Source organism: Balaenoptera borealis (assembly GCF_965194805.1).
Source record: "Balaenoptera borealis genome assembly, chromosome: 20".
In the NCBI taxonomy this organism is placed as follows: Eukaryota; Metazoa; Chordata; class Mammalia; order Artiodactyla; family Balaenopteridae; genus Balaenoptera; species Balaenoptera borealis.
The window spans coordinates 21,636,697-21,748,035 of NC_138879.1; the positions used below are offsets into that span (position 1 = coordinate 21,636,697).

The 111,339-nt window shown below is 50.1% G+C and overlaps 5 protein-coding genes across 20 annotated transcripts; 2 read left to right on the forward strand and 3 right to left on the reverse strand.

Annotated features, from left to right (window-relative positions):
• Nucleotides 1-14,402: 14,402 nt before the first annotated feature.
• On the forward strand, nt 14,403-34,704 carry CD300LG (CD300 molecule like family member g). Of its 8 annotated transcripts, XM_082371514.1 has the most exons (9): nt 14,403-14,969; nt 15,241-15,358; nt 16,294-16,620; nt 17,099-17,381; nt 18,072-18,184; nt 20,693-20,745; nt 23,639-23,758; nt 24,241-28,381; nt 28,706-34,704. In XM_082371514.1, exons 2-8 carry the CDS (start codon nt 15,316-15,318, stop codon nt 24,352-24,354), a joined length of 1,053 nt encoding a protein of 350 aa, XP_082227640.1. In that variant the 5' UTR covers nt 14,403-14,969; nt 15,241-15,315; the 3' UTR covers nt 24,355-28,381; nt 28,706-34,704. The 8 variants fall into 8 exon arrangements, with proteins under 8 accessions (XP_082227640.1, XP_082227635.1, XP_082227636.1 ...); XM_082371509.1 differs by having other exon boundaries at nt 14,403-15,358; XM_082371510.1 differs by having other exon boundaries at nt 14,403-15,358; nt 17,207-17,381.
• Nucleotides 19,349-61,308, reverse strand: MPP2 (MAGUK p55 scaffold protein 2). Of its 4 annotated transcripts, XM_082371504.1 has the most exons (13): nt 57,966-58,094; nt 56,915-57,032; nt 56,296-56,414; nt 43,445-43,597; nt 43,182-43,331; nt 42,604-42,831; nt 41,688-41,819; nt 41,488-41,593; nt 41,338-41,406; nt 40,956-41,117; nt 40,133-40,335; nt 39,675-39,803; nt 19,349-20,596 (listed from the first exon to the last, which is right to left on the reverse strand). In XM_082371504.1, exons 3-13 carry the CDS (start codon nt 56,410-56,412, stop codon nt 20,414-20,416), a joined length of 1,632 nt encoding a protein of 543 aa, XP_082227630.1. In that variant the 5' UTR covers nt 56,413-56,414; nt 56,915-57,032; nt 57,966-58,094; the 3' UTR covers nt 19,349-20,413. The 4 variants fall into 4 exon arrangements, with proteins under 4 accessions (XP_082227630.1, XP_082227628.1, XP_082227627.1 ...); XM_082371502.1 differs by lacking the exon at nt 56,915-57,032 and having other exon boundaries at nt 57,966-58,140; XM_082371501.1 differs by lacking the exons at nt 19,349-20,596; nt 56,915-57,032; nt 57,966-58,094 and adding exons at nt 35,862-38,405; nt 61,228-61,308.
• Nucleotides 61,309-76,978: 15,670 nt separating this feature from the next.
• LOC309618165 (uncharacterized protein) lies at nt 76,979-89,388 on the forward strand (the record flags this gene model as incomplete). 5 transcript variants are annotated; one of them, XM_082371524.1, is made up of 3 exons in its annotated part: nt 77,023-78,172; nt 78,323-78,502; nt 79,782-80,256. In XM_082371524.1, the coding sequence occupies exons 1-3, from the start codon at nt 77,868-77,870 to the stop codon at nt 80,254-80,256; spliced, it is 960 nt and encodes a 319-aa protein (XP_082227650.1). In that variant the 5' UTR covers nt 77,023-77,867. The 5 variants fall into 5 exon arrangements, 4 of the variants coding, with proteins under 4 accessions (XP_082227649.1, XP_082227650.1, XP_082227651.1 ...); XM_082371526.1 differs by lacking the exon at nt 79,782-80,256 and adding exons at nt 84,773-84,826; nt 87,627-89,388 and having other exon boundaries at nt 77,035-78,502; XR_014238339.1 differs by lacking the exon at nt 79,782-80,256 and having other exon boundaries at nt 76,979-78,172; nt 78,310-78,750.
• On the reverse strand, nt 81,271-82,840 carry PPY (pancreatic polypeptide). Of its 2 annotated transcripts, XM_082371545.1 has the most exons (4): nt 82,773-82,827; nt 81,814-82,004; nt 81,556-81,627; nt 81,271-81,398 (listed from the first exon to the last, which is right to left on the reverse strand). In XM_082371545.1, the coding sequence occupies exons 2-4, from the start codon at nt 82,002-82,004 to the stop codon at nt 81,374-81,376; spliced, it is 288 nt and encodes a 95-aa protein (XP_082227671.1). In that variant the 5' UTR covers nt 82,773-82,827; the 3' UTR covers nt 81,271-81,373. The 2 variants fall into 2 exon arrangements, with proteins under 2 accessions (XP_082227671.1, XP_082227670.1); XM_082371544.1 differs by lacking the exon at nt 81,271-81,398 and having other exon boundaries at nt 81,460-81,627; nt 82,773-82,840.
• A 130-nt stretch (nt 89,389-89,518) lies between the features above and the next one.
• On the reverse strand, nt 89,519-91,141 carry PYY (peptide YY). Its single transcript, XM_082371546.1, has 3 exons — nt 90,141-91,141; nt 89,971-90,051; nt 89,519-89,821 (listed from the first exon to the last, which is right to left on the reverse strand). Exons 1-3 carry the CDS (start codon nt 90,326-90,328, stop codon nt 89,797-89,799), a joined length of 294 nt encoding a protein of 97 aa, XP_082227672.1. The 5' UTR covers nt 90,329-91,141; the 3' UTR covers nt 89,519-89,796.
• Between the last annotated feature and the right edge of the window lie 20,198 nt (nt 91,142-111,339).

Genomic DNA, 111,339 nt, shown 5'->3' on the forward strand with positions numbered 1-111,339 from the left:
TCGTCCGGGCCGGGTGGCAGTGCATCCTGCGACCAGGACATCCGTGACATATCGCAACAGTCTTTGCCTCTAGATTGTATATTGAAACCGTGACAGCAGAACTCCCATGGTTCAAGTTTATAGAAATACGTGACAGTGTTTGAAGTAGCTGAGCTGAGACTAAAACAGTCTGACATCACAGCCTTGGGGAAGATGATGGAAATTTCTTAATTTCTTTGGAAAATTGAAAAAACAGATTCTTTTCAGGTGTTCGATTGGCCACCCAAGCGCAGCTCTTGGGCTGCTGTTCTCTGGTTTTAGAAAATCACACAGAAATGCAGAGCCTGTGCTGAGGACGTCAGCCACATTTTAGGATTATGGTTATCAGACCATGCTGGGTATTTTCCATGTCCCTCCCTCCACACCCTGCCCCCGATTCTTTCTCTATCCTACTCCGCTTTGCTCTGTGCCCTTGGAGACTGACCCTGATGGATTGTGTTACCTGGGCTCCCCTTACTTTGGACTTCCAGTTGGATTTGGCCAGTGGGAACCACAGCAGGAAACTGGCGGGAGGGAGGAGAGAGAGGTCAGGGACTATTCCCCTCCTTTGCCACACCTCCAGCTGTCCAGGCTCCCCCACACAGTTCCCTCCCATCGGCCCTTTTTTGGTAAAAGGCAAGAGTTTCCCACTGTCACAGACCCCTGGGTGACTCACCTCATTCCCTTAACCTTGCCAAGGGACCTATGTGTCTCCTGAAGGGACCCTGGGTAATATGCAGACTTGCCCCTTCGCCTTTAGCTTCTGGTCAAGAGCTTCTGTGTCCTCATCTTAATTTGATATTGTAACACTATACTGACCGTGTGGAGGATGAGTGAAGTACACTCATATCATTAAGAACAAAGAAATGGGGGGGGGGGCTGATGAATTGGGAGATTGGGATTGACATATATACACTAATATGTACAAAATGGATAACTAATAAGAACCTGCTGTATAAAAAAATAAATAAAATTAAATTAAAAAATTTAAAAAAAAGAACAAAGAAATATATGAGAATTTCTTTCCATCTCTCAAAAATAAATAAATGGGACCATAGGTCCAGATGGAGAGGTTTGAGGAGCAGGTGTATGGGGAAAAGACTGTATTTGGTTTGATGATCAAGTAGGTCATACACAAGAGTATCCATGAGGTGAGGAGACATGTAAGTATAATACACACTGTGCAATACTACAGCCACTAGCATGTTGAGCATTTAAATGCAGCTACTCTGTACTGAGGTGTGAGTAACTATAAAATACACACCAGATTTAAAGACTTGATACAGAAAAAAGAATGTAAAATACTTCATTAACAATTTGTATGATGATTACATGTTGAAAAGATAATATTTTGGACATAGTGGGCTGAATAAAATATTTTACTAAACTTTTTAAAAATTAAAAAATAAAAGGGACCATAGGCATAAACATAAATTAAATTGAGAAAGCTTCTAGAAGAAAAACATAGAAGACTATCTTCTCAATCTTTTGGAAGCCAACGATTTCCTAGAAAGGACATAAAAAGCATGGACTCTAAAAAAAAAACCAAAACTGACTTCATCAAAATTTAAAATTTCTGTTCATCAAAAAACACTGTCAAGAAAATAAATAGGCAAGCAGCAGACTGAGAGGAAACACAACATATATATATATATATATATATGACGAAGGATTTGTATCCACAATAAAGAACTCCTGCCACCCAATAATAAAAGAAATAATAATAATAAAAAGAAAAACAACCCAACCAAAAATCAGGCAAAACATGTAAACATATGCTCCACAAAAGATGATAATTAAATAGCCAATAAGCAACATATGAGAAAGTGCTCATCCAACATTATTTGTTAGGGAATTGCAAAGTAAATCCACAAGCAGGTAGCACTCTGCATACACTAGAGTGTTAGACTGAAGAACACATAAGGACTGGGAGCATCTGAAACTGTCAAACTGCCATGTGAGTATTACACGGTACAATCACCTAGGAAAACTGTCTGGCAGCTTCTTTAAAAAGTTAAACATACATCTATCCCATGATCTAGCAATTCCACTTCAAGGTATTTATCTGAGAGAAATAAAACATCTATCCACAACATCTGTACTAGAATATTCAGTGCATCTTTATTCAAAATTGCCAAAAAAAGGGAAACAATCCAGATGTCCATCTACAAGTGAATGGATAAATAAATTGTGGTACGTCCGTACAGTGGTATATTGAACCATCAGTGAAAAAAAACTAATATTCAAAGATTATCCCCACCGTGCAACAACATGGGTGAATGTCAAAACATTATACTGAATGAAAGAAGGAAGACACGAAAAATACTCACTGTATGGTTCTTGGGGGGTTGTGATCTTGATGCTGTCACTGCACTCAGAGGCCTTGACCTGGCTGGTCCAGAAACCCAGTTTATTATTATTATGCAAGTTACCCCAGAAGAGAAATACTAACAGGCTGATTTTAATAGAGTAGAGATGTCAAAGAATTGCTCCCTCAAGAAACACCAGATAGTTCTGCAGAAGAATTCTACCAAACATTTAAGGAACAGTTATCTTGAACTTTTCTAGAACATAGAAATAAAAGGAAATCTTCAAAGTTCTTTTTATGAAGTGAACATAACATTGATACCAAAACCTGTCAAAGAAAGCAACATACACACACACACACACACACACGCACACCAACCCTACAAACCAGTCTCCCTTATTAAAAAATCCTAAAAACTATATTAGCTGACAGTGTCACCAGAATACCAGAAAAATAATACAAATGATCAAGTAGAGTGTATTCTAAAAATGATTTAATATTTGGAAATTAAATGGTTTACTCTCTGGAGATCTGTTACTATAACTCCATATAAAGTAATCTATTAATAGAATAAAAAGTGAAATTTTCATATTATTATGTCCACAGATGCTGATTTTTCAAAAATGAAGGTGAACAAAAGGTAAAACATAGAGTTTTCATATATATCCTCTCCTAGATATATACCCAAGAGAAATGAAAATGAAAACACAAAAACTTACACAAGAATGTTGAAGCAATATTACTCATAATAGCCAAATGTGTAAAAAATCCAAAGGTCCATCAATTGATAAAGGGTTAAATAAAATGGGTTATAATCATACAGTAGAATAGTATTTAGCAATAAAAAGAAATGAAGTACTGATCTGTGCCACAACGTGGATAAACCTCAAAACATAATGCAAAGTGAAAGAAGCCAGTCACAAAAGACCATATATTGTATGATTTCATTAATGTGAAAAATCCAGAATGAGCAAATCTATAGCGGCAGAAAGTACATTAGTGGTTACCTAGGCTGGGAGAGATGGAGGTTGGGAGCGATTGCTAGTGGGCGTGAGGTTTCTTACTAAGATGATGAAAATGTTCTAAAATTAGATTATAGTGATGGTTTTACAACTCTGTGAATATCCTAAAAACTATTGTCTTGTACACTTTAAATGCATGAAATTTATGTTATGTAAATTATATCTCAAAGTTGTTTTTGTAAAAAGTAAATGGTCTAAATCCTCCAAATAAAAGACAGAGATTGTCAGGATAGATTTAAAAAGAAAGACTTAACTATGTACTAGCTAGAAGAAACTCACTTTAAACACAAAGATACACATGTTAAAAGAAAATGAGTGAAAAAAGACTTACATGGAAATACTAATTGAGAAAGCTGAAGCGACTACATTAATACAAGGCAAAGTAGACCTCAAAACAAGGACTATTGCCAGGCATAAAGATGAATATTTCATAATGATGAGGCAATCAGTTAATCAAGAAAATATATCAACCCTAAATGTGTATGATTGTAATAATCAAATCTCAAGGTGCCTACCATCACCAGAGTCATTTAACAACATCGCTCTGGGTGTGTTGGCTAATATGGGTAGATGAGAAAAAGAAATAACAGGCTTAATACTAGAAAGATGGAGGCAGTACAGATTACACATGGTATACCTAGAAACCCAAGGCAACTGACTAAAAATAGAAATAGAAATGATGAGAAAATTAAATAAGATGGCAGAGTACACAATTGATATTAAAATTCAATGACTTTCCTATGAACAAAAATATTTATAAAGCATAATGTAAGAAAAAAATTCCAAACTAAAATACCAATCAAAAGATTAAATACCAAGTTATAAACTGAATAGGAAAAGTAAAGGACCTATTGATATAGATGGGGGGACTTTTAAAACACTGGTAAAGGACATATACAACAAACTATAACTCAGGGAAAGGGACCATTGAATACTTTAAATATGTCAATTCATTCTAAAATAATCTCCAAACCCAATGCAATCTCAATTAAAATATAAAGAGGATTTGCAGAGGGAACTTATTAAGTGGTACAGAAGTTCTTCATGAAAAATAAACATTGGTGAATAGCAGGAAAATTCTGAAAAAGAAAAGTTATGGGACCAGATTGGGGGGTGGGGAGGCATTAGACCTATCAGATATGAAATATTTCTGATATGAAAACAATTTTTTTTTTAAGTTTTATACAGAAGAAACCATCAACAGCTAGACAAATAGAACAGAATAGAAAGTACAGAAATATTCCTCATGTATATGCTAATTTAACTTTTAAGAAAGATGACATTATAAATAAGTTGGGGGGGAGAAATTACTAAAAAAAAATAGTGTAGCTACATGCAAAAGAATCAAACTGGACTACTTTTTCACACCATATACAAAAATTAACTCAAAATGGATTAAAGACTTAAATGTTAGACCTGAATCCATAAAACTCCCAGGAGAAAACAAAGGCAGCATACTCTTTGACATTGGTCTTAGCAATATTTTTTAGATATTTTTAGATTTTTTATTTTTATTTTTTTTATTTTTTTTAAAACTTTTTTTTTTTTTAAATATTTATTTGGTTGCACCAGGTCTTATTTATTTATTTATTTTTATATTTATTTTTGGCTGTGTTGGGTCTTCGTTTCTGTGCGAGGGCTTTCTCCAGTTGTGGCAAGCGGGGGCCACTCATCGTCGCGGTGCGCGGGCCTCTTCACTATCGCGGCCTCTCTTGCTGCGGAGCACAGGCTCCAGACGCGCAGGCTCAGTAGCTGTGGCTCACGGGCCCAGTTGCTCCGCGGCATGTGGGATCTTCCCAGACCAGGGCTCGAACCCGTGTCCCCTGCATTAGCAGGCAGATTCTCAACCACTGCGCCACCAGGGAAGCCCTAGATTTTTTATTTTTTAGATTTTTTTTGTTTCCCTTCTCAGACAAGGGAAACAAAAGCAAAAATAAACAAATGGGACTACACCAAACTAAAAAGCTTTTGGGACTTCCCTTGTGGCACAATGGATAAGACTCCGCACTCCCAATGCAGGGGCCCCAGGTTCGATCCCTGGTCAGGGAAGTAGATCCCACATGCATGCCGCAACTAAGGAGCCCGCCTGCCACAACTAAGACCCGGTGCAACCAAATAAATAAATTTTTTCTGTTAATCTTAAAAAAAAAAAAAAAAAACTAAAAAGCTTTTGCACAGCAGAAGAAACTATCAGTAAAACAAAAAGGCCGCCTACTGAATGGGACATGATATTTGCAAATGATACATCTGATAAAGGGTTAATATCCAAAATATACCAAAAAACTCATACAACTCAACATCAAAAAAACAAACAACCCAATTGAAAAATGGGCAGAGGACTGAAATAGACAGTTTGCCAAAGAAGACATATAGATGACCAACAGGCACAGGAAAATGGGCTCAGCATCACTAATCATCAGGGAAATGAAAATCAAAACTACAATGAGATATCACCTCACACCTGTGAGAATGGCATCTGTCAAAAAGACAACAAATAGCAAGTGTTGGCAAGGATGTAGAGAAAAGGGAAACTTCATGCACTGTTAGCGAGAATGAGAATTGGTGCAGCTGCTACGGAAAACAGTATGGAGGTTCCTCAAAAAAGTAAACGTAGAACTACCATACAATCCAGCAGCTCTACTCCTGGGTATTTTTCTGAAGAAGAAAAAAACCACTAATTCAAAAAGATATATGCACCCCTATATTCAATGCAACATTATTTACAACAGTCAAGATATAGAAGCAATCTAAGTGTCCATCAATAGATGAAAGGATATAAGAAGATGTGGTACATATATACCATGGAATACTACTCAGCCATAAAAGAGAATGAAATCTTGCTATTTACAACAGCATGGATGGACCTAGAGGGTATTATGCTAAGTTAAATAAGTCAGACAAAAACAAATACTATATTATTTCACTCGAATGTGGAATCTAACAAACAAAACAAAAGAACAAACCTAAAACAGAAAAAGACTCATAGATACAGAGAACAAACAGGTGGTTGCCAGAGGGAAGAGGGTGGGGAAATGAATGAAATAGGTGAAGGAGATTAAGAGGTATAAACTTCCAGGTACAAAACTAAATGAGGGGCTTCCCTGGTGGCGCAGTGGTTGAGAATCTGCCTGCCAGTGCAGGGGACACGGGTTCGAGCCCTGGTCTGGGAAGATCCCACATGCCGCGGAGCAACTAGGCCCGTGAGCCACAGCTACTGAACCTGCGCGTCTGGAGCCTGTGCTCCGCGACAGTGAGAGGCCCGCGCACCGCGATGAAGAGTGGCCCCCGCTCGCCGCAACTAGAGAAAGCCCTCGCACAGAAAACGAAGACCCAACACAGCCATAAATAAATAAAATTTAAAAAAAAATAGCAACACATTTAAAAATAAATAAATAAATAAATAAAAATAATAATAAATGAGTCAGGGAGATGAAATGTACAGCATGGGGAATATAGTCAATAATATTGTAGTAACTTTCTATGGTGACAGATGGTAACTAGACTTATTGTGGTGATCATTTTGCAATGTATGGAAATATCAAATCCCTATGTTGTGCACCTGAAACTAACGTAGTGTTAGATGTTTGGATGAATGAGAGTTTAGAGCCTGGAGAGCTGAGGAGAGGGCTGAACCCCAGGACAGAGAAGATAACTCAGGGCGGCGTTGGCCAAGATGGCTGGAAGCCCAGGCAGGGTCACCTCACCCGCCCAGGGCTTGGTCAAGGTGCTCCAGCCAGGGCAGCCACAAATGGAATAGGAAGATGAGCTTGATGCCAGAGGAATGAATGACTAGGGGGTCCATCTTTGCAGGGAGAGAAAGTATAGGAGGCATGCTCTGGCAAAGATAGAATGTCAGTGGTCCTTGATCCTCCTAGAGGTGACAGAATCTCTGCTTCAGGCTACAGGTCTGCATCGTTTGGTTTGGCACTCAGCCCAGACACCGAAGAGAATGAAGAATGATTCCAAGAGGAGAAATGGGCTCACTCCCAGACAAAGAGAGTGAGTCAGAGGGTCTGAAGAAAGGGAGGGCTCAGCCTATTTACATCTCAGTGAGAACTAGGGAAAGTACTGTAACCTTGGGTTTTTGTTTCTGCTTTGTTTTGTTTTTTGAGATTTCTGATAACTTTTCCTATATCTTGTTTCTGTTACTCCATCTCAAAAAGAAAGTTTAGATTTGTGATATAAAATATGCTCGCAGGAAAGGGCATAAACAAGACAATTTCACTAATTAATAAAAAACGAACACCTGGGTAGCCACAACCCCAATGAAGAAATAAACCCTTCCAGCCCCAGAAGCCCCCATGTGACCCCTGAGAGCACAACATCTTCCCACAAAGACATCCGCTACCCTGACTTTTATAGGAATCACTTCTGCTTTCTGGTTTTACCCTCTAAGTATATATATCACAATACAATGCCATTTCGTTGGGTCTGTTTTTAAATTTCATCTAAATGGAATCAGTCTTTTATATGCCTGGCTTCTTTCACTCAACATTATCTTTTTTTATGATCTATCCATGTTGTCTGTCATGTGCGTTGCTGATCTTTTCTCCCTCTCTGTGGGTGTGTCTCTTCGCTCTTCAAGGCATCTTTTGATGAACACTTTTTCATTTTAACATGGTCTAATTTATCAGTCTTTTCCTCTGTGGTCTGTGCTTTCTGTGTCTGGTTTTAGAACTCTTCCCCTACACTGAGGTCATGAAGATATGCTCTATTATCTTTAAAAAGCTTTATCATTTTGCCTTTTACATTTAGTTTTGTAATCCACCTAAAACTGACATTTGTGTGTGATGGGAGGCTGGGGTCAAGTCTCATATTTTTCTGCACGGGTACCTAATTGTCCCAACACAGCTTATTGAAAAGAACACCCTTCCCCCACGACTCTTACTGTGCCACCTTTGTCATCCGTCCAGTGTCCATACTGTACCTCTCTTGGACCCAGGGAAGATGGGTCATGCCCCAGGCCACAGGCTTATCATCCCACATATTATAAACACACACACACACACACTCTCACGTATTAAAAAACACAGACTGTGTTTCTTCACATTTGGAACATTATTGCTTGTGTCACATCTTCTGTTTTCTTTCCTTCTATGTCTCCAGTAAAATGTATTGATTCCCCATTTCTATTACCCTTGTTTCTCTATTTCCCATCCTTCTGTTTCTCTGTGCATCATCCCAGATGGTTTCTTCTGATACATCTTTCAGTTCACTATTATCGTTTCAAATGTGTCTAATATGAAACTCACCTGTTGGATTCTTCATTTTAATGATTGTATTTTTTCAGTTCTAGAATTTTATGCCGTTCTTTTTCAAATCTGCTGTGTCATTTTTTATACTTTCTGGTCACCTGCCAAAAATTTCCAGCCTGACTTTTACCTCCTCTTCTCCTTGAAGAATAGTTGTGTTAAGGCCGTTCCTGCTATTTTCAATATCTGGACTCTCCGGGGGTCTGTTTCTGTTGTTGGCTGTCCCTGAACACTCTCACTAGTGGATTCTTGTCTCCTCATACATCTGGTTATCTTTGATTGCATATTGGATTTTATTTGAAAAGAAAATGATTTTTAAAATAATTGGAGTCTTAGGCTGTTGCTATTTTCCTCCAGAAACGATGTTTCATTGGTATCTTTATGATACCTGGAGGTAGGGGCCGGGAGGGTGTTACCAGACCAGGACAATTTCATTATTGGCACTTATTTATTTATTTAGAGTTGATTTACAATGTTGTGGCAATCTCTGCTGTACAGCAAAGTGACTCAGTCATACACATAGAGACATGTTTTTTTTAATGTTCTTTTCCATTATGGTTTATCCCAGGAGATTGGATATAGTTCTCTGTGCTCTACAGTAGGACCTTGGTGTTCATCCATTCTAAATGTAATAGTTTGCATCTACCAACCCCCAACTCCCAGTCCATCCCTCTCCCTCCTCCCAACCTTGGTAACCACAAGTCTGTTCTCTATGTCCGTGAGTCTGTTTCTCTTTCGTAGACAGGTTCATTTGTGCCATATTTTAGATTCCACATATAAGTGATATAATATGGTATTTGTCTTTCTCTTTCTGACTTACTTCACTTACTTTGATAGTCTCTAGTCACATCCATGTCGCTGCAAATGGCATTATTTCATTCTTTTTAAATGGCTGAGTAGTATTTCATTGTATATATGTACCACATCTTCTTTATCCATTCTTCTGTAGATGGACATTTAGGTTGTTTCCATGTTTAGGCTATTGTGAATAGTGCTGCTATGAACATAGGGGTGCATGCATCTTTTTGAATTATAGTTTTGTCCGGGTATATGTCCAGGAGTGGGATTTCTGGATCATATGGTAATTCTATTTTTAGTTTTCTGAGGAACCTCCATACTGTTTTCCATAGTGGCTGCACCAACTTACATTCCCACCATTCCCTTTTCTCCACACCCTCTCCAGCATTTGTTATTTGTAGACTTTTTAATGATGGCCATTCTGACTGGTGTGAGGTGGTACCTCCTTGTAGTTTTGATTTGCATTTCTCTAATAATTAGTGATGCGAGCATCTTTTCACATGCCTACTGGCTATCTGTAGGTCTTCTTTGGAGAAATGTCTATTAAGGGCTTCTGCCCATTTTTTGATCAGGTTCTTTATTTTTTTGTTGTTGAGTTGTATGAGCTGTTTGTATATTTTGGAGATTAAGCTCTTGTCGGACCAAGACCATTTAAAATTCAAGTTCAAAGTTTGAGGTTTCCTGGGACACCCAAAAGACAGGAAGCTGAGTGAAGTCCATGTGGCTTGGTTTATTTGCAATTCACCCTTCTCCCAAAGTGCAGCTCTTTGGGGTCCTAGCCTAAGGTGATAAAAATTTACATATATACCAGATTTATCACCCTTGGAGGGCCCCGCACTCCTAGCTCATCCCCTTAGTTGCTTCCTCTGAATCAGTAAATGCTCCCAAGGACAAATGCTCCCAAGGACCTTGCCTACTCAGTTCATCTTTCTGGGGTTTTACTTGCAGACCTCAGCCGGGTAATCCTTCACACTCTTGTTAGCTCTTCAGTGCTTTTTTTAAAAATAAACTTTATGTTGGGGAATAATTTTAGATTTACAGAAAAGTTGCAGAGTTAGTACAGAAAGTCCCTGAATACCCTTCACTCTGTCTGTTTCCCCTAATGTTAACATCTTACATAACCATGTACGTTGGTCACATCTAAGAAATTAACATTGGTATATTCCTATTAACTAAACTCCAGACTTTCTTAGTATTTTGCTAGTTTTTCTAATATCCTTTTTCTGTTCTGGGATCCAATCCAAGACACCACATTGCAGTTAGCCTTCAATGTTTCTGAGACTATTTTAAAATATATGTCTATTTCATCCACCTTCTGAGGGAGGATTGTCCTATTTACTTCGTCTTACATTGCTGCCCTCCCCCATTGTTTCACTGGCATTCCTAGAAATTTAAAAAAAAAATCCTTTAAACAGTCAACATAAAAATCTCGAAAGCAGTTTTTAGATTTGTATAGTGGAGGAAGTTGAACAATTGAGTTTGCCACTGGCTGGGGATGGGGGAGCTGTAAGCGGAATAGAGGATGAAATGTATGTGAGAAAACAAAAACTTTGTGTTGGCTCAGGCTATGCCCCAGAAACAAACTGCAAAATCTCAGTGGCTAGGGACTTCCCTGTTGGTCCAGTGGTAAAGAATCCACCTTACAATGTAGGGGACGTGGGTTTGATCCCTGGTCAGGGAACTAAGATCCCACATGCTGCGGGGAAACTAAGCCCACATGTCACAACTACCGAGCTCGCGTGCCCTGGAGCCTGCGTGCCACAACTAGAGAAGAGAAAACCCGCACACCACAACTAGAGAGAAGCTCGCGCTCTGCAATGAAGAGTCCGTGCGCCACAACTAAGACCCGATGCAGCCAAAAATATAAATAAATAAATAAATAAATCTTAGAAAAAAAATCTCAGTGGCTAAACACATAAAAGCCTCTCTTGCTCATAAAAGCAAGTCTGTTGCTGGCATGGAAGAGAGTCAGCTCTCTTCCAAGTGGTGACTCAAGGATCAAGGTTCTTTCCAGCTTTTGGCTCACCCATCTTTGCTGGGTGTAACACTCTTGGTCTCTCCCCACACCTTTACTTATTTGATTGATGAATTGGAAGGAGGAACAAGGCATGTGTCACCCAGCCCTTTTTACTTCCCTTCCTCCTGGAAGCTGGCTCGCCTGCAGAGACTGTGTGTTCTGCACTGCCTGTGAATGCATAGTGTGCCTAACTCTGAGGTTCAGGAGTAGAAAGCTCACTCTCCTACATCCAAAACCTGGTTACTGGACCTATGTAAACACAACTTACACTGTTTTTTTCCCCAAAGGTTCATGCATCATCTAAGGCAGTGGTTCTCAACCCAGAGTAATTTTGCCTCCCAGGGAAATATTTGACAACATCTAGAGAGATTTTTGATTGCCTGTATCTGGGGGATAGTGAGGAGACTGACGGCATCTAGCGGGTGATGGCTAGAGATGCTGCTACACACAGGACAACTCCCCACAGCAAAGAATTATCCGTACCCAAATGTCAACAGTGTTGATATTGGGAAACCCTAATCTAAGCGGAACAAATGACCATCTTAGATCAGCAGAAGTGACTTTGTCCGAGCAAATCCAAACCGGAGGGGAATGGTTGGGGGTGACAAAGTGGCACCTGTCAAGCTAGGCCCTTTTGGGGCCAGATTTTGTCTGCCCTGCCAACAGCCCTTTCTAAACCCTTCCCCGCAGCTGGGACTTACGTTCAGCCCGGGTTTTCTCACGTGACTCAGAGCAAACTCAGTCTCTTTAGGGTTCTCTCTGCTCCTTCTTTCTCCCTGAAGGACTCTAAATCCTGGAGGTCTTTACTTACCATCAGGGCCTAGAGCACCAGGGGGCAGCCTTCCTCATTGTCTGCCTGTGCTAGCCTCACTGGGCTCTCCGATTTCCCGTGGGCTCCAGTGTGGCTGTTTCCTCCTCCCCATGTTGGCTGCCCCATCCCCTCATCCCAGCCATGGCACCACCAGGCATGGCCAAGCCACTCTTGGGCACATGGATGTCACGAGGATGTGGTGAGGCTGCCGCAAGCCCATTGGTCCAGCAACCCTTTTGCTTCCCTGCTCTCCCATCCTGTGATGGCAGGGCACCTCCCAGTGCTCCAGGTAGGAAGCAGGGCACAAGTGTCCCCTCCTCTCAGATCTCCAAACCTACTGTGTATGGGGGTGGTTTCTATCCATTGCCCCTCTACACACCATGGGGCAGGACCAGGTGCAGGGCCCAGACCAGTGCCTCACTCCAGGGCCTTCTTCCCAGCTCTCGCACCAGTTCTGGGCCTGGAGGATCTATTTCTTTTTCTTTTTTTTGGCTGCGTTGGGTCTTCATTGCTGCACACGGGCTTTCTCTAGTTGCAGAGAGCCAGGGCTACTCTGTGCTGCAGTGCACGGGCTTCTCATCGCGGTGGCTTCTCTTGTTGCACAGCACCGGCTCTAGGCGCACAGGCTTCAGTAGTTGCAGCACGCGGGCTCAGTAGTTGTGGCTCGCAGGCTCTAGAGCACAGGCTCAGTAGTGGTGGCGCACGGGCTTACTTGCTCCGCGGCATGTGGGATCTTCCCGGCCCAGGGATCGAACCCTGCATTGGCAGGCGGATTCTTAACCACTGTGCCACCAGGGAAGTGCCTGGAGGATCTATTTCTTACGGAGTCTTCAAACCTCACTCCTGGCTAGGTGTGGGGCTGGTGGGGGTGGAGGGAAAGGACCTCACAATACACATGAAGGCATCAGGGGTGATGCACGGTACACCCCACACCCTCTTCATAAAAATAAAAATTTGGGTAACGCTTCCTTTACTCTCCCAAAATGGCAATCATCAATAATATGCCTTCTCACATACTTAATTTTTAAAAATCACAATATAGTGTCTGAGCTGTAATAGAGGGGGAAAAAATCGAAGGAAAACGATTTGTAACCAAATAACACATACTCAAAGTGTCGTTGCTGAGGCCTCATGGCACTAGAAAACACAATAAAGTGTCAGATGCTTGCCCCTGCTTATAACAAATAAGTTAGGATTTAAGAAAAGCAAGAAGATCAGAAATTATTCTGTATAAGAACCAAAAAATAAAAGAGCAGAGATATACTATTAAACACTAGAATAAACATTATTTTAATCTGTGTTTTTAAAAGTGTGATTACTGGGACTTCCCTGGTGGTGCAGTGGTTAAGAATCCGCCTGCCAATGCAGGGAACACAGGTTCGAGCCCTGGTCCGGGAAGATCCCACATGCCATGGAGCAACTAAGCCCACGCACCACAACTACTGAGTCTGCGCTCTAGAGCCCAAGAGCCACAACTACTGAGCCCATGTGCCACAACTACTGAAGCCCACATGCCTAGAGCCTGTGCTCCGCAGCAAGAGAAGCCACTGCAAGGAGAAGCCCGTGGGCCACAACCAAGGGTAGACCCCGCTCGCCACAACTAGAGAAAGCCCATGTGCAGCAACGAAGACCCAACGCAGCCTAAATTAATTAAAAAAAAAAAACAAACTGTGATTACCTTTTGTGGTCTGAGATAATAACAGAGTTTTCACCCATGTGAACCCCTGTCCCTGCCAGTTGAATGCCAGCAGCGCCCCCCAACCCGCCAACATTGTGAAATTCAAACATATCTCCTACATCACTCACACACACACACGCACACACACGCACACAATCTCCCCTCCCAGAACCACTGAGTTAATGCTTCAAATATTAGCCCAGCAAGTGGATAAAAATTCCACCTGTATATATGGAAGTATATATGCCAAAATATTAACAGTGGTTTTCTAAGAGAGGAGGAGAATAACAGGAAACGTTACCTTTTTTTTTTTTTTAACATATCTGCACGGTGTAAAATTTTGCTTGCAACCTGTGCAACCTTTGCAATCAGAAAAAACAACCAACAGAACTATTTTGGAAAAACGGTATGTCAGGGCTCCCTCTAGTGTGCGTGTTTGTTCTGTTCCTTTCAAGAAGGATTCAGTTCAGCTGTGGGAAGCCGCTAATTAACTTTTTAAAATGCAAGACAACTCAGCGCGGCTGCGGAACCCAGCCTTTCTGCTCGGCCTGCTGGTGGCTCCAGGTACCCGGCTCAGCCCAGCCGGACAGCTTCCCTCACCCTCCGCCTGCACCGCCGCCCCGTGGCCCAGGGCGGTACTGCGCCCTCCAGGAGGTGATGGGAAGGAGGGGCAGTGGGCGCTGCCTGTGGACCCCGTAACTTCTGTACCATCGACCACTCAGCAGTCTGGTGAAGCTTATGCGCCACGTCTCAGAATGATGGTCTTTCTAAACATATAAGATAATATACACATGCTTAAAAGAAAACCAATAATAAATGAACTGGTTATCAAAATATAATTGTGTAATGCCGTAATAAATGTGATTTTTTTTTATTAGCACTTTAAATAACAACTCCAGTGGCAGATCTAACAACTAATGATTTTCCAAGTAGTGAGGTGCGTACACAGTATTTCAAGCTATCGGGGACAACTTGAACTGCTAGTGTCTGTGATTTTTCATTGGTGACAGTCACGGCACTGCGAACACTACTCATCATATAAGGAAAGATAAATGTTACTTAAAGGTTAGTGAAAAGTCAAGATGTACTATTTTCCCACCCAGATTCATGGACTCCCTGAATTCTACACACAGGCCCTCTGGGGTGCGCGGCTGGGGGCACGGTTAAGACCCCCTGAAAGGGCATGGGTTTGGGAGAAGCGCTCGGTGGGTTTTCGGGTGCGGGTCGCCGTGAACCAAGCGTAAGTACTGAAGGGAACAGCAGAGGCGCCTCCCCCGGTTGGGGGGACCCACACGGCCCCTCCCTTCCCTTCCTTCTCTCGATCTCGCCTCTGGAGGAAGTTAAAGTCCCGCGTGGCCCGGAGAGGAACTCCCCGCTCCCGGCGTGCACTCCCGCTTGGCCAGCGCTCACCATGCGGCCCCTCGTCCTGCTGTGGGGCTGCCTCGTGCTCCCAGGTGAGATGGGGGGCGGGGATGGAGCGATGTGGGGCTTATCCCCAACGTCCTTATTGCTTATCCTTATTGCCCGTTGCGTCTGCAAGAGAGAGGACCTCCTGAACCTACATTTCCTTGTGGGGGTGACCCAGCCCAGCCGCCCGATCCTTCCAGGCTTCACCCCACCCCATTCGTCCTTAGCCCTCAGAGGGTGCGGCACTTGCTGTTTCTGGAACCCAGAGCCAGGTCTTCCCCCAGACCTGTGGGCTCCAGACCCTTCATGTCCAAGTGGCTGTGAGAGTACCTTTACCTCTTTTGTCTTCATTTCCTGGCTCTGTGCCAGCCTGGGGGCAGACAAGACGCCCCTTATTTAATGTTGCCACATTAAACTCAGCAAGTATTTCTTGAACCTCTGCTGTACCACTCACAACAGCCCCGAGAGATAAATTATCCTGTTTCATCAATCCACAAGCCTGCTTTTCTTTTTTCTTCTTTCTTTCGTTTTTTAACCTTTTAACATAAAAAATTAGGATGCATCTTATAACTGATACCAGTTGTTCAAATGACAGTGTTTTTTTCTTAATGTTATATAAAATTATGGTGGCTCTTACATATGATAGCATCTTAATTCAATGAAATAGGACATTGTCATCATCTACAGGTGAGAAAACTCAGAGGGGTCAAGCAATTTCCCCAGGGTCACACAGCTACTAAGCGGCAGTGCTGGGATTCAAACTCTGGGCTGTCTGAATCTAGATCTTCCCCATCACCAGCCTTCAATATGCCAGGCTTAGGGAAACAGCAACAGTCCTGTCCCAAGGTCCCTCGGTGGCAGAGTGGAGTACCAGCTCCTACCAGGGCTGCCCCAAGAAGTGGGTGACTGAGGAAAGCCTTCTGGCCTTGATCCTGGTACTTGAATCAGGGAATTCCAACCTTCACCCCTGCTGTGGTTTCAGGTTACGGATCCCTGGTGGGCCCGAAGGAGATCAGCGGCTTTGAAGGTGGCACCGTGTCCCTGCAGTGCACCTACGGGGAAGAGCTGAAGAAGTACAGGAAATACTGGTGCCGGGAGAGCGGGTTCTTGATCTCCCGCTGCTCTGGGACTGTCTACTCTGGAGAATATGGCCAGGAAGGCAGGGTGTCCGTCCACGACAACCCCCGGCAGCTCAGGTTTGAGGTGGTCCTGAGGAACCTCACCCTGAAGGACATGGGGCAGTACTGGTGTGGGGTCAAAAGAGTGGGCTTCGATAAGACTTTCCCGGTTTCTTTGCTCGTCTTTCCAGGTAACAAATGTCCCTCCTTCCCTGGGAGGGGTTCAGGGTCATGGAGGTGGGGGCTGGAGGATGGCACCTCCCCACAGTAAAGGACAGGCTGCAGCTCAAATGGGGGGGGGGAGCTGAGAGCCACGCACAGGTTTGGGGTGTTCCTGAGATATGACCTGCTTGCTCAGAATGGCTTCCTCAAGGCCTCTGTTTGAAGTGTAGCTGGGGAAGTTCTGAGAAATTGGTCCTGGGGAGATTAGGGTTCAGGGGTCAAGGGTCAGAGGTCTGGGAATGCTGGGAAGCGAGGATCAGGGAAGGTGCTGAGGCATTGCTTTTGGACTTGTAGCTTCTGCTGGTCTCCACCTGACAGTCACCACAGCCAAGCTGGGGAAGACAGGGGCAGAGGCCTCTCCATTCACAGGGACCTCCCCATCCGGGCGTGCAGCAACCTCTCCGTATGCAGGGACCTCTCCTCACCCGGCAACCTCTCCGTATGCAGGGACCTCTTCTCACCCAGCAACCTCTCCGTATGCAGGGACCTCTCCTCACCCGGCAACCTCTCCATTTGCCAGGACCTCTTCTCACCCAGCAACCTCTCCGTATGCAGGGACCTCTCCATATGCAAGGACCTCTCCATATGCAGCAGCCCTTCCAAATGCAGGGACCTCTCCTCACCCGGCAACCTCTCCTCCTGCAGGGATCTCCCGCCAAGCCACACAGCTGGACTCCACCACAACAGAGGACACCAGTTTTGTCCCCAGCAGAAGCAGTTCCAAGCCCAGGTGAGCCCCAGGAGACCAAGGCCACCTTTTCAGGTCATCACTAAACCATAAGGTGCCCCTGAGCGAATAAGAACCCAATACTCCTTCCTCTGGGAGAACACAGCTTCTTGTCGTGGCCGCAGACATGCAGAGAGGGCAGATTCAGCCCCCATCCCACCCCCTACCCAGCAGGGCCCTGGAGCAGTGAACGACCTACATTACGGGGGCCAGCAGCCCTTTTGCCTTGGACATGCAGGCCCAACCCAAGGTGAAGGGTCCACCATGGCCCCAGTCCCCAGCTCGCTCCCTTTCCGGCTTCAGGGACAGCCACCCCAGTTCAGTAGCTCTTGTTTGTGCACTTTACGCTGGGCCCTGTGCTAAGCAGGAAACTGTGGAACCAAACAATGTGATGTTTTCTTACCCAACTGGAGTCCCAGCCTGAAGGACTGGCTCTTGGGTCTTTATATATAACTGCCCTCCATTGCTGGTGGCCAGGTAACTGCTCACAGGTTCAGACCCAGCTGAAAGTGCCTCCTGGGGCTGGCGATGGGGGCTGAGGTCCCTTCCATTGGAACTAACCGGATGCTGTGGTCCCTGGTACCCTCTGACCTCCTTGGGAGAGGTGAGGGCTATGACTGGGACTCAAAACAAGAACACCCAGTGTGCCGCCGTCTGGTGACAGCCACCAGACTCCTTCCATCTCGCCCGCAGGGTGTCCATCCCGATGACCCGCATGTTGGCCCCGGTCCTGGTGCTGCTGGCCCTTCTGCTGGCCACGGGCCTGGCCGCCCTCGGCAGCTACCTGCTCCAGTGGAGGAAGAAAGGTGAGCAGTGTAGACGGGAGGGGTGAGAGGCTGTCAGCCAGGGGCCTCGCTGAGACCCACAGTCCCCCCCACCGCCCCAGAGAGACCTCGCGGGCCTCAGTGTATGCGTCCGAGACGTGGGCATCAGGAGCCCTGCTCCTCTTTTCTGAGAGACCCGCAGGGCCGTCCACACTAAGCACAAGCAATTCAAATGGGGGAGCAAGAGACTGGGGGGCTCTCATCTTGCTCTGGTCTGTCCGACCAAGCTCATCAGCCGCTTCTCTCCCTGTTGATCCCAGTGAATCCATGTCCAGTCTCTGTAGGTTCTGTTTCTTGTACGAGGACTGATTACAGGGGGAAGTGCAGGCCTGAGCACTTGAACTTGAGCAGGATGTGCGTTACGGCCCCGCACCTGCCGCTGGGTCTCTAGAGGTGCTCAGCTCCTTTCAAGGCTTGGCTTCAAATTCCAGCTCTGCCACTTTTTAGCTGTGTGACCTTGGGTAAGTCATCTAACTTCCCTGAGCCTCAGCTTCCTCAGATATATGCCCAACAGAAATAGAATAGAAGCCACACGTGTGATTTAAAATTCCTTAATAGTCACACGAAAAAAAGAAGAAACTAGTGAAGTTAATTCTAATGATACACTTTATTTAACATGATATATCCAAAACATTATCATTTCAACATGGAATCAATATAAAGATACTAATGAGGACTTCCCTGGTGGCACAGTGGTTAAGAATCCGCCTGCCAATGCAGGGGACACGGGCTCGAGCCCTGGTCCGGGAAGATCCCACATGCCGCGGAGCAACTAAGCCCGTGTGCCACAACTACTGAGCCTGCGCTCTAGAGCCTGCAAGCCACAACTATTGAACCCACGTGCCACAACTACTGAAGCCCGCGTGCCTAGAGCCCGTGCTCCGCAACAAGAGAAGCCACCTCAATGAGAAGCCTGCACACCGCCACCAAGAGTAGGCCCTGCTCACCACAACTAGAGAAAGCCCACGTGCAGCAACGAAGACCCAACGCAGCCAAAAATAAATAAACGAATGAATAAATTTATTTTTAAAAAAAAGATACTAATGATACACATTCTACATTCATTTTTCCCTATTGAGTCTTTCAACCCCAGTGTAATTCAGAGTAGTCACATTTCTGGTGCTCGATGGCCGTGTGTAGCTCCCGTGGTGGATGGCACAGATTAAGAGGGTTTAACTGTAATAACAGTAATGGGAGCTGCCTTGTGCCCGGCACTGTGGTGTGGCTTATGTTGTTTTTATCTCCTTTAATCTCCTCGATACTGTCGAGTTAGGAACTACTTATTACAACACCTACAAATACCCCCAATTTACAGGGCAAGAAACTGAGGCACAGAGTGGTTAAGCAGCTTGCCCTGTGTTTGTGTATCTGGAAAGCGGTAGAACCGGGAAGCCAACTTTGCAAACTGGCAATGTTGTCCCAGCGCTGGTGGCCATGGTGGGGAACGCTGGGCCTGCTACCTGACTCCCCTCTGTGTGGCCCCCAGGAAGAAATGTCAGCTTTGCCCACGTCCCTAGGCCCCCTCTGAGGAGTCGGGAGGAGCACACAGGGTGAGAAAGTTCCCATCACAACCTCAGAGCCTCTTAGCACCTTGCCTCTCCAATTGTGGTCCCCAGCTGGCAGCAGCAACATCCCCTGGTAGCCTGTTAGCGACTCAGACTCTCAGGCCCCAACCTCAGCCTACTGAATTAGAATCTGCATTTGAATATAATTTCCCAGGCTCCTGTACACACATTGAGATTTAAGAAGCAATGACCTTGGCATACAGGATCACTTCCCTAGCCAGTTTCTGGCCCACACGAGGGGATTTCCATGTACCAATCTCAAAAGTCCAGGTCATTGCCGAGGTGCTGGGGTTCTCGGCCCAATCGGCTTGCCAGCTCCCTCTGGGAAGCCCCAGGTGCAAGGAAATCAGTCCACCTATGTGGGAGCAGCTGCAGGCTACTCCCGGCTACTCCTGGCTTCAAGGTGCTCCTTCTGTTGCAGGAAGGGGGACCCCTTCCAGGGCCCGAGAGTGGGGCTCTTGTCTAACACTCGGAAATGAATTGTCTGAGGAGACACACGTGCTGACAAAGCAAGAGACTTTATTGGGAAGGGGAGCCCGGGTGGAGGGCAGGAGGGTAAGGGAACCCAGGAAAACTGCTCTGCCTCGTGGCTCGCAGTCTCGGGTTTTATGGTAATAGGGTTAGTTTCCGGGTCATCTCTGGCCAATCATTCTGACTCAGGGTCCTTCCTGGTGGCCCACGCATCACTCACCCAAGATGGATTCCAGCGAGAAGGATTCTGGGAGGTTGGCGGGACATATGGACTGGAGTCTCCTCTCTCCTTTTGACGTTTCCCGAATTCTTCCAGTTGGTGGTAGCTTGTTAGTTCTGCGTTCCTTACCAGGACCTCCTGTTTAAGATAATTCATGCAAGTGGTTACTAACAGGCCTGGCCAGGGTGGGCGGTTTCAGTCAGTGGTTCCCTTAACACTTCTGGTCTCTTTCAGCTCAACTGGCCATGGAGACACCGAGGAAGGAGAAGGTCCATCTCTCCCACTTGGTAAGGAAGGAGGCAAGTCCAAGCTCAGATCCCTGTGGGTCCAGAAGTCAGGACTCCCGGGCCCTGCCTCTCCGTCTCCCTGCCTGGTCCTCCACGGCTGACCTCAAGGCAGGACTTGCTTCCCACATCCAGGGAATCTGTGTAAGCCCCGAGATCAGCCCTTCAGGCTGCCCTCCTCACCCAGACTTCCCACCGGGTGCCAGCGGGGCTCTGCTCCAGGCCCAAGGCCCTCTTCCCATCCCCCCTTTTAGAATCAGAGAACATTGGAGCTGGCTCCACAGGGGGGCTTTGATATCATCTAGTCCAGCCTTTCTCTAAATTTGGTGCAAAATCCCTTACTGAACACCTGGGGGTTGGGGGGGGGAAGCGGCTATCAGAAATACACTCTCCTCGACATCGGTCCCAGCCAGAACCTCTTGGGGTAGGGGCCAGGAACCTGAAATTTAAACGCTGCCCTGGGGGATTCTGATAGCACACCAGAATGTGACTACCAGTAGACTCTAGTCTGCTTTTGCAGAAGAGAGAACTGAGGCCCAGAAAGGGAAAAAGTCTTGCCCAAGGTCACACAGCAGGCTGTAGCCCAGATAGAGAGCAAGATCCAGAGCTCTCGACTCCCATCTCTCCTCTTTCCAGAACACCCTTCTCTGAGTTTTTGTTGGCTCTGAGACCAAGGTGGTGTGGCTACCTTGACACTCGGGCTGCGGGTGGTGCTCTGGAGACCGGGGGACAGAAAGAATGGGGGTCCCTGCGCCCATCATCCTGGAGAGAGGAAGCTGCCCTGAGTCTACCTGCTGCTGGGCCCTCCCCTGACCCCTGCAAAGAGAGACCCTCTTCCCACACCAGCACTCTTACGGAGAGAGTCACTGCTTAGGAAACTGAAGCCCCATCTGCCTCACCAACCCCCGCCCCCCCCCGCCACCGCCCCAGCCTCTCCTTCCTCAGCTGTTTACTGAGATGCCTCCACCCTGATTCCCTTAAACACTGGAGCAGGAAAGGGGGGCTGCCATTGCCTTCTTTCCTGGCGCCAGCAGGGACAAAACACTCAGGCACGATCCCCCTAGGGAGGGGCTGCGGTGGGATGGGGTACTGGGCCTTCCTTCACTTAGGAAGCAGCTGTTGTTATCTCAGGAAGCTCAGCAAGACCAAAGGGGTGGACGGGAGTGAGGGAGAGGTCATGGAGACAGATGGAGGGGCTGCCACGGCCACTGCCAGGGCCCTCCTCCCGGCTCGGCGTCCTGGGGCTCACCCCTCCCCCAACTCCGGAAGAGGGGCTGGGCTCGGAGGGAGACCCTCCATGCCTTGCTACCGTTTTTCTAGTGCCTAGAAGTAGAGGCTCTCATATAGATCTCGTATAGTCAACAACCCAGAAAATGCCTCCACGCTCACTGGAACAGCCCAGGGTCCACTGCGTGGACAGAGGGACCGTTGAGAGATGCAGACTCCCCCCCGGACAGAGGGTAGCGGTCCTGGCCACAGCCTACATGTGTGGTTTGCTCTCTGCCCCCTGAGGTTCTTTCCTCAAATTCTGTCACCCTTGAGAAGGTGACACTTCTGCAGCTGTTGGTGGTCAGTGGTCAGCAGTGGGTGGGTTTTGACCAAATCACAAAGCTGTCAGTATGGGATTCATGGGAAATGGACCTGATGTCAGGAGTTCTCTGGTCCAGCCCCAGCTCTGCCATGTCCTCCCCACAGGCAGGCTTGGATGCACGAGGGCCGTGAGTGACAGCATTTGTGAATTCTCCCTCCCCCTCCCCTATTCCTTCAGGCCCTCATCCCCCCAGTCACATCTCACCTGAGGAATTCTGTTCTGACTCTTACCTTGTCCCCGTAAAACTGAAGATGTCACCAGAGGTGGCTCAAACATCTACCTCTGCCCACATCTCCCACACCTAGGGTATTGATAGAAGCAGGGGCCCAGTTAGTAGACAAGGGACACTGCCACAAAGAGAAGTGTGCAGGACGCCCTGCCAGGATGTAGGCAGGAAAGTGTAGTGTAGGAAAGAGTCTGAGACCAAAGAATCACGAATACAAGGCCCAGCTCAGCCACTCACCAGCTGTGTGACTTCTGGCAAGTTACATCACCGCTCTGAGCCTCGGCTTCCCCATCTCACGAGACTGTGGTTAGGAACAAGTGAGATGAGACACCTCGTAGTTATCCAGAAAATCAGAGCTTCTTTCCTTGGCTTCGGTGCCTATCAGGCCAGGGGTTTGTTGGCCGGGCCACCTCAGAGCAGCTGTGCTGTTAGGAGACATGGCTGGGGGCCTTGGCCAGCTCCAGCCTCCGCTCTGCTCAGCTGCTTGGCAAGGTAGCAGGAGATGGAGGGGCCCGGCATTCTGACCTGAGCACCCATGGGAGCAGCTGAGCCCAGGTCAGGAGATGGGCTTCCGCACTCGCTCTGGACTACGCACCTCTCTTCCCTGGGCCTCGGTTTTCTCATCTGATCAGGGAGGGATTGCTCAGACCCATGATCCCTAAAGAATTCTTCCTGTGCTCTTTGTTACTTGGTGAATCTTTGAGGTGTCCAACTTTGCTCTCTCCGGGCCTATTACAAAGAACCTGCAGCCTGCACATTCTTCCTGCTTCAAGGATAGAAATAATAATCATGGAAACAAATTAATCATTCCAGGAGTTCCCAGTTGTTGAGTCATAAAACATTATCAGAAATATTTATTCTAACCCTAAGGGAAAAATTTCTATCCCCGTTTTACAGCTTGGGAAACTGGGCCTCAGAAAAGTTAGGTGGCTCGCCCAAGGTCACACTGAGACATAGGAAATTGGCCGTAAAGACTCTGACTCTGCAATCCACCCCCCTGCCTTTCCCTCCTCCTGCTCCGGCTTGCGGACCATTCCTGCTGCCAAGAACAGGCTGTTCTGACTGAGTCTGTGTTTCAGCCACTGGGGAACAGCTGGGTCCCAGAGTATGCTGGGATAGACCTTGCAGGGCCCACTGGGCCTCCTGCCAGCCCCAAGCCCTCTGCCAGCCCCAACGTGGAGATCCGGTGCCTGAGCCAGGTGTGGACAGAGGGCTCTGGGGGTCTGGAGCCACCTAGCCTGGCTCCACTCAGACAATGCAAGGAAGTGGGGGAGGTCTCTGCCCTCAGCATCCACCCACCTCCCCCATCATAACCAGACCTTAGACCATTTCACCCAGGAAGCCAGGGCTCCTGACCTCACATCCTCATTTCTTCTGATCCAGAAAATTCTTGAATAGCATGGTGGGAGTGACAGCTTAAAGAGTTCTGAGGTGGCAGGATTCCCACATCTGCAGCCAGAACCGGGCCCGAGGCCATGAGGTTGATCTCCCAGGGAATGGGGGCCTGGGAGGTGGGGAATGAATCAAAGCCTGGGGGTTCTGGGAAAAAGGAGTGGTTAGTCCTGTGTCCCCCAGATGGACAGGCCCAGAATGTGCAGAAAAGACTGGGCTGGACCCAGCAGCTACCTGGAGAGCCCCCCAGCCGGGCTGTGCTTTTCAACCCCTACTGTTGTCTTTACAGACTTCAAAGGAAGACGAAGCCTCGTGGCAGACCCCTGAGGGAGACATGACCCCAGGCCCTCCCCTCCCCGTGTCTGGGGACGAGCCAGACTTTTCTAAGTTCATCTCAGTCTAGCCACCTAACGCCCTCCGTGAATCTCTGGAAGGGCTGAATTTGCGCTAACTTGGATACGTTTTCTGCTACGGCTTCAGAGTCCTCCTGCCAGAGTCCAGGGCTCTCCTCCACCCTCCCCAAGCTTTCCTCCTGCATGCCCCAGCTGACCCGGAAGGCTTCGTCAGCACTGGGGCCTGGAGTGGTGGCTTCACGGTTCCAGCTGGAGACGGGGACCTCCCCAAGATGGTCGCATTCCTGGGCAAAGCGTGCAGCCGCTGGACCCTCAAGGGGCCAGGCAGGGCTCAGGGGGTCTGGTCCGAGTTTGTTTCTGCTACGGGAACTCCCCTGGGCCTGGGTGCCCAGCCACAGGCCGCTCCTAACTCCCCCTCCAGACCCTACCTCCTCTTCCCTTCCTTCCATCCTCAGACTCAAGGTCAAGTTCTCCTACATAAGCTGGTGAGGAGGAGGGAGACTGCTGGGTTAGACGGGATTCTGATTTCTCAAAGCCAGGCTGTGAACCTCCTGCATCCCAGTGCTTCAGGAAGCTGGTTAAAAGGATAATTCCTGGGTCCCATCAAGAACTACCAAAACGGAACTTCCCTGGGGGCGCAGTGGTTAAGAATCTGCCTGCCAACACAGAGGACACAGATCAGATCCCTGGTCCGGGAAGATCCCACATGCCGCGGAGCAACTAAGCCCATGCACCACAACTACTGAGCCCATGCGCCACAACTACTGAAGCCCACGCGCCTAGAGCCCGTGCTCTGCAACAAGAGAAGCCACCACGATGAGAAGCCCGCACACCGCACCAAAGAGTAGCCCCCACTCACCGCAACTAGAGAAAGCCCGCACGCAGCAATGAAGCCAAAAATAATTTTTAAAAAGGAACTACCAAAACCATCTCTGAGGCTGGGCCCAGGACTCTGCATTTCTAACAAGTGCCCTGGTGATTCTAACTCTTGAGTTTGAGCACCAGTGGGCTGGTTGAGCTCTCAGGCCCCTCCAGTTTAGAGAGTCTACATTTGGTGTGTGGAGTCTCCCCTCTGCCCCCTATAGGGCCTACTCTGCCCATGACACCATGACCCAGCTGGGAGCTTTCCTGGACCTGCCCGAGTCCAGGCCCAGATCAAGTGCACATTGGAAGGGGTGAGCCCAGGACTGGCGGGGAGTGGTTGTCTTTCTGATCTCCCTACCCAGCCATGCATTCCAGGCTTTGGAAGGAGGATGGAAAAAAGCACGGCTCCTTCCTTGTGAAGAAAGGGTTGACTACCTGTGGGTTCTGAGAGCTGGGGAAGGGGTAGGAAAACACAGGGTACAGGTGGAGGTGGGTATCTAAAAGGGAGGAGGGAGGGGACAGGGCAGGACCCTAAGGGGAACCTGACGGTGACCTGGAGTTTGGTCCCCTGGAGTGGGCGGACGGAAGGTAGAATAACAGAACTACTGGGTTTTTGAAAAATGAACCGGGGGCTGCTCAATATACAAAACCTAGAAAGATGGGGGGATAAAAGGAAGAAAACATATCACCCATCATCTCACCGCTACCCAAAGACAAAATTATTGCAATTTGTTGTATTTCTTTCCAGTCTTTTTTCTCCACATCACTTGCTGATGTGCTTCTACAAATTATTTTGTACATACAACTTTATATCCTGCTTTTCCCACTTAATTATTATATCATAAGCATGTTTTTGCATAATGTTTTTACAAACCTTTTATAAATTCAATGTTGATCAGCAGCATAATATTTCAGATTGGTATGCTTCAGTTTATTTCAGTTCTCTCTCACTAGATATTTAATTTGTTTCTATTTTTGTTGTAAATAACAGCATGGTGAATCTAGGCACATAGCTTTGCCTGCATTTGGAGATTTCTTTCAGAAGGATTTGCATATGTGGAAGCGCCAGGTCAGAGGGTGTGAACATTTCTGAAGTTACTGATACCCATTGCTAAACAGCTTTGAGAAATGGCAGTACCAGTTTCACCCCCACCAGGGCCTATCAGCCAGCATTTCTCAAAGTCCTCACCAGCCTCTGCACCCGTCCCAGTGGGTGTGGGAGGAGAAACCACCCGTAATGCCTATGGAGTGAGGGCCTAGGGGGCTGGGCAAGGTGGAGCCGGTCTGAAGATGCAAGGGAAACTCGCCAGAAGGTGGCAGCCAGTTCCCCGGGGGGTGAAGTAGTGAGCACTTTTTACCTTCTCTGAGTGGAAAGGGAGACCCGAGTCTGAGCTCTAGGGACTTTGCCCAGGATCTGGGCACAGTGTGTGCCCAGATGTTGGGGGAAGTAGGAATTAGCAAGTTTCAGGTGGTCTCAGAGAGACCCCAGAAGTTCCTCCAAAGCAGGCTTCCCCCATGAGAAATCCCTCAGCTGGAGGCTGGTGAGAACAGGGGCTTCTCAGAAGGGAAAGAAACTTCCTGTCCTCTCAGCCTGTCACCTACAGCAGCCAGAGCTTTTGGGGGACCAGGAGTGGTCAGCTGGGTCAACCCAGTCCCACCCCTTGCCCGATTTCAGACCATGTGCCTGCTAAAGAGATCTATGTCTTTTGTGAAGCAGAGCTCTCTCCAAGGCAGCCTAGGATTGGCATCCACTGGATTCCAAGTTTCCATGGATTTATTAGATGCTCAAGCATCCTTCATAGACCCTGGCACACTGTCCTAGCTCCCAGTGCTGCCACAGTGCTGGCCCAGCGCCACCCTCCTGGCCAGGGGAAGAAGTCTACTCCCTCGCCAGCTGCCACTCTGCAGTCCCCCATCTTGATACACCTTGGTTTTATATTTGTACACCCACATCTTCAGCTCTGCGATCTTGTGTACCTATGAGAGGCCCTTGAACAAAAGAATTGCAATAAGCCACTGTTCACCCATCCCAAGAACAAGGGTTTCCAGCCTGGGAACTTGCTGAGAGGCAAAAATTAGGGGAACATCAGCATTGCTAAAGTTCTGTTTTGCCAAATTGGGATATTAGCTATAATAATAAACTACCCTTTATCCTCCCATTAGTTTCTTTTGAAGAAATATTTTAACACCAAAGAGAGTGTTGATGGGAAAATGAATGTTTTAAGATAGTCCTTCCCTAATCGACCCCTAGACAAAGAATTGGATGTTATGATCCTAATCCACGGAGGCCTATTGAAGAGAGATTTTCTACAATCTTTTGGTTACAAAAGGGGAAGAGTGGGGGAGGGATAAATTAGGAGTTTGAGATTAACAGATACACACTACTACATAGAAAAGAGATAAACAACAAGGACCTACCATATAGCACAGGGAACTATATTCAGTATCTTGTAATAACCTAGAATGGAAAAGATACTGAAAAAGAATATATATATATATATGTTTTTCATAGAGACCCTTTACCAGGTTGAGAAATTTCCCTTCTAGTCCTAGTTTACTGAGCTTTTTTAAATCAGAAATTGATGTTGATTTTATCAATGATTTTTCAAGAACTATTGAGATGATTATATGTTTTTTCTTTTTTAATCTGCAAATATGACTCTATTCTTTGATTTTCTAACATTAAGCCAACCTGGGGTTAACTTGACTTGGTCATTACTGGTATGTAGTTTTCCTTTCTTGTTAAGTTCTCTGCCTGGTTTTGGTATCAGGGTAAGCTGAGAAGTAATCCCTCCTCTTCAATTTTCTGGAAGAGTTTGTGTAGAATTGGTAATATTTCTTTTTCATATGTTTGGTAGACTTCGTCAGTGAAGGCATCTGGGCCTAGAATTTTCTATGTAGGAAGGTACAAACTAGACATTATTGTTAATTGCTATTTTACAGACAATATTTACTTAGATTCTTACATTTCAGATTTTCTTTTTAAAAAATCATGTTAGTGGTAAACTCTGTCAGTTTTTATCTGAAAATCTCTACTTCATCAAAATTCTTGAAAGAGTTTTGCTGGGTATACAATTCTAGGTTTACAGCCATTCTCTCTCAGCATTTTGGAAATACTATTGTTTTGTCTTCTAGCTATAAGTGTTGTTGAGAAGTCTGCTGTCAGACTGAGTGATGTGATCTTTTTTCTCAGACTGCTTTCTACTTGTACAGGTGTTCTGCAGTTTTTTGTTTTTTGTTTTTTGTTTTTTTTATTAATTAATTTATTTTTGGCTGTGTTGGGCCTTAGTTTCTGTGTGAGGGCTTTCTCTAGTTGCGGCAAGCGGGGGCCACTCTTCATCGCGGTGCGCGGGCCTCTCACTATTGCGGCCTCTCCCGTTGCGGAGCACATGCTCCAGATGCGCAGGCTCAGTAGTTGTGGCTCACAGGCCCAGTTGCTCCACGGCATGTGGGATCTTCCCAGACCAGGGCTCGAACCCGTGTCCCCTGCATTGGCAGGCAGATTCTCAACCACTGCGCCACCAGGGAAGCCCCCAGGTGTTCTGCAGTTTTACTCCTGACCATGAGTAAATTTTTCTTGTTTGGTGTAAATCCTTACATCTGTGGATTCATGCCTTTCATCAGTTCTGGAAAATTCTCTTCAAATATTTATCTATACTCCATTCTTTTTAATGTCTCCATTGACCAGGATAAAATTTTTTTAGACCTTATCTTTATAACTGCCATATGTCTTACCCTCTCTTTCATATTTCCCTTCTCCTTATCTCTGTTCTTCATTCTATATAATTTCTTCAGCTCTATCTTCTAGTTTAGTACTTCTTAAACTTGAAAATGCCTATTAATTACCAAGGAATCTTGTTAAACTGCAAATCTGATGCAGTAGTTCTGGATGGGGCCTGAGAGCTGCATTTCTAACAAGCTCCCAGGCTGATGATGCTGCTAATCCAAGGACCATACTTAGGGGAGCAACTTTCTGGTTCATTCATCTCTTTTCAGTTGTGTTTGATTTGCTGTTAACCCCCTCCAATTAGTTTTTGTTTTAATCATTGTATTTTTATTTCTATAAGTTCTGGATGGTTCTCCTTCAAAACTAACCGTCCATTCTAGTGTCTTGTTGCTTGTTAATTTTTGTAATGCCATCTTTTATTTCATTAAACATTTACACGCACATGGTTAGTTTACATTTTGTGCCTAATATCAGAAGTCCTTGGACATATAAATATGTTGTTGTTTATGTTGACTATTGCTCATGGTGGTCTGTTTCTCTGAATTTTGTGATCTCTTGTTGTGAGCTCATGTTTGGATGAATCTATGGAAAATCTGGGGGCTGAAATTGAGGATACCTTCCTCCAGAAACGATTTGCATTTGCTTCTGTCAGGATGGGTCCAGTATAAAGATACCAACTTGGGACCAGGTCCCTAGCTTACCAGAATCTCAGGTTATCTTACCTTGACCCTGGCTTTATGTTTAACTTACCAAATAAGATGCTAATATTGGCATTTGCCTTTAGGACAACTCCACCTTTCCTGTCCACTCACCATGCCTAAGAGGGCTGTTTTCTTTTGTTTTGTGACCTCTTTGAGATTTCCCTTCCCACAAGCCCAGCAATGCAATAAAAAGTGTTTCACATAGGATCTCATTGTTTAAGAGCACGAGGTACCTTGTTCACTCTGTCTGCACTAAAACCCTGACTCCCATTTTCCAGGCACCATGTAAGGCCCTTAGATTTTTATGTAACTCTAGGGAAGGGAAGAAGCCCTCCAAAACAGGATTGAGATATCATTTCTTTCCACTCTGGTGAGCAGGGACTCAGGGAAAGATTTTATTCAAGTTAGAAAAATAATGGGGTGTTTCTTACACCGGCATGTGACGAAATAAAATTCACAGTCACCACATCAGAATAAAGGGTAATCCTTAAAATTAGATATATTCAGCTTAATTATAAACTATCCTCTTGTACTTAATTTTCTCACTTGCTACAGATGAAATGGTCCACAGACCAACACCTGGGTACCAATACTACACAGTATAAAGGCAGGTTTATGAGAAACTGCAGAGAGAGGAAGATCTGTTTCTGGAAGGAAAACCAAGCCCTGAAAAAAATGGGTGGAAACAGCCTTAAACACTTAGATTTTGTGAAACTGTCAGGCACTGTGCCAAGACTTGCAAACATGAAATAAGAGAGGATACAAATATAAACATCCAGATGCTGCACTTTCTCCTCCTTAGGTGGGGATGGTGGTCAGAGGTGCACACTCATGCCTCACACCTGACACATCTGGTTCCCGCAGTGCACTGTGGCTCCAGCATGGCCTTTTTCGAGGATATTTGGCTGCTCCCATGAGCTGGACTCCCACCAAGGAAAGATGTCCTTGGTTAAGTGGGTTCAATGAACTCTCTTAATCGTCAGCTCCATCTTCTGGCAACTCTCCAAACACTCTTCCTCAGGCTCGGTCTCACTTCCCAATAGCTTTTCTCCTTGATTCCTTAGCCTAAAATAATTTTCTAACTCACTCATGCCAAGAGTCCTGAAAATGTCTATCAATCTGTTATTCAGAACGATTACAGTCATTATTGAAATTAACAAGTAGATCGAAACATCCCTCTAGTTGACAGGACCCCTCCCAGGTGTGGGGCTGTGGCTGGGAGTGTTTGTGTGTGTGTTTAAAGTTTGTCTAATTTGGGCCAAATTTACCTTTATCCTTTTGTGTTGTCCCAGAAAGCTCATACTTTAAATTGTTTCTAGATCCTTCATCATGAATTTATGCTGACGTTTGACTAAGCTAGTGGTGATAAAGAGAATGAAGCCTCTGTTCCTAATCGGTTTCAGGGTTCAAAACTTACACACACAGGGTCCACTTCCTCCATGTAAAATGACATAACATTGCATCTTATAAAGCCCTTTCCTGTTCAGAAATTCAGAGGCCATTGCCCAACTCATAAATTTTTAAGGGAAGAAAATGTCAACAGATGTCAGCTGATAGTATTCATTTGTTCAAAGAAATGGTTTTTGGTTTATATAATTGTACTAAGCCTTGTGCCAAAGGACAAGAAAGCTTGGCCTCTGCCCTCTAGGAACTCCTGGTTATGGAGGGCGGGCAGCCACATAAACAATGACCACAGTGTCCCGAGGGGGTCCATGGGGTTCTTGGAGAGTCACATAGAAAGTGAACAGCAGGCACGTGCGACTGTGGATTTGGGTCTTGGAAAATCTCTAAGAAGTCCATCCAGGTGGAGATATGTCTCACGAGCAGTTGAAAATAGGGTTTGGGAGTCTTAATGTGTACAAGGTAACAGATGCTGTGGACCCACTGGCCCAGGAGTCCGTGTAGCAGAGAAGAAACAAGAGCTAAAGGCAGCATAACATTTCAGAGGTTGGCTTATTATATTCTCGTTTCCTCCCAGTCTTATATCCCTCTTTGGAGAACACAGCTTTATTTTCTGCATTAAGTACAGTATATGAGGACACACCTTAGCCCCCCAGTAGGTAAAAATAGGCGCAGTATTCTAATCCGGCAAGTCTGAGTATCTTAAGTCTGGCCCTAAGCCAAGGTAGCACGACAACCTAAGGGGAGGGATGTTCCCTTACTAACTTGGAAACTTGTAAACGGAAGGTAGTGAGGAATTAGGTGATCTGTGCCTTAAGCAAAATCCCCACGACCACCACCTCCCCTCACACATGTGCACACACACTCATAGCCAGGATTCTGGAGTAGAAAAAGAAATTCAATATCAAAAATATTACCAAAATACCAATTCCTTTTCAGTGTGCCACAAGCATTTATTCATCCACTTAGCAAACATCCCCGTATGTTTGAGAATTCGTTCCAGCATCAGCACCTCTTGGAAATGCTTTTTGATGCTCCCACGGACTGACTGAGGAGCCATTTCTTGGTGCTGCCGTAACAGCTTCTCATTACAGAGTCCTGATCAGGACCTTCTTCTTATCTGCTCCCGTAGACTCTGGGCCTCTGGATGTAGGGACCCCGCCTTGTTCAAAGGTGCTCAGTAGATAATTGTTGAATGAATACAGTAGTCCCCGCTTATCGGCGCTTTCAGTTACCCAGGGGCAACCGCTGTCCAAAAATATTCAATGGAAAACTCCAGAAATAAACAACTTATGTTTCCAATTGCGTGCCATTTTTTAAAAAATAACTTTATTTATTTATTTATTTTTGGCTGAGTTGGGTCTTCATTGCTGTGCCCGTGTTTTCTTTAGTTGCGGCGAGCGGGGGCTACTCTTCGTTGCGGTGCACGGGCTCTAGGCACACGGGCTTCAGTAGTTGTGGCACGTGGGCTTAGTTGCTCCGCAGCATGTGGGATCTTCCCGGACCAGGGCTCGAACCCGTGTCCCCTGCATTGGCAGGCAGATTCTTAACCGCTGCGCCCACCAGGGAAGTCCCCAAATTGCGTGCCATTTTGAGTAGAGTGATGAAACCTCTCACCGTCCCACTCTGTCCTGCCCAGGACACGCATCATTCCTTTGTCCAGCGTATTTCACCTGATAGTCACTTAGTAGCCCTCTAAGTTAGATCGACTGTCTTGCTACCACAGCGCTTTGTGTTCAAGTAACTTTTATTTTACTCAAAATCGCCCCAAAGCACCAGAGAAGTGATGCTGGCAATTCGGATCTGCCACAGAGAAGCCGTAACGTGCTTCCTTTAAGGGAAAAGGTGAAAGTGCTCAACTTCAAGAGGAACGAAAGGGAATTCCCTGGTGGTCCAATGGTTAGAACTCCGAGCTTTTGCTGCGGAGGGCCCCGTTCCATCCCTGGTCAGGGAACTAAGATCCCACAAGCCACACGGCCAAAAAACAAACAAAAAAAAAAAAAAGAAAGAAAGAAAAAAATCGAACGGTGTAAGAACAAATCTATCCAGGAGACTGCGAAGAAGGAAAAAAATTTGTGCCAGCTTTGCTGTCACACCTCAAACTGCAAAAGTTACAGCCACAGGGACTTCCCTGGTGGTGCAGTGGTTGAGAATCGGCCTGCCAATGCAGGGGACACGGGTTCGAGCTCTGGTCTGATCCCACATGCCGCGGAGCAACTAAGATATGACTTAGTGCGCCACGACTCAGTGCGCCATGACTACTGAGCCTGTTCTCTAGAGCCCGAGAGCCACAACTACTGAGCCCGCGTGCCACAACTACTGAGGCCCTTGCTCCTGGAGCTGGTGCTCCACAACAAGAGAAGCCACGACAATGAGAAGCCCGCGCACCGCAACGAACAGTAACCCCCGCTCACCACAACTAGAGAAAGCCCGTGCGCAGCAACGAAGACCCAACGCAGCCAAAAATATAAATAAATAAATAAATTTATTTTAAAAATAATAAATAAAAAAAATAGAGTAATTGGAAACTTTCCTTACTAGATAGTAAAACAGAAGTTTCTAAAGAATTAAAACTCTGATCATGGCAATTAGGCTAGATAAACAGATCAATGGAACAAGCTAAATGGCCCCTCCTTACCAGCTGGCATGGCCTGCACTTGTCTCTCCCAGAACTCTGTGGTCCCCACCAAACCCAGCCCGGAGGGAGCTGGGGCAGTGAGCTTAAGTCTAAAGGTGATGCCCTCAACCCCCTGGGTCTCGTGAGGAACTGAATCTGGGGATGGCAAGGGAGCCCACACGATCCCTCGTGGTTCCCTTTCTTAGCCCATGTTTCTCCTCCAACAGTGCCTCCTTCCCCAAGCACAATCAATTTCTAATCAATCCCCCTCCATTTCTAATTTCTAATCAATCCCCCTCCATCTCTGGAAGGCAGCACGGCAGGGAAGCCTGGCTGGGAGCCAAGAGTCCAAGAGCCTGGTTCCAGCTCTGCCAACAACTTTCTGTGTGACACTGGACAAAGCCCTTGCCCCTCGAGGCCAATCTTCCCAACTATAGTGTGATAAGAATCCTTTCTGCCATACTAACCACATGCTACTGTGCCAAGAGGGAAAAAGGACTTAAAAAAAAAAACTGGCAGAATTCCTTTTAGAAATTTAACTGTCTTTATTAGGAAAAACTGATGCTAGTTTGGGACTAAAAGGAAATTCCCCCCACCGCAAAGTTATGTCCAAAATAGATGGGCAGTGGTTGGCAAACTTGGCTACACATTAGAATCATCTGGGGAGCTTTTATTTATTTATTTATTTATTTATTTAATGTGGTTTTTTTCAATTTACTTTTGGCTGCGTTGGGTCTCCGTTGCTGCACATGGAATTTCTCTTGTTGCAGTGAGCTGGACTGCTCTTGGTTGCGGTGCGTGGGCTTCTCTTTGCGGTGGCTTCTCTTGTTGCAGAGCACGGGCGTGGGCTTCAGTAGTTGTGGCACATGGGCTCAGTAGTTGTGGCTTGCGGGCTCTAGGGCGCAGGCTCAGTAGTTGTGGCGCACAGGCTTTGTTGCTCCACGGCATGTGGGATATTCCCGGACCAGGGCTCAAACCCGTGTCCTGGTTAGATCCTGTTTCCTCTTCTGGAGCACCAAGAAAGACTACATTTCCCAGCTTCATTTGCAGTAATCCAGGGCCCAGTGACTAGGGAGACTGGATCCCTGAATCACTGCAAGGAGTGCCACCCAATCTCCATCAGTTGTGTTGTGAGAAAGAAATGAATAATAAAGTTGTTCAGTTGCTGAGATGTTACTCAGTTGTTCAGTTGCTAAGCTGTTAGCCTTTCCTGAACTTCAGATTTAATTGCTCTGGATTGGGGTCCAGGCAATTGTGTTTTTTAACCCCACAGGCAATTTTAATGTGAGACCAGGGTTGAGAACCACTGGATTAGGACAGAATTACAAGTGTGGAGTTGCTAGGTATAGTAAAGAAATATTGAGTTTCCGGGGGTGCCCCAGGAGATGGGGAGAAAGTTGTCCAGAAATGAGAGAAAAAAGCAGGAGAGGGCCCAGAAACATGGAGGGAAGCAGAGGGACCCAAGAAGAAAAAGTTGGCCAGGAAAACATTCTATGTGCTGGGAATGGTCAAGGGACATTTCAGCATTGGGGTGTTTAATATTCAGGTCTAAATTCTCATCAGGGCTGTCAGGTGGGTGATATAAACCCCTATGGCTGCCTCCAAATCACCAGTCAAGTTAGCCCCACACTCGTCCCTGTGTGAACGGATGCTTGGGGGGAAGTCAAAGGAAGGGGGCCAGTTCCACACCTGGTCATCACAGGGAGAAGGGAACAGCCAAAGCCCCCTCTTGAGAATCCTCAGTGAGCATTCTGGGCTCCCCTGAGGAACTCAGGTGGGAAGGAAGGCTGACCCCTCAACCACACACCCATAGTGACATCGGGGTGACATCTCAACCAGCTCTCTATGGCTCTTGTTGTTAAGCACCTAGAATCAATCCTAGCATTAGCCCTGCGAGAGGCCATGACACTTTACAGAGGATGAACTTGAGGGCCAGAGAAGCAGAGGAACCTGCCTAAGGCCACACAGCAAGTTCCAGGTGAAGCTGGGTGGATTAGCCATGGGGTCCCTGAGTCCCCTGGCCCCCATGGATGCTCACAGACTCCTCGATATAAGCATTTAGCAGGAGCATCTTCTGGGGGTGGGGAGTGTGGAGTGGTGAGACAGGAATTTTCAGAAGACATCACAGAACGCAAGACATGTCACTCCAGCTTCCATTCCAGAATCATCTATGCTGTGCTCCCCACTTTCAACCTTTCCCAAAGCCCTCCACCCGACCCCAGTGAAAGACAAACAGAGCCCAGAAGCTTTGCTTTCACATTTAATCAAAGAAAAAGAAAACCAATCAGAGAGAAAGCTCAAGAACTGGATGGCTGAGAGAGGGGACGGGGGAAGGACAGCTGGGCTGGGACTGAGTGTGGACAGGGGGGCAGGGCCCTATTATCCTGAGGTTCCTCAATACAAGCGTCCACAGTGGGAAGAGGGAGGATGGAACCCGAGGGCTAATGCGGTGGGCACACACACCCATTCCAACCCAGTACGGGTCCCCGGAGTACGGCTAAGGCAGGGGAGGTAGAATGCTGTTCAGAGAGGAATAGAGATGGGAAAGGAGGGGCCCAACTCACAGGCATCACCAGAGGTGAAGGTGCCAGAACAGTAACTGGAGCTTCACCCTGAAGGGCCATGTGCCAACCCTTCAGCAAGGTGCCCAGCCCCACCTCCCATCAAAGAGGATGGTCTTCTAATCAGAGCGCTTTGGAGGTTAACCAAGGGGGAGGGGGTAGCTGCCTCTATTCCCCAGTCTCCCGGGTGAGGCGGGGATGAACAAAGCACCCCATGGCCCTGGGCCAGCGCGAGAACACCTCATTTTCCTCCCACTCCCAGTCCCCTTGGGTTGAGGGTGAGGGTGAAGCAAGGGAGAGCTGAATTGAGGATAAATTAAAAGAACATTGACTAAAGGGAAAAGAGGAACATAAAGTTGACTGCATAGTGGATGCAGAGCTATGCAAATGAGATGGAAGTAGACTTGACCTTTACATCTCATTTGCATATCCTAGGCAAATGCAAATGAGATCCCTAATATAATAAATATATTTCTGACTTTGTAATAAATATTCTGTTTCTTCTCCCTCCCCTTCCCTAGGAAATGGGCACACAGTGGCTCAGGGGCCAGCTTGGCTGACACTGCAGCGAAGACTGATTAGACAGAAGAACTGGGGAGCACAAAGGCTGGGGGGGCGGTCATGGGGGGGTCCCCTACAAGGACAGGTTCACCCCGGGAAGGGTCACAGAGAAGGATGAGGGATGAGATGTCCGGGGAAGTCAAGGACAGCATACTTTTTAAAAAAGGGATTCTCCTATTTTACACAGTTGCCCTCCTCAAGGACTGGAGGGTGGCATTGAGGGTCGGGGGACAACAGGAGAGCGGAGGAAGACATCTGGGGAGGGCCAATCCTCTGGAATCTGGGAAAAGGGTCTCATAAGAAATGGGGGGCTGATGGGGAGCCCAAAAACGGGGCCCCAAAGAGTGACCTCCAAAGCACAACAACCCTTTGCTTCCCCTCTCCAAAAACTAAGCCTGACACACACACCAGTGGCAGAAACACAGACTAGGCACCGCAGCCTGCGGAACCGTAAGCTGTGGAGACTACAGTGTGGATGGCGCCCCCTGGAGTTGTGCGGGGAGTCTGCTGGGGCGCAAACGTCCTCCAAGGCCATTCCCCGTGGCCCAGCCCTCCCCTTTCCTCAGCCCCCAGGCTGCCCTCATGTGAGTGGGCAGCTGGACCCAGCCACAGAGACCAAAATGGACAATGACCACGGACAGGGAGCCCAGACGCGCCCCCACCACGGGCCACAGGGGGCTGGGAGCTCTCCTGTCAGGCTCCTCGTCACAGGGCTCAGCCTCCAGCCCACCCCTGCCTGGGCTGAGCCCGCAGCCCCCTGCCACTCTTGCCCTGCGGGGAGCAGAGCTGGCCTGTCAGGGGCACATTGGAGAAGTCTGTGGAGAGACTTCGGCAGTGAAAAGCTGTGCATGAGGGAAGGACAGGGAGCCAGCCCCGTTCCGAGGGGGCAGAGAACTGCCCTCTCCCTGGCGGCGGCAACTGGCTGGTGCTTCGGCTCCTCCAGCCTTCGGGATGGCACCAGGCTGGCGCCGCCACCTGGGCTTGCCTAGCCGCCGGGGGGCCGCGTACACACCTGGCCACAGGGAACCAGCCTAAGGCCTGCCCCTAGGCTGCAGGGGCGAGAAGTAGGAGCAGCCCAGGAGTGGGGTCAGGGTGGCCAGTCCAGAGGAGAAAAAGTGACTGGCGAGAGGGGTGGGGACAGTGTACCTACTGACCACGTGGTCCCAAAGCAGCTTTTCTCTTCTCTGGACTGAGCATTATGGAGGCAATTCCGACACTCCGGGGCACGGCTTGGCCCTCAGCGAGGGACATCTGGTGGCCAGTGAACGTCGGGAGTGGGTAGCACCTGGGCACAGAGGTGCCCCACGAACACCCACCTCCCTGGCAGTGCACGCCTCCTGCGCTGAAGCCAGACTCGGGGCCATGACCCAGGGATAGAGCCAGAGTGCCAGGAACGGGAGCTGAGGATCATGGCTGGGGCTCACGGTTGGGAAGGGGACGGATTCAGGGTTCTGGGTCACAACCCAGAGGGCCGAGGTCCAGGAGAACAGGCTCAGTACACCCAGCTGACGGGCACCCACTGGGGCTCCGTGCGCAGCTTCTCCAAGGCGGCCTGGAGTTCATGGAAGGTCCTCTCCAGGTTGCTATTGACCAGACTGAGGTCGAAGTAATGCCCGTAGCCCCTCTGGATGCGGCTGCTCTCCTCCACTGTCCGTCTCAGGTCCGCCTCCTGCCAGCACAAGGGGACCTCCCGCCCATCAGTATCCCCCTGGCACCCCCAGCGTCAGGGGGACCCACAGCCTGCCCCGTCTAGCCCCCTCCCCAAAGCCCAAAGTACCAACCATGGCAGGCACAGACCCCCTGGCTAGGGAGGCAGCAGCCCCTCCCTGCCTGCCCCAAGGCAGCTCTCCTGTAACCGTGGACAGACAGATGGGTGGTGGGAAGGGAGGAAGGAAATAACCTTTAGGAAGTGCCAAGCACTGCACTAAACACTTGGCAACTAGCGCAATCTTCACTACAGCTCTGCAAGCAGGACTAATTATTCTCATTTACAACAGAGAAAACTGACGTACAAAGAGGCCACACAGCCAGCCAATGGCTGAACGGGGTCTGCCTGACTCCAAAGCCAGCGCTCCCTTCAGTCTGACTAGGTCCCCTTACCTAGACAGCCTGAAAGGCAATTGCCATGCCTGGTCCTAGGGCCACCCACAAGGGCCCAAGGCAACCCCCTCTCCAGACCCAGCCCAAGCTGGACCTGCAAGGATGGGAAGGGAACTTGAATACTGACTTACATAAGCCGAGGCAGAAGCTCTAGGACTGACCCAGCTGTGTCCCAGGGGCTCCAGTAGGCCCTGTTTGTGGCCAGAGCAGGCTGCAGCAGTGGGGAGCCCAGCCCGGACCTTTCTCCTGGGTCTGAGCAGCTGACCGGGGCCTGAGAGCTGAAGTATCATAAGTGGCCAGCAGAGGGACCCCTGAGTTCAGAGCTCTGCAAACCCTACACCCGCTGGGGAAGGCTGTCCCAAGGGGTCCCTGGGGGGAGAGGGGTGCCCTGGGGTCCTGCAACACCTGCCTTGAAGCCTCTCCTCCCTGCACTGCCTCCCCCCTGATGCTAACTGGTCCCTCCAGGCAGCCTTCCAGCCTCCGGCCTCCTCCCTCCCTTCAGCTTTACCCCCAGCTGTAAGCAGCCCACCTCTGCCCACAGATCTCCCACCGGCTCCCCTGGAGCCCTGTTCCCACAGAGTGTACCGAGCAGGGGGCCTGGCAGAAGCTCCCGTGCCCCGGGCCAGCTGTGTCCCTGACTCTACACTTCACTTCCTCGCTCAGACCTCCATTCCCACACCTATAAAGTGGGATTCGCAAGGCTCACCTCAGTGGTACCTCAGGTGGGCGCCTCTCCCCTTCCCGACACCACCTTCTTCTCTTCCTCGGCTCTGGCTGGCCCCCCACACCACCCTAATCAGCCATTAGACCCCTCCCACCACACCTTAGAGGCCCTCACCGTGAGCTGCTTGGTGGACACCCCACTCTCCAGCGCCGTCCGGTTCATGGCTCGCAGGGTCTCAAAGTCAGGGGCCTCGATGAACACCACATAAGGGACAAACTCAGCTGTTCTCAGGACCTTCACTGCCTGCAGAAGAGGAGGGTCAGGAGTATATTCCCATGTACATCTGGGGTGATGGGGGTGAGAACAGGTACCTGGGAATAGATGAGAATGTGGACCTGGGGCTCTGGGGCATGAGTCCTGGGGATGAATGGCAAAATAGCTGGCAGGTGGCTGGGGATGGGGTGACTGGGGGTCCACGAGGCTGAGAAAGAGGTTCTAGGTGGGCTGGGTCCCTAGCAGTAGTTGAGGGGTTATAGGGGGGTACTTGGAAATATATGGGGTAATACTGGGGGGTCAAGCAGAGTACCCAGAGAGGTGTTGAGCAGGCTGGGAAGGAGCGGGCCAGGCAGTACCTGGGGGTTGACATCCAGCACACACACCCGGCCGGCAGCGACCACGCCCCGGATGGAGTCGATACGTGTGCCATACAAGTTGCCCTCGTATTCACCATGTTCCAGGTATCGCCCAGCACGGATGTCAGCCTCCATCTCCGCACGGGACACAAAGCTGTAACCCTGGCCTTCCCGTTCTGAGTCCTTGGGCCTCCGGGACGTGTCTAGGGGGAAGGAGGGGCCAAATGGGCACAGGCAGGCCACACCACCTCAGACACACGTGCTCGTGCTCTACCTGCACCAAGCAGCCCTGCTGCCTTCCCGCACACCTTGCCCTCGCCCTCACCACTGGCACCCACAGACTCGAGACGTCCATATTGAGGGGACCTTCAGAAATCACTGTTCTAACTCAGTGCTTACAGATGGAGGGCTGAAGCCCAGAGAGGGCAATGTGCAGCCCAAAGCCACACAGCAAGGCCAAGCAGACCTGGGGTCAGCACTCAGGTTCCTGCCTCTGGTTCTGTCACCAGAAGCCCTCTTTTCCACAAGGCCACACACAGCTCATAGCCCTGTTTCACATGGGTTCCCAGCTGGACTTTTAGCAAGTGAAACATGAGAGAAGGAAAGGTAAGGCTCGCACCACCCACATGGCCAATGGTTCCCCGCCCTCCCCAGCCTGCAGTTCCCACATCCACCCACAGAGGGCGTGCACCACACACCTCACATCCAAAGGTATCACTTAACCTTGGGCCTACGCAGATGCCCATTCAGTGGACTCAGTCCTGGCCCCCAGGGCAGCCCGTGCTCCCTGCCTCCCACGCAGCAGGACCCAGCCCCCACTCACAGGGCACTGTGGTGCCGTAGCGATCCGGATCCCACATGATGAGTTTGTTCTTCAGGCTGCGCCGGCCCACACCTTGAGCCCCGATCAGCACCAGGGTTTTCCGGCGGAAGGGGGGCATGCGAGCCACCTCCTCATAAATCAGCAACTCATGGCGGTCAAACTCTGGACACAGGGAGATGGCACTGCTCATCAGGTGAAGGGGCTGGGGCTGGGCTCTCAGGGAGGCCAAGGATAAGAGGGCTGGGGCCAAGGGCAGGAGGGAAAAACAGGGCAGGGCTTAGGGACAGGGCTGGCGGCATCAGATCCAGGAGAGGCACAAGTCATTGGTGGGGGAGGGAGGGGGCACTGCAGGAGGATGGGGGAAGGGGCCCCCAACACCCACCTGCATTCTTGGTGGTCAAATACATCATTCGCTTCTTTTTCTTTCCTGAAATGCTGCCGCACAGGGTCCCTGGCCATAAGGAGATGAGCAAGTGAGGCCAGGCAGGGCCACATCAGATCCCAGATTAGAGGTCTGGGGGGAGGACTGTACCTGAGGTGGGTGTCAGCTCCAGGTCCCGCTTGACAAAGGCTTTCCGCTTCTCCTCCAGTAGCTGACTGGGGATGAGCCCAGCGCTGCCCCCTTCTACGTGGCACGCCTGAAATGACCGTGGGACAAAGATGTGCCTGAGTAAGCCCTCACTGCCCCCCGACGCCATACCTGGAGAGACAGCACAGGTGCCCAGGGCTCACCTGCCACCAGTTGGCGTCGTCCTGGTTTACAATCTGAAGCAGGTCCCCAGCATTGAAGCGCAGGCCGGCTTCCTTGCAGGGGATAAGGCTGTCTCTGGCTGGGTCATAGTCAAAGTGGCATTTCACAAATACCTGGGCCAGGGATTTGGCAAAGGGTCAAGGGAAGAAGCAGGGGAAGGCTGGAGGGGGCGATGCCCATTCCTGTTGCCACCCCTACCCCGAGGGTGGGGGGGTGGGAATGTCACACAGTTCACCTTCTGCCCCCTCCCCTCACAAAGATGAAAGAGACCCTGGCACTGCCCATCTAAAGGCATGATGCCACAGGCCTGCCTGGTCCACCTCCCTGGTACCAACCTCCCTTTGCATCCAGAACAAAAGGACTCAGAAGGGTAGGGGATCTGCTCAGGCCTGGGGCCCTGGCCCTACCCACCAAGAAGGTGGGATCACCTGGTAAGGAACATGATCCTGGTACCTAATGCAAGATCCCCCCATCCCCCTACACCCTCCCTCAGAGGAGAGGGCTCTGGCAAAAGGCTAGACAGCCAATAGGAGAGGTGAGCAGAGCAGCGAGACCTCCACAATCCACCGACCTGAAGGCAGCTGTATAGGACACATGACAACCCAATTCTGGGCACCCGTGCCTACACGTAGGCATATGGAGGGCTGCACACGATGCAGGAATTCATTTGTACACTCAGGTACTCCAGGCTTTAGATGCGCGCACATCCCTTACACATGCGCATGAGTGCCCAAGACTAGGGCAAACGCGTGACCGCATTCACCAGATGCATTTTGCTTTGAGTACACTGGTTGGTGAGGAGGGGCTCCCACCAGGAGGCCTGTGACCCTGGCCGCCGGGAAGCTCAGCCACCCCTTGGGCCTTGTGCTGGGTGAGGGGCTCGGTGGAGGGGCCCACCTGGCGGGGCAGATGGGGCTCCTGGTAGCTGGGCAGGATCTTGAGGATAACGCTGCCGCTGGAGTTGCGCAGGAGCTCCTGCAGCGCGCGGGGGTCGCTGCCCACCGGCTGCCCGTTCACCTCCTTGATGATGTCGCCCACGTGTAGTAGGCCTTGCTGAGCCACCATGCCCCCGTGCAGAATGCGTGCGATCACCAACTCGCCACACTCCACGCGGAATGTCACGCCCTGGGGGACAGAGGGCGGGTATGATGAGGCGCCAACTGTTCCAAGTCAGAATCTTCAAATGGGTCTCTTAAGAGCCCCTCCATTCTACCCTTCCACCCCCACCCTCATAGCGACCTTCTCTGCCATCTTCTGCCCAAATTCTTTACTTACAGGGGCACCAGTGGACTGAAAGTGGGCAGAATGGAGAGAGTCACAATGTCTGCGGTCTCCTGGGTGCGCTGGCGCCCGACCCTGGGCAGAGCTGATCCCGTCTTCATCTTCAGCCCTCTCCTGACCAGACTGGATCCCCACCGGTTACTCTCAATCCCCCCTCCCGAGATTCCACCGCTGGCGTTGCCCAGCGCCCTCACCAGATGCTCTCCAGCTGTCTTGCGGATGCCCACCATGCGCACCGCATCAGGAGGCAAGGGCTGGTTGCTGAACGTGGGGTCCAGGCCAGGGCTGGGGGGTGGTGTCTCATAGGTCTTTGAGGCCACAGAGTCGTGCGTCTCCAGGAGGGACTGGGGAGGTGGGGGGAAGAAGAGGGACCATGGGGCAATGCCCCGAGGTCCCTTCCCATCCCAGTTCTAACCTCCTGCCGGCGCCACCCCAGCAGCCCGGGAGAGGACCAAACCTGGAAGTGGGGCTCCTGGAGGATGCGGGCCAGCTCAGCCGCCGTGCTGCTCTGCTCGGCCAGCTGCGCCAGGTCCCGCAGGATCTCCTGCACCAGCTCCAGGTTGTTGTCCCGCACGGCCTCCAGCTTCGTCTCCTCCAGCCGCTCGTGGGCCTGGGGGTGGGGGCGGAACAGGTGAAACTTGATGCTTCCCCAAGAGCCCTGGGGTACCAAACAGCGCCCCCCCCACCAGCTCCCAGGCATCTTCCCACCCCCAAATGCTGACTTTAGACCCCAGCCACAGCACTGCTCCTGGTATCAGTCTCAGAGCCTCACTCACTCAGACACAAGCACACTCACACGTGCGCACAGGTGCCTTGCTTTCTCCTTTCTCCCCCAAAACAGTGATGGGGACTCAGTTTAGGGAAGAGAGAATCCAAAGGATAAAATTTCATTTCCATCTCTTGCCACAGAGGGCCATTAAAATCATCAAACTGTCCCCAGCATCCAGAACCCTATAAGCATCTGAGTTCAAGGACAGCTTCTTCCACCCAACATCATGGTTGGGTGGGGTCTTGGACACCCTGTAGCCCAGATTAAGGAAGCCAGGGAAGTGGAGAAGCTTGCCCAAGGTCACAGGGACTTTAACTTGGGTCTCCAAGCCTTGGGTCCAGTGCTCCCAGTGAAGAAGGGGACAAGATATCAGTACATGGCACCAGGAGAAGGCCCTGCACCTCCTTGTTGCTCTACTGACTCTGGGCTCCATGACAATGAGCATGGGCTCCATGACAAGGTGGGCTCCGTGACAAGGTGCTCTGAAAAGGGGAAAGGAAGCCTTTGCCAGTGACGAGCCCAGCGGGGAGAGTTATGTTACGTTAAGTGGGAAGAAAGGAGTCCCATTTCAGGGAGATACATGGAGACTTTTTTTTCCCTCTGGATCATCTGAAAGATAGTTGCAGACAAAAAGTACTTCGCCTCAAAGTACTTCGGCAGGAATCTCCTGAGAACAAACAGGAGATCTGCTATATAAACTACAGTGTCATTGTCACATGCGAGAAATTCAGCACTGACACACTGATATAATATTATCTAATAGACAGTCCATGTCCATGTTCACTATTGTCTCAAAAATATTCTTTATAGCTTTATTTTTCTGATCTACAATCTAACCAAGATCACATGTTAAATTTGGTTGCCACATCTTTTTATTCTCCTTTAATCTAGAACAGACTCCAATAACTCTTAGTCTTTCAGGGCATTTTTTAAAGAGTCCGGGCCAGTAGTTTGTAAAGTGCCCCAGAACTGGATTTATCTGATTGCTTCCTCACCTTTAGACTCAGGCTAATCATTGTGGCAAGAGTTCTATACAAGTGATCTTGTGGTTTTCCCACACTTTTAGACTGTGTGACTATTCTGTTCCCCAACAATCATTCACTAATGGATTTAGTATCCATTTATGGCCTTTGCCTGAATCAATTATTATTATATGGGGGGGGTTGCAAAATAGTCATTATCTACATGTCTTAGTTGGCATTCTATTATAAAAGCTCTTCCTTTTTCCCTCCCACTCCTCCTCCCTCCCTCCCTCTCTCTCTCTCTCTTTCTCTCTCTCCCCATATCTATGGACTATGGATTTTTTTACTCACTGTGTTCTAATCCATCACCATCACTACCTTCATTGTCTCAATTTATCCCACATTTGTCCAGGGGAGCCCCAAGCATGCCTTTTGACATGTTCCCATCAGTCCTTGAGCACCTCTTCCTTCCACCATGAGCTCACCTTGTACTTTCCCTACCCTGGTTCTGGAATCAGCAATTTCCCCAAGGAACCCTGATTCCTTTTGGTGGGAAATGGTATTTAGAAACCAAGATCTGGGCACTCAGTGCTCATTGATTCTAGGGTGTCATTACTTCAGTAGACGTTAGTTGATTCTGACAGTTCTCATTAAAATCAAACTCTACAATACTTTCCTTATCTTCTCCCATTCCATATTTGTATCTCCCTTCTCCTTTGGTAAGAACTTTTCCCCAAGAACATTAATATATTTTAATTATTTGTTCTGTCCTTCAATATTCAAAAAAGTTTCAGATTTGCTAAACTACTGCTACTACCTATCACAAAACTACTAAGTAAAAATCAAGATTTATCTGCATTCTTTTTGTCCTCAGAATAGTCTAAAAGAACTTACAGCATTAATGGAAATGTTCTATATCTGGGCTGTCTACTGTGGTAGCTTCTAGCCACACGTGGCAATTGAGAAATGTGACTAGGACAACTAAGGAACATAATTTTTAATCATATATCAGCATTTTAGTTTATTTTAATTTTAACTTAAATATTTAAATAAATACCCACGTGTGGCTAGTGGCTACTATATTAAATAGTATAGCCTTAGTATATATCCCACTTAGGGAATACAGTCAGAATATTGCGAGAAAAAAGTTACTTAAATTAATTCCTTTTTCTGTAGGATTATGCTAACAATTTGATATATGGATAAATTCACTTATCTGCACTTAATTTCAGGGTGTGCCTTTTTCATTCTTTTCAATTTAATCTTTTTTAATATGTACAACATTCGCATGGTTCAAAATTTTTTTAAGAATTTAATTTTATTTATTTATTTATTTATTTCTGGCTGCGCTGCGTCTTCGTTGCTGTGCGCAAGCTTTCTCTAGTTGTGGCGAGCAGGGTCTACTCTCCATTGCGGTGCACGGGCTTCCCATTGCAGTGGCTTCTCTTGTTGTGGGGCACAGGCTCTAGGTGTGCGGGCTCAGTAGTTGTGGCTCACGGGCTCTAGAGCGCAGGCTCAGTAGTTGTGGTGCACGGGCTCAGCTGCTCCGCGGCATGTGGGATCTTCCTGGACCAGGGCTCGAACCTGTGTCCCCTGCACTGGCAGGCAGATTCTTAACCACTGCACCACCAGGGAAGTCCCTCAAATTTTAAATCTATATAAAAAGTAAACTCAAAAAAGTCTCATTTCCATCCTCATCCCTTCTACCCCATTTACACCCACACTCTAAAGGTAATCATCTTCATTAGTTTCTGGTTTATTCTATCTGGGTTTTTTTCCACAAAAATAAATAAATATTTCCCTTTCTTACATAAAAGGTAGAACACTATGTACACTCTTTGATACCTTGGGGCTTTTGTTTGTTTAATTGGTTTGGTTTGTTGTTTGGTTTTTTATTTAACAATATGCCCTGGAAATCACTCTATGCCGCTCTGTGGAGATCTTCCTTTATTGTTGTTATTTTTCAATCACTACATTTGCATGATTGTGTGACTGGAGTACCATAATTTATTCAACCAATCTCCATGGGTATTTAGGTTGTTTCTAATATCTTACTATCGCAAATAAAACTGCAGTGAATAGCCTTGGCATAGCTGTTCTATATCTGTGGAGAAGATCTTTCATGTAAATTTCTACAAGTCTTGCTGGGTCAAGCAGTAAATACACATGTGGTTTTGTTACATATTGACAAACTCCCCTCTGTGGGGCTTGTGCCACTTTGCCATCCCACCAGCATTAGATGAGAAACTTTCCTGAAGCCTTGCCACCAGAGTGTGTGATCAAACCTTTGAATGTCTGCCAATCACATGGATGAGAAACCATCTCTCAGTGGGGTTTGATTTGCATTTTGCTTATTATGAGTGAAACTGAGCAGCTCTTCATATGTTTAAAGGCCATCTGTATATCTTTTTCTGTGAACTGTCTGTTCATGTCTTCTGCCAATTTTTCCATCAGATCTTGTTTCTTTCTTTTTCTCACTTTTTTAAACATTCTCTATATTAGGAAAATAAGCCCTTTATCTGTAATACCTCTTGCAAATATTTACCCCCAGTTTGTCATTTGTCGTTTGACTCAGCTTATGTTTTCCTGTCAATGCAAAAAATATATATTTAATGTAGTTAAATTTATTAACATTTTATGCATCTGAATTTTGAGGCATAGTTTTTTAAAAAGGCATTCCTTACACACAGATCCATGTTTCCTTCTAGAATGTGTATGGTTTGTTTTCTCAGTCTCTGATCTTCTTGGAAGTTTATTTTCATGTACAGTATGAGGTATGGATCTACTTTGATATCTTTCCAAATGACTATCCAGGTATCCCAATACCATTTAATAAAAATCCATAAGAAAACTATTCCTTAATTTTCTATGTGTGATAATGATAGTGTGAATTTTTTTTAAGAATCTTTATCTTTTATCTATACAAATTGAAATACAGATAAAATTATGTCTGAGATTTCCTTCAAAATAATTCAGGAGAGAGAGGAGGAGGAGGTGGAGGTATGCATAAAACAAGATTGCTCATGAGGTGTTAAATGTTGAAGTAGGATAATGGATGACGGGGGTTCAAGAAACATTTTTGAAAATTTCCGTAATAGAAAGTTGTTCAAGCCCATGAGATGGGGAGATTTTAATGACATCTCATAAGGATACTCTGAGGATTTGGTGAGATGGACACAGTCCCTGGCACACAGCAGGTGCTCAATAAAGGCTCGCTCCTTTCCTGTCTTCTCTTCCCCAAACGGGCCAGGGAAGTAGCATCCCACACCGGGAGGCATATTGGCCCCACTGTCGCTAAATCATCCTCTGCTGGGGGAGCAGCATTTCAGCCTGACTCCTACAGTCTGGCTGGGCAGAGGGTTCCCTGCTGGGGAAACTGACAATTGAAGGGGCAAAGGAGTAGTACTCGGAGACCCGTTATGCCTTGATGATCCTCAGAAGCCAGAGGGCAGAGACATGCCCCAGGAGGTTCCACCAAACCCTATGTGATCTTTACTCATTAAGCTCAGCACACCCACAGAGCAACCCTGACTCCGTTACCAGTGTCTAGACAATGCTGAGAGCCCAAGGCCCCAGGAAATGTTTCAAGAATAAACAAAGGCACTCAGGCTTGCAACCACCTCACCATGGTGACCCTGGCCAGGCTCCTTCGGGTTAATGGGAGCTAGCTCTGGCCCAGCTTACGTGAGAAGCATAGTGGTTGCCCATTTTAGCTTTAGGATCTTCTGCTCCATGAATGAGGAGGACAAGTTTCCCCAGAAGCCCTCACCTAACCAAGCAGGAAGCCAGTGTGTCTCCCATGCCTTTTACCTCCCACCTTTGACTTAATGACCCCTCCCCCTAGGCTGATCCATTCCTCCGCCTGTGGCTCCCCCCGGATGTCTTACCCACAGATGGAAGATCACAGCTCTCCAAGCCCAACCTTCATGGGCCAGAGGAAACTTTCAACCTTTAATCATTCAAATACAAAAGAAACACTACCAGCAGGCTGACCCAAACAGCTGATTGACCAATACTGAGAACACCCAACATGTGTCACAATTTGCAACATACTTTTCTGGGACTTTGGGAACTCAGAATTGGATTAATCATATCCTTGGCTCATGATGTATTCTCATCATTGGTTTGTGCACGGTTTCCTTTGAGTTGGTTGGTATTAAATTAGGTACTTTTGTAATAATACAACAAGGATCTAAGTACCCACCACTTAAACCATAAAGGAGGATCTTGACAATATCCTACATCTAATCACATGCCCCACGCACCCATCCACCCACCTCTCCCACTCAGAAACCACCATCTTGATTCCCTGTGTTCATCATGCCCTGGCTTCTCATTTTACATAGTTTTATTATATCTACATGTATTCAATATATTCCTAAAATAAATATTGTTTTTAGTTATTTTAACCTTTAAAAAAAGGGAATCGTGCTATATATGATTCCTCGAGGCCTGATTTTTTTTTTCACTTAGTATTAAGTGAAAAATTTTTTCACTTACTATTTTTTTGCAAAGATTTACTCTTATTTTTCATATTAGGTGAACACATATTCACTTAATATTAATTTTCATTTAATGTTATTTTGCTAAGATTCATTCTTTTTTCCCATATCACATTAGTTCATTCTTTTTTTTTTTTTGGACCGCACCGCACAGCATGCGGGATCTTAGTTCCCTGACCAGGGATTGAACCTGCGCCCCCTGCAGTGGAAGCGTGCAGTCTTAACCGCTGGACCACCAGGGAAGTCCTAGTTCATTCACTTTAATGGCTGTATTACAGTCCATCGTGTGACTATGCCATATCTGATTCATCTCCTCTCTCCTTGAAAGGCATCTGGGTCGTTTCAGGTTTTTGCCATTCCGAACAGTACTACTATGAACATTCCAGTCTATGTCTCCTGGTGCACATGTGAGAGTTTCTCCCAGGGGGTATATACATGTCTGATGGTAAAATAACACACTTGACAGACATTCCACTTAAATGTCACAATGACCCTGTGAGATTAATAGTATCAAGGCCATTTTCCCAATAAAGTATCCGAGGCTCTAATGGGTAAAATGAATTCCTTTTCATAGCTCATGGGTGTACAGCAGGGACTCCTGTCAAAGTTTCCTGAGCGTCCCCACAGCTGTGGTGTCACTATCTGGGCGCCTGTTTTTAGAAAGTGTGCTCTTGTACAGCACACACTACAGTATTAGAGGCACAAGGCCCCACAGCCAGGAGAGTGGTTTTGAATTTCTGTGGTAACCATTTGCTTAATTCGCCTCTGAAAAATCACCCTCAGCACAGCAGGGGCTCAAGCTCCTTATAGACCAGAAACTTGGGCCAGGTTCACACTTGGCTAATGGTAGAGCCGGCCCTTAAACCCAGATCTGCCAGCTCCCGATCCAGAGCCGGATGTAAACTGCAGATGCAGAAACGCCACACAGCCGTTCTTTGAAAATCTTTTTCCCTCTGCCTTCCCACTCCAACCTCTCTGATCAGGAGACAGAATTCTCATTTGAAGCCCAGGCTCATAATTAAGTAGTTCAAAATCTGAAAGTAGTCCAGAGTCTGGTGAGCCAGAAAGTAAAGGGACTCTTCAACCTGGATTTGGCCGTGTGATCTGCTTTGGACAACGGGACAAGAGCAAATGTGATGCAAAACAGAGGCTTGGAAAGTGCCTGGGATTGGCGGCTGGTCTTCCACGGCTGCTGAGACCACCATGTGAAGCAACCTGGGCCACCCTCCTAGAGGATGAGAGATCACACCATCCTAAACATTGCAGTCTTCCCAGCTGAGACACCAGACACGTGACTGACTACCCCATCCCAACTGAGCAAGCTCAGACCAGAAGAACCACCCAACCGATCCACAAAATCATGAGACATAAATCAAAGTTGTTTTAAGCCACTGTGCTGTGGGGTGGTTTGTTACACAGCAAAAGCTAACTGATGCGCTGGGCTCCCCACCACTGTAGCCTCTGTTTGTCATGTCCCCTGGTCAGAGTCTCCATCTTAGTGACCCTGCTGGCCCCTCATTCTTGTAAGGCCCTGCCTTGCTTTGCCAGCTCTCTCACCTCCCCCTTACCACAGGACTGGAGCCTTCCCTATGAACTCTAGTCCGATGGCCAAGACTGCATTATAACAACTCTTTATGGCTTAAAAATGCTTCCACATCCATGACCTCCCCTTATCCCGACCACAACTCTGAGAGGTAAGCATCGTTATCCCCGTTTCTCAGAAGAAATGACTGAAGCTCAGAGAGGTTCTCAGACCTACTAAAGTCACACAGCTAGCCAGTGAATCTTCTGACTCCAAACCCTGTGCTTTTTCTTCTTCATCTCATGTGGATTAGTTCACAGGCCTCCCAGCTGGCAGATGTCAGCTGGTAACAATTTACCTAAATTTCTGAATGTCACCTGCCTTTGATTTCTCACCGTGGCCTTGTCCGTTGTTGGAACACCTGTTACTGGGTCCATGTCAGAGCTCCCAGATGTCACCCACCTGCCAGGGCTGCCACCTGCTGTCTGTAGCCAACCCTCTGGATTTGTGATCTGCCTGCCAAATTTGACTTCCTTCAGAACCTGTATCTCTCTGGGTTTGTCCCCTCAGGGACCTGCTCCTCCCTGGTCCCAGATCTACCCAGTGTAGCCCCTCCCACATCATCTGCCGCATCCCTGGAGAGGAGAGTCATCAGGGTAAGGGAAGGAGGTGAATAGCTACCACATGGGGTTCCAATTGGACTCCGCTCTTGTGGGTTTCTGGGCCACCAAGCTTTTGCAGCTGGACCTTTGATCAAAGTACTTTGTCTAATAGGTTTGAAATTGATCTGTGTATACATAATCATTAAAATAGGTGAGAAAGAGGGCTTCCCTGGTGGTGCAGTGGTTGAGAATCTGCCTGCTAATGCAGGGGACACGGGTTCGAGCCCTGGTCTGGGAGGATCCCACATGCCGCGGAGCAACTGGGAGGATCCCACATGCCGTGGAGCAACTGGGCCCGTGAGCCACAATTACTGAGCCTGCGCGTCTGGAGCCTGTGCCCCGCAACAAGAGAGGCCACGATAGTGAGAGGCCCGTGCACTGCGATGAGGAGTGGCCCCCGCTTGCCGCAACTAGAGAAAGCCCTCACACAGAAATGAAGACCCAACACAGCCAAAAATAAAAATTAATTAATTAATTAATTAATTAATTATAAAAAAGGGCAGTGACATTCCCTTGGTTGAAGGAAGCAAACTTATTTTAAAAAAAAGAAAAAAATAGGTGAGAAAGAGTAAGAAGTAGGTCCTGTTGTCCAAAGCAAGTCAAGCAGTCAAGCCCAGACTGAAGAGTAGAAACTCTCCCTTTTGATGAGAGGACTGGCAAAGTTGCATTGTAAAGGGTCACGCATAAAGGGATCGGAAAGATTTTTACTGAGCTCAGATGGGCCTTTATGGAGATTCACTTCCTGTTTGTTTCACAGCTAGATGGAGAGAAGTCACTGGGTTCCCTTAGCCCCTGAGCCTCTTACGGGGGTCTCAGCATTGAAGACATGTCCACACTACCTTCTGTTGTGTTAATGCACAACTGGAACCATTCTAGGAACTTCTTGGGAGGAAATTCTGGCCGGCTTACCCCATGAACACTTCTGGAGAAGGGAGTTTACTTATGGTCTGACACAGCACATTGGTAATTTCTCAATCAGGCAGGGGTCCCAGGACTGGGACATTGCAGGGCTCAGTGAGAAAATGACAGACTCGGGCTCCCTTAGGAGAAGAATAAACTTTCTGACAGTTCATTGCCATAGCCCTAGCACTGTGCCTGGGACTTGGCGAGCACGTCATGGATATTTGTTGAATAGAGGACGGATGACAATGACTAAGTGAAGGACAGAGCCATCCAGCCAGCAATCCCATCTTTGGCGAGCTGTCAAATGGGCTCCACGAGGCCATCAGAGAGAAATGCTATGGGGGTGGGGGTGGGAGGGTCACACTTTGGAGGGTGCTGGCTACAGGATCTTCTAACCCAGAGGTTCTGCATCCCGAGAGCCCCTCCTTATTTCACTGGCTGTCTCGCTATAGAAGCAATCGCTAGAGTGACACAGAGATGATGTGGTTTAATAAATCCAACTGTGAAGTCAGCTTTGGAAGGTTACAGATGTTGAGGTTCAAATGTGCATACTCAGCAACTCCACTGCCAAGTGTCCACCCTAGAGAAACTCTCACCCACATGCAGAAGCAGATGGATATGAGGATGTTCACGGCAGCTCTGTGCTTCACAGAGGCAAGTCCACGACACTGTGCCTGTCTCTCAGTAGGGGAACCAGTAAATGAATACGCTGGGCTCTATTCACCTATTGGAATGCCACACAACAGTTCAAATGAATCTATATCTCTACACATGTCAATAACTGTATTACTTATATGAACCAGAAATCTCAAAAACCATAGCTGCTTACGTTATCATTCCATTACGCAAAGCTTAAAACCACATATAACAGGGGCACATTGTTTACATCTAAATACATGTGTGGGCAAGACAGGCACACATTCAGGGGAACGGCATCATTGACTCAAGCCAGGGGTCACCTGTGGGCAGGGGAAGCAGTGGAAATGAGGAAAAGGGGAGGGGCATTCACTGGATCATGTTTTTATTTCTTAAAAAGAAAGAGCAAGAACTAAAGCAAACATAGCCAGCATTCACATCCTGGAGGTAGGTACTCAGAGGTCTGTTATGTGCTTTTTCTACACACTCTCTTGTATTCACTCATTCAATAAATATTCAGTGAGCACCTACTATGTGCCAGGCACTGTTCTAGGCTCTGGGGATACAGTAGCAAATCAAGCAGACATCCCTGTCCTCGAGGAGCTTGTAATCTCTCTGTATGAAACATGCATAATTCCTTGTTTTGATTTTTAACACATGAATCCAATCCTCGACCACCGAATGAGAAGCAACTTGCCTTTCTCCAGTCCCCTACAATCTGCTCAGTTTTCTCTTCCCCAGAACCTCCCACTAGCGACCCTCTCACACCTCTCATCTTCCATCATTAACGACTGCCCTTGGTCTTCAGCCATTCCACAGATGATAACATACCAGGCTGTGTCCCCGGGACACAGCATCCCCTGTAGCGAGGGGGCCTGGTCCCCTTCCATGCCCCATGTCAGGGCCGACCACAGCTGTCCTGTGACAGAGTCCCCACCCTCACCCTGTGGAAGACCCATCACCTGATTGTACCGCCCTCCCCCTCCCCGCCATCACTGTCATTGCCAACGTCCTTGTTACACTCACCACCATTCACTGGAGACCCTGGGACTGCCTCCAGTCTCCTCCCCACCCCAACACCTGTGTAGACACCCCATCTCACGAGCCCTCCATTCCTAGATGTCTCTTTTTTTTTTAATATTTATTTATTTATTTGGCTGCTCCGGGTCTTAGTTGCGGCGTGCTGGATCTTTAGTTGCGGCCTGCGGGCTCTTAGTTGCGGCATGCAGGATCTAGTTCCCTGACCAGGGATCGAACCCAGGCCCCCTGCATTGGGAGCACAGAGTCTTAACCACTGGACAACCAGGGAAGTCCCAATTCCTAGACTTCTTTAACATCGATGACCTTCCCATCCACTGCAGCCACATCCTAGATTGTCACGTCACCCCCAGAACTGTCCTCCTTGGAAATCTTTCACTTCCCAACCCTCTCTCTGACCTCGACCTTCGTTTCTTCCAGCTATACACTCTATCCCCAAATCCGGAGAGCCCCCAGGCCTTCACCTCCGTTTTCTCTCTGCCCCTCTGTCTGCTCCTGGCCACTCTCCCCTCCCCTCCCAACCTCGGCCCCAGAGGTGCTGCTCTGGACCATTCTCACCTCTCCCTGTATCTCAGCCTCCCACAGCCCCCATCCAGCACAAGCCCTGGACCAAAGCCACCCTCTGTGTCTCTGGCCTGAGTCACCCCCACCCTGGGATTGACAGTCTGGAGCCCTGTCGATCCTGCTCCCTGGCTTTGATGGGTTCCCTCTCTTCCCTTCAGTTATTAATTAGTTGAACCTTCACTTCCAAATCCCCCCCTCCGCCCCGCTCCACTCAACCCCTGATCCCTGATGGCCAGCAGAAGACTGCCCGCCTCCCCTGAGAAATCTGAGCCATTAGCATGATTCCCTGCGACTCCCAGCCTTGGGAGTGCTCCTCGTCCTCCTCAGCGAAGGATCGCCCCCTCCCCAGTCTATCCTTGCTTCTAATCTCACTTGAAGGCAGCACCAGCCTCACACTTTCCCTGTGCAGAATCCCAGGGGCGTGGCTACCCGCACCCCTCACCTTCCACACCCAAATATCAAGTACTGCCAACTTACTTCCTAAATATTTCTTTCATCCTCCCCTCCCTCAAGCCCTGTTACCACAGGTCTAGTTCAGGGCCATCCCCGACGCTGGTCTCTCCAACTCCAGCCATGACCCTCCAACCATCCTCCCTGTGGCTGCCAGAGGGATGCTCCTAAAACACCTGTGTGCCGTCATCACACCCATGCTTAAAACCCACAAAAGGGGGCTTCCCTGGTGGCGCAGTGGTTGAGAATCTGCCTGCCAATGCAGGGGACACGGGTTCGAGCCCTGGTCTGGGAAGATCCCACATGCCGCGGAGCAACTAGGCTCGTGAGCCACAACTACTGAGCCTGCGCGTCTGGAGCCTGTGCTCCGCAACAAGAGAGGCTGCGATGGTGAGAGGCCCGCGCACCGCAATGAAGAGTGACCCCCACTTGCCACAACTAGAGAAAGCCCTCGCACAGAAACGAAGACCCAACACAGCCATAAATAAATAAATAAATAAAACCCACAAAAGGCTCCAAGTTGCTCACAGGACATCACAGGACGATGCCCAAGCCCCAGGCATAGCCCCCAGGGCCCTTCACCAGCTGCCAACAGCTGCCAACATCTCCACAGCTCACACTCCCTGTCTCACACCTAAAGCTCCAGCCTCACGCTGACACTTGCAGCTCCTGTACACTTCTGGCTCTTTCTCACCTCTGTTTCTGCTCAAGCAACATTCCATGCCATGGAATGCCCTGCCCCTCCTCCTCATACTTCAAGACTCAGCACACATGGCCCTTCCTCCAGGAAGTCTTCCCTACCCACCCTGGGATGGGTCAGGCATCTGTCCTTTACACTCCCCAAACGCCTAGCGCATCTGCCTCTATCACTGCCGTTACCAAAGTGCTTTAGAACTTTCTGTTTTAGTGAGTCTCTCCCCCACCTGATATGTGGCAGGTGACCTTAGATAGATGTCCGCACAAAATGCCCAAAGGCAGAAAGCTAAGCAGGATGAACTCTGGAGATTCCAAAGCACAGGCATGCTCACCCCTAACCAATCATACCCTCTACAAGTTGGCAGTCACCAAACACCCATCCACGTGGGCACATCTACACACTCACCAGTCAGGCGTGGGGGCAGCCTCCCTACCTGCAGCGGCTCAGATTCATCACCTGGGCATGGATGTCCATGCATACCCCCCTCTGGGGGTCTCCGGTGCCACGTGCCCCATTCCCAGCACCCCTGTGGCTAACATCCCCCCACGCACTATGCCTCCCCAGGCACAGTGCCCTTGTGCCAGCCTCCCTGGAGCACTCTACCTTGGCCAGGGATCTCACTATAGGACTTTCCATAATGCCTCGAAGGAAGATCAGGTCCAGTTCGGCTGCCCCCGTGGCACTGGGGAGGGATCCCAGGTTGTCCAGGACTTGCTGCATGGCTGGAGGGAAGGAGCAGGCAGTGAGACACACAAGTGCCAGCTGAGCACAGGGGACCCAAACACACCACAGAAACCCTGCCCTTCTTACCCCACATCCCACAGAAGACAGCCCCTCCCCGGCAGCACATACTTCCCTGCCTGGCACTCCTGGCACTCCTTGAATGCTTGGGGCAGGGGCCCTAAGAGGGGAGGGGCAATTTCCTTGGCCTGTTCTCTAGGCCCTAGGTAATGTTAGCCTGGGCAAGTGGAAGGCTCTAGGCACCAGGAAGTGGACTCTGAGGTGGTGGGAGGGGAGAAAAGAAAGCAGGTGTCAGGTTCCAGGTTCTGCCCTAAACCAGAGAACCACAACATTCAACCTCTGGATGGGCTGAAGACACAGGACTCAGCCACCTGCACGAGGCGGGCTCAGGGATGAGAGAAACGGTGCTTGGAGCACGTCCCTGAGTGCAAGTCAAGCAGGCAGCCATGCAGGAGGTCAGGGTCTACCCAGTATCCAGTACCAGCTGCGCCACTAATTCAGAGTGATTTTGCACTTGTCACTGTCCCTCACAGGCCTCAGTCTTTCCTTCCTGTAAAATGGGTGGATTAAACTGGTTGGTATCTACAGGTCCTTCAGCTCTGAAAGACAATGACCCAGAAGTTAATACAGATCATAGGAAGCCAAGGTTGAGGCCCAGAACACTGGTAGGAGCTGGGGAAACAGGCACCCTGGGGCTTGGGATGGTTGTGGACACCCAAGGGCAGAGGGCAGACCAAGTCATCCCAGGGATCAGCAAACCCTCAGCCTGGGATGGGACATAAGCAAGGGCTTGAGAACACCTGAAGCTGGGCCACTGCTGAGGTCTGAGGTGGGGGCTGTCTTCCCCCACCAGCAGAGGTGGGAGCTCCTGGCTGTGGCAGGTTCTGGGGGAAGGAAGGGAGAAGCAGAGTGTGCCCAGCTGGGGGCAGAGATGGGCAGGGGGTATCATTACTCTGCCACCCTGCTACCCATGCCTACATCTGCATAACAGCCCCCAAACCGGGGAGGAGGGGGGGGGTGGGTACAGTCCCTGGCAACTCTCACTGCTCTCGGCAGTGCCCCCCTCCTCCAGGACGGAATGGGGGTGGGGAGGAGGAGGCTCTGAGACTGGAGCTGGCAGCTACTGTCCAGGGACTCTTGGCCTCCCAACCTCTTCCCCCTCATCCTTCCCACCTTCTCCAGAAAAGACACCCACGCCTGCCCTCCAGACCCCTTCTGCTCAGCCCTGGGCTTGGCATTGGTCAGACACCTGCAAGGCCCTTAGTGGGCTGAGAAAGAGGCCAGGGCAGGGACCCTTCCCGCTCTGCCAGGATATCCTGGGACCCGCCCTCTCCAGTCATCCTCACACCCAGTCTGCCAGCCATCGGGAGGACTGAGCCAGGGTAGTTGGTGCCCTCAGCCCAGGCCAGCGCTCCCGGAGGGCCGCGCCCCCAGACCCTTAGGCTCCCGAGAGCCCGCTCCTAGGGACCCTCTCCAGATGCCCCAAAGCCCGCAGGACCAGCCCCCAGCCTTGCCACCCCGCCTTTCCCTACCTTCCCTCCGGAGCTCGGCTTCCTCAGAGGAGCCCAGGGATATATCCTCCAAGGAGGCCCCGCAGCCCGGGCTGCCGGCCATGGCTGCCCCCCCACCCGGCCCAGGGGTCCCGGAGTAGCCTCCACGCCGCCGCCGCCTTCCCAGCCAGAGGCTGGCAGCGCTGGAGGAGGCGGGACTCAGGGAGCGCCCGCTGCAGGGTCAGCCAATAGCAAGGCTCAGCTGTCTGACCGCCTTGCTGATTGGCCAAAGCCCCGACTGTATCAGAAAGGCGGGGAAGGGGCGGTGGGAGGGTCCTCGTCCCACGGGTGACAGGATCCCCCAGTTTTAGTACCTACCACTAAAAGGGGAGGAGGCGGCTGAGAGAAGGTTTGCAGGGGGAGGGGGTTAAGCGTGCAGCCCCTTCAGGACCGGAGAGGTGCTCAGAGACCCTCCCCTCCCAGCCCAGCCGTGAGAAACCCAAGGTGGGTGGGGACTTGGCCCCGTCTTGTTCCCGCCCCCCCTCCTGCAAGTCCCTTCTCTATTACACCCCATGCCACCTCCCCTTGAGCCTTCTGACCTCTCCTCTCAGTCCCCTCTCCAAGCCCAGTTTCCTTTACAATGACCCCCTCAGGATCTAAGGAAGTCACCAAGAACGACTCTCGGTCCTCCGCCAGGAGGCTGTGGCACCACTTTGGCATGGGACAAATACCTCAAGCCCCAAATGCCTCCCCCAGCTGCTAGCCATGAAGCGGTGAGGGGGAGAAGAAGGAGGGAAAGGGGTGGCACCACTGTGGGCAGGGAAGGGCGCCCCAAGCCCTCTGACCCCACATCTCAGCAGCAGCTTCTCCCTCCCCATCTCCCAGTTGCGGTCCCCCTTGCTTAAGGGGGTGATGCCCGTGGGCAAGTCAGGCATCTTGGGGTTGGGGACGCGAAAAGGTGAGGGAGCATTCACGCAGCAGAGACCAGGGGGTCCGGGGGGAGGGGGTGGGGGTGGGGGATTTGAAAGTTACCCCAGCCCAGAGCCACCATTCATTCCTCTGAGACCCTGTACCCATGAAGCCACCACTAGGCGCTGCTGCTGCCACCAGACTGCCATTCCCTGAGGAGTGACACCAGGTCACAGCACACCCCTGGTTGCCATGGCAGCAAGCAGGATTACACACTAGGACACTAACCCAGAGATTTAAAGGGACAGCTCCAACTGAAAGCCCCATATCCCAGCCTTGATTCAAAGAAAGGAGGGAACCAGCTGAAGGGGGAAGAGAGGGCAGAGCTGATGGACTGGAGTCCAGGGGTAAGCTGTCTAAACTCTCAGTCCATGCCAACACCCATGTATCTCTAACCCTCAGGAAAAGGACTCCTCCACCTTACTAGAAATAGAGTTGGGGTCTCTCTGCAAGAGGAATACACCCACACCATCTCCCTCTCTCCACAATGATAGTGGCCATATTGACACGTAGGTAAGGGTAGAAGGACCCTGCTAGCTTCACTCTCTGCAGAGCCCAAGGCAAGGATCTCTGGGGGAAAGCAGAGGGGACGGGGAGGGTGAACCTGACCTTAGAGGCAGGGGCGCAGCTGTCTATCAGGCCCATGGGAAGTGTAATGACCACCAAATGAGAAGGGGCAGAACCCACCATTAGATTTTTGAGGCCAGGAGCCAAGTCCAGCCCCAGGGCAGGCACAGAGGGCCACCTGAGGGAAAGACAAGACTCCTATGCTTTGAGTCTCCCATCACCTCTTTACAGAGGAGGAAACACAGGCTCCAAGAGGTTAAGCAGCTTGCTCCTATCCTTCTTCCTTTGAATATGGAAAGGCAAAGCAGCCCATGGCACAACACCCAAGGGAGCAGGTGCCCCAGGAGTCCTCAGAGGAAGCAGGCCCTCACACCCACCCCCTGGGCTCCACTCACTGCCCTGTCCCCCACCCCACCAGGGCCCATCAAGAGGCCTGCAGCAGGGAAACTAAATTGCTGGGCCTTCCCCTCCCTCTACACCCCTGCCAGGCACTATTAATGGGTTTACTGGACAGTCCCAGATTGAGAGGCCTTTAATCACAGGCTCAGGGATGGGCTTAATTAACCCCTAAGCAGCTTACAGAGGGGCCCAGGCAGGCTGGAGCAGCGGGGGGAGGCACTGAGCCCTCCAAGACTGCAGAAGCTGGGGGACATTGGTACAGTCCCACCACTGCATGGAGAACAGGCCTTTCCTGGGGGACAAGGGTGTCACAGTTTAGGCTCTGGCCCACTCACAGCAGCCTTCACTTTCCTAGTTCAGTTTGTCAGAGAAGAGGAACAGGCGACTCAATCTAACCGAACTGGGGGGCCTGGAACATCTTGCAGAGGCAGCAGCAGAGCCTAGAGAGAGGGAAGGGGCTACATGGGCAGGAGGCGTGCAGGCAGGGGAAAATTCAGAGAAATCAGAGCAATACAAGAGCAGTTTACAATTGTTAGGGCCCTAAGAAAGCCTCTAGCACAGGGCACTTCACCTGGTGGGTCTCTGAATGCACTTAAGGGGGCGTCCCTGAACGCCTGGAGTAGAATGCAGATTTTGTGCATAGAAGACTTTGTCTATGATGAGGACCCTCGGCTTTCATCAGATTCTCAATGGGATTCAGGACCAATACAAGTTAAAAACACTGATCTTGTCCCATCACTTCATCTTCCAGATGGGGAAACCTAGGTCCTAAAAGGGAGGTGATTGACTCAGGGTCACATGTTAATGAGGTAACAACTCAGCAGCACAGCATAATAATTGTGAATATTCTTAATGGTAATGTGCTTTCTCTGTCATAGCCTTTCCACCTCTTTACAGAAGAAGAGACGCAGGCTCCAAGAATTTAAGCAGCTTGTTCCTGAGGCTTCCTAGCTTGTCTGGGTGACCCACACCCTTGCCCTAAAACCTCCTACAGAACTAAGTCGAGGCTTCCTGACCTGGCATTCTCCACGCACAGCTTCCTGTGCCCCAGCACACACACACTCCCATCTTAGCACGTGACAGTTCACTCTACCCATCTGGTGGGCACTGCACCATGGACTTCTCCAGAGCATGCATTCCCCCGGTCTCCAGGGAGGTGAGTTGTGCTGTGTCTCCAGCCCCACCCTGGGGCAGGTGCAGCAGGGTGATAGAAGTTGCCTAAGAAATGGCTGAGCAGCTGGGTGGAGCAGCCGTGGCAGGGGGCAGTTTGTTCCTACAGGGAGCTGTGGGAGTGCCTGACTGATGCCCCCACCCTGCCTGGCACCCTCTGAACCACTGATATAAACTGACATCCCCACTCCCTTCTTACCAGACTCAGAGTTGGTGGCAGCAACTGGCATGGTGAAATCAGCAAGGGCTCTGAAATGGCTCTCCTGGAGGAAGGGAGAGAGGAGGTTGAGAGGGCACAAGGGCAAAGCAATGGGGAAGGAATTAGGAAGGGCCTCCCCCTCAGGATCACCCAACGAGGTAGGGGAGAGTGCATTGCCCTGACACTAAATGATCTCACAGTCCTGGGAGGCAGGAAGAGCAGATATTACATGCCCATTTCTCCAAGGAGGAGGAGACAGAGGATCAGGTGTTAGCTGATTTGCCCAAGGTCACAAAGCTAATAAAGAGAGCTACAAAGAAAACCCAGGTTTTATGACTCAAAAAAAATTGTTTCTGCCTACCATCTGTCTTTTTTTTTTTTTTTGAGAGAGAGAGAGAAAGGGTGGGAAAAAGTCCAGTTTGAGTCAAAAGCAGGAAAGATGGGTGTTCCCTGACTTTAAGCTCCATGGGTCAAGAACCACAGCAGTTTTATTTTGCCTCTGGATCCTAGACCTAGCGCAGTGTAAATGCTCCACAAACGTTTGTCCATCTGTCTGACAGAAATGATGTCATACATCCCCAAGGCCTCTGTTGCTTCCTCTTTCTCCCCCTGCCCCTTCTTAGCCGGAGCTGGGACAAGGAGAGCAGGGGCTCTGGGCAGAACCAGCCATGGAGTTTACAGACCCAGTTCCCATCCCAGGTCCTCCCCAAGCTGGGGTTGGATCCCTCATTCTCCAGGGGAGGGTGCAGGTGGGTAACCCACCATTCTTCCTCACTTTGCCTTCCTGGGCCTGTGCTGCTGGAGAAAACCCTAATTCCTGGTTGCCTTGACAACAGGAGGCGGTGGCTCACAGCAGGGGTGGGGGAGTGCAGGGAAGCAGCTGGCAGTGCCCACTTTAGGACTGAATGCTACTGGGCCCTGGGGGTGGGGGGAGCCACAACTTCACCTCCCCCACCAAAAGGTCCCTAGAGGGACCACTACCTGATTTTAATAAAATCTTCTCTCCTCCTATCACCTTCCCAGGCCTGAGCTGGTCATCTGAGCTCAAGTAGCAGAAATTACAAAAGTGGAAGGATGGCTCCCCTTCCTCCTGGATCTGCCCCTGAGAACAAGGAAGAAAGGAGCTTTCAGGGAGAGGAAGGGCACCCCCTGTCAGGCTAGCACCCAGGCTGGGAGCAAAGCCCAGGATCCACTGTACCAGCTAGTGCGCAGGGCGCCAAACCCTGCTGTCCTATTCCTAGACAGTATCGAGGAGGGCTCCATTCCTGCCCCCTCCCAGGTCCCAAGGACCTGGAACCTGCAGCCCTCTCCTGGCTGGCGCTAATCTCCCTGACAGTTGCTGGCAAAGAGAACTCCAGATGTCCTCCTTCCCCAGAGGGTGGAAGGTGGGGAGAGGCAGGGAGGATCCTGTCCCCAGAAGTCTTGCCTAGCCTGCCTGGGTTTTCCCTCTGGGGAGTCGGTTCCCACGGCATCGGCTAGCTCTGCCCTACCCCCACCCAAGCCTCCGAGAGGGCGGGGCCCGGCTGTGCCCACAGGAGAACAGCAGTGCCAGGCAAGCCAGCCTGGCTCTGAGCCAAGGTCCGGAGCCCAGGCATCTGGGAACCCGCAACTCAGCTTCCAAAACCTTGGGCCCAGGCGCCCTCTCACCCCTACGTCCAGGCTATCCACACTACCCAGGGTCGGTAGATGATGTGGGCCCACCGAGAAAGGGGGAGGTTTCCTCCAAGCTCCGTCAATACCCGTACAAAGAGATGTAGAGGAGAAAGGTCTGACAAAGGCACTTTGAAGACCGACAGGTCGTGGGGAGGGGTAGACAGACTGGGTCTTGTGGCCGGACGGGTCTGCAAGCACCGACTGTCAGAGCGCCCCCCTGCCGCTCCAAGAGCCCAGCCCGAAAACGCTGGGCGCTAGGACCTGGGAGGAGGGGGGTGTGTTGCGAGCCATCAAAGAAGGCTCTTTGCTTGCTCGCCCGCCAGAGACTAGGGGATGAGGTCACTGAATGGCTGCGCCCCCACCCCCACCCCGTCCTCACTCTCCCCCCCCCCCTTAGTTGACCTAACTTTCTGGCCCTGGCTCCTCGCTCCTGGCACCGATCCCTTCCCAGGTCTCCAGATCCTAGCCTTGGCCCCCGACCCAGACCCGCCCCCTCTACAACCTGGGAAGCGAAGAAGCATCACACCCCCTTCCCAGGACCCCCTCCCAGGAAAGATTAAGGTGCTGGCCTCCCAAGGTGGCGGGGGAGCCAAGGGGACCAACGCAACCTCTGTCTTGCGCCCCCACCCCCGGAAGAACTAACAGCGCGGTTCTTACGTAATGCCTGGCTCCGAAGTCCCCAGAATCCGCACAGCCCCCAGAGAAGCCGACCGGACGCCCGGGCCCCTCACAGCTCACCAGCTCTGTGCCTGACGTCACTTAGGAGCCCTCGCCGCGGGGGCGGGGGCCAGCGTCAATGGGCAGCGGGGTTTGGTCTCTCTCTAGGAGCACCCGAGAAAGGGGGGTGGGGGCGGGAGGGTGAGAGGGAGGGGACTGGCCTGAGGGAAGAGGCAAGGGGAGGTGGGACGCAGAGAAAGGGCCCCAAGTGCCGTGCCAGGACGAAAAGGGCCCTCGGGTGGGTGCTGGCTCGGGGGCTGGGGGCCGCCTACCTGCGCCCCGAGAGGCCCCTAGCTCGTGGTTGCTCCAGCGCAGCCCGGCGCTCCGCGTTTATTGCTTGTCAATCGCAACCCCCGGTCTTAAAGCGGCGAGGCCTCCTCTGCGCGAAGGGGCGGAGACCGAGAGAGGAGGGGAGGGGGATACGGATGCCGCGGGACCACCCCGAGGAAAGTAGCCTTTCCGAGCAGCTAGTGGGTAGACCGGGAGGTGGTGGTTTGGGAGACACTGCACAGCCCAGGATCCACCCTCCTCCCCAACTTGCTTCCTACTCGGGGAAGCAAGGACTGGGACCTGTACCCACTAGTCCCTCGGCGCCCAGCGATCCCTTAAAAGGGCGATGGTGAAAGATTACCCGCCCCCTTCTCTCAGCTTAGACTCGCGTTCCAGTTCCAAGCGTGCCTCACGTTTCCTCATTATCCTGCTTCCCAACTGGATAAGGGAGCAGGAGGAGTTTAGGGAAGCCCCTAAAGAGCAAGAGACGCACCCCCGTAGGGCCTCGGGCTCAGGGGCAACTTTTAAGGATTCAGTGGTGGCTACCTGGATCCCAGATCCTCTAGGCGAATTTGCAAAAAAAAAGGGGGAAACGTCGAGACCCTATTTCAAGCCTGGACCGGAGAGCTGGTCCACACCTCTGTCTACGGAATACAGAACGAGGTAACCTTTCCTCAGAGTGCCATCTCAAGAAATAAAGAAACACTTAAACCCAGTTGCCCGCCTTCGCCCGGCTTCTGGCTCCACCCTAGACCTGCACTTAGTTCTGGCCTTGGAATACTGGAGGCTCAGCCCCAAGACCACCCTTCGCTAAGTGCGCGGAGCATTCGGGGCCAGCCACAGTACTACTCTGGCCGCCGTGTCCCCCAACCACTCCAGCTGCCCTCTAGAACATGCAGGGCTCCTAAGATCAGCAATGAACTGCATCCTGGAAACTTGCTTGGAAATCTCAGAAGTGGGTTTGACTTGGAAATCCATCTTGGAAGAATGGGACTGATCCCCGGGTACAGGAGACTCAGCTCGCCCCTGAGCTCTGGAGAGCATAGGTTTGAGTATAGGTAAAGGCAAGAGCCACAGAACCAGGCCAAACTCGACTGAAAACCCTGATGTTTTTCAGTGCTCTCTGCCCTTGTTACTGAGGAAGGAGAAGAACGTTGGTTAGCGACCCCAGATGGCGGGAACTGGAATTGCAGGCTTCCATCTCCAACCAAAGAGCTTGCTGGAGCACGATGCTTCCAGCCCTCTCTTCTGCCTTCAAGCCAGAAGTTCCTCCTAATTCAATTCAGTCCCATTATGAAGGCTACTCTCCACTCTCACCTGTCCACCTCTGGGCGGTGAATCACTTGGCTATTTGCGTTGGGTTGGGAAGTGGAAGGATCTTGAATCTCTCCAAAATATTAATTACTTCTTCTCAGTCACGTGACTATTACCCCATAGCAACACACAGCAAACTTTCAGTTTCACTCAAGATCAACAGGACAAGGTGGGATCCCAGATTTTGGCCCTCTAGGAAGGTGGAGCCCAATTCGTTACCCTTACAAGCTGCCTCCCCCCATTAGCCAGTCAACAAGCATCTCTCTTATAAGGGCCTTATAGAATGCCAGCTCCTCACATCTGTTCAGAATCTTACAATTGATATATTGTTCGATTCTCACAACAGCCCCATGAGGTTACAGAGAGGGGAGAAACATTTCCTGATACAGAGTAGGATGCTCTTATTCTGTTCCAGATAGGGTGCCAACTTCAGTGATAGTGAGTCAGATACCAGCTTCAGCGCCAGCATCAGTGATTCCTGAAAGTGGAGGTTGGAGAGGGGTGGTGTCAGACACAAAAATCACTTTCTGGCGGTATAACTGAATGTCATAACAGAGGTGTAGTAAGTGTTCTAAGCAGGGCCCCAAAGGAATGAGGGTGCTACTAGTGGGAAATAGAGTTGCTGGGGCGGGAAGCAGGTTTGAGGGGTCCACAAGGCATCCCATGGCAGTTAGGGGCTGCCCCTCTGGCGGCGGAATGGGGGAGTGGGGGGAGGAAGGGGGAGTGGGGGAGGTGGGGGGGGGGAGTGAGGGGAATGAGTCCTCTCCCTCTGGGGTCTGCATTTAGCTGTCTTCCTCCCTGTCCCCGCCCCAGAGGTCACAATGGTGCAGGCAGTCTCTGCTTCCCCTAAAATCAAGGTTTTCCTCTGGTGGATATTCATTCCAAGGCTTTGGGATTCAAGGCACAGAAAGAAAGAAAACTCGGAGCGGGTGTTCTGAAGGGCGTTGTATTGAGTGATGTTGCACTTCCGGAGATGACCAGCAGGGGCCGCCAACAGCTATACCGAGCCTCTGTTTCTACACCCACCCACTCCGATCGATCTCTTTCCCCGACCCCTACAACTCGCCAGTCTTGTTCTGAAAGTCTTTTCTATTGGCTGTAGCTCTCAGTAAAAAAAATAAATAAATAAAGTTTGGAACCGTCACTGTATGTATATTTATGTTTATATATTATATTTATGCGATTGAACTAATATGTTTATTAAAAATCATTCATGCACCAAAAAATTTTCATGATTATTTTTTAAACTATGAATAGAAGTTCCAATATTTTCTTACCACACCCTAAAGGATCATCTGATGCACCCCTAGGTGCATTCCCCACTTTGGAAACCAAATTTCTAAAGAAAAAGCTGTGCCCCTACCCTCTCTTCAATCCCAGCCTCAACAGGGCATCTAGACAGGTAGCTTTGCCTCCTCACCAGGACCAAACCAAACCCTCCCTGGAGAACCAAGTGTCCTGGCCCCTTGCTCCCGTCACAACCTCAAGACAGCCTGAAACGCCCTCCACCATCACCACCACCACCACCAGACACACACCAATCTGCTCTGCACCCACGTTAGACTGCTGGTCTGGAGGAGCAAAACCTCTCCCGAAAGCAGCCTCCTGGCCCTCCTCCCCTCTCCCCACCCCTGGCCCAACACTCGTACTTTGCTCTGCCTCCTTGCTTTACTCTGCCACAACCCCATGGGGTGGGATGTTCTGGAACTAGACAGTTCTGTGCTGACATCCTGGCTCCGCCACGTGGTGTACGTATCCTAGGCCAGTTACATAACATCTCTGAGCCTCAATTTCCTCATCTGCACAATAGGGATAACAGCCTCCGTCCTGGGAGAGGACATAGAGTGGCTGCCACAGTGCCGGGCACACAGAAAGTGCCCCATAAATGTGGTTCCTTCCTGGGAGTAGGTCTGAGTAGGCTCTCACTAGGTGCCAGCTGGGCAGTGGGTGGTTAGTCTCTGTCTCTGGCTGTCTGATGTACCCATAACTGGCCTCAAGTCTTCCTGGGGAAGGCGGTGGTCCACCCCAGGGCTTCTGAAGCCCCAGGTATCTGGTACAGAAAGCGTGTCCTCTTCCTGCTGCCCACACACCCATTAGTGGCATCTTGCCCAGCCCTATCTGTGCCACCCACCTCTCTTATCCTCTTCCTCCAGTGCCCAACCAAGGTGCCAATGGCTTTGCTGTGGGCACCATGTAAGGGGGCCAGGAATAAGTAGCCCATCACTAGAGTGGGGACGAGCTCACAAAAGGCAGTGCAGACCCTGGGAGTGGGAGGAAGTCCTGCTAGCCAACCCAAAAACCCAGTGTCCATTGCTGGAGACTCCCACAAGCCAACAGTGCCTTGGAGTGCCCCTATAACCCTGGACAGGGCAGGAATGGGGGAGGGTCAAAGATGAAGGAGTGAAAGGAGGCGGGGGTTAGGAGAAATGAAGGAGATCTTTTCTTTCCCCTGAGTCTAGAGCATCTGCTTAGTCACAGTTCACCCCACTGATTAGATCTGCATTCTTCGATTTTCAGAGAGCTTGCTCATGGTTTAAATTTTTATCCTACAATTGTGGGCTGATGCCCTGAGCTCTAAATATCATCCCCACCAGAGCCACCATTTGTAAGCACACTGCCAGGCACACTTCAGTCTCTTCACATGTATTAATTTCTTTGATCCTCATAATTACATGCTGAGGTGGGGAATACTATCACCTCATTTTACAGATGAAGAAACTGAGTGCAGAGAGGTTAAGCAATTTACCCAAAGGCATTATGCTAAGTGGTAGAGTTGGGATTTGACCCCAGGTCATCTGGCCTCAGGCTCCACTATACATGCTGCACCTCACTTCATAGCTACCATTATTAGCTTCGTTTTATAAATGAAGAATCTGAAAGCCAGAGAAGTTCAGTGACTTGCCCAGGATCACCCAACAAGCTAGTGGCAGAGCCAGGCTTAGTAGGTTTGGTTAGTAAAGAGATTTGCTTAGTTTTCCATCAATTATTCTTCAACTTACAAAAATATGATAACTCACAAAAACAGCTGAACTTAAATAACATTTAAATTTGACTTAAAGATTATGCATATAATCATCAGCCTTAAAAGAAATAAATACCTAGAAACAATTTGTAATCTTTCTTGCTAATCCTTAGCCGTTATCCATCACAGCTTAATCTAATCTTGAATTTATCTAGACTTGATTAAAATACTTTTACTAATGCGCCCTAAATCTTTTATTCACTTGGCATCAGATACTGGATTGAGAACAGCTTAGCAGCTCTCAAGAGCACCTGGCGGGGATGCCACAATGCAAGAGCCTTCTGGCTTTCGGAGACCGCTTTCCTCCTCCCACACAGAAAACTCAGCTGCTTGGCCTTGGTTTCCTCATCTGTAAAATGGGAGGTTGGGGCACAGGGACTAGTTAACTAAATTCCCTTCCAACTCCATCAATCTGTGTATCTCAGGAGACCACTTTCCGCTCTGCTCATAAAGGAGATAAAAACCTTCTTCTTGCCACCAGGGATTTCCAAGAGGTAACCTCTTGATAGGTATTTCTTGAAATGTTCATTATTCCACTAAATAAATACCTATTTCCACACCTGTGAAGTTCTTTGAAGACGGTGAATGTATCTTATTAACCGCTGTAACTCCAGCACCTAGCGCACCGCTTGCCCTCAAGTGCGTACTTGGTCAACACGGGTGCAGGCTCTGGGGGCGGGGCCACGCAAAAGAAGTTTGAAAAGCTCCCCAGGGGATTCCAACGTACAGCCAAGGCTGGCAATAGGTGCATGTAAGGGATCGTCAGCAAGAGATGTGGCCTGAGGCCCTTGGTCATTAGACTGGGGCTGGGGCGTGGACAGGTGAGGACTCCCGGGCGGCTGGATGCAGAGACGACCCCCAAGGCCTCTTGCCTGAGAAGGTAGCTATGGACATGGGAAGGTAGCTATGGACATGGGAAGGTAGCTATGGACTCAGAGCAGCAGGAAGAGCTGAGGGAACCCAGAGGAGAGCAGATGAATGTGCCCCCAGACCCAAGGGAAGAGAAGAGGCCGCCAAGAACTGATGGCCCCATCTGTGCTCTCTAGTGCCCACCCTGCGAAGGGGGCTTCCATTTGGTGTCTGAGGACGCGGAGGCCCAGAGAGGTCCATGACTGGCCCCTGGCCACACCCAGCTGGGGGCTCCAGGGTCTCTGGTCCTTGCTGTCCCTGGCACAGCATCTGAGAGCAGAGGCAGAGCTGATGCCCTCAAGAGGAGCCAGCTCCGTCCCCTCACTCAGGGGAGAGACGGTCCTCTCCTTACAAAGGGACATGCAAAAACAGCTGATCAGGGGCTTCCCTGGTGGCGCAGTGGTTGAGAGTCTACCTGCCAATGCAGGGGACACGGGTTCGGGCCCTGGTCTGGGAAGATCCCACATGCCGCGGAGCAACTAAGCCCATGAGCCACAACTACTGAGCCTGCGCGTCTGGAGCCTGTGCTCCTCAACAAGAGAGGCCACGATGGTGAGAGGCCCGCGCACCGCGATGAAGAGTGGCCCCCGCTTGCCGCAACTAGAGAAAGCCCTCGCACAGAAACTAAGACCCAACACAGCCAAAAATAAAAATTAATTAATTAAAATTATTAAAAAAAAAAAAAAACAGCTGATCAACATCCGCATGATGAAAGACGTTTCTTTTTATGAATTTTAAGTATATATATGTATATAATGTTTCATCAGACATTTTTTTCTTTCTTTTCTTTAATCGGGGTACAGTTGATTTACAAGGTTGTGTTAGTTTCTGGTGTACAGCAAAGTGATTCAGTTATATATATATTCTTTTCCATTATAGGTTATTACAAGATATTGAATATAGTCCTCTATAGAGTAGGTCCTTGTCATTTATCTATTCATCAGACACTTTTATTAAGTCAACGCCAAATTCCTTCCCCCTTCTCCTGGGTCTGATGTGAGGCTAACATCCCTCTTAGAGGCACCCCCATTTGGAGGGGGGAGCTGGGAAAGGGACACATTAGGCATTTGTTAGTTTGTGATACCACGATAAAGGAGCTGTCCTCCTTCTCCTCCTGGGTCTGGGGATCACAGGACAGGAGGGAGTTCCCTGCCAGCAAAACTTCAGTCAAAAGAGTTCCTTCTCATCCTCCTCTCCCTGCACAGGCCTCAGGAGCCTTGCACGACCTCACCTCTCCACTGCTCCGCTGATGAGGCAGCATTATCTTGAGATAATTGTTCAAGTTTCTTCCTTGTTGAATAGTACAAAATATCTCTGAAATTAACAGGAAGATATTTTGACATAACTGGTATAACTTGTTGCTTTAATTAAATATTACCTCGCCTCATTTTATTTTAACTAGGAGTTTAAAAGTATTATTTAAAGAGTCTTTGAAATGCTTGTAACTAAGAACCAACAGAAAAAATTAAATTTAGAATACGAATGATCTCCTTAATCTCACCTTTTTGTTTTTTGTTTGCTCTAAAACATTATTGAACTTTTCGTAAGTATTTTGATTTAAGGTATCTTGGATCTTGTTACTTTGTCATCTAAGACTCATTATTTTAATACAGGGGAAAAAAAAGATTTAGCAGTTTCTTTTTATCTTGCTAAAATGTAAAGTTTGCCATCCAGTCATTTGAGTGTGATCCGTAGGTCCTTGGCAATACGTATTTGCATTCACGTTATTTCTGTTTTACTGCAGTTTTGAAAAGCATATAAGGTGCCACCAATCGTCATGTAATTTTTTTAGATGATGTAACTATAGCTATCAAAATTGATATTAAGTAATGCCTAATACTGTGATATGTAAACTTCATGAGATCTTCATTTTCACATTAAACATGAAAAAATCAACTTCAAAAAAAAAATTTTTTTTTTTTAAATTCCCACCAACAGTGTATGAGGGTTCCCTTTTCTCCACACCCTCTCCAGCACTCACTGTCTGCAGCTTCCTTGACGATGGCCATTCCGACCGGTGCGAGATGACATCGCACTGTAGTTTTGATTCGCACCTCTCTAACGGTTAATGATGTTGAGCATTCCCCCACGTGCTTGTTGGCAATCCACATATCCTCCTTGGAGAAATGTCTATCTAGGTCCTCTGCCATTCCTGGATTGGGTTGTTTGTTTCCTTGACATTGAGCTGCATGAGCTGCCTGTAAACTCTGGAGATCAACCCCTTGTCACTTGCTTCATCTGCAAATATTTTCTCCCACTCTGAGGGTTGTCTTTTCATCTTGTCCATGGTTTCCTTTGCTGTGCAAGAGCTTCTAAGTTTCATTAGGTCCCATTTGTTTATTTTTGTTTTTATTTCCATTTCTGCAGGAGGTGGGTCAAAAAGGATCTTGCTGTGATTTATGTCATAGAGTGTTCTGCCTATGTTTTCCTCCAAGAGTTTGACAGTGTCTGGCCTTACATTTAGGTCTTTAATCCATTCTGAGTTCACCTTTGTGTATGGTGTTAGGGAGTGATCCAATTTCATTCTTCTACATGTAGCTGTCCAGTTTTCCCAGCACCACCCGTTGAAGAGGCCATCTTTTCTCCATTGTACATTCTTGCCTCCTTTATCAAAGATAAGGTGACCATATGTGCGTGGGTTTATCTCTGGGCTCTCCATCCTGTTCCATTGATCTATACCTCTGTTTCTGTGCCAGTACCATACTGTCTTGACCACTCTAGCTTTGCAGTATAGTCCGAAGTCTGGGAGCCCGACTCCTCCAGCTCCATTTCTCTTTCTCAAGATTGCTCTGGCCATTCGGGGTCCCCTGTGTTTCCATACAAATTGTGAAATTTTTTGTTCTATTTCTGTGAAAAATGCCAGTGGCAGTTTGATGCTGCTCTCTGATCTGATCTCCATCGATTAGTTTTGCCTATTTTATTTTAGTTTTGCCATTCATATAAATGGCATCAAACAGTGTGTTCTTTTTGTGTCTGAATTATTTCACTCAGCATCACGTTTTTGACATTTCTCCGTATTGTTAGGCATCTCAGCCATTTGTTCTCTTTTCTTGCTGAGTGGTACTCTTCCTTTGTGAGATGTATGGAAGTTTGTTTATCTTTCCCCTGCATTTCAATCCACTTTCTTCAGCCACATTTCCTGCTGTTCCTGCCTCATTGTACCTGTCCAACCCTCTACCTGTTTCACTCCAGTGGCCTCCTGGATAGTCTTGCACCCTCACATCCGCCCCCCCCCACACACACACACACCTCACCTTTGCTTGTGCTGTTCCTTCTGTCTGGAATGAGCTGTTTTCTGCTCCTCTGCCCAGCAAAATCCCCCCTGGGGCCCAATTCTGGCAATTCCTCTTCTATGAGGCCTCTCTGGTCCCCTCCCTGCCCTGCCCTGCCCTGGACTCCTGGGGCTCTTGTTCTGCTCAAGCGGCTGTGACAGCGTTTATGGGGTCTTCTGGCAGGTGATGCCCACGTCTGGCTCTTGTGCTAGACTGAACTCCAGCAGGGGGAACAGTGCCTTACTCACTCCCTGTCCCATGGACACTGCCCAATGCCTGGAGGAGAACAGATGCCTGGCGTTAGTTGAGTGAACACATGTTAACTATCTTGCCTGAGTAACATAATATGAAAAATCAGGATGTGAATTTCACTTCCTTGCACGTTCCCGGGGGATGAGGGAGGGCAGGCCAGGCCACCTCCCAGATGGGGCCAAAGCCATCTGGGGAGGCATCAGAGAGTCTCAGAGAGAAATGCAGCGAGTCAATTCTTGAGCCTGGTTCTTCCCGTCTGAGCTTGGTTGGAGCATCCAATACCCTTTCCTCCAAGCCTGAGACTCCTTCCAAAGGAGACAGGCTTGGGTCTCTCCTCACAGCCCATGGATCTGAAAGACTCAGACTCAAATCTTTCGCCCCAAGGAATCTCTTTGATGATGTGGGTATTTGGGTTAACCCACGGGAGGCTGGAGGGGCTGATCCCATGCCTGGGACACAGTAGGTCAATCTTCTTGATGTCCCTCCCACTCTCCTTGTCTTGCCCTCACTCTTAGGCCACAGGCCTCAACGCAATCTGGCTAAGCCTTTTGGCGGGGTTCCAAAGCAGAGTGGAGGTACAGATGCTCTAAGAACAGCTCTTGTTTTTGCAAAGGGGAGTGGTCTGGAAAATTCCAGACTGGGAGTCCTCAGGGCCCTGCTTCAGTTACAGGGGTCACTTGGCGTATTTATTGCACAATATTTATTAAGCACCTGTCCTCCTGGAGGGGTTGCGGGCACTGGGACACACCAGTGAACACAGCAAAGTCCCCTTTCTAGGAGCTTCAATTCCACTCACACTCTTTTTTGGGGGGTAAAAGTTTTATTGAGATATAATTCATATACCATAAAATTCACCCATTTACTCTGTACAATTCAGTAGTTTCTGGTACATTCACAGAGCTGTGCAATTGCCAACCACGATCAATTTTAGAGTATTTTTATCACCCCCCCCAAAAGAAACTTCATGCCCTTTAGCAGTCACCTCCCATCCCCCCCCACCCCGCTCTGCCCTAGACAACCAGCAATCGACTTTGCAAGGTTAAGTTCTTTACTACATACATTCCGTTATAGCTGAATAACATTCCATTTCATGGCTGTACCATATTTTGTTTATCCATCCAGCAGTTGATACATACTTGGGTTGTTTCCACTCTTTGGTTATAATGGATAATACTGCTATGTGTGGACATAGTTTTTCATTTCTTTTGAGCCCACACCTAGGAATGGAATTGCTGGTTCATATGGTAATTCTATGTTTAGCATTTTGAGGAACGGCCAGACTGTTTCCCACAGGGGCTGCACCATCTGTTCTATGCACTCTTATTGAGGGAGGCCTCCCCTGGGCCAGACCAGAGTGAGAATTAGTAAGCTGACTGTCATTTTTCCTGTAAGACAAAATACCAGTAATTTCCAGACCAGCATTTCTTTTCCCAGCCTCAATTTAAGATGATATTATTTGCATTCTTGTCATTTTAATATTTACTCTACTAATGAGGGCTCAATATATAACCTACTTAATTTCTTAACACGATAGCTACATTTTCTCCTAAGTCACCACAGACAACTGTTTCCTCCAGAACCTTCCATCCTGGGCCACATTCTCAGCCTGAGGGGATGCCTGGTTCTGGCCAGATGAGCTGGAAAGGAGCAGGAGGGAACTTGCTGGGGTGATGAAAATGTTCTGTATCTCGACTGTGGGGTTGATTACATATTTGTCAAAACGCATCCAATTGTACACTTAAAATGGGTGGATTTTTGTGTTTAAATTTTTCTATAAAGTTGTTTTTAAAGTTATTTTTTTTAAGTAGGCTGAGGTCAAATTGTGAAGGACTTTAGATGTCATGCTAAGAAGATTGGGCTTTATCCAGGAAGTAATGGGAGGCTTATTAATCAAAGGTTTTTCGGTTCGCTTTGGTTTGGTAGCAAGTAAAAGTCCAACTCAAGACAGCTTAAGCAAAAGAGGGAATTTCTCTGAAGGGTCCAGGGGCAACTCACAGAATTCAAGGCAGATTTGGGGCTGAAAGCCTAAGGAGCCTTCTCTCAGTTTTGCCTCCCAATAACCCTGTGACCTAGCTGTAATGTACCCGCCATAGCTGAGGACACCGTGCTCAGAGAAGTAAAGTGACTTATCCAGGGATGCACAGCCAGCAGGCAGCAATGGTAAGCTTGGAGCCCAGGTCAGTCTGATGCTGATGCCTGTGTCTTGATTGGAGCAACAGAGAAGAGTTCACTCGAAAAGGCCCCTGGGAGAAACAGAGCCAAGCAGATGGAAGGAGACTGGGAGGGGGGAGGGGTGCAGAGCTTGGCCAGCAGTCTTGCTTGAGTTAGGAGCAGCTGATAGACCAAGGGGCTGGGAGGTGATGGAGGGGGACTCAGGACTGCAGATGGCCCGAGGCCTGAAGGACAGAGAGGCACGTAACTGGCTGGGGGTAGCTTTCCAAGAAAATGGGCCTGCTTCTCCAGATCCAATAGGGTAGGTCTCAGAACTTCTCTGAGCCTGTTTCCTCAAATGAAAAGGAGTTCACAGTGCCTGCGTGGGTCATCAATATTACAGATGCTGCAACAGAATGCTCCTCCTGGTACCCGGCACTGAGCAACTGCAACGATTATCGGTTATCAATATATAACTCTATATTCATAGAGCTACTGTTATTGATAATAATATTGAGTCCTTTATGCCTCTTCCTGCAACCTGCTCACCCTATCCAGCATTTTCCCTTATTCTGGGCCAGGAAGGAGGGGAGCCGAGCACCATCCCTCAGAACTTGATGGTTCCTGGAATGAACTGAGCCCGGAAGAGTGAGGGACTGAGGGCCCTTGGCGCCGGAGGAGGAGCCCAGGGGTTTGTAAGGGCAGCCTGGGTTCTCACAGCCAAAGCTGCAAGAGGACACATATTTGAGCTCTTTCGGGGATGGGGGCATCAGCACTGGGCTTGTGCCTAAGTAGGATAAATAATAGCCTATTTGTTGGGATTTGAGGTACACTGGCCCCTACATCTCTCCTCCTGCCTTGTACTATGGAATTTTATCATAGGAATCTCATTGCTTTTTCTAGAGATTCTTGGCTCCATGGAAATGTAGTCCTGGTCTCACTTGACTACTGAGCCATCCCATAAACTTCTGTGACATTGACATTGAGTTTCTCATCCCTTCCCCTGAAGGAGAAGTGTGAATGGGGGTGGGGGGAAAGAGCGCATCTGGGAGTAGAGGGGCTCACACATGCCAATCACTTATTTGTGCCGGGAGCTGTCCAAGGGCTTCAGCTACATCATCCAACTCAATCCTCACAACAGCTCTGTGCTCTAGGTGTAACCAGCTCCATTGCACAGACAAGGCTGCGGAGACTCAGGGGAGATAATGTCCCTTAATCAAGGTCACACAGCCAGGAAGTAGTGAAGTCAGGATTCCTACCCAGAAGCCCCTGCTCTTCCTACTGTGCCCCTTCTGGGAGTGGGATGGGCATGAAAAAGCATCAGCCTACATTTCACAACCTTACCCCAGAAAAGCAGTAATGTTGAGCAGTTACAGGGGCCCTGACAGGCCACACAGCCAAAACTCTGTGACCTGAGGCAGCCCAAGGCCTGAGTTCATCCCTCAAGCAGGCAGCCAAGACCCACCACCCTTCAGAGGGCTCTGCGGGTCATCCATCAGGGGCTCCAGAGTGGCAGGGCAGGCTGGGAAAATACCCAGGATGAGCAGTGAGGTCTGCGGTCCTGAAGGAAGAAACCTCACCTTCATCCCCCCACCCTCCCCACGCCAGAGGCCTAGAAGCCAGGAGCAGGGGCTCTGAGGCCTCACAGCAGCCCTGCAGGGAAAGGAGGCACCCTGGAGCCAGCTGGATGGGAAGGAACGCCTGGTCTCTCAACATAGCTCCCCTCCCAACCCTGAAAATAGCCTCTGGGAAAAGCACAGCCCCCTCTCAACCCCAGAGACAGTTCCTCCCTAGGATCTGTAGGCTTGGAGCAAAAAGTTACCCTACTCCTCAGTGCCTCTGCCTCTGCCACCCACGCCTCTGGGCCTCTGCAGGGACTGTGCCCTGGTCAGGACAGCTGGCAGCCCATGTGCTTCAACCCCCACCCTCTCCCTGTTCCCAACTCCCAGGTTATGACACAGGGGAAGGAGAAGGAGGAGATGGAGACTTAGAGGGAAAGGGGGCATGGACACCGAGGAATATAAAGGGTCTGGGAGGTCCTGACCAGAGACCCTTTTGCCGTGCCGCTCTGCACCTGCCCAGCACCATGGTAATGTCTGGTGGTCCCTGTCAGCTGTGCTCTCCAGGAGCTTGGGACGGAGGCTGGCACCAAGCGCCCCTCCTCAGGCCATTAAGGTCATGAATGAGGCCAGGGCAGCCCCCTCTGCCAGTCTGATGGCCAGGACAGCTGCCAGGGTTTCCTGTCCCTGCTTTGGGTGGTGGGCAGGAGAGGCGTTCCTGGTCAAGAGAGGGTTGAGGGTCTCAGGGGCTCCGGTGGTATGTAGCATGTGTATGGGCATCAAAGTATGTGAATCACTGGGTGTGCCTGTGTGTTGCCAGCACGAAATTCTCTGTGCACGGCTGGGTGTGTGTGGGGATCCTTGGGCTAGCATTCCTGTATGCAACTGTGTTAGTCTTTCATTTAACACGTAGTATTGAGCACCTACTAAATGTCAGGCACTGTTCTAGGTACTCGTGATACATCAGTGAACAAAACAGGCAAAGAGGCCAGCTGTCATGGTGCTTACATTGGTGGAGCGGTGGAGGGGTTACTGCTGGGGATGAAGACAAGAAAAAATAAGCATAGAATATAGTAAGTTAGAAGGTGCGGTGAGGGGGCGGGGGGAGTAGAACAAGATGAAGGGATGAGTTGCAGCGTTAAATAGGGGCGTCAGAGTAGGGTCCATTTAGAAGGCGAATTTTGAGCTGACTCCTGAAGGCGAGGCGAGGAAGTTGGTCACACGTATATCAGGAAGAAGGCTTCCAGGCAGAGTGAACGGCATGTCTGGCACTGTTGAGGAACAGCAAAGAGGCGGGAGAGGCCAGAGTGGGGTGAGGAAGGAGTCACGGAAGTTAGTGAGATCAGGGAGCTGACCAATGGCTCTATGGCGTCCTGGTGTGTTCATCTCAGGGTGTGACCCCCAGTCCATCGCCAGGCGCCCCGTTTACCTGGTGCTTTGTTCTCATCCCTGTGCACGGCCAGGTGTGCACCATTCGGCCTGGGCACCTGGAAGTCCCTTACGGCAGTAGTGTACCTGTCTATGTCCCAGAGTCTGAGGGTCCCTGGGTCTGAGCGCCCGGGCGCCCCAGCTTGCCCACCCCGCCACGCGTCGGAGGTCTGGGCGTCACGTGACCGCCCGCTTCTGCCCCGCCCTCTCCAGACGTCGGCTCTGCGCTGCGCGTGCGCATTCGGCCTGCTGTGTCTGCGGTTGCTGCCGCTGCTGAGGCCTGACGGGGCCGTGGGGGAGGAGGTGCAAGTGCCGCAGCGTCTCAGGCCCAGGGCTGCCCGTTGGCTGCCCAACTTCGGCCAGTTCAACAAGTACATAGAGAAGCTCTGCAACAGCAGGTGGGCAGGGAGGAAGGGAGGGGGAGGGGAGGAAACAGACACCACCTGCCCCCGCTACCCAACCCTACCCCACCCCACTCCCTGCGCATCGCAGCCCGGAACCGGGCTCGCAGAGCAGCCGCCTGACCTCTGCAAAGGCGTGTTCCCCAGCGTGAAGTCCAAGAACGCCAAGAACTCTAATGACGCGAACAACCCCAAGAATACTCCACCAGCAAACGCTACGAAACCCCTATCAGCGAACGCCACGAAACTCCCCCGACAGAACACCAGGAACCCGCCACCCCGGGACGCCGCGAAACCCCGACCAGCAGCCTCCTCCCGGGGCCCCAGGTAGGAGAGCCTGGGCTCGGCTGGCACCAGTCAGGGGCCTCGGAACTGGGGGCAGGTTGGGCGGGAGCGAAAGGAAGCCCTGAGGGCTGGGGGGAATCCAGGGCCCCGGGGACTTCCTTCTCCAGGCTGGGCTTTGACTTCCAGAAGCCCAGCTCAAGTCTCCCTGCCCACCGACCCTCTTTATATTCTGAGAGGGGCCCAACTCCTGCCCAGCCCGGCCCCGGTGAGAACAATAAAGAGAAACGGAATCTCTGTTGCTTCCTTGACTTCTGTGGGTCCTGGGCAAGAAGGGACCTGCCCTTGGAGGCGGGAGAGGGGTTCCTGGAGCTGCTACAGTAGGAGGAAAAAGACCTCAGCTGTGGGGTCTTCCCTGCTTCCTCCCTGCGACCCATCCACCTTCCCCCACCTCAGGCACTTACACCACTACGGGGGAGGGGCGGGGGGGCCCTAAACAAGAGGGAGAGCAGAGGTGAGAGAAGTGGGTCCCAGCAACCTCAGAGGAGGAGCTTCAGCCAGACCACCCCTCGCAAGCTTCTGCCCTGAGCAGGGCAGCTTTGATGCCAGCCTGGGAGGTCAGGGTTGGCACAGGAACAAGCAGCCCCCCAGTGTGCAGAGCGTTAAGGTCCTGCCTTTGCCCCACCCCCGGGGACCCTCTCAGCCCCTCTGGCTGTGAGCAGCGCAGGGAGAGGGCAGGCGCCCAGCCAGGCCTGTCCCCGAGAAGCTGTCTCCCCTGGGGGCAGGGGCCCCGTCCTGATCCAACTGTCACACTCAGGTATGTCCTGAGCAGAGTCCCGATTCCTGCTCCTGGGAAGTAACTACACCTCTCCCAACCTAGAGCCCATCCCCTTAGCTGCCAGGGAAAATTCTGGGACTTAAGGCTCCATCATCCAAACTCAAGCTCTATTCTCCTGCTGAAACCAGCCCCCCTCCCGGACACCCTCTTGGATGTCAGAATCAGCCTGAGCCATGTGCTTGCCCAGTGGCGGCATCCTCTCCAGCCCTTTGCCTTTTAGGGCCTAGTTCCACTTTCAAGTCGTTTGCACACACCAGACACAGCCAAGACTTGAGGGGAACCACAATTGTGGTGGTGTCGTTGCCATGGGGTCAATGTGAGGTGCTGAGCCCAGAAAAGTGGACCCCCTCATCCACCGAACCCACAAGCCCCATCTCGTCAGGCAGGACATGTAGGGGAGGCAGGAGGAGCCATTCCAGGAACCAAGAAGGTTTGAATTCTCTCACTTCTCCCCACACCCCTGCCATGACTGTCCCCTATCCACAGGTGCTCCCAGGCCAGGAAAAGAGGAGAGAGACAAGGTCACTCCCTCCCAGTCACAGACACACCAGCCCATCCCCACCTATTCTGGATGCCTGAGAAGGGCGAGGGCTGGCAAGGGCCACTGGGACCCCTCGTCAGGGCAGGCCTCCCCGGGCAGGATCCGGGTCCTCACCCTCCCAGAGCTGGAGTGTGCAATCCACAGATCGGACTCCTGGCGGTGGCCGGAGCGCCCAGCCAATGCAGCCTCCTCCCTGGAAGGCCGAGTTCCTCCTGCGGCCTCCCCTCCTGCGACTGCTTGAATAGCTCTTATGTCCAGGAGTTCACTACCTCTCAGGGCAAGTCCTTTCCAGTTTTCTGGTTCTTCGAAGATGAAACTTACAGTCAAGGAAAGCCTGCCTTCCGGAGCCCCTCCTGGAGCCGCACGGCGTTAACCGTAACCCTATTCCGCAAGCTGGAGCTGCATATATTTGAAGACTAGTCATGCCTCTGCTCGTCTGTCCACCGTGCTTCATGGAAGCAGCTGGTTGGCTGTAAGTCTGCCCTGCAGAAGCTCCCGTCCACTAGCACTTTTCTGGGTTAAGGGCCGTGCTACATGTTTCACATGCATTATTTCACGTCCTGCTCACTACAACCCCATCACTTTTCCCATTTTACAGATGAGGGACCTGAGGCTCAGAGAGGTTATGTCCTGGCCCAGAATCACACAGAGGGAACATGACACATCCTGGATTCTAACCCAGGTTCATTTGACTCTAAAGCCAATGCTGTATCCCTGTATTAGATTGCCATCTGCTGCCGGGCCTTGGACAAGCTGCTGGACCTCTCTGAGCCTCGGTTTCGTCCTCTGTAGAGTGAGGATAACAGTTTCTCCCCCCTCACAGAGAGGGTTAAATGCCCCTGGCACACAGGGGCTCCTTTTCCCAACAACCTGCTGGGCACCGTGCCGTGAGGAGCCACCCTTCAACTGAACACGCACAGTGACACACCTCTGACTGCCCAGAGGAGGGCAGCTCCGATGCCACAGGTGTAACCGGTGACTGTCTTAACCCCAGTCATTCCTCTGGGCTGGGCTGTCGCGCCCGCCCCCATGCCAAGGACACTTTAGTATAAATGAGCGCTTCACCTACTGCCTAGGCTATAGGAAAGCATTGATGGGGGTGCATTTGCGGGCAGGGCTGCCATCAAGCCAATGATCAGGAGGGTCTAGAGATGCTGAAATGGGACGATTCAAGCTTCACTGACTTGCTGAATGAACCTGGGGGAGTCCCTGCCTCCTCTTGGGCCACAATTTGCCCCTCTGTGAAGTGGAGAGGATGAGCTGGATGGCTCTGATGACCCTACAGACGTTCTGGATCATTCCTAACACCCTTGTTTCCCTTCTCCTCCCCCTGGCCTCCCCCTTTCTTCCTGTGCATTGGGCCTGCTCCTGCCCCGACCTGGGGTCCACAGAGACACACAGAGAGAATGAGGCTATGACTTTGATGTGCTTTATTTAGCCTGCGTGGGAGCAGGGAGCAAGCTGCGGCCAGAGCCAAGGGTGCGGAAGGGAGAGCTGGGCCGGCACTGCCCTGGAGTCAGAGGTGCAGGAGGTGGCTTTACGAGTCCATTGGGCTGAGCTGCCTGTAAGGAGAGGGCAGAACATGGCAGCATGAGTGGGTAGTCCTCGTGCCCTTGGGAGCCCTCAGGCCAGCCCTAGGCCCCTGTTCTCCCGTCCCCGACACACACCCCCGTTTCCGCCCCAGGCATCTGGACACACAGGGCAGGGAACCAAGCCCACCTGGGGGCAGCTGCGTTGGGGGATCCACACTCCGAGAAGTCCAGCGAGCCTTCTTGGTCTCTTTTCCCATACCTGGGAAGGGAGAGGTAGCTGGGGTCAGCGCTGTGCCGAGGTGCCAGCTCACCTGCCTCATGCCTACCCCTGGGCACCATCCCGCCCGGGGCACATGGGCCCAGGCCAGATCAGTAGAGATGCTCTGCTTTCCCAAGAGCATGAAAGGGTCTAGGGCTGGGGTCTCTCTCCCTCTCTCGCACACACCTGGGCCTGGTCAACATGTTGATGTATCTGCGGAGCTCAGCTGCGTACTGGGCCATCTGCTCCGGCGTGGCATTGTCCCCCGGGTATACTGGCTCCAGCGGGGCCCCCCGGGCACCCAGTGGTGGCTGCAGCAACAGAGCCACGCCCGTGGACAGGAGCAGCAGGAAGAGGCAGCGGCGAGCGGCGGCCATCTGAGGAGCAAGGAGCAGGGAGATAGAGACAGCACGCAGCCCACCTGCCCAGCCCCCCAGCCCGTCACCCATGTCTCCAAGCCTGGGACGAAGAGCAAAGGGCTACTCGGACCTGACCACCCCTCCTCCCAGACCCTGCCCTGGAGAGCACGACAGCCCCTCTCAGGAGCAGCGCAGCAGGCGGAGCTTAGCCAGGGCCCGGGCAAAGCAGAAAAGTGTAGCAGAGAAGGTGGAGCCGTGGGGCAGGAGACACAGGACTCATGACATCCAGGGCCTGATGGCTCTGAAGAGGCAGGTGCGGGGTGGGAGTTGGAGGGGAGGGGCTGCTGGGAAGTAAGGGCACGCCCGCTCCCCTGCAGGTTGGGGGCACACAGAATGAACTTGTGAACCAAAGGGCAGGAATCCATTGCCTGTTGGTGTGCTGCCCTCCCACCCTCCCCAGCCTCCCCGCCACGGGTAGACATGCTGATGCAGGTCCTGGAGAGGACACCACAGCCCCTGTCGCTGTGAGCAAGAGGCCAGCCACACGCGTGGATTTGTGTTCACGGCCACCATCCCCTGCCCCCCACACATTTGCAGTCTTCTTTTCAGCAGCAGGCTGCTCTTCCAGGGTGCTGGATTTGTCCAGATGTAGAGCCAGACCCACGTAGACCTCAGGCCTCCGGAGGCCCCCAGCCCTGCAAGGCACCGGCTCCTTCCCCACATCCCAGCCCGAGCCCCTCCGAGCCCCCCGACCCCCGGAGCTCAGGGCAGGCTGAGCCCACTTACCCTGAATCCTGAGGGAGCGGGCGCTGGACCAAGCGGGTGCCTGCCTCAGGCCGGATGGATCCCCCTGCCCTTGGCCATGGCCCTTTTATAGTCCTCAGCCCCCCAGAGTCCCCGCCTCCAGTCAGCCTCTCTCACTCCCCAGCCCTCACCCCCTCCTCCCACCGTCTCCCGGGTGCCCGCAACGCCAGCGCTAGGGCCAGGTACAGGAGGGGAACAGGGAAGTGTTATGGGTGCCACACTAGCAGCATAACGGGTAAAAGTTATGGACCACAATCAGTCTCCTGTAGGCCCCCCTCTGCCTTCGGGCACGGAGCAGGCTTAGTTCAAGAAGGACGGGGTTCTGGGACATCAGGATAACTGGAAGGTTCTGATTACAGGCTTGGGAACAGCCCCACCTGCCTCCAAAGGATTAACCCAAATCCTCAAACAGATTCCCTCAGGGCAGAAGATTGAGGCTGTGGCTCAGAGACTCCAGGGATGAAGGCTGGAGACTCAGGACTTCCCTTCCAGTTTGTGATTAGAACAAGATGGGAACGGGGGAGATGCTTCAGGTAACCAGGGAATGTGGAAAGGAGTGGGGACCCAGGCAGGGAGAAACCCTCTCCCTGGCTGATGTATAGGATGCAGAATGAGAACTGATGTGCCCGGGGGGAGGGGGGTGCCAATATCTGGTAGCCGTTTCCCAGCACCCCCATTCCAGGGAAGTGATAAAAACCAGCATCATTTGGAAAGCCTTGAATTTTCCAAAGTGTTCCCAGCTCAGTCACCTCAGTGAGTTCCTTCAACAACCCATTTTACAGATTCAGAAACTAAGTCTCAGAGACATTAAGTAACTAGCCTCAGGCCACATAACTAGTCAGTGTGAGATACAGGGTTTGAAACAAAGTCTAACTCCAAAATCTGGACTCTTCTAAGTAGAGCTGTTAAAATATTGCTATAATTTCCTGCTTTTTGGCTGAGAAACGTGAGGCTCACAGAGGCGAAGACACTAGCCCAAGATCACACAGCTGTCCAGGACTCAAGTTCTGGCTTAGATTCCCAACCCCACCAGCACCAGCAGTCCCCCCACCCCACCCCGCCCCCAGGAGCCTCTGAGCCTCCCCTGTTCAGTGTCCCTTCCCCAGCCCCCAGCCCCTCCTCAGCTCAGGCCAAGGAGCATAAGTGACTGTCTGAATAACTCAGTGGAGCCTGAGTAGGGAGCAAAGGACTTCTCACCCCTGAGGTTCTGCTGTCCCAGATCAGGACACCAAAAGAGTGTGTCAGGAGAGGATTTGTTGGGGGGGCCGGGGAGGGTGAGGACTGGAGGTGATGCTGCAGGGATCTGAGCTTTGCTTTTCCTCAAGATAATGAGGATTAAGGAAGCCTCAGGAAACACCAGTGTTCTGCCTTGTTCCTCTCAATTCTGATTTCTGGCAACAAGAAGAACAATAATGCTTCACCCGACAACAACTTACATTCTGCAAAGCAAATATGGAGGTCGTTCTGTCTCTGCTAGCCCTGGCCCTTCTCTGGGCCTCGGGATCCCACTTGGTAAAACAAGGGTGAATTAGTGGCTGGTCCCAGGAGGGCCTCTGGTGAAGCCAGCAGAGGCTGCAGGCTGCCACTAGAGGGCGCCAGGCTCCAACCCTAGTTCAACAGGTCTGGTCTCCCACAGGACTGTAGTGCTGTGGGACGGGTTCTGGCCACCACCCCCGTCAGCTCCCAGCCCCTGCAGACAGATGGTAGACCTGGGGATTGACTCAAGTGCTGGGCCATCTATAGTTTTGTCCTGTCACAGAGGGGACATAGCTTTGTCAGTGCCTAAGAAATGACAGTTACTCTACAATGTCAGCTGAACCTACAGCTTTCGTTTTTCTCCTTTGCAAACAAGTGATTCCTCTTCTGGGTCCTCTCAGGGATGTTGTGACAACTGAGGAGGAAGGGGTAGTGGATGTGCTTTCTAAACCGTATGGCTGTGTCCAGACTGGCGATGCTTCTCACTCACCTTCGTATATTCCCAGGGCTTGCCATGAAGCCCTGCTTAGAGAAGCACCAAGGACTTACCTGCAGACAGAGTAAGTGAAGGCAGAAGTGGTCTCTCTCCCCCTGCCAAACCCCATGCCTCTGGGACGGGGACGATGGCCATTGGGCAGTGTTGGGGATGGCGTAAGGGCTCAATGAGACAAGGAAAGGAAGACCCCAGAAACACCTGGGGTCACAAGGTGAAGGGACAGTAGCAAGGGGCACGGGGGTCCCCACTTATGGGACTGCAAGAGCAGGAATTGGACCAGCATCGCATCCTCCATACCCGCCCGCCCCCCCCCCCCCAACAAGAGTTCCTCCAAAGCAGCCTGGGCCAACTCTTAGGCCAATGTCTTATTCCCACACTGGATGGCAGCAGGAGAGGTGGCGAAAGCTAAGCAGTGGCCACCCCCAGATACCAGGAACCCAAGGGGTCCCCCATTCCCTGGGGAAACCCTTGGGCTGAGGATTCTCACACACACCTTGGGCCCCTGTCCCACCCCCTCAGGACCAACTCAGGACCAACTAAGGGCTCAGGTCACTAATTTGGAACCCGGGCTCTGTCTCCACTTCCCTCCGCCCTGGGGACTCCATCTGCCTCCAGGGTCCCCTGCAGGCTCAGGAGTGCTCAGTAGCTCTCCCTGCCCACAGTGCCTGCAAAAGCAAATCCTATCATTGTCAGCTCAAATTTGTCCTGAAGAGGAAGGCTTCTTTCTTGCTAAGAGAAAGGCTAAACCAATCCATATAATAACGTGTTGGGGGAGAGGGATGGATGAATGGGGAGGAAAGAAAAACGTAGGGACTGGCTGTGGAAGGAGGGAAGTTTTTCCTTTGGGGTGCAAGGGAGCGATGCCATAGCAGTTTTGAGATGGGTTAGGAGTGAGTAGGAGAAGAAAGGAAAAGAAAGGGGCTACTCATAAACATGTGCCAGGCTATGCCAAGCTGACCTGTAGATTCAGCTCTCCTACTCACCAGTTCTGCCATTCATTAGCTGTGTGAACTTTAACAACTTACATCATCTCTCTAAGCCTTAAAGCAGCGAACCATTATTATTATTTAAGGTGTAAGGATCCCTGTTTTACCAGTTTAACCAGTGAAGAAATAAATGCAATGAAATTAAATGCAGTGAAGAAATAAATGCAGTGAAATGAAATGACTAGGCCAGTCACACAGCCAATGAATGGCAGAGATGGGACTCAAATCCAGATCTTTTTTTTTTTTTTTCCACATCCAGATCTTTTGTCCCTGAGGCTATTGCACCAACCGTGGGGTCCCTGACCTTGAAGAACTCCTGGTGTGAGAGCTCAGACTCGGGCTACAGATATACTCAGGGCAGACCAGGAAGGTTCCGAAGGAAATGAGACTTGAGGTGGACGTGAGGAATGGTGAGGGGTGAGGGGATGCTATTTCACAGAAGCAGGGAGGTGGCAGCAGGACTGAGCGGTTCAGGGGCGCACATCAAGGAATCGTGGGAGATGCCACCAGAGGAGAAAGGGTGTGTATCAGGAGTCTTGCATTTCTGGCAGAAGCATTTAGATTTAACAGTTAATGGAATCAGAACAGGCATAGCGTGGGCTCTCTTACCTCTGTCCCCAACTCTATGGCCTCCTGTAAGTTTTTCCCCTTCTCTGGGCCTCGAAATTTCCATCTGCTCAATAAATAGATAAGACCAAATGATTTCTAGTTGTTGTTCAAAGGAGATGGTGTTTGTAGCAGATTAGGCTAGTTGCCCCAATATCCACTCTCTCCTCCTTCCATCATAAAAGAGTTTAAAGCGGGCACATGGCCATTCAGCTGAAGACATCTCCTGGGCTGTTCTTGCAGTGAGGTAGGGCCATATGACTAAGTTTTAAGCAATGAGATGAGAATTTGAGTGACTTGTGCCATTCTGTTTTGACAAGTGGATGTACCCCCCTGTGGCAAAAGGTACCAACAGTGACCACAAAAATACTTCCTATCCCACATGTAGTTCTACGATGAGGTCTAAGTCCCCTCTTTTTGAATGCAGGTGAACCTGTGACCGCTTGGACCAGTAGAGTATAGTGGAAAATGCTATGTGACTTCTGAGGCCAGGTCATAAAAGGCAATTGTTATGAGTTAAATTGTGTTCTGCTACCCCCCCTTCCAATTCATATGTTGAAATCCTAACCCCCACTACCTCAGAATGTGACCCTATTTGGAAATAGCGTCATTGCAGATGTAATTAATTAAGATGAGGTCATACTGGAGTAGGGCAGGCCCCTAATCCAACATGACTATTGTTATTATAAAAAGGGAAATTTGGACACAGAAGCGGACACCCATAGAGGGAAAATGATGTGAAGAGACACAGAGTGAAGACACCCATCTAGAAACCAAAGAGAGAGGCCTGGAACAGATCCTTCCCTCACAGCCCTCAGAAGGAACCAACACTGCCAAACACCTTGATTTCAGACTTCTGGCCTCCAGAACTGTTGTTAAACCACCCAGTTTGTGGTACTTTGTTACAGCAGCCCTAGCAAACTAATACAGCAATGTAGCCGCCTTCTGCTTCCCTTGGAGCATTCATTCTGGGGGAAACCAGCTACCGTGTAAGTCCAACTACCCCAAGACATCATGCTGGAGAGGCCACACGTAGGTGCCGGGCTGGGATCCCAGACGACAGCCAACAGCACCTGCCAGACCCAGCCAACCTCTGACAGCCACTGCATGAGAGGCTCCAAGGGACAACTGCCTAGTCAAGCCCTTCCCAATCCTGACACACCAAATCATGAGTGAAATACAGTGGTTATTTAAGCCACTAAGTTATAGGATAACTTGTTACACAGCATAGTAACGAGCGCACCTCCTCTTTCTCCTTCCCCCCCTTCCCAGTGACTAGAACATGGTTGCAGTGATGGTGGGCCGTCTTCAGTCGTGTAGATGAGGGCGTGGGGAAGCCTCAGAATAGAAACCTGGGATGTTGGATGCCCCCATGGAGCGGAACTGCCAACTCCCGAGATGCCACTCTTATTTTATGTAGGAGAAAAATAAACTTCTTTCTTGTTTAAGCCATTTTTAATTCTGTCTTTATCTTAAAAGCCAGATCAATACCCTAGCAATATAATGTATGTAAAACAAATAGCTCAGTGTCTAGCACATAAGTAAGTACTTTTTTTTTTTTTTTTTTGGCCACCTGCGCAGCTTGCGGGATCTTAGTTCCATGACCAGGGATCGAACCTGGGCCCCTACAGTGAAAGTACTGAGTCCTAACCACTGGACCACCAGGGAATTCCCAGTAAGCACTTAAAAAAAAAAAAAAAAAAGTAGCTATTTACATTGTCGTCATTAATGTTACATCTAAGGTTCCCTCCAGCTCCAACATTGGTTGAGTCTGATCAGCAGTGGATTAACCACCTCTCAACACTCCCCCCGTGGACGTGAGGCGAACCCATGTCACTGATGTTGAACCAGACACGTCAAACTGGGCAAAAATTGTCTGTGGCCATATAATTTCTACCAGGGTTCTCTTCTATTAGCCTCAAAATGACCACGGCTCTCCCAAGCAGACCAACAGACAGTGGACCATGGACACCAACACAGATTCACATCCTCCCACTTCTCCAACCACAAAATGAACCGAAGCTTGTGGCAGCCATTGCGTGCTCCCATCCCACCTCTCCTGGGGCGCGGGGTGGGATGGGGAGGGGATAGAGTAGAGGAGAGAAGACAGGGGGAATTGTGATGGGAAGTGGGTCTCAGATAATGGCAATCTTGTAGGGAGAGGAAACCAGAGAAATGAACTAACTCCACCCCCCAAGCAATCAACAAAGGCTTCTGGGATGAGGTAGCCATTACCCTGAAGCTGATCTCCAGACTGAAGAGAGGGAAAGGGATCTCCAGGCAGGGGGAGTGGCCTGGGCAAGGGCTTAGAGCATTAGAGTCCACACAGCCTGTGACCTGACCAGGCCCTGGACCTGCTTCCATCTCACCCTTCTGCCCTACCTTCAGGGAGGCCGGAGGCAGCGCAGGGGAGGGTAGGTGTTAGAGCCCCAGGGACTCCAAGGCAGGTTGTGTCTGAGCAGGGGCCTCTTCTGCAACTATGGCAGAGCCAGCTTGAGGGTCTCCTCCCAGAGCCACCTAATGAAGATATCCTTGTCATGGCCTTGTCACAAGGAGGGCACGGTTAGTAACTTATCTGCTGGGTGTAAATTCAGAAAGGGGAGGGCGGCTGCTGAGAGAAAGGACAGCCTCCACACTCCCATTGCCCCTCCTGCCCAGGGAACGGACGTGTTAGAAATGACCCCTTCCCCCAGCACACACACCCATCTCACCCCCCAAATAACTCTCCCTCCACAGCCCCATCTCGGGTCCCATCTCCACCCGCAGCCACTACAGCCCGGGGGTTAGTGATACACCTCCTCGGGGTAACCGGGGTGTTGGTGTCAAGCCCACGCTCCCAAGCACCTTCATCTTCGGGGGAGGGGGGCAACTCTGTCTCCACCTGCTCTCCTGGGCCGCCTCGCATGCTCCTTTCCACACTTTTCACCCTTCAGCAACAATTCTTGCTGCTCCTCTCTACCCCTTTTGAAGAACTTCCAACCTGTCCCCACCCCACCGGACTAGAGAGTTCCAGAGGACCCTAGTCTGGATGCTATCCACTCCCCGCGCCGAGTGGCAGCGTTTTCTCTAAGCTCGGATCAGAGAGAGCCCCCCCACCCCACCCCGCCACAACTCCACCCCAGCCCTGGCCTGGGGCGCCTTTTGTCTCACGTGCCATCTTCTATCCTCCCAGCTCTCTCGTCTCCACCCTCCACTCCCACCTGGATGCCACCTCCACGAAGGAGAAGGGAAAGGAAATAGAAACCCACGCTTTCCATTTCAGTGAAATTTGCTCTTTATTTAGGGACCAAGGGGCGGGGGTACCGAGAAATGGAATGAGGACCCCACCCCGAACCCTCCCCAGACGCAGCAAGCGGGAGAGGAATCCAGGTTCCGGGGTCAGGAGCAAACATGCAAATGAGGTCGGTGCATTAGCATATCTTTCAGGAGGCCTTGGGGGTCTTCACCACAGGTAGGCGCCTTCTGGCCTGTAGGAGGGAAAGGAAAGGAATCACACGGAGCCCGGCGTCGGATCTGGGGAGGCGAGACTTGGGGAAAGTACTAGGTGGCGGTGCCAGGGTGGCAGTAGGACCAGGCCACGCTCCAGGAGACAGGGCGTGTGGCGGGGCGCTTTTACCGCGACTTGACGGGTCGGTCCTCGGGATCGGGGAAGAGCAGCTTGGAGAGTAGAGCTTCCGAGATGTCACGTTTCCCGTACCTGCGGGGCGGGGCCAGTGATGGGCGGGGTCAGGCCCGGCCGCGCCCCTAGTGGCGACCCCGGCCCGCCCACCCCGCGCACGAGCTCACCGCTGCCGAGTGACCAGGTTGAGGTAGTGGCGCAGAGAGAGGTAGTAGCGCTTCAGCTCCTCCGGCGAGGCGAGTGCGCCGGGAGCCTCGGGTTTGGGGGGGTAGGCGTCGACCAGCGTCCCCAGGCAGAAGAGCAGGGCCAGCAGCACTGTGGCCATGGCGGGCCACGGCCTGCGCACCGTCACCATCTGGAGAAGGGGCACTGGAGTCAGCCCGAGCCTCTACCCCCGAGGCAGGAGGCTGAGGCTGCCGTGGGGCCCACGCTCCAGCGGCCTGTCTGGGGCTGGTACCCGACCAAGGGTCAGCCACCTGCTCGCTGTGTGTTCTCAGGCACTGCACCGTCTCTGGCCTCAGTTTCCTCATCTGTCAGAGGGGCATAAGCCCTGCCTGCCTCCACCCGTGTGACCCAGAAGGGTAGATGGAGGAAGAAGGCTATGCTGGCAATGGGGGCTCCCCCGCCTCTCTCCTTCCCACGTCGGCTGGCCCCCTTCCAATCCAGCTTCCCGCCACTCAGTCCCAGTTTCCCCCATCCTAGCCTCAGTTTCCCCACCAGATAGCCTGGGATCCCCAGCACCAGACCGTTCCTGGGTCCCAGGCCACTCACAGCGACAGCTCCAGAGGCAGAGATGATCAGGAGATGGAAGGCGAGAGGAGTCCCAAGGGCTCGGCTGCTGCAGGTCGGGCTTCGGCCTCCTCAGCTCGGGGCTTTCCCTGCGGGGCTTATATCCAGGCCTGGAAAGGGAGGGGGAGCCGGAGGGGGGAGGGCTCTTCTTCCTTCCTCCCTCCACCCCATGCCAGATCGCTGAGCTTACACCCAGACAGTGCGTGATGTCTCCACCTCCAAGGAGCCGGGGGAGGGGGGAGCTCCCGCACTCGGACTCAGGGTACCTCTGGATAGGGTGCCTAGCCAGAACCCCATCTTCACCCCACAGCCCCCCAACAGCAGGTCTAGCCTTCGGAGGAAGTGAAGCATTTGGATCTAGGTTCCTGGAATGACCCCTAGGATCAGGGCGGAGATTCCATCTTTCCTAGCCTGTCCACGGGTGGGAGTGGGGGCTTGGGGGGAGGGGGGCAGGAGGCCAAACCCACTTTTTCCAGCCTGCGGGACCTGTGACCACTCCTTCCAAAAGGCAGCCTTTTCAACCCCTACTCCGTAATATGTTGGAGGAGGACCAAGGAGTGACAGGACCTGTGGGGAAAACTCTCTCTCTACCGGAGGCAGGGATGGGAGCTATAACCTTGGCTCTTCACCTGCTGTTTATGATGTCCTGGAGGAGAGGCCTCTCTGGACACCCCACTATGTCTCCTGTCTGTTAAAGTGTTGGGGAGGGCTTCCCTGGTGGTGCAGTGGTTAAGAATCCGCCTGCCAATGCAGGGGACGCGGGCTCAAGCCCTGGTCCGGGAAGATCCCACATGCTGCGGAGCAACTAAGCCCGTGCGCCACAACTACTGAGCCTGCGCTCTAGAGCCCGTGAGCCACAACTACTGAGCCCGAGTGCCACAACAATTGAAGCCCATGCACCTAGAGCCCGTGCTCTGCAATAAGAGAAGCCACCCAAAGAGAAGCCCGCGCACCGCGACGAAGAGTAGCCCCCGCTCGCCACAACTAGAGAAAAGCCCATGTGCAGCAGCAAAGACCCAACGCAGCCAAAAATAAAAATAAATAAATTAAAAAAGAAAAAAAAGAGTTGAGGAGAGGGGCGGGAGGAGGCAAAAGCCAGTCCCCTCCCCAGAAGCAGCTGAGTCAGCCACCTGTGCACCCAGCCTGACACATACAGACTCAGGTCCAGAAGCCTTGCACAGAGACCCCTTGCAAGGCAATGTGCCCCCATCTCCATCCAGGTATCACTCAGGGCACTGGTGTCTTATGGGATTGAGTGATGCCAGGGCTGCCCAAGAACATGCCACCATCCCCAGCCCATCACGATCTCCACTGGGCTCAGGGGCAAATATCCACAGCCAGGGCCTTTGAAGGAAACAGGAAAGGACTCCTGTTTATTAAGCACCTACTGTGTACTGGGCAGTACATGATTTCAGGCCCCAAAACACAGTGAGCTGAGTTTCTCCCCATTTTACAGATGAGGAAACTAAAGCTCTAAGAGGTAAGGAAACAACAGCCACGGTCACCCAGGATTCAGACAAGACAAAAGGGCTGAGGCAGACCCCAGGAAGAGTCCCACTCAATCATGGTGGACAGAAAGGCTTACTACCTAGGATAACCATGGGGCTTAGGCATGGGAGCAGGGGGAGGGAAGCTAAGTATGGGGTCTGCTAACCCCATCAGACCCACCTGCCCCCAGCAGGAAAAGAGAGGGCGACTGGGGAGTCTCCCCATAAAGCCACTTGCAGCCCCCTTTCCCTGGCCTGGCTGGATCCTCCAGTGCTTCCGGGCACCCCATCAGCCCACACAAGCAGGAGGGGGCTGTCCAGGCCCCTAGTTCTGGGCCAGCCCCGCCACCCTCCAGGACAGATGGCCGTGGGTGTTATTTTTAGAGTTCTCTCTGGAGGTGGAGAGTCCAGGGCTCTCTCAATTACCTTTTTATGGGTTCAGTCACCTGCACTCTCCGGAAATGGCTGCTTATCAGCCACTTGGGTCCTATGGGCCCCACACATCCCAAGAAAGGCCCGGTCGGTGTGCCGAGCATGGAGGTGGAAGAAGACAACCAGGACGAGGGGACATGGACCCCATCCTCAGAGAGCAGAGGAAAAGCATTCTTCTTAGGGAGCTCTCATCTGAGGGGCAAGGCACAACCCTGTTCTCCAGGAACCCCAGGCCACATCCTTGGAGACTCCCAGTCTGTGGTGAGAAGAGCAGCAGTTTCACTGGGGAGCCCCAATCTGAGAGAGGAGGCACCATCCTTGTAGAGCCCCTGTCTGAGGAGTTCCAAGAACATAGCGACAGAGAAATACAGGGGAACGAGCCTGGGTCAGTTTGGAGAGGAAACAACAGAAATAAAAGAACTCCACTCCTCCAGAGGCCTTGGGAAGACAAAAGACAGATGCTCACCCTAGAGATGGAGAGGGCAGCCGGGGGACTGATGAGGACAGCTATACTCCCAGGGGTCAAGGCCTAGACAAGGAGCCTGCAGGCTAAAGAGAGCAGGGACATCTGAGCAAGGGGCTGTTTACTAACACTGCAGCACCAGCTGGGGTTTCTAGCATGCTGATCCCAGGCAGAGAGAGATGACAAGTGTTATGAGATGCCCACAGGGAATTTGTGGCATTCCTGGAACCCCCTCACACCTTGGGGAGTGGGTGTGTGAGGATAGATGGGAGGAGAAGTTAGAAGGCATGGGGGAAGGCCCGGATTCAGGGTTCAACCTCTCAAGAAGTCGCTTCCCTGTTTACCTTTAGGGTGAGAGCAAATGGGACCGGAAGAGGTGGACCAGGAGCCAGGCTTCCACTCCACAATTACAGGGCCGGCTGATTGGTTCATTAATCACCACCGCCTCATTGAAGAGCTTATTAATTTGCTGAGGATTATTAATTTGTTGAGGATGCCTCAGCCCTCGATCAATGGGCTCAGCTACCCCCCCGACCCACACACCCATCACCATTATTGATCCATGATTCAGTCGCTTTGAGACATGTCTGGAGGGTGGGGGGCTGACATCTGTGAGGGGAGAAACTTCAAAATAGTTGTTATTGTAGACTTGGGACTAGCACCTGCCTCCAACTTGTCCTCAAAGGGAAGTGGGGACAGAATCACTGGGGTTCCCTTGATCCCCATTCTCAGAACGCCTAGCAAGGCCACCCCAGGGGTCAAGGAGGCCATGGGCTTGGACCCCAGTTGACCATTGCCCTTGCCCAGTGGGCTCAAGGCCTACTCATCAAGAGAGAGTAGCCCATGCCATTCATCCCCAGAGGGTTAATTTCGTACCCCCCCCGCCCACCCTCCCCCACCTCCCCCGTACAAGGCCCCTCTCTGATATACCATCCACTAGGCAGTGCTAGTCTACCCTCAGGCAAGGCCTCGTGCCCAAGGGTCTATACACAGCAGGTGGCCATGCAGCAAGAGTGATTCAATCCTCACTCAACAAGCACTTATTAGGTCCCTACTCTGTGCCAGACACTGTTCTAAGCACCAGGGACAGAGCAGTGAACAAACAGGCAAAATCCTTGCCCTCATGGAGTTTACATTCTAGTGGCAGGTGTCAACTGCAAATTGGGACTTGCCAGTGGCACTTGCCATCTACCTCTGCAAGGATTAAATCATGCGCTGCTGCAGCTGCTGACTTTCAACACCCCCTGAAAGGAGCTCAGGGTGGAGAGCAGAAATGAGTCACTCTGTGCTCTGGGAAAAACTGGCAGAACAGGTCTTCAGATAGTTAGATATTTTCAGGAGCCGATTTTATGAGCCCAATTCTTGTATCTCCTCATACTTAGAAAAACAATAGGGCTTCCCTGGTGGCACAGTGGTTGAGAATCTGCTTGCCAATGCAGGGGACACAGGTTCAAGCCCTGGTCTGGAAAGATCCCACATGCCGCGGAGCAACTAGGCCCGTGAGCCACAATTACTGAGCCTGCGCATCTGGAGCCTGTGCTCCGCAACAAGAGAGGCCGCGATAATGAGAGGCCCGTGCACCGCAATGAAGAGTGGCCCCCACTTGCCGCAACTAGAGAAAGCCTTCCCACAGAAACGAAGACCCAACACAGCCATAAATAAATAAATAAACCCAAAGTTAAAAAAAAAAAAAAGATATTAAAAAAAAAAAAAAACAATAAAATCCTTCATGGTGACATCTGCTCCTCGTGACTAGCAGAAACCTTCCGCAAAAAAAAAAAATGTGCTTGATTGCATGTACTCCCCCTTCACCACAATCACATATATACTGACCTTCCCCCCTACCTCTTTGGAGCAGTTTCTCAGATCTATCTGAAATGCTGCCTCCCGGGCTACAGTCCTCATTTTGCCCCAAATAAAACTTAACTCGCAGCTCTCACGTTATGCATTTTTTTTTAAGTCAGCACAGGAAATAGAAAATAAATGAAAAAACAAGGAATCGTGTAGTGTGTCTATTATGGTAAGTGCCATAGAAAAAAATCAAGATAAGGAGGATAAAGGATGCTGGGGTGCGGGGGACTTGTTTTATGTTGGATGGTCAGGGAAGGGCTCACCTATAAGATGACATTTGAAGGAATTAAAGAAGAAAACCATGAGGCTACCTTGGGCGGAATGTTCCAGGTGGGGGAAAGAGCAAGTGCAAAGGCCCTGAAGTGGGAGTACACTTTGCAGTTTGAGGAATGGCGAGGAGGTCTGTATGGCTGGAGTGGAGTGAGCAATGGGAAGAGTCAGAAGGAGCTGAGATCAGGGAGGCAGCAGGTGATCAGATCATGTAGGACCTTTTAGGCTGCCGGGAGGAATAAGATGGCTTTTGCTCAGAATGAGATGAGCGCTTTGGTTGGAGGAGTGACATGAGCTGACTTATTATATTTTTTTACATAAATCTGTGCATTTAAAGATAGCTTTATTGAGATATAATTTTTTTTCCTGATTTTTTAAAAATTAATTTATTTATTTATTTATTTATTTTTGGCTGTGTTAGGTCTTCGTTTCTGTGCGAGGGCTTTCTCCAGTTGCGGCGAGCGGGGGCCACTCTTCATCGCGGCGCGCGGGCCTCTCCCGTTGCGGAGCACAGGCTCCGGACACGCAGGCTCAGTAGTTGTGGCTCACGGGCTTAGTGGCTCCACGGCATGTGGGATCTTCCCAGACCAGGGCTCAAACCCGTGTCCCCTGCATTGGCAGGCAGATTCTTAACCACTGCGCTACCAGGGAAGCCCGAGATATAATTTCTAATTGAGATATAATTCATATACCATATTATTCACCCATTTAAGAGAACAATTCAGTGACTTTTGGAATATTCAGAGTGGTACAACCATCACCGCAATCTAATTTTTTAAAATTTTATTGGAGTATAGTAGATTTACAATGTTGTGTTAGTTCCAGGTGTACAGTAAAGAGATTCAGTTATACGTATACATATATTTATTCTTTTTCAGATTCTTTTCTCATATAGGTTATCAGAATGTTGAGTAGAGTTCCCTGTGCTATACAATAGGCCCTTGTTGGTTATCTATCTTGTATATAGTAGTGTGTGTATCTTAATCACAATGACTTACATTTTTAAGAAGCATTCTGGCTGCTGTGTTGAGAACAGACTGAAGAGGGGCAAAATCGGAAGCAGGAGTCCAATTAGGAGCCTATTGTTATGATACCGCCAAGAGATGTTGGTGGAGTGCGCACGCGAGAGCACACACACACACGCACACACACTTCTCACAGCTGCAAACGTCCCACACATTTCACCCAAGAACAACTTCCATTTATGTCCGTACAGTACTGACAGCCTTTCATCTAGCTGACAAAATCCACTGGAGAAGATAGCGGAAAAATCAGAGGATATCTACAGTAGGGACTGGATCTGTCAGTTCTCTGATTGTTAAGGCTTCTCATTTATTCGCCCATGTGAAACTCTCTTTGCCACCTTGATTAGTGGCTGCAGCCCAGGAAAATATTGGCTCCTGTGATGGTGCTTACAGAAGTGCAAATTTGTTCATTTTGTCATGAGTATAAATGTCCTCTTACTTAAAAACACTCTGCCTCTTTGCACAGAATGAAGCAGAGAGTGAAAAGTGGCCAGTTGACACCACTGAAAAATGGCCATTTCTCTCCAAAGGGATATTACCCACAGTCCAGAAAGCTTTGTCATCTCCTGGGACAAACGGTAGGGAAGTAGGCAGAGGCACTCTCGATTTCCCATGATCCTCCATCCTGGATGAATCACTGATGGAGGACAAGTGGGACCATGGTGAGGCAGTGGAGTGAACGGGAGTTGTCCAAACTATCACACCATGGATGCTGGTCATATCTTGGGAGTAGGTTTGCGAGGCAGTAATGCCAAGAAAGAAAGAAAGGATTTTCACTTTTTATGATAGTAGTTCTCCTTTGAGACCTCCCCTTGCCCAAAGTTGCAGGTTCTTCTGTAAAACGCAGTGACCAGACACCTGTGGCATGGTACATACCCAAGGCTCAGGCTCCTCCCTAGAACAGATATCAGCAAAGTCTTTGGCAAAGGACAAAATATTAAATATTTTAGTCTCTGTTGCAGCTGTTCAACTTGGCTATTGTAGTGCAACAGCAGCCATAGGACTATGCAAAACATGAATAGATGTGACTGGGCTCCAATAAAACTTTGTGGACATAGAAGGTTGAATGCCATATAATTTTCACGTCATGAAATATTATTCTTCTTTTGACTTTTTCAACCATTTAAAAATGTAAAAAAAAATAAAAATGTAAAGCCAAAGACCTACTGTATAGCACAGGGAACTATACTCAATATCTTTTTTTTTTTTTTCTTTTTTTTTTTTTAATAGACATTTATTTATTTATTTAAAAGGTTATTTATTTATTTTTGGCTGCATTGGGTCTTCGTTGTTGCGCACAGGCTTTCTCTAGTCGTGGTGAGCGGGGGCTACTCTTTGCTGTGGTGCGCAGACTTCTCATTGCGGTGGCTTCTCTTGTTGCGGAGCACGGGCTCTAGGCACACGGGCTTCAGTAGTTGTGGCACGCAGGCTCAGTAGTTGTGGCTCGTGAACTCTAGAGCGCAGGCTCAGTAGTTGTGGCGCACAGGCTTAGTTGCTCCACAGCATGTGGGATCTTCCTGGACCAGGGATCGAACCCGTGTCCCCTGCATTGGCAGGCGGATTCTTAACCACTGCACCACCAGGGAAGTCTCTATACTCAATATCTTATAATAGGGCTTCCCTGGTGGCGCAGTGGTTGAGAATCTGCCTGCCAATGCAGGGGACACGGGTTCGAGCCCTCGTCCGGGAAGATCCCACATGCCGCGGAGCAGCTAGGCCCGTGAGCCACAACTACTGAGCCTGCGCGTCTGGAGCCTGTGCTCCGCAACAAGAGAGGCCGCGATAGTGAGAGGCCCGCGCACCGCGATGAAGAGTGGCCCCCACTTGCCACAACTAGGGAAAGCCCTCGCACAGAAACGAAGACCCAACACAGCCATAAATAAATAAATAAATAAATTTAAAAAAACCCAACAAACTGGTGAATTAAAAAAAAAATAAAAATAGAAAAAAATATCTTATAATAACCTATAAGGGAAAAGAATCTGAAAAAGAATATATATATATATATATATATATATATATATATATATATATATATACACACACACATATGTATAACTGAATCACTTTGCTGTACACCTGAAACTAACACAACATTGTAAATCAACTATACTTCAATTTTAAAAAGAAAAGAAAAATGTAGGGACTTCCCTGTTGGTCCAGTGGTTAAGACTCCACGCTCCCAATGCAGGGGGCCTGGGTTTGATCCCTCGTCCGGGAACTAGATCCCGCATGCATGCCACAACTAAGAAGTCTGCATGCCGCAGCTAAGACCGGCACAGCGAAAATAAATAATAAATAAATAAATTTTTTTTTTTTTTTAATGCAAGGCCGTTCTTGACTTACAGGATGTACCAAAACAGGTCCACAGGCCATAGTTTGCTAACCCCATGGTCTGAAAAAACAAGGGCTTCCCCTCCCTCCGGGTTGAGATTTCTGTTTACCTAGAGTGAGTTGGGTATGTTCTCTCGATATTTATACCAGTTATACTTTCACTGTTATCATATAATTATATAATCCAATTAAATATTACACACACTGATGAAATATGAGTGCATAAAGAGTCGTTTCCTTGAAAACTAAGTTGAATGCTTTGGAAAGACTCAACAAAGGGAAAGGCTGAAATGTGAAATTAAATGTGAAGGAAAACTGTAAAATATTCAGGGAAAATCCTAAAAAATCAAGGCAGATCCTGCATAGGAGAGTTTCACACGTGTCTTTAAGTTCTTGGCCCATTTAGTGAAACTGGAAAGAGTAGGTGATGGATTGTGGGATTGTGGGTGTGATTTATGCAGGAAAGACAAGGCGAGCTGGACTCAGGAGACCCAAAGAGAGGTGGGTGCCTGAATGTGCATTTTTATATTTGAAGTCCAGACAAAATGACTAAGGCATATTTGTGTCTATTTTTATGATTGCCCAACTTTAACTGACATTTTCAAAAGACTGGGCAATGAACCAGTCCTGCTTCTCTCCAAATAAGAGCTTCTCCAATACTTTATCCATTTCCTATACAGTTTGAATGTTTTTATAGGGTATATATACATTATTTTAATAATTTAAAGCACTATTAAAAGAATTTTTTAGAGGACTTCCCTGGTGGCATGGTGGATAGGACTCTGCGCTCCCAATGCAGGGGGCCCGGCTTTGATCCCTGGTAGGGGAGCTAGATCCCGCATGCATGCCGCAGCTAGGAGTTCGCATGCCACAACTGGGGAGTCGGCAAGCCGCAACTAAGGAGCCCGCCTGCTGCAACTAATACCCAGCGCAACCAAATAAATAAATAATATTTTTAAAAATAATTTTTTAGTTAAGAAAATTTTTAATGCTGGTGTTTGTTGTGAATCCTGGAATGAGATACTGTGAGGGGGCCCTGGGCTCCACCCCGACCCCCAGAGGTCCAGGCACATCCCCACCATGTAAGCACTCCTATTCTTAGGAGGTTATTACAAGATATTGAATATAGTTCCCTGTGCTATACAGTAAGTCCTTTTGTTTATTTTATATACGGTAGTGTGTACCTTGTATAACACATTTTTATCCCTAACTATAAAATGGGATAAAGTATATACTGTCTGTCTTACTCCAGGTAAGAAGGCATAAGCCCACTCCACCCTGTCTCTCCTACTGAATGAAGCTATAAAACTTGGACAGAAGGGCACGGAGCAGTCATCTGAAGAGTCTAAAAAGTGAAGAACAGCAGGCAAACTGGGGAAGAAAGCCAGAATTTGAAGTCCCACTGAACTGGCAGTGAGTGTCTCATTTTTTCCTCTGGCATCCCCAGCATGGACACAAGACAGCCCCCAATCCAGAATGGGCACTGGGGTGAAGAGAAAGATCTCCAGCAGAAACTCTCTAGTTCTGCCTCAAGGAGTGGAAGAGGGAAGTCTAACCTCAGAGAGGGTGGAAGAGACCTGGTTTTCCTCTTTTGCCTTCTCTCGTGCCCCAGACCCCAGGCAATTCCATGGCAGTGGCAGTGGTGACAGTTACATCAGTGGCTGCAGGGGCCCACAGACACCTAAAACTCTGAGGGAGGGGAGTCTCCCCGCTCTGATCAAAAGAGCTGTAGTCTCAAGTGGGTGGGGTGAACCTCACTGCTTTTTTCTCTTTGTCTTCCTGCCATGTGGCCTTGAACATGGGCACAGTCACAGGAAGCGTGCCACAGAGGAGGGTAACTCAAGCCCCAGTTTTCTCACTGGAGAACAAAAATGCTCCAGAGAATCAGAAAGTATGAAGAAAATCGCAGAGAAGTACAAGCATCCCCATCAAGCTGTTTATGAACCCCTGAGCTCACCTCTCAGCTGCACCTGAGGGGATCTGGTCCTAAGCAGTAGACCTAAGGCTTTGAGAAATGGACTGGGGTAAGGTCACTGCCCAGGTCCCAGACTGACCACTGGATGCTACACACATGGCACAGATCTGAATAGCACTGGAAAAACTTTGACCTTGAACTGACATTGAGACTATAACCCACAGAAGTCTGGGCACGACTTGCAGCCTGGACCCACCTGGGTCAGTCACCTGCTAAAACAAAACTACCAACATCCTCTGAAGAATTTGAACAGTAGCCAGATTCTTACAATATTATTAAATATCCAGGATAAAGCTAGCATTATTTAGCCTACTAGTACCAGGGAAATCATCACCTCACACAGACAGATGCAAATGCTGAGATGACACAGATTTTGAATTTATCTGACAAAGATTTCAAAGCAGCTATTTAAAATGCTCCAGGGAGTAAGGGCAAATACTCTTAACATGAATGAAAGGACAGAAAGTCTCAGCTATTAAATAAAAGATATTAAAAAGAATCAAACAGAAATTTTAGCACTGAAAGAATAAACTAACCAAAACAGAAATTCACTGGATGGGCTCAAATAGCAGAATGGAGATAACTGAGGAAAGAACCAGTGAACTTGAAGCTAGATCAATAAGTCACAGAGAAAAAACTACTGAAAAAAAACTCCAACAGTCTCAGGGATATGAAAGGATAATACCAAATGGTTTAATAGTCACGATATCAGAATTCTGGAAGTAAAGGAGAAAGGGTGCAGTACAGAAAAAAAAGTGTTTGAAGAAATAATGGCAGACTTCCCTGGTGGCGCAGTGGTTGGGAGTCCGCCTGCCAATGCAGGGGACACGGATTTGAGCCCTGGTCCAGCAAGATCCCACGTGCCATGGAGCAACTAAGCCCTCGTGCCACAACTACTGAGCCTACGCTCTGGAGCCCGTGAGCCACAACTACTGAGGCTCGTGCACCTACAGCCCATGCTCCGCAACAGGAGAAGCTACCGCAATGAGAAGCCTGCGCACCACAGCAAAGGGTAGCCCCCTCTCGCTGCAACTGGAGAGAGCCCGCGCGCAGCAACGAAGACCCAACACAGCCAAAAATAAAATTAATTAATTAATTTTAAAAAGAAAAGAAAGAATGGCTGAAAACTTCCCGAATTTAGCAAAAGACATAAGTTTACCAATTCAAGAACCTCAGCAAACCCAAGCAGGACAGATCACGATCATGATCATACTGCTGTTTCCTTGGGACTCAGCCAAGGAAAAATAATGGGTTGCTTGTAAGAAAAAAACTACGTCAGTGACCTCAGATTTCTCCCCAGAACCCGTGAGACCAGAAAGAAGTGGAACAACCTTTTTTAAGGGCTAAAAGAAAATACCTGTCAACCCAGAATCCTCTATCCAGTGAAAATATCCTTCAAGTATGAAAGTGAAATAAAATTCTCAGTGAAGGAAAACTACGAGAATTCGTCGCCAGCAAATCTGTGCTAAAAGAAGTGCTGAAGGAAGCGCTTCAGACAGATGTCTAAAGACATTGGCATTTTCTTCTAAAGTTAAACATACAGTTACATAGGACTCGGAAATCCCACTCCAAGGCATTTATCCCAGAGAAATGAATACAGATGTCCATACAAAAATCTGTCCACGAATGTGTACAGCAGCTCTATTCATAATTATCCCAAACTGGAAACAACTCGAAATCCCTTCAATGAGTGACTGAATAAACAATGGTACATCCGTATATTGGGAAATTTACTACTCGGTAATTAGAAGGAATGAACTATTGATGCATGGAACAAATTGGATTAATGTCAGGGGCATTAGGCTGAGTGAACAAAGCCAGTCTCCAAAGGTTACAGACTGTATAATTCCATTTATATGACATCCTTATAAAGATAAAACTATAGTGATGGAGAACAGATCAGTAGTTGCCAAAGATTAGGGCTTGGAGGAGGCGTGACTACAAAGGGACAGCATTAGGGAGTCCTTCAGAGTGATGTAATTATTCTGTATCCTGGTTACAGGAATCCATACAGGCGTTAAAACTCAGGACTGTACAACAACCAAAAAAGTCAATTTTACTGCATGTTAATTTTTTTAATCTTTTCTTTTTTAAGTTACTATCTCTAAAGTGCTTAAAACAGCACCTGGCAAGTAATAAGTTTTCTAAAGCTGTTTGTTACTTCGAAAGAAAATAAATTCCTGGCTTTTCCAAGCCGAGGAACCTGCCTGTATAAGAAACATACGAGAAACACCCACTGCGGGTGCTGCTTAAAGACCAGGAGAATCTCCAGCTTTACTGGGGTCCTTGCCTTCTGCAGGGTCACATCCCAGGTGGTGTCGCCACCTAGGACACCACCTGTGCAAGCTAAAGGGAAGCAACATGAGGATTCATGATCATCCTGCACAGACAGCCCCCAGGAGGGGGTGAGGTGGTAAGCGGTGGACTGTGGGGGGTGGGTCCTGACGCACTTATGGCGCACGGGGTCCCGTAGAAGCTCAGCGTTCGGCTCTGGAGTCTGACAAATCCTAGTTCAAACCCTGCTCCGGCTGCTCACTAGCCTCCACGACCAAAGCAAGTTATTTCCTCTCTGAGCATCGGCTTTGTCATCTGTGAAAAGTAGATCATAAAAGTGCCTGAAAAAGATTACGAGGACAGAATGATATGAGGCCTGCAAGTTGCTCTGTACCGTTGCCAACTCATTGTAAGTGCCCGATAAAATGCTACATTTTATGGCTATTATCTGCAATAGAGAGTGGCAGGATGCACCCTAAATGTGAACAGCAGGTAACCTTTTGTTGTGGGTTTTTAACCCCCAGCATCTCATTATGAAAATTTTCAAACTTACAGCAGGTTGAAAAGACTGTTCAGTGAGTGTTGTTAGTGAGATTTAGGATGCTTTTTCTTTCTTTTGCTTATCTATAGTGTATCTTTTTCTTTTATTTATTTTATTTATTTATTTTTGGCTGCTTTGGTTCTTCATTGCTGTGCACGGCTTTCTCTAGTTGCAGCGAGCAGGGTCTACTCTTCGGTGTGGTGCGCGGGCTTCTTATTGCGGTGGCTTCTCTTGTTGCGGAGCACGGGCTCTAGGCATGCAGGCTCAGTAGTTGTGGTGCACGGGCTCTAGGCACGCAGGCTCAGTAGTTGTGGCGCACGGGCTTAGTTGCTCCGTGGCATGTGGGATCTTTCCCGGCCAGGGCTCGAACCCGTTTCCCCTGCATTGGCAGGCGGATTCTTAACCACTGCGCAACCAGGGAAGCCCCTAGTGTATCTTTTTCTACAGCAGATATAAATTACTTGGGTAATAAGTGTTAAATACAGGGGAGGGGAAAAAGAAAAAAATGTTAAGCACAACAGGACGAAGGACAGAACCCCATGGTCCAAAGTCACTGCCTCCAACTGATAGGTCGGCTCTGCCGGCAACTGTCTTTAGAATCGGCCCACATCTAATTAGAAATTCTTCCAGCTATTGAGCCATTTCGCCCACACGTCACCCTTGTGTCCACAGGATGTCAGGAGAGATTTTTCGGGTGCTTTACCGAAGTCCAGGCACAAGGAGCCTGCAGCACCTCCACCCCGGAGCAAGTAATCCCATCAATGGGGCAAATCAGATCAACCCAGAGTAATCTGTTCTTAGTGGTTTCTGATCCTGCCTTCCGCTTCCACATACTTGCAAATCAGGGGTAGTGGAAAGGGCCTGGACTCTGGAGTCACACCGCTCCGGGCTTGAATTTCACTTGCATTTCTCAGCTGTGTGACTTTGAGAAAGTTGTCTGACCTCTCTGAGCCTCACTGTAAAAAAGGAATAATAAAGCCAGTGTCACCAGCTTCTTTTGATAACTAAAATGATGGATATATCTGTCTCCCTCCCCATCCCAACTGTGGTCTCCTCAAGGCCAGGGCCTGGGGCCTCCGATCGTTGTACCCCAGTGCCTGGTAGGAAGGAGGACCCTCACTCCACCTACCCCACATATCCCTTCCCCTCCCCTCTCTGCATCCCTGCCACCTGCATCTCCCCATCTCTCCCCACAATTCTCACCAACTCCCTTTCTACCTATTTTCCTCTCCTCCTTCACCCAGCATCTCCCCCTTCTCTCCCCCCAACGCCACCTCCTTGCCCAGCCCAAGTAACAGGTTCCATCCACCACTTTATCCTATGTCCCCAGTATCCATGAGCCACTGTGCAGCCCGTGGCCTGTTCCTCAGCCCGCCCCCCCCAACCCCAACATGGGGAGCGCTGTTGCAGGGGGAGTGATAAAGCGGCCTCGACTCATTTACTCAATCACTTGTTAGCAGCTTCATTAGTTCTGAGGGCTCTGTGTGTGAAAAAAAAGCCATTAGTGTGACTCAGTCTGGGCCATCCATCAGGGGTGGGGGGTGGAGGGTGACAGCAGAGAGAGGAGAAAACAAGAAAACAACCCACCACCCGCCCTCGTGGCGCCTCCCAGGAAAACCGAGGCCCGGGCAGCTGCAAGGAAATTAGGGTTCCCGGGGCCTTTCCTTGACAACCCCTCCACCAGGATTTTTCACCTCTTACGGGATACAGGGGGGTGCTGCCCCCAGCCAGAGGGTGCTGGCCTGAAGCCTGTTCTGATGTCCACCCACCCTCGCTGCAGGCACCATAGGCCTGCCTGATCCCCTGCAGGATGCATTCATGGTCCTCCGCTTCTGCCCTCCTCCATCCTCTGTCCACTTTCTCCTGCTCCCCTCTGCCCTGCTCTGTTCTGTCTCCTCTGCCCAGCTCTGGGATCCCTTGCAAGTACAGCCCAGTCTTAGAGCCACCTCTGCCACTGCCACAGCGGTCTTCCTGCTTAAAGTTCCGGCTGCAGAACTGGGGCTATTCAGGAAAACCTCTTGAAACTGCTGTCCCAGAGCCTGGGGCTCCTAAAAATCACCACTAGCCAAAAGATGAAGATATTCTCTATGATCAGAGTTCTTAAATGGGGCCCTTCAATAAGCTTCAGGGGTCTCTGAACGCCTTGACATTGTGTGGCAAAATTTGTGTGAAAGTACGTCTTTCTGGGGAAAGAGCGTTCCCAGTTTCCATCCACTCTTAAAGCTTCCACCACCCTCTCCCCAGATCACCTCTCCTACTGGCAAGGCTTGGCGGCACTGGGAATTCCACCCCATATACCCAGTTTGGGCCCATGTCTCAGAGAGAAAAGCAACAAGCCATGCTCACATCCATTGTTTTCATTTGATCCTACAACAAAACTAAAGGTAGGAGGAAGCTGTTTGTAAGGGTCAACCCCACTCCCACTCCGCAGCTGGGTCAGGGCCCCTCCCTGCATTCCACACAGCATAACCCTCAATGCCCTGCATCGGGAGGGCAGAGGTATTTGTCCATCGGGATCCTCCACTGTGGGCACCTTGCTTACAGTGCCCTGGACTTATTCCTCTCCATCCTGGCCCCCAGCCCAGTACCAGGCCAGGGAAGAGCATCAATAAATGTGTGTCAGATGAAGACGTGAATGAGTCCCCATTTCACAGACACATGAAGGTAAGGTGACTTGCCTTACCTGAGGTCACCTAATCTTAACCTGATGACCCTGGTTTCCCTAGCCCTGGGCAAATGGGGTGGGGTGTGCTCTTTGGCACTTCCTTGTTGCCCTCAATATCTATTCTTCCCTTCTTCATTAGTCAGAGAACTCCTGACTTAGCTGGCACCTGGCCATCCAGAATAAAAAACCACTGTCCAGGGCTTCCATGGTGGCGCAGTGGCAGAGAGTCTGCCTGCCAATGCAGGGGACGCGGGTTCGAGCCCTGGTCTGGGAAGATCCCACATGCCGCGGAGCAACTAGGCCCGCTGCCAACCTCTGGGCTTTTCACATGAGAAAATAAAACCCTGTGTGTTTATGGAAGTCATTCTCAAAGTGAGGTCTCCAGATCAATAGCAACATTATCACCTGGCAACTTGTTAAAACTACACAGTCTCAAGCCCCATCTTAGTCCTACTGAACTAGAATCTGGGAATGCGGCCCAGCAATATGGTTGTTTGTTTTTTTAAGTTCATACTGTTTATTTTATTGTTTTAACTTTTTTTTTTTTTAGATATAGTTGATTTACAATAGGTTATCTGTGTTTTAACAAATCCTTTGTGTGATTCTGATGCATGCTCAAGTTTAAGGACCGTTGGTTTAAGGCCTTGTTGATTTGAGTTTATCTTCACTCAAAGCTGAACCTAGGGCTTTCCTGGTGGCACAGTCGTTAAGAATCCTCCTGCCAATGCAGGGGCACGGGTTCGAGCCCTGGTCCGGGAAGATCCCACATGCCGCGGAGCAACTAAGCCCCGTGTGCCACAACTACTGAGCCTGCGCTCTAGAGCCTGTGAGCCACAACTACTGAAGCCCACACACCTAGAGCCCATGCTCCGCAACAAGAGAAGCCACCGCAATGAGAAGCCCGCCCACCACAACGAAGAGTAACCCCCACTCGCCACAACTAGAGAAAGCCCGCGCACAGCAACGAAGACCCAATGCAGCCAAAAATAAATAAATAAAATAAATTAATTTTTAAAAAATTATTTTTTAAAAAAAAAAAAAGCTGAACCTAATTCCAACTGATAAAACATCAAATGAGAAACAAGGCTTCCAGGCAAGGACTGCACTTGTCTATACAGCATCTTTGTGAAAAACAAATTTATAGCATTCCTTCCTCTAACAAAATTTTTTAAAAATATATTTGAATATAACTACATGACCTGAGCAACAAGAAGCAGGCCAGCCCTGGGAAAACGAGAATGTTGGCATCTAGATGAGGACCAGGAATAGAAAAGGGGGGAGAGGAGAGGGGGGAGGAACAGGACAGAGAGAGTTTAATCAGTGGCATAGAGCTTAAATTCATCCCAATGGGCGCCCCATAAATGTTAAAAAAATTTTTTTCATCTTTTTGTTTGAGAATAGCACCCATACATTATTAACATGCACAAATTGTAAATGTTCAGTTCGATGGGTTTTCGCAAACTAAACACACCAGTGTAACTAGCTCCCAGCACAAGAAACAGAGCACATTATCAACCCTCACCCAGAGGTCCTACTAGTGCCCCCTTCCTATCACTTCCCTGCCTAATCACTTATCTTTACTTCTAAAGTATCAGTGGAATCACATGATAAGTATTCTTTTACGTCCAGCTTTCACTCAACATTATGCTTGTGAAATTTGTCCTTGTGTGTAGTTATAGTTTGTTCATTCCCATTTCTGTATAATATTCTGCGAATATTGTGTGAATGTGTCACAATTTATTTCTTTTTTAAAAAAAATAAATTTATTTATTTATTTATGGCTGTGTTGGGTCTTCATTGCTGCTCACGGACTTTTTCTAGTTGCGGCGAGCGGGGGCTACTCTTCATTGCAGTGCACGGGCTTCTCATTGCAGTGGTTTCTCTTGTTGCGGAGCACGGGCTCTAAGCGCGTGGGCTTCAGTAGTTGTGGCTCACAGGCTCTAGAGCGCAGGGTCAGTAGTTGCAGCGCACGGGCTTAATTGCTCCATGGCATGTGGGATCTTCCCGGACTAGGGATCGAACCCGTGTCCCCTGCATTGGCAGGCGGGTTCTTAACCACTGTGCCACCAGGGAAGTCCCTATTGCTTCATTCTACTGTTGATGGGCATTTGGGTAGTTTCAGGTTTGGGGATATTATGAATACTGAGGCTATGAACATCCTTGGAAGTGTCTTTTGGTGACTACATGTACACATTTCTGTTGAGTATATATCCTTGAGTGGAACTGCTGGATTATAGGGTGTATATGTTAAGCTTTAGTAGATAGAGACAGTTTCCCCAAGTGGTTGTACCAGTTTACACTCCCACCAGCAGGATAAGAGTTCTGGTTGCTCCACATCCTTGTCAACACACGGCATTATCTCTCTTTTGCATTTTAGCTATTCTGATGGATGTGTAGTGGTAGCTCATTGTGGGTTTGTTTGGCTTTTTTAAAATTTTTTGGCCACATTGCACGACATGTGGGACCTTAGTTCCCCGACCGGGAATCAAACCCGCGCCTTCTGCATTGGAAGCATGGAGTCTTAACTATTGGACCACCAGGGGAGTCCCTCATTGCGGTTTTAATTTGCATTTGCCTGATGACAAATAAAGTTGGGCATCTTTTCATATGTTTATTGACTTCTTTTGTGAATTGCCTTTTCAAGCCTTCTATCCAATTGTTTATCAAATTGTCTATCTTTTTCTTATTGATTTGTACAAGCTCTTTATATACTTTGGATATGAGTCCTATACAAATCTCTTCTTCCACTCTGTGGCTTGCCTTTCCAATCTCTTAGTGGTATGACCACTACAGTCCAATGTATCAATTTGCATAAACATTTTAAATTGGCAGCCAGAGAACATATGCATTCTTTCAGGTACTGGATGAAATTATCACTGCACAGACACACCTTCAGCTCTGTCCAGCTCTGCCTGGACAGGGACAGGGGACTCCAGAACCCCAAACGATGGAAGCCCTAGCCACATTCACACTTGAACCCACATTCTCACCCACACACATCTCCCCAACCCTGAATCTGAATGGCAGGTCAACACTAATTGGCAAGCATCCCCACTTCAGAGTGAATGGGCTGGGAAGCACATCCCAGGTGGCAGGCTGTCAGGAAAAGCCAGAGGACTCTGGAGCACAGATTGGATGGGGTCAAACCACTTGCACATGTGGGAGCCAGTGAGTGTGTTTTCCCATACATGGCCCTGGGTGCCTGTGTAGGCTCCCCTCCCAATCAAAGACTTGATGGGGAGGCCACCGCATGCTCATATATATTACTCTATGTCTACAATGTGAACGATGCCTCTGGGATTCAATGCTCTGGTGCAGTGCACAACCTGGATCCTAGTACTTGGCGGCCTTGCTTTCAAGCAGGAATCAGGCAAAACCAGAGAAAGTTTAGCCGAGGTTCTGGCCAAAGTAGGAAAAAAAAGCAGATTTAAGCATGTGGCAGGAACAGGCATGACTGCACAGGACTGGACAGTCTTTCAAGCTAATCAGATGTCAGTAAGGCTTACACTTGAACTTGGGCCAAGCTGGATTCTGCTCTCAACTGGGAGTCTGGGCCATATGCCTATGACCAGTCTATGTTCGGCAGGCTTCCCTGGTCTGGGCAGTTGCTCATTTTTTCCCAGATAAGACAGTTTCTCCCTCAGGCTACCTTGGGCATGGGGTGTCCTAAGGAGGAGGAGAAGGGTGGTGGCCCCAAGTCTGCAGCCTCCAGCAGTATGTTGAGGTCCTGAAGGCAGTTAGGAGTGGAAGATGGGGGCCAAAGGAGGGATGTGGGGACAGAGCTGACAGCCCTGGGATAGAGCAGGCAGTGGGGCTGGGGGGTGTTGCCTTCCGGGGGCTCTCTGGCCCTGACCCCTGCCTGGTGCTGCCCCCAGCTCTGGGGGCTGCTCAGTGTCCCACAGTCCCAGCCCTGCTGGGACACAGGCAGCCTGAGCCTCCCACTCCTGGGAACCCAGGGGTATGGGTGCCTGTCCCCAAGGGGAGGAAGGTGAGGCTTGTTAGGGAGCAGTGGACAAGTAGGTCCCTGGGGCCTGGCTGGAGGGGACGCTGCAGGATGTGAGGTCTGTGCCCTGGAGGCTCACACATCACGGGATGGCACAGTCCCTCTGATACCTACTAGCGCCCACTGCCAACACCCCACAAGCTCAGGCACCCAACTGTCACCCTCAGGGACGTGGACACTTCACACATGCTTCCATCCAGACGCACACGGACTCCCACCGGCTCAGGGGCGCACCCTCCTGAAACTGACAACGCCCCGCGGCTCATCAGCACCCCACGCCCCCCACGCGCCCACTCCCCACGCGCTCCCACCCTTCACCCCATACTTCGCAGCTCTGGCCGGGAAGCCGCCGTCGCACCCGCCCCGCCCGCCCGCCCGGGGGTCCTGAGCATCCCGAGGCGAGCGGCGCCTGTTTGCGCAGCTAAGTGGCATCTGTGTACAGAGCTGCGCGCTTATCTCAGCAAACACGGCGCCCGCCGCCCGCCTGCATTAGCCCCGGCCCGGAACCCTTCCCCCCCGCGCGCTCATCCGGCCACCGCTGATAAGGAGCGGAGGGGACCGCCACTCCCCGGCACCCCACGACCTCCGATCGCTCCGCGGAGCCAGGAAAAGTGACGGGATCCCTGTCAGTGGAGCTCCAACCCAGGCGAGGCCGGAGCCCCTCCAGCGCCTCTACCATTGCTGCCCACTCCTGCTCGGTCAGCCCTGCTTCCTTCCTCTCCCCACCGCCCGGACCGTGGCCATCAGCCCGGCTGCCGCAAGAACACCTGGCTGTCCCGGCCTCCTTCCCCTTGTGGGATCCACGTCTTGACCTGGATTCCCAATGGACGTAAGCAGGAGACTCAACAGGAATTCCTAAATATTACCGCTGCTGCTGCCGCTACTACTACTAGTAATAATAATAATCAAAATAATATCAACTTGACCAGGGCTTAACTGGGGCACAGGGCTGCCTGAGAAGCATCACTATCATCTCATTTCACTTTCCCAGCAATTGAGTGAGGGAGGCATTGTTATTAGCCCCGGTTTACAGAGGTGGAAACTGCTGACTTAGAGAAGTTGAAAACCTTAGCACATGGATTTGAGCCTGGTGCTGCCTGAATCCAGAGCCTGCACCGGCCTCCTCATAAGAAACCAGCTGGTTAGTCCAGCCTCCTCGGTTTACCGATGGAGAAACTGAGGCACAGCCGGGAAGGCAGCTCCCAGACCGGCCTCGGCACTGCCACATCTGTCTGGGTGTCAGGCACCAAGTCGGCT

Bases quoted from the DNA above. Each gene is read 5' to 3' on its own strand.
- CD300LG (XM_082371509.1), top strand. From the start codon at position 15,088: ATGGGTTTGGGAGAAGCGCTCGGTGGGTTTTCGGGTGCGGGTCGCCGT. The intron at 15,359-16,293 runs GTGAGATGGGGG...CTGTGGTTTCAG, and splicing joins GGGCTGCCTCGTGCTCCCAG to GTTACGGATCCCTGGTGGGC. The intron at 17,382-18,071 runs GTGAGCCCCAGG...TCTCGCCCGCAG, and splicing joins AGAAGCAGTTCCAAGCCCAG to GGTGTCCATCCCGATGACCC.
- MPP2 (XM_082371502.1), bottom strand. From the start codon at position 58,047: ATGGCCGGCAGCCCGGGCTGCGGGGCCTCCTTGGAGGATATATCCCTG. The intron at 42,832-43,181 runs GTGAGGGCGCTG...TCTGTCCCCCAG, and splicing joins AGACAGCTGGAGAGCATCTG to GGCGTGACATTCCGCGTGGA. The intron at 39,804-40,132 runs GTACTGCCTGGC...CCTCTTCTGCAG, and splicing joins TGCTGGATGTCAACCCCCAG to GCAGTGAAGGTCCTGAGAAC.
- PPY (XM_082371544.1), bottom strand. From the start codon at position 82,004: ATGGCCGCCGCTCGCCGCTGCCTCTTCCTGCTGCTCCTGTCCACGGGC. The intron at 81,628-81,813 runs GTGTGTGCGAGA...CTCCCTTCCCAG, and splicing joins AACATGTTGACCAGGCCCAG to GTATGGGAAAAGAGACCAAG.
- PYY (XM_082371546.1), bottom strand. From the start codon at position 90,328: ATGGTGACGGTGCGCAGGCCGTGGCCCGCCATGGCCACAGTGCTGCTG. The intron at 90,052-90,140 runs GTGAGCTCGTGC...CCCGCCCCGCAG, and splicing joins AACCTGGTCACTCGGCAGCG to GTACGGGAAACGTGACATCT. The intron at 89,822-89,970 runs GTAAAAGCGCCC...TCCCTCCTACAG, and splicing joins GACCGACCCGTCAAGTCGCG to GCCAGAAGGCGCCTACCTGT.